This window comes from Myxocyprinus asiaticus, chromosome 18, assembly GCF_019703515.2.
Source record: "Myxocyprinus asiaticus isolate MX2 ecotype Aquarium Trade chromosome 18, UBuf_Myxa_2, whole genome shotgun sequence".
Taxonomy (NCBI): domain Eukaryota; kingdom Metazoa; phylum Chordata; class Actinopteri; order Cypriniformes; family Catostomidae; genus Myxocyprinus; species Myxocyprinus asiaticus.
In genome coordinates this window covers 19,820,001-19,932,411 of record NC_059361.1, presented here as the reverse complement: position 1 = coordinate 19,932,411, position 112,411 = coordinate 19,820,001, and the positions used below count along the sequence as shown (strand labels likewise).

General features: G+C 38.9%; 2 protein-coding genes across 3 annotated transcripts in view; both read left to right on the top strand.

Moving 5' to 3' along the window:
- Positions 1–6,648: 6,648 nt before the first annotated feature.
- Positions 6,649–81,713, top strand: LOC127456528 (tumor protein p53-inducible protein 11-like). 2 transcript variants are annotated; one of them, XM_051725074.1, is made up of 8 exons: positions 6,649–6,804; positions 62,476–62,611; positions 63,153–63,290; positions 73,214–73,272; positions 75,490–75,538; positions 75,667–75,763; positions 77,790–77,891; positions 78,630–81,713. In XM_051725074.1, the coding sequence occupies exons 3-8, from the start codon at positions 63,162–63,164 to the stop codon at positions 78,761–78,763; spliced, it is 570 nt and encodes a 189-aa protein (XP_051581034.1). In that variant the 5' UTR covers positions 6,649–6,804; positions 62,476–62,611; positions 63,153–63,161; the 3' UTR covers positions 78,764–81,713. The 2 variants fall into 2 exon arrangements, with proteins under 2 accessions (XP_051581034.1, XP_051581035.1); XM_051725075.1 differs by lacking the exon at positions 6,649–6,804 and adding an exon at positions 55,824–56,050.
- A 5,342-nt stretch (positions 81,714–87,055) lies between these two features.
- LOC127456108 (CD82 antigen-like) overlaps positions 87,056–112,411 on the top strand; it is a 40,864-nt gene continuing 15,508 nt past the window's right edge. The window contains exons 1-3 of the mRNA XM_051724441.1: positions 87,056–87,279; positions 102,910–102,982; positions 104,152–104,224. Of these exons, the coding sequence (XP_051580401.1) occupies positions 102,920–102,982; positions 104,152–104,224 (136 nt within the window). The 5' untranslated portion in view covers positions 87,056–87,279; positions 102,910–102,919. The remainder of the gene's footprint in view (positions 87,280–102,909; positions 102,983–104,151; positions 104,225–112,411) is intronic.

Genomic DNA, 112,411 nt, shown 5'->3' with positions numbered 1-112,411 from the left:
ATGAGTGGAGAACTGAGAAGGGGATCAGAGGGAGGTCAACATGGTGCATAAAAATAGCCAAAGTCAAAGGTCTGATTCTTTACAGGAAGGTTGTATTTAAGGCTCAGCAGTGTAGAAGGCCAATTTTGGAAAGGGTGGGCTAATTTTGTGAGTCATAGGGTTTTAAAGGGAACTCTTTGTGGTTTAGTCAATGTGAAGGAACACCCACACCACTAACCATGGCTCTCAAATCAATGCTATCCTTAAGAACAGAGCAGCAAAGTAAACAGAACAGTGTCTCGTCATGTTCTCATAGATCTAACTGGCATCTCTGAGCTCTGATCTATGAGTAATCCATACAGATGTGAGTAGGAGGTAGAATTAAAAATTACATGCTAAAGGAAGATTGGAGTCCTTGCTTTTGCTTTCTTGAGCCTTGTTAGAACAATTGAATCATTGTGTTTTCTTTTTAAGTACATCTCAAAAGCAAATGCTTTACTTATCAAAGGTTGGATTACCTTTGAATCCAGCTTCCTTTTCCACAACGCACTATTGGTTGCACCACAGGAGAAGGAAGACACATTTGAACTGATGTAAAATGTCTGATGGGAGATGCCGCTTGTCAGTAAATCTGCAAAATGAAGTCGATGTCAGGGTACTGGAACATTAAATGGCAACGTGTCGACTTCCCGTTTGATCATGTTAGCCATTTATAGGTAGATTCCCCCCCAAATTTTAATAATGTGACTCTGTTTGAGAATTCCAACAAGCCTGATATAGTTGGGGTGGGGCTACCTGATTGTCCAACCAATGGTGGACAGGAAGAGTGTTTGAAAACAGTCAATTTTTGCAATTCCATTTGGTGTTTCCAGTGGCACAGACGTTCCACACTTGACCTTTATTAAAAACCACACATAGTCACTGGTCACTACATGTAAACCATTTCATTTCCACATGGAGCATTTGTAGCTACATCTAATAAAACACTGTGTATGAACGTTTCAGTGACACCATGGCAGTGCATGCTGGAATAGACAGCATTCTCATACAAAAGGGTTTAGATTTCATCAGTGCAAGGCAGTGCTCTCTTGAAAAAAATAAAAAAATAAAAATCCAAGCAGCTACACAGCAGATCAGATGTGATGAAGGGCTTTGAGAATGCATTCATATTCATATCCTCTTATTCTCAAAAGCCTGCGTCTGGCATTTACTGTATAAAGGCCTCTATGTTAAGAGGGAGAGTGTTGTTTATATCACCCAGTGTTGTATTTGTTATGTGCCTTTGTAAAAACTGCAGTATCAACATCATTATCAGTTAATTTAGCAGTATGTTCTTTTATATCTGAGTAGTTTTCTTTCAACCTCCTGAGACCCGAGCATGACTGCTGTGTGCTTTTTCCGTTCTCCTTTTTGATTTGTAATTAGTAGCCTCTAAGAAACATGAAAAAAAAAAAGTTTTTTTCTAGAGCAAATAGTTTTCCTAAAAATGGAAAAGTCTGATTTTTTAAAATCAAATTGTTTATTATGTTTCCAGGAGTGTTGGTTATTCATGTTTTTGAGACATTACAGACATGACATCAGAATTATTCTGATTCAAAGTAATGGCCAGCATCATCCAATCACTGCCAACCATGTTAAAATGAAAATTTGCATGAAAAAATCTGAATCTATGTACTGATTTCCATTGTCCCATGTCTCCCAAGCATGTTGAGTGGTCTGAACATCATCTGATGTTTATTAATGCACTTAGCAGTATAGGAAAGCTATATGATGCTCCCTTGATCCTTTGTTCCCTTATTAGGGAATGATTTAACCTCTAATGTGCTGTCTGTCTGCACTGGTCTCAAAACAGTATGAGATGCACCTTAATTTCATCCTAACTCCATTTACAGCCTCTGAAACCAACATTTTCCAGCTGTTGGATGCATCCATTGATTCTCAATGTGATAATGCATAGTGAATATAGAATATGTTATTTTAAAAATAAAATCTCCCCAATTTAGAATGCACAATTCCCAATGTGCTCTAAGTCCTCGTGGTGGCGTAGTGACTCGCCTCAATCTGGGTGGTGGAGGACATGGGGTCTCAGGAGGTTAAAGGAAATAATTGATTACATTTCTTACAAAGGCTTCATTTTATTGCATAGACTATTTATTTGATGTCTGTAAAATTAATGATACTTTTCCAACTGTATGCCATTGACAGCCATCTTGACAATCTGATTAAGTACTGACATGTTTCAGCGATGTCACTTTTTCCGCAGAGCCACCATATTTGTGACCATCAGTGGGAGGAAACAATGATGGTGAATGGAGAAACACCCATAAAAACTATATCAAGCACTTGATTCATGCCAAGTCCCAGGAAAGGTGTATTCAGGTCTGAGGTCTGCACAAATATTGCCAAATTTGACTTTCACGGACATTTAAATATATATTATCAATGATTCATCTCTGTATGGCAGCGAGTCTGATGCGTGATACCTCTACCGGTACATCACCGTAAACATCTCAGAAGTTACAAATGTTTGTGTTGTTTTCTGCTCTGATTTGGTCAAAATATTACAAAACGTCTGAGATGATCCCATCTGTATGAATGTAAGAGCTGTTTTTAACTCATGAGAAATACACAGAAAGCAACCAAGGCATATTAGTGAATATGACAATTATGTTTACATTGTGGTGTGAATAAAGTCTGAGCTTCATAATCTTATGATGTGTATTTATTAACTAACATTAGTATATACACATTAAATATATAAAATATATACTATATTACTATATTATATTAATACTATATTTTAAATATATACTATATATTCACATTATAGTGCTTTTTCATTCATTACAATGTGTTACAATTATCACATACCTTTACACAGTCTGGGTGTTATGAATAACATCATCCTATGTGCATTTCCAGTTTAATTGTATCCGAATCGATGATGTTATAAATATAACTGACATGTGTACAGATAACTGACATGTCTGAATAAATGAGCAAAGACCCACAAGTGTTTTTTTTATCCATGCTCTCCCCCTTCATTGCTGCATGACTTTGGTGAAATGAAGTAGTTTCACTTAAAATATAAAACTTTATTGAAACAAAAATACATTGTGGCTCTGGTAGTTAAACAGCATTGTCACCTTTTTAAGATTTATAAATAGAAACAAAACTTTCGCCGACTTTTGTCGCATCCCACAGCGCAGCACGCTGAAGAAATATGGAATTTTGGTCACAAACATGGCAGCGCGGTCATACGGTGACGTTACATTAAACAGGTCATCCCGACTCTAATGCCGTGAAGCGAATAGCCTTGAAATTGCTGTAAGGTGTTTGGATGAATCATTTTTAATTAATATATGAAAGACCTTATCCATTCACATACCTTTGGTTGGTATACTTGGAACTTTGTTCTACTTCATGATAATAAGCTATTGTTTCCAGTAGCAGAATTAAAACTGAATGATTACGCTCAAGGAAATCTGAACAACCTACGTTCAGTACAGATGATTATGTGTTATTCCTCTAGGTGTATATTAAATTACTTCATATTTGTCTCAGGAACTTTTTAAACAATATAAAACAAAAGGCATTTAAATATAATGGCCCTCTACACTGCACTGGATTTAGTAATTCAGCTTTTGTGGAAAGTATACTGCACTCAGGCCCAGTTTTACAGACATTAAAGCACCCTCAATTAAATAACATTGGTGCATTATTGCATCTTCACTTTAACTACTAGGGCACCCCCCAAAATATTCAGAAGCTCCCTCAGATATTTTGATCTGGAACCAGGCCTGACTGCACTCAATGTGAACATAACTGTTCTCATTAAAGTCTTAGGATCTTTATAATTGTTTAATTGCTCTGAGTAATGAGTGAACATAGCCTGGAAACCATATTTCCCATAGTTCTGATATGTGTATGGATTAGACCCAAAAAAAGTAATTTTTCAGTACTGAGCTGAAACCCTTCATTCCTTTCCTTAAATAGATTCAAAGAGCTAAACACAGGAGGTCAGATGGTTTTTAAGAATGTGTGAGCAGAGGAAAATATGTCTTACCGCTAAATAAACTGTATCTTACTTCGTAATACCATGCTCTCTTTCAATCTATTTCCATCAAACAATATTAAAACAATATATTGGGTAAAATATAAAATGTTTGTCTGCATTAGTCAAATTCCATGTTGGTTTATCCTTTGTGGATTTATTACATTAACGACAAACTGTTATCAAGAGAGCTTACAAAGATAGAGACATGCTTATTTAATATATTCTGAGGTCAAGTTCATAACTCATTGGGAAAATTAGGACTTAAAGGACTGAGTGTTTCCTTTCACTACTGTATACTGACATTGAAATATTACACATCGTGTTGGCAAGACATTTCTCTTTAAAAAGAGTGTGTGGGTTGGCGTCTCTGGAGATTACTTCAGAATTCTATGTGGGTTTATGTCCAGACTATCCATCCAATTATGAACATGCTTTTACTCAACTGTTGAAGAATTTCTTACTACACTGAACAGCTGTACTGATTCCCAAGTGTATATTTGTTTGATCACAACTAGCATGCAGGCCATCTACAAATGACAGAGTGTGAGGTATTTTAAGTAATTCATGCATTCATCAGATGAATTACCAGATGAATTACTGGTTTGGTGTTTTCATTGCTGGTAGAATCCACATGTATTGAGTACCATTAAAATCTCCTATTCTAGATTAGTTTGAAAGAAACTGGTTGTTTAAATTAACTGTGTGTGCACTGAAAAAAATAAAAATAATTGTGGTGAAGTAAGTACAGCAGAAAATATCAAGTACTTTATACACTGAATATGTTTAAGCATGAACTTAAAAATATTAAGTAAATTCTAAATTTGTACATAATTAAAACATGTAAAAATGTATGCTCTAGCTTATATGTAAATATTATTTATGATTGTTTGTTACAATGCATCATCTTGAATCAATCCTAAAGTAGAAAACCTTGTCATATGTATTCGCTAATTTAAGTACATTTCACAGGTGAATAAAAAAAGTACATTTTACTTAACTTTTCAAAGTTGGTGTTCCCAGAATACAATGAGTTTGAATGATTAATGAGCTTGCATGGTTTCACTGTTTGCAAGTTTATTTACACCGTTTTTATTGTTGATTTTTTTTTAATTTTGGTAACTTTTTTAAGTGTGAAGTTCATTTTCTACTCAAAATGACCCATTCATGTAAGCGCCATTGTGTTTTGTGCACCAAGTGTTGAGGACTGCATGCATCATACATCATATTTCTATTGCCATTAATGCAAATTTATGTTGTCTAATAGACTACATATCATGCATTAAGTTTATCTGTGGAAGGCATTCGTATGTCATGTGGTACATGATTAAACGTGTTTATAAAGTGTGAAGTGTTCTAATATAATGCTCATTTTAATTTTACTAAGTTTATTTAAAGCTGCAGTCAGTAACTTCTGTCTTTGTGTCATCTTGGACTTACACTGACACCTAGTGCAGCATCATTTGAAATCAATAGTTTTCAGTTTCAGATGCCATTGTAGAAATATAGTATTCACAGTCAGCCATGATTACTTTAATCAATGAGTGAAAGTGTCAAATAACAGGACGTTACTGAGAATGAGCGAGTAGTATTCGGCTGGTCATGTGATTCTAACATGGCAGCCCCCATGTGCGGACCCTCTCCATGTAGAATAAAACAGCTATTATAAGGTTACTGATATAACTGGAGACTTCATTTTAATATTGCAATTCATGTCTTTAAAAGTTAAACTTTTTTATTGGGGAAAAAATTACTGAGTGCACCTTTAAGGACCTTGTACATCAGATTTATAAGTAAAAGTTACTGTTTTAACTGAAATGTTAATGTTAAATTTACTCACTTTAATCAATATTATGTCATGAGGTTAAGTAGATTTTACTTAATTTTATACTATTAACATTTACTTAGAAAAACTGTGTGCAATAACTTGCAAAATAAAAATTAAGTAAATCTTATTAGTCATTTTTTTTCAGTGTGGGTGATGATAATTTATGTCACCCACCCCCTCTCCCTTGTGAATGTAATAAGACGCTCGTATTACATTACCGTGTTATCTTACGTGTACCTTAATATTACGTGTTGTCTAAATATATTACCCGTACAAGTTGATGATCATTATGCTGCCATCTACAGACCAGTGAGGCCAATTTACAATATAATGTTTGCTGATTCATAATACAATTTAATGACAGCAAATTAAATAACTTAATATGACCAATTCACTATTTACTCAAGGTTTACTAAAAAAAAAAGAAAGAAAAAATTAAAAATTATTATCCATTGAAAAGGCTTTTGTTATCTGTCCTGATTTATATATCACTATCACTAATTTACGGAGGTATCTTGAAAAGTTTTTGGAAGTCAGCACTGCTTGCACATATACAAATGGATCTTTATAGCTTTATTCCCTCAGTAAATCTAATTATTCACAACTCCAAAGATTTTACAAGCGTCTCTCAGCTAACTGTATGTTGACGAAATCAGTCCTCAGGCAATTTTTTAGCAACAGAGCCTTGTATATTCGTTGTGTTTCAGTGAACAATCTGCCTATTACGTGTATGCGACCTCTCTGTGTATTACGGTATAGTGAAGTGCGCAGATATTGTGTATGTCGCACATTACGGTAAATTGATAGATCCGTCGAAGTCTTGCTTGTTCGCAAACCCAAAGAGCACTGCAATGTAAATTAATCAGAAGAATAATCGGACGACATACCGAAAATACCACAGCAGAGACGGAAAAAAGAACAGAGGCTTCTTTCATCTATTCTGGTGAGAAAGATATATCTATTTTTCGTTTTCTTGTTACAAATTAAATTTATTTTGTGCAGTCGAAATACCTAACAATCTCACATAGTTATACACAGGGACATTTATAACCGAGTTCAGAAACTGAGGTGGTTTTGCAGGAAAGCTTAAACTGCGTTTCCCGCCGCATGAAGTTAATGTGAATGAATTGCCGAATCGGTGACTGTCAATACTACTCAACATGTGTTATATAAAGTATATGAAGAATACAAACTAACAGCCCAGACACTGAAGGTATGCGCGCTCGAGCACGCAGCAACTTACTAGTTCACAAAACGCACGCTGGTTTGATAGTTAATTACGTTTGTTTTGAAGAGAGAGCGAGAGAGAGAGAGAGAGAGAGAGAAACTATTTTAAAATGTAAGATTGACAAAACGTGTGTTATGTAACATTCAGAGTTCAAGCAATATAGAGTTCATTGCTTGAGTCATACTTGTGCCGTTAATGATTGTCATCCAACCGGTGCGCTTCGCGCGGCTTTTGTTAATCGGTGAGGAGAAAATAGAGATTCTCTCACATTAGTTTGTTGTTGTTACGTCTACAGAGTCAAGTATCTATTATCTGCAACTGTGTTATGCTGAAGTGTTTGAATTTAGAGCCCCACCCCATGTCAAATTCATAACTAGATATACAAAAGTTTTTATGACCATATATCTGCTGGTTGGTAGGATTTAGCTGAGCGCAGCCTGGTTAGGTTGGTTGGTTTTAGAGGGATTTGGGGCACTTTTTAGCTGGTCAGGCTGGAAGAACAGCTGGCTTACCAGCTGATCACCATCTTAAACCTTATAAGACCAGCGAACCAGTTAAAGGACTATTCCGGGTTCAATACAAGTTATGCTCAATCCACAACATTTGTGGAATAATGTTGAATACCACAAAATTTTTTTTTTCGATTTGTCCCTCCTTTTCATAAAAAAAAAAAAATAAATAAATAATAAAAAAATAAAAAACAGTGAGGCACTTACAATGGAAGTAAACGGGGCCAAATTTTGGAGGGTTAAAGGCAGAAATGTGAAGCTTATAATTTTATTAAAGCTCTTACATTAATTCTTCTGTGAAAACTCATGTATTATTTGAGTTGTAAAGTTATTTAAATCGAAATTTATACAGTAATTTTAGGATTTGTTGACATTACATCATCATGGCAATGAAGTTGTAATATTGGCTATAATGTTACACAGAAATGTTAGTAAATGATTTTATCACACTAAAATCATGTTAACACACATATTGTTTAGGTCTTGTGGCTATACTTTTGAAATATTGAGTATTTTAATGTTTACTTATTGGCCCCATTCACTTCCATTGTAAGTGCCTCACTGGAACCTAGATGTTATTTTTTTTATTTTTTATTTCTTTTAATTTTTTTTAAAGGAGGGGCAGGGTGGCCTGGGTAGCTCAGTGAGTATTGACGCTGACTACCACCCCTGGAGTCACGAGTTCAAATCCAGGGTGTGCTGAGTGACTCAAGCCAGGTCTCCTAAGCAACCAAATTGGCCCGGTTGCTAGGGAGGGTAGAGTCACATGGGGTAACCTCCTCGTGGTCGCAATTAGTGGTTCTCGCTCACATTGGGGCATGTGGGAAGTTGTGCGTGGATCGCGGGGAGTAGCATGAGCCTCCACATGCGGCGTCTCCGCGGTGTCATGCACAACGAGCCACGTGATAAGCTGCGTGGACTGACGTTCTCAGAAGCGGAGGCAACCGCGCCACCACGAGGACCTACTTAGTAGTGGGAATTGGGCATTCCAAAATTGGGGGAAAAAAAGGAGGGACAAGTCAAAATATTTTTTTGTTGTAATCGATATTATGCCACAAATGCTGTCGATTGATTTTAACTTGTATTGAACCCCGAATATTCCTTTAAGACTTTAAGATTTTGGTTTTAGCTGTTTCTCATTTATATTTATATGCGTTGGGTGATCTGTTAATAAATACGGGGCAATATTACAAAGACTAATGCTGGAATAATATTACATGAAAATGTTTCTGTAGCTTAGACATGTTTGTAATATGTTAAAGCAATAAGGCATTTGAAAGTCTGCGACTCGACAATGTTTTTCCATCTGAAATTCCTCTGGAGATATTTTTAAACTGCTGTCTTTTGCTGGGTTATAATATGAAAGAAAACCTTTGTACCTTTTGTTGCCTTTGGCAAAAACCAACTTGGTTATTTGATAACGTAGTCGTAGACAGTAAATGAACATTTCTTCCTCTCAAACTACCATAATTTGAGGCTTTGTTTATCATTTTGTGGTTTTGGGTAGTTACTATGAGTGGTCGTGCTGTAATAGTCTGTTAAATGTGCTCTTGGCTGTCTCACTGCTCCTGGTCTGATGTATTTCATGCTCTGCTGCTTAGTGTCAGAGAGTAATTGTTGCTTACAGTTTGCAGGAAAAACATGAGGACAGGTGCAGGGAATTGTTTATCTAATGTCTGACCGTTTTATGTCTTCATTTCCTGTCGCATCCACACATTTGTGCTCACACGTTCGAATTGATGCTCACAGTGCTTTTCTTCTCCATTTGTTTCTGTGTGGTTTGTGGTATCCCAGGCTGAGGTGATCCTCAAACTTGTTTCACCTGTTTTACAAGAAAAACCATGTCACGGTGATTATCCAAAGTCCACATCACTTTTTGCACTGCTGGTGTTTTTGCTAATAAAAGCATAAAGCAGTAGTTGCAGTAATGTGCTTTTACATTGCTGCCATTATTCTGGAGACAGGTGTGGGTGGTGAATGTGTGGGAATTTATTACTCGAAGAAGAAAAGGAAGATGAAAGAAATGGTATCCCGTCTTTTCTGATTAAGTTACCATGGTAACATAAGAAAGCAGGGGTTATGCATCTCATATAAGTGCAGAAGTTTGATTAAGGGGGTTTGAAAAGGCATTGTGACCAGAACCAGAACAGAGATGAGTGCGTAGTTAAGTCTGTATGTGTGGTGAAAATATGGCAGAAAACACACTTTCCTGCCCTGCTGACCCCCCCCCCCCAGCTAGTGCTCAGTTGGATAATCTTACCTGATTAGCTGAAAAGTGCCCATTAAAACCAGCCAATAGACCAGCATGACCAGGCTGGGAGACCAGCTAAGACCAGCAAACCAGATTAGGGTTGTTTAAGTTTTTTTATTCAGCAGGGTTGGGTTTACCTGCTAAGCTCAGTCTGACATTATTAGCTTGATGAAATTCCTCTAGCACTTTTGGTGCAAATGTTGTCAAAGTTCGGTTAGTTTGGATGAGTTTTCTGAACCGCACCCTAGTCTGCTTGAAAAGGTGGTCTATGGGCAAGGTTTCTCAAACTTTTGCCCACTGCGACCCACTTTGGGACGAACTCTGGTTCGGTCCATGCAATCGAACTGAGTGTGAAAGCATCCTTAATGAAAATAACATTTGACTATCCATTACTTTTTACCTGCTCTTATTTATTTAGGTTGGGAAGTTGTTCTCCATACAATCATTTTCTTGTTTCTGATAATGATGTTGATGATTATGAATAAACATGCACAGCAAAGAGGCACACATCTCCAGCGCTAGTCCCAGAGAGTGCAGCACTATGCGTAAGACAAGCAGATGGTGATCTGTTTTCTGTCTGTCTTATTTTATCTCTGGGTTGATTTATCAAGCCCTGTTGTGTGAAACTGTGATGCCACCGTATTTTCAAATTCTCAGTCCAGGCAGTTGAGAAACTTCAGTTGCTTGCTTTATTCCATAACAATGATGGCTATGTCTGCAGACTTTGGCAAAAAAAAAAAAAAAAAAAATTATTTTTTTTTTTTTTGGCAGTGTCAATAGAGCACAACAGTGTGGTTACAGAAGTTAAAGTCCTATTAATTTTTTTCCATAGAGAAATTGATTTTTAACAATAATGTATACACCTTTCAAGACAGATCTGCTATGAGCTTCAGTGTTGTTAAGCGATGATAAATGCTTCTGTAGAAGTCAGTGTGACTTCAGCTTCATTTAAAATTTTTAAGTATCTATGGAGACAATACCTCTGGAACTAAGGCCTCTGAAAAAGTGGGCAGTCATTGTTACTATATACTACCATTAGTTGAAGTACTAGTAGGCTATTTTATACCTTTTTTATTGTTCTTTAAGTCAAATATTGTTTTCTCCTTTCCAGTGATTTTACTTTTTATCTCCGTGCTTTTCCCAGGACTCTGGTTTTCTAAGAAGAGCAAATACTTGAGTTAAGCTCGGAGGTCAATATTGGATTGGAAAATCACCCAGGATACATATTTATGAGTTTAGTCTCAAATACAGTATGTTCCTTTCAACCATAGATTGTGTTTGCAAGATATCTGTTTGCACAGCAGTGTTTAGAATATGATATGATCCATTGTTGTCGACACAGTATGTGTCCCTCCTGCCCTCCAGGAATCAATTCAGAATTTCTGTTATTAATGCTTTCTGGTGTCAGCATTTACATTTTTCATCTTCTATCTTTGTAGATAATTTCTCATATATGCACATATAAGAAAGGCCGTATTGGGTTTCACAATATGCAATTCAGATCCCCCACTGTTAGTATAGTACGGTAAATTCATGTTTTTGTTTGCAACAATGCACTGTGCTGAATTGGAATGGCAAATATCACTCATGTTTTGGACCTTTTCAACATAAGATGTGTGAAGGAAAGCTGTCATAAATTCTATAAGATGTTGACTCATGCAACTTCCTTTCCACTGTTTTCCATATACCATAATAAAAATCATCACTTAATTCATCATGATCGCCATATTTAAAATAATGCTTTAGACACATTGACCTACATTGGGTTTGTCATGATGGACATGAACAAGAAAGCTTCTGAGCTTGATATATTTTACATTTTTACACGACTTGTTGAAGCAGTTGTGTTTAGGGTTGGACGAAATGTAAAAAATATTTTAGCGATAATTGCCTTAAAAAATATCGCGATATCCGATTACATCGTCAACCTCCCTGCGGAGGGTCGGTGAATTTGTTTTTTGCTTTATTGATTTTGCTTTAAAAATGTAATTCATTTATTGAAACACGAAAAACTTAAGCAAAAGACATTTCTAAATTCAAATTGCACTTTAAACTAAATGAAAAAAGCAATAAAATAACAAAGTGATCAAAAAATCGTATTTAACCACCTCTCAAAATCCAAACAATTACCGTCTCCAACGGCACCATTTGCCATCAGTATCAGTCAATGACAAATTACTAATAGCCTACAGATTAAGAACTAAAGACAATTATAAATGTAATGACAATAATAATCAAAATAAATCAGCCTAATAAATTTCCTTGTGTTCCCAAAATAATGCTGCCAAATGTGTGTTCTTATCAAATTTGTGTTTGTATTGCGTTTTGGTAATACAGTTAATGTTGCCTAAAGAAAATAAAATAAAACTCAAGGTGTAGATTCAAGGTGAACATGCCTTGTATTACTTTATGATTTAATATTTTTCATCTTTGTCACTTTCATCTTTTTAATACAAAGATATATATTACTGAACCTGCAGAGTTGCGTTCACAATGCATGGCAATTGCATGTAAATAAAGCGAACTAAACTCACAGCACCTCCCGAGATGATCGGAGAAAATTTGCTGCATTCTCACTGATGACATTATTCTTGCAAACAGTTTTCAGATGAATAAAACACAGACAAAAGAGTGAAAACTCTTTCCATGCATGTGTTCTACATGACATTCTCATGCTGCATGCCTTTGAACAAACAGTGAATCTGACACAAGCATTAAAGGCTTTTCTTTTGTCTATTCTTAGAAATATAATAAAGTGTGTTTCTTCAAGCATGTGTCTTTGTGACTAACAGCATTTCTTGTCATGTGTCACTCCAAGACATCTTACAGGTCTCCCGCCTGTTGCGGGCAGATAAGCAAAATTACCCGCACATGAAATACATTTGGACGAGGAGCTTGCGAACTGGATTCAGCCTTGTTGCATCTTGTGGGTTAGGGTGCTAATTTCACACCCTGGCCACTGTTTAATATATTTGGTGACTTCTCAGATCCATGGTTTTGCCATTTCCCGATATTGTCGATCATCATCTGTTCGGGATCGGGATCTTTGTAAGACATTGTCGATCGTCGATATCCGATTACATCATCATATCTCCCAGCACTAGTTGTGTTACCAAAACCACTTTTTTTATCTGTTAGAAAAGAATATTATTTGCTGACATACATATCATGCATGTATACTTTAGAGGTAGGCTGTATGACCAAAATCTTACATTATGGTATCAGTAATTGTAAATTATGATAACATTATGTATTAAGAGATAGTCCTGGAATTTCAATGGAAAATGTATTAACAAAGTAAATAACCATGTACTAAATCCTTTTTGTTATTTGACAACCCATTGAATCAAATATTTTACAAATGAAAGGTACTTCATCGCATTTGATTACATTTTCTTTTTTAGAGCTTCATAGAAACAAATTAAAAGAATAGAAATCTGAACATTTTGTAACACTTGAATTTAAACTAAAAGACTTAAAACTTATATTATAAAATGTATAGTATAGACTCAAACCACACATCAGTTGAATGTTTTATAGTTATATTGATGTGGCAAGTTGCTGCATAAAATATTGATTCCTCTTCACGTTCAGACTGATCCTGCTGTGAATACGGCAACAGTAAGTCGAAAGTTCTTAAGCTGAAATCAGTCTGTGCTCTACTGAAATTCGAACAGCTGTCCCTAGTGGCCAAAGCTAGAAGTGTTTTTGATGTGTGTGAGCTTCTGTTTCCAGGTGAAATGTTCACAGAGTGGTGCCAAAAGCAAGTTGTTTTTGGTTGTAAATAATGTAATACAGTCAACAGGAATACATATTTTATTAACACTATCCCCTAACCCAACCCCCAACCATCAGTGGATAAAAAATATAATCTTAGAGTGAAAATGTAACCTCAATTGCATCATCATTGATTTTGTGAATATGATTATTTCCTTGTTTCCATGGGAACAGAACCCGTGTCTCTGAGGTTGCTCATGCAGAGCGCTATCAGTAGCACCACAGGAAATTGTAAACACATTTGAATTGATGCCAAGATGTCTGATGGGAGATGGCGCTTGGCAGTAAATTGGCAGAATGGGTTCAATGTCAGGGTACCAGAACATTTGGCAGCAACATGTCGAGTTCCTGCGTGATCATGTTGTCATGTTTTACCTAACAACACCCCTTAATAACAAGTTCTTCCTCGTTTTGACTTGTTTGGGACATGTCCTGCTAGGGCTGCATGATATGGAGTAAAAATACGATATGCGATAAATTGTTGGATAATTCAATATGCGATGTGATTATCCTATGATGATGTCACTGGAGCGCTCATAACATCGGAACCTCCACCTCCCAAATATACTGCACTTTATAGGAAAAAAAAAAATGACTGTCTATCCAAGAAATCACAAACATAGTTGTCTTTTGTTCAAAATTGCATATACAATGCATATGCCAGGGGTCAGCAACCTTTTTGACAAGTTAAATTTTTTTTTCTTTTCTCCCCAATTTGGAATGCCCAATTCCCAATGTGCTCTAAGTCCTCGTGCTGGCGTAGTGACTCGCCTCAATCCGAGTGGCAGAGGACAAATCTCAGTGCCTCCACGTCTGAGACCATCAATCATCCTACCACGTGGCTTGTTGAGCGCATTACCGTGGAGACCTAGCGCGTGTGGAGGCTTCACGCTATTCTCTGCGGCATCCAAGCACAACTTACCATGTGCCCCACTGAGAGCGAGAACCACATTATAGCGACCACGAGGAGGTTAACCCAACGTGACTCTACCCACCCTAGCAACCTAGTTGCTAAGGAAGCCTGACTGGAGTCACTCAGCATGCCCTGGATTCAAACTTGTGACTCGTGAAGTGCCATTTTTTTATTTTCCTGGTCAATGGCTGTGCTGAATGTATGCGATTTTCCGAAGTACAAGTCCACTTGTGAAAATGTTCCTATTTTGAATTTTTCTAATTGAATCGTTTATTTTTCATTACATATGAATGAACAACAGTTTGAGTGAAAATTTTGTGCAAAATTTCATGATCCTGCATGTGCATTTTCACAGAGCATCTTAAGTGCTTTAATGAAAGAAAACCTGTCATTTTGTACAAAATGAGTTGACTGTTAATGTGACAGATTTGCTTATTTGATTACTGGTCACGAAATTGTGTGGAATCTTAATGATTTCTTATGTTATGCCATTGTAATCATGTAATCACGAGTATGCAAGCAGCAACAAGAGAGGAGCAGGTTATTTTATTTATAAGAAGTTTTTCGCACCTGCATTCCAATCTACATCTTAAATTGTAAAGGATCTTAGTTCGTGGGCAATGGAGGAGTCAGGAGACAACGAAGCAGGCTCAAGGTCAGTCCTTTTAATAGCTTTCTTTAAACACACACAATCGATGGTAACCGTCGATAACAAAGGAATAGTTTTTAAAATAAACGAAAGCACTCTAAATCATAAACACACTCTCTCTTTGTTCGGGGCTGTTGTGCTTTCTGGTCACTCTCTCCTCTCTGATGCTTTGGTGTGCCTTTTAAGTCTCCCTCCGCCATCATAATGAGAGACAGGTGTTAGAGATAATTATGAGCCAGGTGACGAGCCTTACCGCTCTCCGTCTCCCACAGACTGACACATGACCACGTCCCCCCCCATGCCACATGCCCCCACCGATGACTCAGGCCGGGGCAACATCTGGCACTCCTACTCCCCCCCTCCATTTCTGGAGAGAAAGTCAGCCACAACATCTGTGCCCCCGGTCTGTGGATCACCTTGACCTTAAAGGGCTGAAGAGCCAGATACCAACGGGTGATCCACGCGTTAATATCCTTCATGTGGTGGAGCTACTGCAGAGGAGTGTGATTAGCACAGAAGGTGAAGGCCCACCCCAGCAGGTAGTAGCGGAGGGTCAGAAGAGCCCAGTTAATCGCAAGACACTCCTTCTCAATGGTATTATATTTTGTCTCCCTGAAGGAGAGCTTGCGACTAATAAGTAGCACTGGCCGTTCCTCCCCCCCACCTCCTGTGAGAGCACCGTGCCCAGCCCCCTGTCAGATGCATCAGTCTGCAAAATAAAGGGGAGAGAGAAATCAGGTGCATGTAAAAGCGCCCCCCCCAAACAGTGCGGACTTTACATTAAGGAAGGCCTGTTGGCACGACTCTGTCCACTGGACCGGATCGGGAGCCCCCTTTTTAGTAAGATCAGTCAGCGGGCTGGTGACATCAGAATAACTAGGCACAAACCTTCGGTAGTAGCCAGCCAGCCCCAAAAACTGCCTTACCCCCTTTTTGGTCTTGGGCGCTGGGCAGGCTGCGATCGCTGCGGTTTTGTCAAGCTGTGGACGCACCTGCATGTGAAGTGCAACTTCAGATACCTAACTTCCACCTGCCCAATTGCACACTTCCCGCCTGTCTCAGTGTTCTCAGGACAGCCCTCAGATGTTGCATATGCCACTGCCAATCATTACTGTAAATGATAATGTCGTCTAGATATGTGGCGGCATATGCCGTGTGCAGCCTAAGGACCTTGTCCATAAGAAGCTGAAATGTGGCTAGGGCTCCGAACAAACTAGTCACAAATTGGTGTAATCTGAACGGTGTGGAAAAAGCCGTCTTTTCTCAGGACATTGGAGTTAAAGGGATCTGCCAATAATCCTTCGTTAAGTCCAGCGTTGAGCTGCGCCCAACCAATCGAGTAACTCATCAATTTGCGGCATTGGATAAGCATCAAATTTGGACACCGCGTTCACTTTCCAGTAGTTAACACAGAAGCGGCACTACCGGGCTGGCCCAATCTTCAGTACCAGCACTACCGGGCTGGCCCAATCTCTGTGCGACTCTTCTATTATGCCCATTTCAAGCATTGCCTCTAATTCTTCCTGAACAATCTTTTTCTTGTGTTCAGGAAGATTATAGGGGTGACTACGAACCACCACCCCCGGAGTGGTCTCGATATGGTGCTCAATGAGGTTTGTGCGACCGGGTAGGGGTGAAAACACGTCCGCAAATTCTGCTTGCAACCTGGCAATATCTGTAAGCTGCGACAGTGAGAGGTGGTCTTCGCTAGGGACCAGGGTGAATGAACTTGATTTGGGAGATACCTCCGGCCCGAGCGCCGCCCTCTCCGGAACTACTGTTGCCAAGGCTACAGGTACTGCCTCCCTCCATGGTTTGAGGAGGTTGAGGTGATAGGTTTGACGTGCCCCTCCCCTGTCTGTTCGCCTAACCTCATAATCGAGATCTCCGACTCGTCGTGTGACCTCAAAGGGTCCTTGCCACTTGGCGAGTAATTTGGAGCTCGAGGTGGGCAGCAATACAAGCACTTTATCTCCCTGTGCCGCCACCCATACAGTTGCTCAAATGGGGAAAACCCGGTGGAGGCTTGCGGGACCTCTCGTACTGCAAACAGCAGGGGTTCGTGCCACTTATCCCAGTTTTTAGCATCTTCGTGTACGAACTTACGAATCATGTTTTTTAAGGTCTTATTAAATAGTTTGACCAACCCGTCGGTTTGTGGGTGATAAACGCTGGTGCGAATCGACTTAATGTCTAATAATTCATATAGTTGGCGACGTGTACATGACATGAACGTTGTGCCTTGATCAGTGAGGATCTCCTTTGGGATCCCTACTCGGGAGATAATTTCGAAGAGTGCCTCCGCAACACTACGTGATGAGATGTTGGTTTGATCGTGGTTTGAGAACAACCTGTATCCACCAAAGCTTGATGTGTATCCCCTTTTACTCTTACTGGTATCCGATACACCCCTGCCCGATCGGGGGCAGCCTGTGGAGTGTAGGGGATCTGGACCAGTGTACCCACCTCCATCACTGGACACCGCTCCTGGCTGTGTCTGGTTTCCCCACAGCTCCAGCAGACTGGCCCAGGTCTTCCTTCCGCACTCCTGGGGGCGGTCTTGCCAACCTGGAGGGGATAGCGGAGGGAGATGGGGGGGGGGTAGGAGAGACAAACAAGGGGAAGGGTCCTCTGGGGCAGGGTTTGGGTGGGGCTCCCCCCACCTCCGAGGAGCCGGAACTGGGTGGGAGTGAGGGGAACGTGGGGAAGGGAGGGAACATGAGGCACAGGTGGTGGAGAGAGAGAAGAGAGAGAAGAGACTGCATCGTTGCCTCCTAGGAACGCCGCCATGTAGTCCTCTGCCAGCTGGACGGCTTCCTCCAACGACGCCGGGTGGTGGCACTGGACCCACTTGGACATGCCTCGGGGGAGTTGGGAGATGAACTGCTCCAGTACCACCAGATCGATGACTTCCACGACTCCGCGGGTTCCCCCACCAGCAACCATTTCCAGCAGGCATCATGGAGCTGCTGCGCAAAAGCAAACGGGCGGCCCTCCATTCCGAAGCTCAAAGAGTGGAAGAGCTGCCGACTCTGCTCCGGGGTACGACCGACCCATTGTTGGATGGCCTTCCTCAGGTGATTGTAATCCAGGAGGCTGGCAGCGGGAAGTTGTTGTGCCGCCAGCTGTGCCTCTCCGGAGAGCAGGGGCAACAGGCGGGCCACCCACTCATCGGGAGGCCATCTCCAAACCTCTGCGGTGTTCTCAAACAGGTCGAGGAAGGCCTCTGGATCGTCGTTTGGCCCCATTTTTGTGAGGGCCACCGGTGGGACAGGCTCCGAGGAGTTTGCAGCACCAGCCCCCTCCCTGGCGATCAGGCTCCGGAGCACCTGCCGGTCCTCCGCTTGTGGCTGGAGCAGGACATGAAAGCGTTGTTCCTGCTCCCGCTGTACCTCCATGAGGGCTTGGTGTTGGGACTGCTGAATACTGGTGAGGGTCTTGAAGACTCCATAATGGCGTTCTTCTCCAAAGTGGGGTTTTGGCACCACCGTAAAGGATCTTAGTCTGTGGGCAATTGAGGAGTCAGGAAACAACGAAGCAGGCTCAAGGTCAGTCCTTTTATTAGCTTTCTTTAAACACACAATCTATGGTAACCGTCGATAACAAAGGAATAGTTTTTAAAATAAAGGAAAGCACTCTAAATCATAAACACACTCTCTTGGTTCGGGGCTGTCAAGCTTTCTGGTCACTCTCTTCTCTCTGATGCTTTGGTGTGCCTTTTAAGTCTCCCTCCGCCATCACTATAGTGAGAGACAGGTGTTAGAGATAATTATGAGCCAGGTGACGAGCCTTACCGCTCTCCCTCTCCCGCAGACTGACAAAGGACCACGCCCCCCCCCCATGCCACAGAAATCCTTCCTCGTGATCACGCAGTGTGTTTTCATCAGCTGAATGGGAGGCTAAACACTTTTAAAGTATGACAAAACTCATGCTGCGCGTGCAAGACATTCACGCATCACAAGCCGATCAACTATTTATCCCTTTTCGGAGCATCGCACCTGCAGAATCCTAAAACTTTATTTCCAGGTTTAATTAATATTTTGAATAGACTTATGAACCCCACGATGTGGGTTTGTTTTCTCATTTAATCATTTATCGTAATTTTGAGTGTGAACATGGTTTAAGGAGTGTGCACCTGTATGCTGGGTTGGAAATTTCAAGGATTAATAGTGGTGTTTTCCTTATTACATCACGTGTTGTTTTGAAAGCAAAAAGAAACAAATTAAACACGGAATGTAGGCTGTCATCCACGCAGCCTGACCGTAGCAAAGCGGGCGCGTTTACTCGCATGATTAACCGAAAGTGAAGTGCTGCCGGCTTGTGATGCGTGAATGGATTGCATGCACTGCACAAGTCTGTTGGGTATACTGCAGTCTCGACATATTTAAACGTTTTGTTTGCCTCCCATTCATCTCATGTGAACACGCTGCGTGATCATGAGGAAGGATTACATCAAGATGTAGACTGGAATGCAGGTGCGGAATTTAAATAAATAAAATAATCTACTCCTCTCTCGTCGTTGCTGGCGTGCCAGTGATTACCCTTCCGTGTGCCAATGCTGGCACTCATGCCATAAGTTGCCGACACCTGGCATGGACCATGGTTTCCCAAACGGGTGTTCATGAATCCCTAGGGGTTCTTGAGAGTGTGAAGAGGTTGCATATTGACATTTTTCCATCATTTAGGCCTGTAGAATTTTAAAAACACTGATGGATAATTCAAAATGTTGTCTGTCATTTGACAAATAAAAACAAGAAAGAACACAACTTAAATAAGTGTGTCAATTTTCCTTTTAACCATTGTCTATGCGGCTTTACTAACGCACTGCATATGTGTGTGTGAGAAAGAGAGCACGAGAAAGTGCATGCTTTCATGCAACTGAGGGTTTGAAAATTGAACTGTTCAATATAAAAGAAAATTTCACGGTACTTTCCATACCAAGATATGATTTAACATAATTATCAGTAACGTAATCATATTTTAAAGTAACCTTAGAGTCATTAACCTGACATTGTTTGCCCTGTAGGTATTGGAAATTAAAACAGAAATTAGAGTGGTGGTGGTGTAGTGGACTAAAGCACTGACCTGATAAGCGGAAGGTTGTTGGTTAAATCCCCACAGCCACCACCGTTGTGTCCTTGAGCAAGGCACTTAACTCCAGGTTGCTCCAGGGGGATTGTCCCTGTAATCAGGGCACTGTAAGTCGCTTTGGATAAAAGCGTCTGCCAAATGCATAAATGTAAATGTAAATGAAATTACTTATCAAAATAGACAATTTTACAAGTTTTTTGTTGTAATTTGGGGGGCATGGTGAATCAGTGCCTCACAGCAAGAAGGTCCCGGGTTTGAGTCAGTTGGGCCTTTCTGTGTGGAGTTTGCATGTTCTCGTGGGTTTCCTCCGGGTGCTCTAAAATAAATTACAGTATATTTCAAAAGGTTTACATTACTAAAATATCAGGGGGTACTTCAAGAAAATCCAACATATTTCAATAAATGCAGTATATTGTGCAGCCCTACGTCCTGCTCCATATTTTTGTATCACACCATATTTCTTGGTTGCTCTCACATAACGTAAAGTAGTCCTGCCCACTATAGTCACACAAATATATCTACCAGGGTATAGCAAAATCTAAACTGGTTTGTGCATTTCTACTGTTGCATGATATACCGTCATACCACCCAGCCATTCTGACATGTACAGCCCTAAAGGTGGTGTTTATTTATACATAAAGGCATACATTTTTACATCAGTTTTTAGACAGTATCTATCATCTAAATAGGGCATTCTGAGTGAAGGATGTGTTCTAACTGATTAAACACTCAGAGCAAGAATCTAGTTTAGTTTCTAGTTTAATTTCCTCCAGCACAGTTATGTCAGCAGGGCACCGCTCTGCCACAAAATGAACAGATGTCCTCCCTGGATTTCTCACAGATTGGATTACTACGCCCAGGCAGACCAGGCTCTTTAGAGATTGCGTTGTTGTAAGGCTTATAGAAAAAAATCCCTTTGATATTTGCCAAGGTGCTAACATGGTTAAATCAAGAAGAAAATAATGTCACATAGTTTGGGCTAAACATTTCGAAATGGACAAAGAAATGTCTTCCAAAAGCATCTAAACCACAGAGGCTCGTGGTTGCACTTATCAGGTTACAAAGGGTGCTGTTTGAGAGTTAATTCATCAGTGCATGGTTAAGTTTGAGTTGTTTTGACTTCAACTTTCTCTATAAACCTGCTTTTGTTTGTCATGATGTAGGGAACATGACATCAGTTTACAAGGAATATTCATGGTTAAATGCAACTTTAGCTCTATCAGCAGCATCTGTGGCATGCTGTCAATTATTAAAGAAAATGTTGAAGACTTGTTGAAAAGACCTGGAGTGGACAACATGATCACATGGGATGTCAAGTAATTTTTATTTGTATAGTGCCTTGCACAACACATCATTTCAAAGCAGCTTTACAGAAAATCATGCATTAACAGAAAATGAAACCGTAATATCTATAAGTCTTAGAGTCATCATTGTGTAGTTTTAAATCCGATTATATACGAGTATAAAAATAAGTAATTAATTAATAATTGTATTTAGAAACCCAGTGAGCAAGCCGAAGGCAACTGTGGCATGGAACACAAAACTCCATAAGATGTTGGTTAATGGAGAAAAATAACCTAGGGAGAAACCAGGCTCACTGTGGGGGCCAGTTCCCTTCTGGATAACAGCATGAATATAATGCCAGTATTACTTATTTATGTGCAGTGCAAGTCATGGTTTAAAATTATTAAACTACTGTAAGTAAGTTTTAAGGGCCAGTGTTTAAACAAAGTTTTTGTGTGAACTGTAAGATTAATGACTAATGTCTTTGAAGTTCATCATGGATTAACTGCAGAAGTTCATAGAGATGCATTGTCCTTTGTTAGTTGGCTGATGTAGGCTTTTGTTGGCAATTTATTGATAGTCTTTGTATTTCATTTTAAGAGTGTAGTCCATCAGGTGATGCAGGCCGAGATTAGTGAGGTGCTTTGCAGTTCAACCGGCCTGTAATTTCGGTGAGGTCTATCCTAAGTCCAAGGTTCAGGCAATGGAGTATTAAGTATCCCATGTCTTATGGTTGGAGTTGGCATCAGTTCATCATCTGAGGTCCATCGTAATAGACTGAAGTGATGTCTGGCTGGCACTGGCTGCATTTAGTAGTCATCACTCAGATACACGTAGCAGTGGAGTCCGATACCAAGCAGGAATGGAGCTGGATCCGGCTGGTTCTAGTGATCTCAGGATAGGAGTCCCGGGGTTGAGACATAGAAAAAATAGAATAATATTAGCGTAGATGCCATTAAATTTTTTGCAGAGTTATAGATCATGATCAATGTTTCAGGTTCCGGCAGACCTTACTAAAGCAGCCTAATTGTGCGGTGAAGAATAAATTAGGTGTATGCCTGGCTAAATAGATGAGTCTTTAGTCTAGACTTAAACTCGGTGAGTGTGTCTGCATCCCGAACAGTATTAAGGAGACTTCCATAGTTTAGGAGCCAAATAGTTTTTTATTTTGATATTCTAGGAACTATTAACAGGCCATAATTTTGTGATCTTAATGAACGTGATGGAATATAGCATGTCAGAAGGTCACTTAAGTACTGTGGAGCTAGAACATTCAAAGCTTTGTATGTGGTTAACAGAACTTTTATATTAATACGAAATTTAACAGGTAGCCAATGTGACGACGATAAAATGGGGCTAATATGATCATATTTCTTGATTCTAGTCAGCACTCTGGCTGCTGCATTTTGAACCAGTTGAAGTTTATTTATTGAACTTGCTGGACATCCTCCCAGTAATGCATTACAATAATCTAGTCTTGAGGTCATGAAGGCATGAATTAGTTTTCAGCATCAGCACAGAGAGCATGTGTCGTAACTTGGCAGTATTTCTGAGGTGGATGAATGCTGTTCTACAAACATTTGTAAATTTGATTTTCAAATGAGATAATGGTATCAAATCTAAGTTCTTCACTATTGAAGACGATGTAACTGTACATTCATCGAGAGTCAAATTATATTTTAGCGGCTTAATTTTAGAGGTTTTTGTTCCAATAAGTAGTACCTCTGTTTTGTCGGAATTGAGTAGAAAGAAATTTCTGGCCATCCAATCTTTGATTTCATTGATACACTCTGCTAATTTGGAGAATTGTGAAATTTCGTCGGGTTTCGAAGAAATATAAAGTTGGGTATCGTCGGCATAACAGTGGAAACTTATTCCATGATTCCTGATAATATCTCCCAGGGGAAGCATATATAAGGAGAAAAGCAGAGCCCCTAAAACTGATCCCTGTGGCACTCCATACTTTTGTTTGATTTGACAATTCCTCGTTTACACAGACAAAGTGGTAGCGGTCTGCTAAATAGGACCTAAACCATGCTAATGCAAGTCCACAAATGCCAACATAATTCTCTAGCCTATTCAAGAGAATATTGTGATCTATCGTGTCGAAGGCGGCACTAACATCTAAAAGCACTAGAAGAGAAATACAGCTGTGAGCAGATGACAAGAGCAAGTCATTAGTCATTCTTATAAGTGAAGTCTCTGTACTGTGGTGTGGCCTAAATCCTGACTGAAACTGTTCATATATACTATTTCTCTGTAGAAATGAACATAGTTGGGAGGACACAAACCTTTTTTTTTCTCCTATTTTCCCCTCTTTTCTTCCCAAGTTGGAATGCCCAATTCCCAATGCACTCTGTCCTCGTGGTGGCATAGTGACATAGTCAATCTGCGCATCTTATGTGGCTTGTTGAGTGTGTTACCGTGGAGACGTAGTGCGTGTGGAGGTTTTTATTTTATTTATAACTGATGGTGTTAGCATTATTAGTTCAAAAGACTTAAACTTACATCCTGTCCTCTGAGTAACACCAAAAACATCACTGTAAATTGTAGCAACACCTCCTGCTGGACCCTTCAGACGAGGCTCATTTTTATAACAATAGCCTGGAGGATTAGATTCATTTAAATTAATATAATCATCTGGTTTAAGCCAGGTTTCAGTCAAACAGAGCACATCCAAACTATGATCTGCAATAATTTCATTTCCAATTAGTGCTTTGGTTGAAAGAGATCTAATGTTTAGTAGCCCTAGCTTTATATGATGTTTATCTTAATTATTATTTATTTATTTATGTATTTTTTGCAAGTTTGACCTTACTCAAGTCTTTTCTAAATGATTTAGTGAGGGGTTTGTGTTTGGTAGTTCGGGAAACAGACACAGTCTCTATATATGATAACTACAGGTGATTCAGTTTCTGTGTGTTGTAGTTTATATGAACTGTGTGACGTCTCAAGGCAGCTAGCAGATGTTCGGATTAGACAGTTTGCCTGTTTCCTGACCTGGGCCCCAGTTAGTCAAAAACTATCACTATTAAGACTATGAGCCAAATTACTAGAGTGGAGAGCAGCACCTTCCCTGGAGGGATGGAGTCTGTCTCTCTTTTGCAGGTTAGGTCTACCTCAAAAACTCTTCCAATTGTCTATAAATCCTATGCTATTCTCCGGACACCACTCAGACATCCAGCCATTCAGTGACACAAATCTACTATAAACCTCATCACCATGATGAGCAGGGAGGTGGCCAGAGCATATTACAGTGTCTGACATAGTTTTTGCAAGTTCACACACCTCTTTAAAATTATCTCTTGTGATCTTAGACTGGCGAAGCCGGACATTGTTAGTGCCGACATGAATAACAATTTTAGAAAATATACGCTTAGCATTAACCAGCACTTGTAAATTTGATCTGATGTCAGACGCTCTGGCACCCGAAATGCATTTAACGATGGTGGCTGGAGTCTCTATTTCCACGTTCCTTACAATAGAATCACCTATGACCAAGGCTTTTTCAACATGATTCTCAGTGGGTGCATCACTGAGTGGAGAGAATCGATTGGAAACCCTAAAAGGAACAGGAGAGTGGTGTTGCTTTGCTGAGCGAGACGTCTCCCAAATGCCCTGCTGCGGTGGCTCTTCAGCCGGAACCAAAGTGTTTGTGTTGCTCGCTCTACTACCCGCATGCGAAACGGTATCTACCAGCTTCTCTTTCTCACTGACCTCCACTAGCATTCGAATACGAGTCTCTAACTCATTAACCTTCTCTGTCAGCCTGACTAATTCCTTACATTTACCACATGCGAATCCCTCACTGCTGACGGAAGAAGCTAAAGTAAACATGTGGCATGTAATGCAGGAAGCAGTAATACGAGTGGATGCCATGACTTACCGCAATTGTTGGTTGTTGTTGATTGTTCCTGAGCAGCGAGGGTTTGAGATCGATGTAAATCCCTCACGCAATTGTTTGTTGTTATGGTTGTTCTTGATAAGCGGTGCTTTGAGATTGATGCAGTAATCTCTGTAACACAGTGGAGAAACGGGTGCATGCTGTAAAATGCTCACAGTTTAATCACGATAAAAATAGAAAGCAGATGCATGTGGAAAAATGCATGCAGTTGAATGGTGATAAGAGAATAATGCGGGCGAAAACCTGATGCACGCTGAAAAATGGCATATTAAAGAATAAAAGCTGAAAACAGATAGATAAGTGACTCGAGCTAGGCACCAGCAGCAACAGGAAGCGACGTCAATCTACCAAAGTCAGCATGTTGCTTCTGAATGTTCCAGTACCCTGACATCAGACCCATTATGCCGAGTTACTGACAAGCAGCATCTCCCATCAGACATTTTTGCATCGGTTCAAGAGCGTTTACCTTCTCCATCGTCTTGACTGATAGTTTGTTGCGTCAGCACTATGGGAGACCCGGGTTCTCATCCCGTGTCGAAGCCAGGAAGTAATTGCTTTCACATAATCAGTGACGTGCGTGATTTGGAGGTTCCATTTTTCCTCTGAGATTACATTTTGATTCCACTGGCATTTCGTTTTAGGGTTGGGGTATGGTTTTACTCTGTTAGGCCCATATCACTTACAGAAAAAAACAACTCTCTTTGCAGCTTTTTTTTTTGGCACCCCGCTGTGGGCATTGCACCCAGAAACTGGAGCTTGTACGTGTTTTTACCTTCAAAAACATTTCCTGCTTCAGACACTAGTGGCGGTGTTTCAAATATCTGTAAGCACAAACTGAGTTTGGCTCAAGAAAAGTCAACCTACTGTTCATGAATTCACTGTGAGATCAGTCTGGAGTAGAAGCCTTTGTGGTCAGTGTAACAACAAATAAAAATTACAGAGCTTAAGTTGTATTTAATCTTAAGTATTCCTTTAAAAACAAAAGTTTTCATGTATGAGAAATCGTTTGTATTATAGATTTCTGAGTTGTATTTACCAATGATTTTTTTTTAGGTTTACTGAATCCATCCATCCATCCATTCATCCAGTATATAAACAAAAACCTTGATTTGTTACTTATTAACTGCATTTTCATTTCCAATTTAATCTGTTTGTTCCCCTTAAGGCCTCTATTATCCTTCTGACATCAAACAATAACAATAGGTAATGTTACTGAGCTTGTTTATGCAATATATTGAAACACATGACTCTCTGAAATTGTACGAAGCAAACATGGTCAATAAGCAGGGCTCAGCAGGGACATGCTGATATCGTTTGGAGAAGGAATGATTTTCATGTGAAATGTTCTTTTGTCGGGCTTGTACTAATAAAATACTGTATTTCCACATCAAGGAGTATCCAAAGAGCTGTACCTTTTTAGAAGGTTTGTATCTGCCTGTGATACAGTAGGCCTATGTTTCCCTTAGATGTTCCTGCAGATTAGAAAAATGTATTTTATAGTGAAATATAAAATACATCCATGGACATCAAGTCTTTCGTTTTAACTTCAGATTGAGAAGTACATGCTGCCTCCATATTTTTGCTTGACATTCAGATGTTCTTAAGTAATGTTTTCTATTCTTTCCTCAGTGGAATGTACTTTCTGTAAATTAATTGAAATGGCTTTTAATCCATGCTTGGAGCGGAAACATACAGTAGCTAAGTAGACAGAGCAACAGTCTGATAATAGTGTTCTATTGCTTGACAGAATTCTTACAGCATGTTCTTCTGGATCATTGAAAGGTCTGGCCTAGCTTGCTACTGTTATTGTTTTATTCTAAATACAACCTGTACTGCGTTTCAAATCTCACAGAGACTTTTTGTTTTTGGCAGCTTGGTTTTAATACCAATCAAATGTTCCTTTATTTAATATTTTATGTCATTTCTCATATGTGTTGCATATTTTGTCACAGCCATGGGAACAAATAAATATCTGAAAGAGCCCTAAGTTTTTCTACAACTAAAGTAATGATGAATAATGCTTTTAAGAAATATGTTAATATGATGTGCACTTATATGAGATGAAGACTCCAGTTATATCAGTGGCCTAGAAAAAGCTGTTTTATTCTACATAAGGTGGGTAGTCCCTTCTTGGATTGGATTATTTATTTACCCTAATGTCATTCTTTTATACATGGATCATAAAAGATGTTTCAGTCACTATTCACTTTCATGGCATCTTTTTCCCATACAATGAAAGTGAATGTTGATTGAAGCTGTCATTCTGCCTAACATCTCCTTTTGTGTTCCAAAGTGGAAAGAAATTCATATGGGTTTGGAACAACATGAGGGTGAGTAAATGATCCCTTCAAGAAGAAGAGACAGTCTGAAAGCCCACATCTGCACTGAATGTGGCGGAAAATTCTGTGGAATGGATTCAAATGTGGTGAAAATGTTAAGGAGAGCTGAGAGTTCTACGTTTACCATGTTTACTGTCTTGGAAAATACAATTAGAAATGTTAATGCAAGGGGTAGAGTATGCATAGTTTAGTCAATTTTGTTGGAAGTCTGCAGAGCTTCTGTACTCTGTTGGCACTGATTACATGCGGGCCGACCAATCAGACATCTTGTGTTTAGAGCGGGCAATAGTGGCTGTGCTTGGGAACTTCTTAGATGGTCTTTTGGGCATGATGGAAGAATATTCAGCAAAATTCAAGGTTGGTATATGCCTTACTCATGAATTCTGGTTCTGTTTATAGTCAAAACCTTATAAAAGAGCCCTTAATGGTGGCTTGCAAGCCCTAGGCAAAACCGACAGTGTTTTCAAATGGAATCGCTCTTTTGACGCAAAAAAGGCCTTGAAGTGGCAATGAATGCGTGTTGACAGTAGAACATTGTATGGCATGTACGTATGACTTGCTAATGTCATGTTGCATTGGCAGTTTGAACACAGACCTCTTTCACTTGTGTTGTATGGTGCTCTGTGCATGTGTCACTGGTGGTCTGTGGTTGTGTGGCAGTGTTTGAGGATGTGGTGATGGAAGAGAGACAGAGAAGTTACAGTAAAATCCCCAAAATTCACTGTTCTGGCCCATGTTGCATCTTTCTTCATCTCCTCCTTTTCTGTTTACTCCAATGCTCTCAGCTCATACCTCTATTCATAGGCTTCTTTATTGTGCTTAAAGAAAGATTTGACAAATAGTATTTGTTGCAAACCTATTATTATAAACATCAAGATTTTAGGTCAATATTGATATGCATGTATAAAAGGGAAAGTATATATCTTTCTTCACTAGTTTATTTTAGATGCTCCAGTGGTGTGTCAAATGAACATCTAAAAGTACAAAGATTCTATGTAGTCCATGTAGATTCCATGTAATTAATGTGAGGTCATAAAAAATACGCATAATATTAATTTAACAATGCATAATTAGCAAAACGCTGTGTAGAACAGTTTTAGATGGAGTATGTCACACTGCTACACTTTTCAAAAGTAATGTCAGTAACTCACTGCCAAGACATTTCACACTAATTTTCCATTAGCCTGTTTTAAAAATTGTCCAGCTTGTTTTAAAACGGAAATAAAACACATTTCTTTAAGCATTTTTCATGGCGCTCAAACTAGTCAACATTCAACAATCTTTATTGGATTTTTGTATGGGGTACAGAAGCAACACATTCATAATTTTCTCTGAAATTACACTGTACATACAGGTAGTTAGTTAGAGGGGATGTTGTGTACACCACAGTTTCCTGTTTCTTCTCCCATATTCAGTGAGGAATGCAGGCCTTCTCTGTTTGTTTCCTGCATGACACAATACAGTGACCTTAATTCACTTTGTTTGTAGCTTGTTATTTTGAGTTTGGTTGCAAAGTGGCCCTGGAATGGGTAGAGGGAGTTTCCTGTCTTTTATTTTTTTGTCATTTTATTATTTTAATTTAAGGCCAAACATAATCTGTTGACTCAAAACTAATCAAGTTTTCTCAGTGGTTGAACATAACAAATATTTACCCAAAATGCAATTATCTTCTAGTCATTGACATTCCTGTACATGCAGTTTTGCAGAGTGTGACTAAGGCTTTGTTCACACTGCAGGAAAAATGAATGTTTTCCTCAAATCCGAATATAATTTTAATTTTTTTTAATTTATTTATTTATTTTTTTTAGTGACTGTTCAAACTGCAAGTTATATGTGACCAGATAAGATTTTTTTCTGATCAGACTACAGTCGCTTTTGCCATCATGTCCACATTAGTTGTCATGGTAATGCAGAAAACTTGCGTATATTCACCATGCATGAAATTTTAGCGGTGGATGTTTTACCATTGATTATGCATTTCATGAGGGCGGTATCCAAATATGGACATTCTTCACAGACAATGGCTTTAAAATGGGAGAGGTGGCATATGCAATGTTTGTTGCTGCTAGTGTTGTTGCTGCCCGTTTTAGCGGGGACGTCCTGTATTTTGGCCAAAATTATGACATCTCATATGGGACGCCTTTTATCTTTAGCAGAGAGCGAAACATCCTGTATTGAAGGCTTTGTGTCCCGTATTAAATCATAAAACGTCAGACAGTAAGACAAGGACCCGCGTCTTATATATATATAATATAAATATATATTAATATAGCTGGACCTTTATTGAGGAAAACACAAACTCTCGTGTGAGTGAAGAGATAAAAGAGCAGAGGAAGTGCATGTTTGTCAACTCAACAGGTGCTACTGTTAATGCAGTTTGCTCAGGAGTATTTAATAAAGATGTTTGAATTATGCCTCGTCTTGTAACCCAGTATATTATTATGGTATAGATTCCTGGCGATGACTTGAGAGGCCACCGCCGTGGACAAAAATAAAGACCGTTTTAGACTTTATCATATTGCGTGTAAACAAGCTTTTTATATGCACCATACCTCTCACACTGCATCGTTCTTAACTGCTGAATCAAGTTTACAACATTTGACCAGTGTTCTCCACACACCTGTGAATACATGAGTGATCGGTTTATGTGATTGGCCAAACTCTAAGACCACCGATCGAGCCATAGGAAGTGAATATCGGAGCCTTCCTAACTAAAACAAGTCCATGGAAACAGGTTTGGTATTAAAATATGTATACATTTTTATCATTTTTATCGGAGAATCTTATGTAAATGCCCCTAAAAACATGTCCAGTCAGGGTCAGGTGAACCAAAATCCAGCCTAATTATACAGGACTTCCGTAAGACCAATTGTCTAGGTGACTAGTTGTTCGGCAACCCACCGACTAGGTAATTTGAAAATATGTAGTTTTGCACATTCGTAATGACTGACCTTTTTGACATATTTTTTGTATTTCGGGTCTTATTGCGCAGTGTAACATATTCAAATAACGTTGAGAGAAATTAAACAAAATGTATGTAAATGAATGCAAATGTATGTCAATCTGGCCACCTGCTGACTTGAGTGTTTGAAATCCATGATGTGGTTACATAATACAGATTTAAATCTAGCTGGATAACCCTTAAAGCTAGACCTATTATTAATGGTGAAGATGTACTCTGTCAAAAAATCGACGGGTATCGAGCGAGAAAGTCCGAATGAGAAGGAATGCAGAAGACAACAGTTATGCGCTGACTGGAGCTGTCACTGAGAATCCCATTTTTTTTATTTTTTTATTTTATTCTCCCAATTTGGATTGCCCAATTCCCAATGTGCTTTTTAAGTTCTCTTGGTCGCGTAGTGATTCGCCTCAGTCCGGATGGTGGAGGACGAATCCCAGTTGCCCCCACGTCTGAGACCATCAACCTACGCATCTTATCACGTGGCTTGTTGAGCGTGTTGCCATGGAGACGTGTGGCGGCTTCACGCCATCCACAGCGGCAACCACGCTCAACTCGCCACGCGCCCCACCGAGAACGAACCACATTATAGCAACCACGAGGAGGTTACCCCATGTGACTCTACCCTCCCTTGCAACTGGGCCAATTTGGTTGCTTAGGAGACCTGGCTGGAGTCACTCAGCACACCCTGGGATTCGAACTAGCGAACTCTTGGGGTGGTAGCCAGCGTATTTTACCACTGAGCTACCCAGGCCCGGAAAATCCCATTTCTAATCTCTTATAAAGCTCGGAAGGGAGAAGTGTTTCATTCCCAGATGTTATTCTTTTCTGCTTAACCCCTTGTAGCATGTCTTTTATGGCTGCATGTGCATAAAAAGCCCTTTTTGTTGTGGATTTATGGGTATTAGAAAGCACTAGAGCATCAGCTTGTATGGTACTGATGTTCACCATCCCCTCAGGAAAATGGCATGAATTTTTTATTGAAGAAATTGAATGTATGTAAATACCCTTAGACAAGTATACTTCAGTCAATATCATTTCATATGAAAGGAGAATATGTGTGGCAAGAGGCAGTGATGTAATCATTCTCAAGAGAAATTCTCATTCATGAATCCAGTTTTAAATAAAGCCATTCTCCTTAATGGTCTTTTTATTGCTTTTTCTAAACTAAAAAGTTTCACACAGAAACACTCACCGACTGATTAACATAATCAGCAATGGGAAATGCTCCAAAATTAGATTATCTGGAAATGTACTGAATACATTTGCCCTGTGTTACCCTTAAAATGATGGAAGGAACATGAATTGGAAAATATTGACCATAACAAAGAACAAAATTAAACTTTTGAGAGGTAATTCCACTAGTGGTGCGATTTAATAATATTTGATTTTCAGAGTTATTGGCCAATAATTTATCGGCCGTCACTGGCATGTACACACACAACTACTCAGTTGAGTTCAGGTCAGTTCAGGTAAAGGGGATATTGATAGATAATCTGGAAGATCGGCTTCTTTGTTGAAAAAATGACAGGATGATGAGGAACTATGCAAGGCTTCTGTAATATAAAGCCTTGTGGTTTTTCTATGTTGTCTTGTTGAACTCACAAGAGACTACATGCACAAAGCTCTGGAATAGTAAGCATTTTGACACACACGTTTTCTTTCTCCTTACCTTCTTTCATTGTATTAATACACCAAACAACTCCTTGGTGGTGAACTGTGAAAAACACTTCTTTGCACCTTCTTGCAAAACGGCATTGTGAGAGTGTGTGTGGAAAGAAAGGGAAAGTGAGAAAAATAGAGATTGAAGTGTTTTTCTGTTGTTGTTGTTTGTGTTAAACAACAAGAGAACCTATAGATGTAAGGCTTGGCACAAGGCTGAAACAACAATGTTGTTGAGGGAAAATGTTTTCAAACTCTGGAACTGGTTCAGTATACTTCACTTCCAGGATGACAGATGCTGTGTTCCAGTTCACAGATTTTTCTTCCTAAATGGTATATGCGAGATTTGAATTATACATTCCAAATCATTGAAAATTGAACTGGTGACCTGATGGTATACTATATTTGAGTTATTAAAAATAGCAAGAAATGAGAGTACAAAGCTGCTACATCAGTTTTGAAACGTATCAGCCAAAACAAGTAACAAGTAATTAATCTGGCTAGTTGCCAAATACCAATATTTGCGTACTAATGCAAATACTGTAGTATGCAGTAAGACAATTCAGTTTTATTACCTGGTAGTCTGTCCCAGTGCTAGCACACAGTCTTTTTACAAACATACCCTCACCAGCGAAGTGCTTACTTTTAGTGCGTAGTGAAAGTATGTGAACTGGGACACAGCTAGACACTTTTTGAAGTAGAATATTTTCATGATACTTAACCAAAATGTATTCATGAATTCTTCATACTTTTGTTTTAGCTTTTAAAAATCCAGGGATGTGGCAGATTACATGATGACAGACATATTACCATTTTAATAATTTATATTTGTATAAATAATTGTACTGTATAATATTCAAAAAAATACCATGCTGTTTACAGTATCCTTATGTAGTAGGCTGTATTCAGAATTTATAATGTCAAACTATGCTGTTTAAATTTTTTATGCAGTGCATGTTCAGCTTTATGATGTAATAAGCTTGGGAGTGTCTTCAAGAACATGGGTTAAGAATTTGTTTAGAAATGAAGTTTCTGTTTTCCCTAGGTAACACTTGCCTTACCAAACTCTAACTTAGTAATAAATCTCTTTTTATCTTAAAATTACACTGACTTCACTGCCCTTTGGTGACAGCAAACAGTGTTGGCAGAAGACGGAGAGATTTTTTTTGCTGACTTTGGCCATCAAGCTTCTCTAAGCTTCTGTGTGGAACCCCACCCACCTCACAAATTCAAAGACATGACTCATAAATCTTGAGGGGCATGATATCACTGCTAAAAAGTTTCTTCTCTTTAAAAAAAATAAAAAGAATAAAAAAATAATAGCAAGCTGGATTTAGCAGGGGTTGCACAGACTAGTCGACAACAACTAACACAGTCGGCACCGTCAGCCTATAGTTGACTAGTCACTCCCCACGTGATTTATAATATGCGTCTGTAGGAACTACAGGGTGTGTGGAGCCCGGTGGCTTTGCAGTGAAAAAGAGCAGTGGCTCAAATATAGGCTGTGATGTTCTATCAGACTCACAAAAGACGCACAGAATGCACTTCAGAACTGGTGTTTATTTACTGTGTCACTCTGCTCAACAACTCAACACATCAACGTATCAACAACAACCTTACGCATTCTCCGTATCTGTATTGCCCATGAGCATAGCATTGTATCAGCACTGATGTTCAGAACATTCCATTCCATTTTCAAAACCTGTGATTAATCACAATTAAGTATGAAAAATGTAGGGCTGCCCCCGATAGTCGACCAAACGTTAGTCGATTGGAAGAGTCTTGGTGGATCAAGTTTTGATTGCAGAAAAAATAAACACAGGAAACCGACGAACACCACTATTACTACTTGTTGGATGCTAGGTGGTACTATGGGGTAATTGTCATTAAGCAGGGTTAGGGTTAAGCTTACACAATAAAGCAAGACACCTTGATTTCAAACATGAACTTTATTTTTTATTTTAACTAAAAATTCAAATGAAACTGGAAAAATTAATTGCAGTTAAAATGTGTGTTGTTCAACTTTTTGAAAGATGGCTTTACAACAGTTGTGAAGGGCAACATCTCTTTGGAAACTAACCTACTTTATCCATGCATTCTCTACCGGTTGGGTATTTCTTTGTCTGGGAAAATATATTGTGTGTTTTGTTCCCTCCTTCATGATAGATATATATATATATATATATACAGCTGTCCTCAAAAGTTTGCATACCCTGGCAGAAATTGTGAAATTTTGGCAATGATTTTGAAAATATGACTGATCATGCAAAAAAATTTATTTTATTTAAGGATAGTGATCATATGAAGCTATTTATCACATAGTTGTTTGGCTCCTTTTTAAATCATAATGGTAACAGAAATCACCCAAATGGCCCTGATCAAAAGTTTACATACCCTTGAATGTTTGGCCTTGTTACAGACACACAAGGTGACACACACAGGTTTAAATGGCAATTAAAGGTTAATTTCCCACAGTTGCGATTAGTGTCTGTGTATAAATAGTCAATGAGTTTGTTAGCTCTCACGTGGATGCACTGAGCAGGTTAGATACTGAGCCATGGGGAGCAGAAAAGAACTGTCAAAAGACCTGCGTAACAAGGTAATGGAACTTTATAAAAATGGAAAAGGATATAAAAAGATATCCAAAGCCTTGAAAATGCCAGTCAGTACTGTTCAATCACTTATTAAGAAGTGGAAAATTCGGGGATCTCTTGATACCAAGCCAAGGTCAGGTAGACCAAGAAAGATTTCAGCCACAACTGCCAGAAGAACTGTTCAGGATACAAAGAAAAACCCACAGGTAACCTCAGGAGAAATACAGGCTGCTCTGGAAAAAGACGGTGTGGTTGTTTCAAGGAGCACAATACGATACTTGAACAAAAATGAGCTGCATGGTCGAGTTGCCAGAAAGAAGCCAATGCCACAAAAAAGCCCGGTAACAACATGCCCGACAACACCTTGACAGGCCTCACAGCTTCTGGCACACTGTAATTTGGAGTGACGAGACCAAAATAGAGCTTTATGGTCACAACAAAGGTAGAATCTATTAGACCTCATTTTATATCAACAGTGGCAGTTGTAGTTACAGTTTCAAGATGTGTTTCAGCTAGTATTTATTTTTTCATAAATACTATAATTTGTTATTATTATTATTATTATTATTATTTAAGATTAGCTACACTGACCATGGTAATGAGGAGCCATTCCTCCTGTGTAAAATGTATGTTCTGTTTGAATTATGTTTGAAATTAGGAAACAAACAAGATAATAATGGGCTCATATAAGTAAATATGCTCTTCAATTTTTAAAAGGGGGGAGAGAAAACTTCCTGTCGCTTTTGTTATTGATGTCAACAACAAAAAATAATGTCACTTGATGCATGTCCTTGTACTTGAAAACCATGAACAAAACTATGCAACATAAAAGGAAATGCGACCCAGGATACATTAAATACTAGGGGTGGGGGAAAAAAATCGATTCAGCGGTGCATCGTGATTCATACTCGAAAGATTCTGAATCGATTCTTAAAAGAATCAGAAACTATTCTGAGTTCAGTTTAAATCATGGCAGAGCAGTGGCGCGAGTCAAAGACAGATGTAGAAACAAAGTCACGAGTTAAATGCATACACTAAAGTCAAGTGCACAAGCACGACTGTTTGCAGACCAGCTGTATCAAACACATGCCCATTTGTGCCTGAATGAAACTACAATCCTGAAATTCTTTCACAAACCAACGCACATAGCAATGGGAGAGTTTATACATGATAAGAAGCCAACAAACAACATGAAAGAGGAGCTCGCACCCATTATTGCACTGATTTGCACACAACGGGGGAAACACAGAAGACAATAATGATGAGGCAGTGGTTCGGGAGATGTTGATGTTTTCATTTAATTCTTTTAATTCTTTCATTAAATTTTTTTTGTTTTGTTTTTTTGATGACTTTCTCTACTCTTGCGCTTTTGCTATATTACCGATCATTGCCAGTCACTCGCTTGTCAGGACAGTGCGCACACCTGATGATAAAAGTTTGAAATACATCGCAGCTTTTGCAACAAGGTCGTGCGATCTTCTACTCGCAGAGCAAACAGATGGAACAGCGCATATGAGATGATTGATACATTTCTGAAGCAACAACTTCGCTTTTTAAACCGCTTTACTATCACCTGTGCAGATGAGGACAGGAGAAGCTGACAGGTGCTCTCTCATAGAAGCAGATATACGTATCTCTCATCCTGGACCAGCAACTTCCAGTTGTGGTTAAAAATTAAAATGAATAGCATGGCATAGATTAATTTTAAATAATAATTAAATACTATTAAATGATTTACAATGCTTAAAAAAATAAAAAGAATAATAATATAATCAATTGAAGTAATAGTATTCAGTGTGTTCTGATGGAGAACTAATATTCTTTTTCTTGTGCTTTTAAGAGATTTTTTTTGAAGGTTCTAAAGAAAGAAACTGAAAAACTGAGATACTCTTAAACTATAGAACCATTTATTTAATCTTGTGGATGTTCCATGTTTTGTTCACAGCTCATACTGAATGTAAAAGGCCAGTTTATGTAATGTGACTTGTTCTGATTTTCTAAAACAGCTGTTAAATAAAAAGCTGAAAGGGAAAAAATAGAGAGTAAAAAATTAATTTTGAAGAAACTGAAAAAAGAAAGAAATTGAAGGACAAGATGCATCGTGATGCATCGAGAATCGTTTTATAATTGAATCGTTACCCTTTGAATCGTAATCGAATCGTGAGGCCAGTGAAGATTCCCACCTCTATTAAATACAGGTTACGTTTTTACAATGGTGGGTCGCCACTTGATTTCCAATGTAAAATCTGGGTCCTTAAGCAAAACCAGTTTAGAACCACTGGCTTAAACTACTAGTCGACTAGGAAAATCTTTGGTCGGGGGCAGCCCTAGAAAAATTATGCGATTTAATTGCGATTTAAAAATTTTAATCGACTGACAGGGAAATCTAACTTGGATGCTGTTTGCTCCTTCAAGAACGCGATATGGCGATAGTTTAGAAAAGTTGGAATCCACTAATATGTTAAATAAGCTAAATAATGTTCAAACAATGCTCAGACTTTCATTATGACACTCAGGTGTGATACTACTATGCGCATTTTCATGGCAACCTACACTGATGAGCCAAAACAATATGACCACTCACAGGTGAACTGAATAATGTTGATCATCTCCTAACAAGGCCACATGTCACGGTCTAGGTAGATTAGATGGTAAGCGAAGAATCAGTTCTCGTAGACAATGGGCAGGAGTAAAGACCTGAGCGACTTTGACAAGGGCCAAATTTTTATGACCAGAAGATTGGATCAGAGCAGTCTGAGATGGCAAGGCTTGTGGGGGTGCTCCGGGTCAGCTGTGGTGAGTACCTACCGACAGTGGTCTGAGGACAAACCACAAGCCGGCGACAGGGTGCCCAAAGCTCATCAATGCGTGAGTGCAATGAAGGCTATCCTGTCTGGTCTGAACCGACAGAGTACTGTGGCACAAGTCACAGAAAATGTTAATGATGGTTACGGGAGGAATGTGTCACAACACACAGTGCATCGCACCCTGCTGCGTATGGGGCTGCGTAGCCGCAGACCAGTCAGAGTGCCCATGATGACCCCTGTCTACTGTCAGAAGCACCTACAATGGGCACGCGAGCTTCGGAATTGGACCTTGGAGCAGTGGAAGGTCACCTGCTCCGATGAGTCCCGTTTTCTTTTACATCACGACGGCCGTGTGTGTGTGTGTGTGTGTGTGTGTGTGTGTGTGTGTGTGTGTGTGTGTGTGCTGTTTACCTGAGGAAGTGATGGCACCAGGATGCACTGTGGGATGACGACAAGCTGGGGGAGGGAGTGTGATGCTCTGGGAAATGTTCTTCTGGGAAACCCTGGGTGCAGCCATTCATGTGGACATCAATTTGACATGTGCCACCTACCTAAATATCATTGCAGACCAGGTACATCCCGTCATGGCAATGGTATACCCTGATGGCAGTGGCCTCTTTCAGTAGGATAATGCGCCCTGACACACCGTACTCATTGTTCGGGAATAGTTTTAGGAACATGATTAAGAGTTCAAGGTGTTTCCCTGGCCTCCAAATTCCCCAGATCTCAGTCCGATTGAGCACCTGTGGGATGTGTTGGACCAGCAAGTCCGATCCATGGCGGCTCCACCTTGCAACTTACAGGAAGGATCTTCTGCTAATGTCTTGGTGCCAGATACCACAGGACACCTTCAGAGGTCTTGTAGAGTTTATGCCTCGGTGGATCGGCGCTGTTTTGGTGGCACGCAGAGGACCAACAGCATATTAGGCAGGTGGTCATAATGTTTTGGCTCATCAGTGTATAGGACCCTAGGCACAGTCTAGCTGGCTATCTAATGCCTGACAACATATAGCTATGTTGATATTTTTGTAAATTGGGGGTCGGGTGTGCAGTGATTTGGAGGTGGAATGATGTCACGACTAGTCAAATTTGACTCGACTAATAGGCTCGACAATCGACTATTAAAAATCAGTAGTCATGCAACCTAAAAACATTAAATACATTTACGCATTTAGCAGATGCTTTTATCCAAAGCAACTTACAGTGCACTTATTACAGGGACAATCCCCCCCCCAGAGCAACCTGAAGTTAAGTGCCTTGCTGAAGGACACAATGGTGGTGGCTATTGGGGTTGAACCGGCAACCTTCTGCTTACATTCGCCACCACCACTCCAACCTCTAGGATTTAGTAGTGTGGACGGGTTAAAATACTGTATATGAAGATGGTGGTTGATATTATCCCTGCAGTCTGCAAGGGGTTGTGAGAGAAGCTTTCACATGATAGGATATAATGCAATGTCAAAGGTCAAGAATGCTTTCCAGTGTTGCAGTTTGATTGCAACTGTTAAGCCTTGACTATATGTGGCTTTCTCATGAAAACTGGAGATTTAGGCTTTTTCCACTCTGAATGCAGTGTTAGATGAGGTTGCACGATCTAAGTCTTGAGTTGTTTTTAAAGACTGTAACTCAAAAATGAAACCTTTCACTCTTTTCCCGTTTTGTAACAGTGATGGGAAGATAATTTAATACCTGCAACTTAATGTGAATGTATTAATATGGCCAGGGTGAGAACACCAGTCAAATGCTGAATTTGTTTAAAGTAGCTGGTAATTTTGCCTTAAATACCAGCCACCGTGTTGGGTGACCTGTCTTGGATTGGCCTTTGACAAGACATGCTATTGTTTAGAAGCAGCAACAAACTCGTGTTGTAAGTGAACAAATGTGTTACTTTTGTATTTTTTTAATTTTTTTTCCCCTTTTTCACCGAATTTGGAATGCCCAATTCCCAGTGCGCTTTTTAAGTCCTCGTGGTAGCGTAGTGATTTGCCTCAATCCGGGTTGCCCTCCGCATCTGAGACCATCAACCTGCACATCTTATCACGTGGCTTGTTGAGCGAGTTGCCACGGAGACATAGTGCGTGTGGAGGCTTCACGCCATCCACCGCGGCATCCGCGCTCAACTCACCACACGCCCCACCGAGAACGAACCACATTATAGCAACCACGAGGAGGTTACCCTATGTGACTCTACCCACCCTAGCAACCGGGCCAATTTGGTTGCTTAGGAGACCTGGCTGAAGTCACTCAGCACACCCTGAGATTCGAACTAGCGAACTAGTGAAATCCAGGGGTGGTAGCCGGCGTCTTTTACCACTGAGCTACCCAGGCCCCCTAACAAATATGTTACTTAAACAAAAGTCCACTGACAAGACCAAGGACAAAACTTTATCTTTTAGCTCACCTTTTGGAAAAATAAACCATTATTGAGATAACAGCTGTCTGGATTTACATGTAATACTGTATTATAATTTAATGGAATTTAATACTGGTTGGCAAAAAAAGTTAATTTCCTACCCTGTTTGTTGCACACTGTGGGTGCTATAAAGGATAAATGGTATCCATGTGTGTTACTCTGAGATTACAGGTCAGTCAATGTGCCAGACTTAGAACCTGCGTCCAAGTAGCCCGAAACTGTTCACAGCTGCTACAGGAGACCAAATGCCATTGGTGGAAAATCCTGCTGAAAGAAATAACATTAGTGATGGTTGATAAAAACCTGCCCAGTAAAGTGTAACATTTTATGCCATGTTTCTCAACAACATCTGCCAACCATTTGCACACAATCTGTGTAGAATTATTATTTTTTAAACACCTGAGGAAGATTCTGCTCTACTTAATTGGCTAAGACATACTCATTTGCAAAATCAAAGGTTTCAGAAACGTAACAGCTTTACTTTGTCAGTCTGATGCTATTTTAGGCATTCTTGTGTTCTTGGTCCATTAATTTCACAAGCTGTAAAAGATATTAGACTTAAACAGAGAGGTGCACTTGTGCTCTCCTTGTTCCTACAGGGTCATTTAAAATGCCCGTGTTCACTTTGTTCACACAGAATGTCAGAAAGGGCACTTGATTGGCACCTATATCAAGTGCCCTTGATATAGGCCCCCAACAAAGCCTGCTTCTCAGCTTTTATAAAGAATGATTTGAAAATGCCGCATTCGCTCTGCACCAGTGGACACATATGGCAAGGCATGAGATGAGATGCTGGTAAAAAACTGGAGAGTTACAAAGACCTGCTTTGTCTCTGTTTTGCCCTTGAGCAAGGCATTTGACCCAAGATTGCTCCATTGGTCAGTCTGCTGGAAGTCACTTTGGATGAAAGTGTGATCTGCTCAATGGCAAGGAACAAGTAAACTGCTCTGAGGTACTTTAATGGCTCAAGGGCCATGTTGGCGATGTCAGCGGGATATACAGCCAATGGTCTTTACTCTTAGTGTAGTGGAAATGTCTGTTTTTGTGCTGTGAGGTAGGGCTGCTCAATTAATCTTATAAATAATCGAGATTACAATTACAGCTGCCACAATGAACTAATTGCAAAAGTATTGCATTCTATCTATTGCAAGTCTACCCTTTATTTATGTTTTTATGCTGTATTTGTAAAAATGTTTAAGTAATGTATTTTTGTTGTTTTATATTTTTTAATTTTAGGTGTGTGCCTTATTTGTATTCAGTTTTATTCTGTTTACTAGGCTTGCCCCTTGCTATATTCACAGTTATACCCACTGAATGGTTTCTAAATTCAAAATAAAAGCATTCATAAAAAACAAATTAGGCATGTTGCTTAAAATATTTATATTTACAACATGTCAAATCAAATCAAATCAAATCACTTTATTGTCACACAGCCATATACACAAGTGCAATGGTGTGTGAGATTCTTGGGTGCAGTTCCGATCAACATAGCAGTCGTGACAGTGATGAGACATATACCAATTTACAATAACATCAAATTAACAACAACACAATTTAAACATCTGTTATACACATAATTACACTCAACAGTACACAAATAATAACATACACTGTACAGTATACAATACGCACTATATAGATACACATTATTCAATAAAAATAAAAAATAAAAATATATAAAAAAGTATATATATATATAGAATGTACAGTATTGTACTGTATTGACATTCAGGCTGTCGGTTGATAGTCAGTTGTTAAGAGAGAACATAATATAATAATAATATAATTTATGACAGTCCGGTGTGAGATATAAGAGTAAGGGTAATAAAGTGCAGTGCTGATGTATTTTGATCGTGGGAGATCAAGAGTTCAAAAGTCTGATTGCTTGGGGGAAGAAGCTATCATGGAGTCGGCTGGTGCGGGTCCTGATGCTGCGATACCGCCTACCTGATGGTAGCAGTGAGAACAGCCCATGGCTCGGGTGGCTGGAGTCTCTGATGATCCTCCGAGCTTTTTTCACACACCGCCTTGTATATATTTCCTGGAGGGAGGGAAGCTCACCTCCGATGATGTGTCTGGCAGTTCGCACCACCCTTTGCAGTGCTTTGCGGTTGTGGGCGGTGCTATTGCCGTACCAGGCGGAGATACAGCCAGTCAGGATGCTCTCCATAGTGCAGGTGTAGAACCGTGTGAGGATGTGGCGGTTCATTCCAAACTTCCTCAGCCGTCTCAGGAAGAAGAGGCGCTGATGAGCCTTCTTCACAACGACTTCAGTGTGGATGGACCATGTGAGTTCCTCAGTGATGTGGACACCCAGGAACTTGAAGCTGCTGACTCTCTCCACTGGTGCTCCATTGATGGTGATGGGACTGTGTTCTCTGTCTTTTCTTCTGAAGTCCACCACAAGCTCCTTTGTCTTACTGACGTTGAGGGAGAGGTTGTGCTCCTGACACCAGTGTGTCAGAGTGTGTACCTCCTCTCTGTAGGCTGTTTCATCATTGTCAGTGATCAGACCTACCACCGTCGTGTCATCAGCAAACTTAATGATGGCATTGCAGCTATGTGTTGCCACACAGTCGTGTGTACAGGGAATACAGTAGTGGGCTGAGAACACAGCCCTGCGGGGCTCCAGTGTTGAGGGTCAGTGATAAGGAGATGTTGCTGCCTATTCTAACCACCTGGCGTCTGCTTGACAGGAAGTCCAGGATCCAGCTGCACAGCGAGCTGTTTAAGCCCAGAGCCCGGAGTTTCTCATCAAGCTTGGAGGGCACTATGGTGTTGAATGCTGAGCTGTAGTCTACAAACAGCATTCTCACATAAGTGTTCCTTTTTTCCAGGTGGGAGAGAGCAGTGTGTATTGTAGATGCAATGGCATCATCAGTGGAGCGGTTGTTGCGGTAAGCAAACTGCAGCGGGTCAAGTGAGAGTGGCAATACAGAGCAGATGTAATCTCTGATTAGTCTCTCAAAACATTTGCTGATGATGGAGGTCAGAGCAACAGGACGCCAGTCATTTAAACAAGTTATTTTTGATTGTTTTGGAACAGGCACAATGGTGGATGTTTTAAAGCATGTGGGCACTACAGACAAAGAGAGGGAAAGGTTGAAAATGTCCGTAAAAACACCAGCCAGCTGGTTCGCGCACGCTCTGATGACGCGGCCTGGAATGCCGTCTGGACCCGCGGCTTTGCGGATATTCACCCGTCGGAAGGATCGGGTTACATCCGCTACAGAGACGGAGAGTGAACTAACCTCTATAGCTTCGGCCGCGAGAGCTCTCTCCGCAAGGGCGATGTTATTTCCCTCGAAACGAGCATAAAAAGTATTAAGCTCATCCGGTAGAGAGGCAGCGGTGTTCATGGCAGAGTTTTTATTCCCTTTAAAGTCCGTGATGATGTTAATTCCCTGCCACATGCTTCTAGAGTTGATGGTGTTAAACTGTCCTTCAATCTTACTCCTGTACTGGCGTTTTGCTGTTCTGATAGCTTTTCAGAGGGCATAACTGGCTTGTTTATGCTCCTCCACGTTCCCGGAATTAAAAGCGGAGGTCCGCACATTAAGTGCCGCGCGAACATCGCTATTTATCCATGGCTTCTGATTTGGATAGATTCGTACAGTTCTGGTCGGAACGACGTCCTCTACGCACGTTCTGATGAAACACATTACGCTATCAGCGTAAAGCTCGATGTCGCCATCAGAGGCGGACCAGAACATCTCCCAGTCCGTGTGATCAAAACAGTCTTGTAGCGTAGAATCTGATTGGTCCGACCAGCACTGGATCGTTCTGAGGGTGGGTGCTTCCTGTTTCAATTTCTGCCTGTAAGCGGGCAGAAGCAGAATGGAAGAGTGGTCCGATTTGCCAAATGGTGGGCGGGGGAGGGATTTGTAGCCATCCCGGAACGGAGAGTAGCAATGGTCCAAAAACCGGTCCCCTCGTGTGTTGAAACTAATGTGCTGGTGATATTTTGGTGTGACTGATTTTAAACTGGCTTTATTAAAGTCCCCGGTCACAATGAACGCGGCCTCAGGGTGCGCGGTTTCCTGCTCAGTTATAATCCCATACAGTTCCTTGAGTGCCCGGTCTGTGTCGGCTTGTGGGGGAATGTACACAGCTGTGATAATGACCGCTGTGAATTCCCTCGGTAGCCAGAATGATCGACACAGAAGCATAAGAAATTCCAGATCAGGAGAGCAGAAAGACTTGATAGAATGTACGTTCCTCTGATCACACCAGGATTTGTTGATCATAAAACATACACCACCACCTCTGCTTTTACCTGAGAGGTCTTTCGCTCTGTCCGCTCGGTGCACGGAGAACCCCGCGGGTTCAATGGTTGAGTCTGGAATCTCTGCAGACATCCAAGTTTCTGTTAGGCAGATAATGCAGCAGTCCCTTGTATCTCGTTGGAAAGAGATCCGCGCTTTCAGCTCGCAGAGCTTGTTATCCAGAGACTGAACATTTGCCAGTAGAATAGTGGGTAGCGGGGGTCGATTTGCACGGCGTCTTACTCTGAGAACGCCGGCTCTGTTTCCCCTTTTCCTCCTGCGTTTCCGCAGCCGTGCTGCCCAGTCAAAGGGCTCCGCTTGCGTGTTTGTAAACAGCGGGTCGGCATTGAGGAATGTGAAGTCCAGTTTACGGTGTGAGATTGCTGAACCAATGTCCAAAAGTGTTTGTCTGTCATAGACAATAAGGCAGACAACACCCGAGACAAAAAACATAAGAATTGTGAACAAAACAAACAAAACATTACTATGTTGTGTCGGAGCTCGTAACGCAGCAGCCATACTCGGCGCCATCTTGAGTCCGTTGTATGCAACGGTTTAGCGCTGTAACCATTCGCAGACATATGTGCTACTCGCTTCGTGTATAATGTTGTTGGTAACACTTTACAATAAGGTTGCATTTGGTAACATTAGTTAACTACTGTACATTATTTTACAAAACAATACTTAACATGACGCTGAACAATACTTTTTCAGTATTTAAATGGTAAATGTTCATTTCAACATACCAATAATTATTTTATTTTTTTTATTAAAAGTTGTATGTGTTGGGTATTGATACAGATTTCCCAATTCGATTAGATTCTGATTCACAAGCTCTCGATTAGATTTTGATCTCTATTAGATTTGATATTGATATCAATTCATATGGGTACATTTCTGTCCATTTTACTTGCTTATAAAAGAAATTCTCTCTCAGCTAATTATCTTAATTATAAAGGAACCTTCTAGGCAACTCTTCTAGGTAATTTTACAAATTATATTTTATTATTAGTGTTTCATCATATTGGTCACATTTTAGCTTTTGAAAATATTTCAAATTCAGTATATTCCATCAGTTGATGTCTTGAATTTGCATTTTTTATGTTTCATGTATATACATTACCGGTCAAAAGTTTTGAAACACTTGACTGAAATGTTTCTCATGATCTTAAAAATCTTTTGATCTGAAGGCATATGCTTAAATATTTGAAATTAGTTTTGTAGACAAAAATATAATTGTGCCACCATATTAATTTATTTCATTATAAAACTAAACTTTTTTTTAAATTGATGACTTGGACCAAATAATAAAGAAAAGCAGCCAATAAGTGCCCAGCATATAGATGGGAACTCCTTCAAAACTGTTTAAAAAGCATCCCAGGGTGATATCTCAAGAAGTTGGTTGAGAAAATGTCAAAAGTACATTTCTGCAAATTCTATGCAAAGGGTGACTACTTTGAAGATGCTAAAATATAACACAGTTTTGATTTTTTTTGGATTTTGTTTAGTCACAACATAATTCCCATAGTTCCATTTATGTTATTCCATAGTTTTAATGACTTTACTATTATTCTAAAATGTGAAGAAAAAAAAATTATAATAAAGAATGGGTGTGTTTCTTTTGACCGTTAGTATATATTTTCTTTCATTTTTATTGTTTACTTGTATAATTTGTACTATTTACAAGTATTTACTTTGATATGTAGAACACGTGCTTAATTGGTACTATCTCTTTTAAGACTAGCGGCATCAACCAGTAAGTGCATATAATGAGAGAGACGTGTGTAATTTATTTAGCCTATCCAAGTTTGATCAAAATTAAGTGTGTGTTTTTCTGTTTTTTTTAATGAACAACTGACTGTAAAAAACAGAAAAGGTATTAAAGGAGACATTATTCAATGACAAATGGATCCATGGATCTCATATTTGGACACACAGAATGAGTTAAACCACAATTTTACTCTCAACACACATTGAAAGGACCTCTGTGCTAATAACTTCTCTATTATACTACTCAGTCACTGTTGAGTGAAATCTGAACATTTACTAGCCAGTGGCTAATCATAGATGTTTTTAGTTGCATAGCGTGAGATTTGGTTGCACATGCGAGTGATTTAGTTGCATTATAGAGGGTTGCCACATAGAGTGAAAGATCGATCTTGGGATTTAAGAATCGATACTGAGATCATTCAAACGAAGATCACAATGCTATGGAAAATCAATATTTTTAAGCAGTCCTAATATTGACATTTGTTTATGAACAGTTAAGTCTGTATAAATTAACATTAACAAAGAATAATAAATGCTGTAAAATATATTGTTCTGATACCTAATGCTTTTACCAATGTTAATTAATAGATTCTTATTGTAGTGTTACAGAGTTTATACAAGTTTATACTAAATTTTAATATCTGTTTTGTTTTCATGTTTCCAACTTTGCTCCTGAATGACTTTACAAAGCCTAAAGGTTGAACGGACCATTCAACCTTTAGGCTTTGTAAAGTCATTCAGGAGCAAAGTTCTCCGCTTGTATGGATTGTGTAGCCTACATAAAGAATATGGCATGCATATGGCCCACACGACACAAGTATTTTAATGTAGATTATTTTTTTTTTTCATCGAAATAAATTGCAATTACAATACCAAGGAAATTAATTGCCTATTAGGATTTTGGCCATAATCGTGCAGCTCTACTGTGAGAAGATCTGGTGTCAGTTTTTGTTTACTTCAGCAGAAGAGTTACATTGGTTGGAAGATCAGGCAAATGTTGGGATGGACAAGATGTTTGAGTGGCTTTTTCTTCACACTTTTTATCACATTCGTATGAACAGAGGTTTAATGAGCTGTCAGCAAGCTGCTGCCACTCAGGGGGCCAACCTTCTCTAAAGGGAAGATTTCTCTGCGTGTATGTGTGTGTTCTAATGAGCTTGCCATCCTCTGCTTGGTGAAGGGTGAAATGGCTTAAGCTAGAACATTTCTTATTATGCCACTGTATCCATTTCCAAACAAAACAGAATCATCTCCTCTGCAAATGTTTTGATTTTAAGGCCATCTGTCTCTGCATGCTTGGAGCCCAAAAGACATGAGCTCTACTGGCTGTAGGGCTGCAACTAATGATTATTTTGATAATCGATTAATCTAATGATTATTAGACTGATTATTCAACTATTCGGCGATTATTGCAACGATGAATCATTAGCTCTTAACCGATTATTCAGCTTGTGCCCCAATTTAAAAGGTTGTATTAAACGTGCTTGTTAACAATAAAGAGGACAAAATCATCTTTTAAAAATACCTCTAAATTACACACACTGAATTAAAGGGAAAAAATACTTTTTGTTAAGTTTAATTCAGTAAAATAATTAACTGCAAATCGTTTTTATCAAGTGTTTTTGTCTTGTTTTCCATTTAAAATGGTCTAAAAATTCTTAAAACAAGACACATTTACTTGAGAAGCAACATATACGATATTTAGACTTGCTTTAAGAGAATATATCTTAAATATAAGTGTATTTTGTATATAAGTGTATTTTGTTCACTTGGTTATACTTCTGTGAGTGCAGTAAAGACAAAATACACTTATATTCAAGATCTATTCTCTAAAAGCAAGTCTTAATATCTAATATGCTGCCTCTGATGCATGCATCTTTATTAAAGGATTTTTAGATATTTTAAAATATTTGTATTTTTAATATTATATTCAACATTCTCAGATAAAATAGTTTTCTTCTGCAGTACATCTGCTAAAGAAAGTATACGTTGTTTTAAAGGAGTTTTAGACATTTATATTGGAAAACAATCCAGGACAAAAAAGTATTTTGTTACAGTGTATAATAAGGCGAAAACTACCCTCTCTCACCTTTCTGTTCTCTTCAATCCATCTTTAACTCACAAAAAAACAAACTCTCTCTTATTAATAAAGCTGCGTATTGCCAATTTTCTTCATGATAAGAAATACACAGTGACATATATTATGATTATTATAGCTGCAGCAAGCACGCGCGCCCGAGGGACAAGTGTCCCCGTGACAGTGTGCATCAGCCGGATGCAGTTTCAGTCTCTCCTCCATTCGCGCAACTTATAGAAGTGGCGCTGACCGCACAGAGAAATGCCAGTTTTGGAGTTTGTAGTTATTTGCATGATCTGCTTCCTTAATATTTGAACTTTAATAAAGCTATAACGTGTTAAATATAACTGCATTAAAGACGTAACGCAGATGTAAAGTGTTTCCTTTAAAGAGCTCCGGCTCCGCTTATTCCACAATGAGAGTGCTTTTGTATTTACTTATTTTGTATTTTTGCATTATAATTTCCTCATACTTTGCGATCTACACCACCTGAAGCTGTTTGGAAAGCTTAGAGTGCATCTGGACTGTGAGCTGGTTAATTCTTCCTGTCCTCAGTCAGTTGCTGCTCTCGCACGTCATCATTAGAGTTTAATGTGATCTCATGTTACGTTAAATGAGATCAAATGACTATTTGACAATGGACATTTTTGTCGACAATTTTTTATTATCGCCGTTGTCTAACTAATCATTTCAGCCCTAACTGGCTGCTGTAGAATTCGCCTCTTTACTGTACTTGAAGAACAGGACCTCGAGCTAGTCTCATATAACGTCAATAAGTGCAATCCTTTAATATCTGAATGCTTATTTGTGTAAACTGCAACTCATTGCGTGGGAGTCCATTGGTCAAAGTAAGAGATGCCTTTATGTCTTTCTTGAGTAAACATAAGAGTCTTGTTTTGTGCCTGTAGTGGTACGAGTCACAGTGATGTCTCTGTTTATTATGTAAAGGTCAATTAAGCGTTTTTGCTTTTTTTCCGCTTGCAATGTACTGTGGCCCCAAAATGTATTTGGACACTTGAGTCATTCACACTAATGCATTAGATACAAAATATCAAAACAAGTGGCATCTGTATTATGCTAGACCTTTTCTCAGAACTATCTTCACTCTTCATGTTTTGAAACCTAACAAACCTCTTTTGGTAAAATAATTTCTTTGAAATAAATGACACTTGGTTTGATATTTTGTTTCATAATGCTAAAAAAATGTGATGTATACTTGTCCAAATATTTTTCTGGGCCACTGTACCTCCTGTTCCAATGTTGATTGTCTGTGTTGCAGCAGGCATGCGATTGGTTTCATGTCTTTAATTGAATACTCTATTGTTTGGTCGAAATGCGATCCATCGATTATGTGATATTTCAAATGCCACAGAGATATTCTGGCACTTTCCTGACTGATGACCGATTTAGAGAGCCTTTTTTCCCCCCTGGGAAACGCAATTTTCTTAAGCAAAACCTGACAGGTTGTCTCTATTGTCACACCTTAATGAAGATTGTGGAAGGATGTACCACTTTCTGGCTGCACTGGGCCTAATGTCACCATGTCCCTAGGGATTTACTGCTGGTCTGTCGATTAAACCACAGCTTCTCTATTATTTATCAGCCAATGGGAAGATATTGAATGTCGGTGGATGATCTTATAAGACTTGTTGACTGCAAGGGATTCTGCTGAGTTATTGTAAACAGGTGGGACAAAATTAATTATATAGGTGTCAAAATATTGTATTTGTGCATTAGACTTTGCTGTGTAAATGCAGCCTATAGACCTCATGCTGTCAGTTATGTCATTAATCAAACAACAATATTGACAAGGAAAAGGGAAAACTCACTTGTTTTGGGTGGATGACTTTAGCAGTATTAATAAAGCCCTCTGTAATTGAACATACTGTCAACACAAAGTAAAGAGAAAAAAAAAAGAAACTGTACAGCTAATTTTAATCACAGGGGTGAATTTTCATTCAAATTCTGATAGTATTGAATCAGTAATGTGTTGTACTGTATCTAATAGTTATCCAGTGCAGACTATACCAATAATTTAAATAGTTTTATGTTACATTTGATTATAATTGTTCTCTGTTTCTAAATGGTTACTTGAACACTCGATACTGCTATTAGATGAAAAACTTCAAAGCACTGTTTACTGCATTTGCATTGTTTCATCTATTACTTGTTATACTTGTTCTGTTGCTTGGAATTTTTTCTTTGTTTATTTTTATTACTGAGTGTTTACTTAATTAATTGAAAGGCTACACTGTAAAACATTTTCATAATTTTAACGGAAAAAGAATGAAAAAATTCTACAGTTAAAAATTGTAATTGGTTATGGAACCTTACCATGTTCAATGAAAAAATTATATTTATTTAACAAGACCGTACATGTAATGGTACATTACATTTAAAAGTGCAAACCAGATTTTATAATTCCAAAAGGTAGGTGGTATATTAATATTCTATGGTTTAATTATATATATTAGAGGTCGACTGATAGTGGATTTTGTCGATACTGATAACTAAGGTTTTGGAAAAGGGCAATAACAGATTCATCGGCCGATAGTTTTTAAATTTGGTTTAAAGAATGTTAAAAAAAAAAAATTCCTTACTGTAACATGCACAGACATAGAGGCTACAAGAGTCCAAAATGTATAAAATTTCACTAGGTGAGGTTTAATTAGGATTAAGGTTTATTATTATTCACAATATATGCAGCTGGAGAGGCAATGTACAGTGCATTCAGAAAGTATTCAGACCCCTTCATTTTTTTCACGTTTTGTTATGTTGCAACCTTATGCTAAAATGCATTAAATCATAATTATTTTTCACATCATTCTACACTCCATAATGGCAAAGCAAAAACCAGATTTTTTTATAACTGCAAATTTATTAAAAAGAAAAAACTGAAATATCACATTGACATAAGTATTCAGACCCTTAGCTCAGAACTTTGTTGAAGCACCTTTGGCAGCGATTACAGCCTCAAGTCTATTTGGGTGTTATGTGACAAGCTTTTCACACATGGATTTCGGGATTTTGAGCCATTCTTCTCTGCAGATCCTCTCAAGCGCTGTCAGGTTGGATGGGGACCTTCGGTGGACAGCCGTTTTCAGGTTTCTCCAGAGATGTTCGATTGGGTTCAAGTCTGGGCTCTGGCTGGGCCACACAAGGACATTCACAGAGTTGTCCCAAGCTACTTTTGCATTGTCTTGGCTGTGTACTTAGGGTAATTGTCCTGTTGGAAGGTGAACCTTCAGGTTTTTATTAATGATATCTCTGTTTTTGCTGCGTTCAGCTTTCCTTCAACTCTGACCAGTCCCCCAGTCCCTGCTGCTGAAAAACACCCCACAGCATGATGCTGCCACCACCATGCTTCACTGTTGGTATGGTATTGCGCAGGTGATGAGCGGTGCCTGGTTTTCTCCAGACCTGATACTTGGAATCGAGGCCAAGCAGTTCAATCTTCGTTTCATAAGACCAGAGAATCTTGTTTCTCAATGTCTGAGAGTCCTTCCAAGCAGGCTTTCATGTGACTTGCACTGAGGAGAGGCTTCCATCTGGCCACACTGCCATAAATCCCAGATCGGTGGAGTGTTGCAGTGATGGTTGTCCTACTTCAAGTTTCTCCCATCTCCACACATGATATCTGGAGCTCAACCAGAGTGACCATCGGGTTCTTGGTCACCTCTCTTACCAAGGCCCTTCTCCCCTGATTGCTCAGTTTGGCCAGGCAGCCAGTTCTAGGAAGAGTCCTGGTTGTTCCAAACTTCTTCCATTTAAGAATTATGGAGGCCACTGTGCTCTTGGGAACCTTCAATACAGCTGAAATGTTTTTTTAGCCTTCCCCAGACCTGTGCCTCAACACAATCCTGTCTCAGAGCTCTGAAGGCAGTTCTTTAGACCTCATGGCATGGTTTTTGCTCTGATATGCATTTTCAGCTGTGAGACCTTATATAGACAGGTGTGTGCCTTTCCAAATCATGTCCAATCAATTGAATGTGAAGAAACATCTCAAAGATGATCCAGAGAAATAAGATGCACCTGAGCTAAATTTCAAGTGTCATGGCAAAGGGTTGTTTTGTGATATTTCAGTGTTTTGCTTTTTAATACATTTGCAAAGTTATCAAAAACCTGGTTTTTGCTTTGTCATTATGGGGTATGGAGTGTTAGATTGGTGTGAAAAAAAGAATTTTAAAGAATTTTAGCATAAGGGTCTGAATAATTTCAGCACTGTATGTGCCGATAGGGCATGTTTCCATAGTCGCATTTTCCTTTGCATGCTCTTGCTTCAATTTAGATTTACTTGATTATCTAATCAAAATTGCGCTGGCCATAGAGGAACACGAGGAATAATAAAAAAAACTATTGGCAACTATCATCATAGATTTTTGCTGATAACCGATATTTCCAAATAAGCAACTATTAATCGGTAAAACCGATATATCGGTCTACCTCTAATATATATGGTAGTGTACAGTAAAATATACAGGCAACAAAATGATATTTAGTTAGGGCTAGGCGATATGGTGATACATATCTTTGCGATGACAAAGTGTCAGTTGAAAATTTGCTATATCGTGTATATCACGATATATAAATATCCATGTGCGCAGCGTAGGCTTATCTATCAGTGGGCAGGGGTTCACGTGAGACTGAGAGAATTTAAGAAACATGGACCAGGTTTAAAACAATTTCAGCAGCCGCCCAAGCAAATTCAGTGGCATTCATCTCACTTTCGACATTTCATTCTCATCTGATTCGCACATCTCTGGAGCACAAGTGTGCACGAGTCCAGCAGGATTCCTGATATTTACAGTAGAGTGCAGAGTGGGATCACTTGTGCTACTCAATAATTTTTGACCCAGAAAAATCCCTGAGAAAAACAGTGTGAAATCTGTGGTGTGGGATTACAAAAGCCAAAACAGAGCAGAAACGTTTTATTTGCAAACTGTGTCGCATTACAATAATCACTCGGAATGCAAGCAATCTGTTTTAACTCCTTAAATGAAGCCTGCAAAAGAATATTATGAAAGGTGCATTAATTCGTCTTTTTTTTTTTTTGCAAAAAGTGTTTATTTATTTGATATTTGTTTTCTGTAATAAGTGTTTATTTTCATTGCATTATTTTGTTCTTTTTTTTAACTCATGTATTTTTCTCTGTTGCATTGCTTTGAGAAGATCTTGAATTTCTTGAGGAAATGTTATAATAATATTGGTCAACAACATAGACTGAAATGTGGCTTAATGTGAAATTTTGTATTAAGAATTAAGAATAATTTAAAACCAAGTTTTTTTTTTTTCTTTGACTATTGTCAAGCTCCAGACAAAGAGAAAATTATATAAGAGGAATTATTTGGAAGTATTTAATTCACTGACTGAATTACGCAAAAATAGGCAGTACAATATGGTTTATGATTTTCTAGATATATTGTGATATATATCTTTATCGTTATATAAAATTACTCATATCATGATATAAGCTTTTGGTCATATCGCCCACCTCTACATCTCGTAATGCCTGAAACATTTTTTATTTATTTATTTTTTTTTGTGTGGTAACCATTTTTTAACCCCTTTTCCACTATCGGGCCAGTGCGAGCCAGTGCTACCAACTGGCCAGCCAGGGCCAATTGCCTTGGACCTCGAGCCACATGGCTCCCTCTCCCCTTCCCCTCTCGTCCATCCGGTCGCCCCCTTTGTGACTTTGGACGTGTGGGTCTCCCCGGCTACATCCCCCGGGGTGCGCACGGTGGTCTTCCCGGCGCGGCGCCTCGGCCGGTGCCTAGCAGCTGGCTTAGAACTGGTGCGGACCAGGGGAATCTGACTGTTTAAAACAAAGCATCACGAAGGCCCGCGGCGGGTGTTGACATGATGTAATTTCTGCCCAGTGCTCTGAATGTCAAAGTGAACCGGATAGTACATCGCCCGGGTCAAAAAAGTACTATAGCATGCGCTTCTGGGTCGGGCGCATCTATTAGGGCAAGGACCCCCTCTGGCCCTGTGGCAAAGGGTCAGAGGGCTGATGGATGTAAAACCGACAAGGCCGTGAGTGATACATATAGACTACGAGAATGTTCGGTGGTCCTTACTCGCCTCAGTGAAGGCACGGTGGGAGGTGTGAGGCCACCCATGACTAATGTCAAACATGATAGCCTCGGCGCGAGGTGTTGTGCCACTGAATCCCTGAGTGCAGGTCAACCTGCTGCTTCCCTTATAGTTGGTCCCACCATGACTGACACTCCCACCAGGGCTGAAATGGACTTGGCCAGCCAGGTAATTATCCAGCTTCCACTTGGTGGTGGGAGATGCAAACTTTGTGGCGTATCCATGGGCTTCTTGATGTGTGTGGCGAAACACTTTGCTACTCACCATGGCCAGGTGCCTTTGAGGTATAGTTGCTCCTCATGTGGAAAAATCTTGGGAAACAGTAGATCCATAACATGCCATGTTCCCAAGTGTGGTGGGATGGCTCATCTAGTTTGAGCATGATGGTCCGACCTACTGCTCTAAGTTCTATTATGTGACTCTATGGAGCTTAATTATACAAAAAGTTGGAACGTGAATAAATACAGAAGCTTGGATCAAGGGCTTTCCTTCAAGTTTAGAGTGCTCTCAGGCTGTGGGGCTAATGGCCGGTACATGAAGACTGGGTGTTGACAACTCTTAACCTCGTTGAGGGGGGGTGGAAGGCACTTACGGCGGAGGGTGCTGGCCTGGTTCCGTAGCCTGAGAGTTAATGATCAGACATTTAAAGTGCGGACAAGGTAATGAACCTGCCTCTTGGGCGGATGCACTGGTGGAGAGGGCGTGAAGATTCTGGTTGTGTTCGGGTCCTGTAGATGGTGGTTGACTTGATTGGTCCCTGGGGTTGTATGGCTTGGCCTAGGTCTGAGACTGATTGTCATGTGACCATGTGGGTATAGTTGGGAGGCCCCTTGTGGTTGCCCGGCTGTGCTCGCTCAGAAGCATAACCTTCTGCTATCATTTGCCACAAAACCTTGGGGAGGGGTGGCGTGGGAAGCAAAGGCGACCCACGCATGGTCCCCCACAGCCTCTTGATAGGATGCGCTGTACAACATCATCTGCAAACTACAGAGGGCATTGGGTACCTCCATGATTAGTAGGGTTGGATACCTTTGGGGCCCTATTCCAATCCCACATCTTGTCATACCAAGCCCTGGATGGATTCCGTCCCAGAAGGGGCGAGGAGGCTCGATTAACTCTGCTTTCTGTTTCTCCTAGGTGAGATGGTGATGCTTGTGGTGATGGGAATGGCAGGGCCTCATGTTGGCACCAAGGATGCCCAAGGGCGCCGCCAGTGAAATACCACTACTCTTACCGTTTCCTCACTTACCCGGTGAGGCAGGGAGGCGAGCTTGTAGTGTCAAGCGCCGAGCGCCACGGATGCGACCTGCCCCGGGGACAGTGGCAGGTGGGGAGTTTGACTGGGGCAGTACACCTGTCAAATGGTAATGCAGGTGTCCTAAGGTGAGCTCAGGGAGGACAGAAACCTCCCGTGGAGCAGAAGGGCAAAAGCTCGCTTGATCTTGATTTTGAGTATGAATACGGACCGTGAAAGCGGGGTCTCACGATCCTTCACGAGCCGATGTCGGCTCTTCCTATCATTGTGAAGCAAAATTCACTAGGCGTTGGATTGTTCAACCATAATAAGGAACGTGAGCTGGGATTAGACCGTCGTGAGACAGGTTAGTTTTACCCTACTAATGTTGTGTTGTTGCAATAATAATCCTACTCAGTACGAGAGGAACCGCAGGTTCAGACATTTGGTGTGTGTGTTTGGCTGAGGAGCCACTGGTGAGAAGCTACCATCTGAGGGATTATGACTGAACACCTCTAAGTCAGAATCCCCCCCTAAACGTAACGATTCTGCAGTGCCGCGGAACTCCGATTGGCCCGGGATAGCTGGCCAGTGAGGGCCTGGCAAGGAGAGCCATTCCAGATGGGGCTGGGGCGGCCAGATGAATGCCGACACTCTCCCATCACGCACCGCACATTTGTGGAGAACCTGGTGCTAAATGACTCGTAGATGACCAAATTTGATCTGCATTCCCACCATCGGGCCAATAGCCCCACAGCGTTGCCCTAAAACCCCCTCATAACATGCCGCACTGGTGCAATGTCACACACCCTGGCCATTTTACAAACAAGAGGGAAACTCAAGCTGAGGTATCATGTTATCTAGTTATCTAGAATATCAAGTTTATTTCATTTGTAAACATTAGCTAGCTAGCCAGATAAGTTAGTGTTAACAACTCACAAACAGTAACTGCCATGGTTTCCCTAGTGGTCTCTCCACTAACTAAGCTAGTTTGCTGGTCTTGGCTGTTTTAATCTGGTTACCCAACCTGGCCAAGCTGGTCTTCCTGCCCGACTAGATAAAAAGTGCCCAAAACCCCTCTGAAACCAGCCAACTGACCAGCCTGACCAAGCTGGGAGACCAGCTAAGACCAAGATGGTATGACCAGCTCGGTAGCTGGTTTGCTGCTGGTCCAAGGTGGTCTACCAGGCTATATTCCAAAACACAGCTACACAACCAGCTTAAGCTGGATTTTCCAGCAGGGCTGACTTTAGCATCCAGTAACAGTCTATAACTTAGTAAGTGATATGCAATTTATCAGGGAGTCGGCCAATTCTGTGCTGTCCCAATCGCAAAATCATACCAGTGCACTGAAAAGTTTGCTATCTAAAAATAGTGAGCATCGTTGCTCACTATGTTTGCTTACCGGATTCTTCGTCATGTCTTCTGAAGTCCTTCAGGTTGTTAGAAGATGAGCACAAGTGTAAAATTATAAAAGTCCAAGCCTTATTCTCTTTTTAAGAGATTTTGTTTGTAATGTCTTTCATCCATAATGACTAGGGATGCACCGATACCGATACCAGTATCGGGCCCAATACTGAGCTCATGTACTTGTACTCGTACTTGTAAAAATACTCTGATACCAAAGACCGATACTTCTCGTGACGTAATTGACAACTTTCAGTGCACAGAAACACTGGCGGCAGCAGTAGACAAAATGTCAGTCTCAGCAGTGTGGAAATATTTCAAAATTAATGATGACAACCCACACATGGCAGACTGCCAACTTTGTTCTTCAAAAGTATCAAGAGGAGATACAAAAACAAGCTCGTATAATACGAGTAATTTGATAAAACATCTGAAATTGAAACACAAAAATGAGCACGGAGATGCCAACTAATCTGGTAAGAAACCTAATTAAGTTTTTACATTGAAACATGTTTGAATCAAAAGATTAGATTCTCTATGCCATTTTTAAATTTGAGCGATTTATCACGAAACGCCACGCTGCTTAACACAGTGTACACTACTGTGTACAATAGGGCTGCCCCCTGTTAGTCGACCAAAAGGTTAATGCATGAGAAGAGTCTTGCAGAAAAAAAAAAATCTCCACAGGAAACCCATGAACACCGTATTACCGCTGGTTGGACGCTAGGTGGTACTATGGGGTAATTGTTGTTAAGCAGGGTGAGGGTTAAGCCTACACAATAAAGCAAGACACCTTGATTTCAAGCTTTGAACTTTATTTTTTATTTATTTTAACTAAAAATTCAAATGAAACTGGGAAAAAAACTAAGTGCAGTTAAAATGTGTGTTGTTCAACTTTTTGAAAGATGGCTTTACAACATTTGTCAACATCTCTCTGGCAAAGAACCTACTTCATCTCTTTCGCAATATCCAATTACATCGGCAACCCCCGGGCTGAGGGATCGGTGAATATTCTTGCTTTAGTGACATGGGACAATGCTTATCAGTACTTAGATTCAGAATTTATAATGTATTATTTTATTTTAACATGGTTGGCAGTGATTGGATGATGCTGGACATTACTTCATCAGAAACAATTATGCTAATTTCTGATTGGTAAAATTCTTCAGCACTGGCTATCATTTGTTTGACAGTTCAAAGAGAGAACATTGAGATTTTGTTGCCAAAGTAGAAAAAACATTGTAACATAAATCAAATCAAGTAAAAAAACAAACAATTATATAGTTTATTTATTTATACTTTTCCCAATACACATTGTTCCAAAGCAGCTTTACAGAAAAGCAGCTGTAATGTCTGTAAAGTCTCAAAAACATGAATAACCAACACTCCTGGAAACATAATAAACAATTTGATTTAAAACAAAAATTTGACATTCTATAGCTTGGTATTATTTAACATTTCACAACTTAGTCCCACTGTCCACATGTGTGGAAATACATTTTTAGGAAAACTATTTGCTCCAGAATTTTTCATGTTTATTAGGTGCTGCTATTTACAAATCAAAAATGGAAATGGAAAATGCACACAGCAGTCATGCTCAGGTCTCAGGAGGTTAAAATAAATAATACATTGTATTGTATAATTCCAAGTTCAGTGTGAATAAATGACTAAAAGTGTATGTGTTACACTGTAAATGACATACAGACAATAAACAATTAGAACGTTATTCACAATTACATGTAAGTTAATGTAAGAGTTAATCACCAGCCAGAATTTCATGATCGTGACAGCTCTATTTGTGAGTGATATTTTCCCCTTCTGAGGCGTTTGTGTATGACTATCAATGGGAAATGACACACTTTTACTTTATTAGACTCAGACTTGGCTAAGCTATATATTTAACAACAGTGGGCTAATCATTGCTAATGATGATCGCTTACTTATTTGTTCATTTGACTTGACTGACAGTTCCAGTAAAATTTGTGCCATTATTTGTAATGAGAGTTCTCAAAGGTTATTGATGAAGTCCACATCGTGTTTCTAATGTGTACACAGTTAAAATTCCTCTCGTATGTCCTATTTCAGTACCTGTTTTTTTTCTTTGTTCATTTAAGGTGATGTAACTTTTTTAATTTCAAAATAATGTACATTCTACTATCCCAGTTTATTGTTCATTGACAAGTAAGCCATTCGTAGGTTTTTCCTCCCCCAGAAGTATAAACACTGAGTCTCCCAGGCACTATCAAAACATTGGTGTTTATATTTTGAGTGGCCTGCTCAGCCCCACCCATCCCTTTCTAGCCCAACCTATAGCGTGAGTTTGGTGCGTGGCTAATTGTAGTAAGCTGTTCAGACGAGAGAATATGAACATCTATATTCTCGTGTACAGAGGAAAATAAATGTAGCTTCGCCTACAGATGTTAAAGCCAAAATTCAAAGACTTGCTAAAAGACAGAGACATAACGGAATAAAACCAGAGTGAACAATGGCATAGAATTTACAAGCTGGAGGACTTTGTGGGAATTTATGGGGTTCGATGGAGACATCAAACTTGCTGAGTTGCTCCTCAACAGGTAAGCTACACTCAAGGTACTGACACACAAATTATCTCATTACTGTTGAGCTCCAGATAAATTCGTAAAATACTCAGAATATGTATCGTTACGCTTACTAGTTACCAGAAGAACCATCCTACCTCATGTGCCGCTCAATCCAGCGATGTTATCGGATGACCCAATTCCTCTGCCACGCTTTCTGTCCGGTGCGTATATGTTATAGTGGTCTTGTTTATTATGAAGTTAAAACATTTATAACCTTTTATTTAGTATGGCTTATTTGTTCATAGGGAGTGCGAAAGGGCGTGATGAGTCTAAAGATTTTTGGAAAAGGTTGTTTGAAAACATACTTTATTTTTTCCCAAACGCGTTCCAAATCTACTTTGGTCACAAGCGGATTAGCAACTAATTCCCTCTCCGATGACTCCAGATAATTGATCCATTTCTCGACGTCCCCGATTCTTGTAACCAACTCAGAGAATTTTGCCTCCATCGCCGTAATCGATCGACGTATTACAGCAAGATCCTCCAGGTCCGCTATGACCTTTGCCAGCATTACAGACATGCTGGACAGTTGCCGTTGAATCCAAACTGAGTCCTGGTCTGCGGCCCTGTCTTAGGTATCAGCTTGAGCACGTAAGTGTCTTTTAATATCTCCAGAGTCTGAGGATTTTGAATTCTTTGACATGTTGACTTCATAGAACAGTTATGTAGCAGGGTGTATCGAATTTAAAAATAATTAAAAACTAGCAAAGTGCGCAGTGCTCGTCGTTTACACGTCCGATCCCCGCATGGCGCCACGCGACTTGTCTCAGCTGCAGTTTTTAACATCTCCTTGACTCATTATTTGATCGGACTGCCAAATTTAAGATTTTGTATAACAATATAAACTAAAACAGTGTATACTGTGCAGTATTTTGAATGTAATAAGCTAGAATTCTATTCTGAACATTGCCATAGGCTTGTGCTGCTGTGATGTGTTGGGATTTTAGCAATAAAAAAATTATGTTTACAGATCTTATCCTGGCTTTGCTTCTTTATATCATCTGCCATTAGCAGATGACATACATGAAGAGGAGCTTTTAAAAAAGCCAAGCACTAAACTCACATGACCATGAGATCTTTAACTTGTCAAAGGTGTGATTTGACTGCCAAAAGGGTAGCAATGGAGTGAGTCATCAGGAGGAACAGAGCCTCATCACAGAATATATACTTTCAGTAATGAGGAAGGGTGCTAAATGCGCAATCTGTGGTGTTGCTAGGCAACTGCAACTGCATCAGCATCACTCCAGTAGCCTCATGTCAAGAAACCACACTATTGAATGGCATTGCCGGGCTGGTGTATGTGATTTGTTGCACATTGATTGCCCCAATGCCTGGCTCTTATCGATGATGGTAAAGTCACACACACACTGTGGACAAGCGCTTATGAGCCAATATCATTCGGTAAAGGTAATGATTTGGGGGTGTCACCAGTTTAGCACAGCTACTTTCAAGACATTTAGTGTGACTATTTTTGTGGATTTTTGTTGTCGCAGTCTTTCCAATCTAGTTTTCAGTCACAGTCATGAACATGTTTCTCTTTGCCCCATTGTCTGCCATATGTAATGCTGTGCATCAGTTATGAAGCAGGTGTTGTTTTGCCATCATTAGTGCACAAAACATTAATTAGGAATCAGTACTGAACGTTTAAACTGTGAGCTGTTCGCTAACGTCGCCGTGTACTGATGGTTGCAGAAGCACACTGATAAAAGATAATCTGTGCTCATTAATTCAGATTCCCAGCCATTGCAGTTTATACATTTATATATTTATAAATAGACGAGACAAAGCTACCACTATTCCCAACAGGATTTAGCACAAACCTTGTCATCTTTTCTGGTCTAAAGTTTTCTGTCCGATTCTCCTGTTTCTCTCATTACTTTGAATGAAAGAGTCAGATTTCCTGGCTGTAGCAAGTGGTCGACTGATATGGGTTTATAAATGGCCAATGCTCCATCCATCCATTCATCCATCCTTTTTATGCTGAACATAAAAAGGAATGTTTTAATGAATATCTTGTGTTATCTTTTGAGAGTGGTGTGGCGTAGTGGGCTAAAGCACATAACTGGTAAACTGGCACATAAAAGGTTGCTGGTTCAATCCCCACAGCCATCACCATTGTGTCCTTGAGCAAGGCACTTAACTCCAAGTTGCTCCAGGGGGAATTGTCCCTGTAATAAGTGCACTGTAAGTTGCTTTGGATAAAAGCGTCTGTCAAATGCATAAATGCAAATGTAAATGTCTTTTGAATGCAGTGGCCAAATATCGGCCGATTAATCCGCTTGGTCATTCTATCATTCTATCACCAACTTTGTATGTTCTGTTTAGAGTGAAATGTTTGGTCTGTTTGATACAATTTTAAACAGTCAAGTATAAATGGTTCATATGCAGACAGCTTTCAAGCAATATCTCTTATTCATTGCATTATTATTCACAGCATTTGAAACGTCCCTTTTTTATGTTTAAATTACTAGTTTTTTTACTGATGAATGGCTAAATTTTATTAAAAAAAATTTTTTGCCAGGTTACTTTTGCCAGTCTTTGTCGAGTGAAAATATGCTGACACAAAAATTATTGGAATCAGAAGGGGTTGCAGTGGTTGATTTATTCATTAATTTATGCATTTATCCATAATTGAATTCCAAAATTTAAAAATTTAAAAATGTGGTAGTACTTTAATTTTTAATGTAATTTTGCATCTTTTTTGTTTTTATGCTTTGCTTTTGAGTAGAACAGTGTTGATGACTGTACTCACTTTAAAATCTACCCCTCTCTTTCTCTCTTGCAGCTGCCTGAACTCCTCCAGACTCAGGCGTGCACACATTTCATCTTCTTCCTCATCGATTGTGACGCTGAACTTCTGTCTCCCTCTGCTGAGGGAGCTCTTGCTGTTTTAACTTCTGCTGTCCAGCACACGAAAGCAGGTGACTTCAGTACATGCAATGAAAGACAATCACTATGTCCTTTTACACTCCAGGCAACCTGGGACTTCTCAGTAGACTGAGATATCATATTCCTGCAGGCCAAGCAGTACATGGCAGGGGATATGCTATGGCCCTGTCTGCATCTGACATTAAAATGTCCTCATTCCAGTAACACAGTGTCTAACACAGATTGAGGTTCTCCCATAGAAGAGCTGTCCCCAGTTTGGATGCAAACATTCAGCACAGGCACTACGTAGCCTGTGAAGACTGATTTTTTTTTCCTATGTGATTTTTATTACTACATTGTTGAGAACAAAATATAATTGCATCCCATGAGTAATCATTTGCCTCATATAGGGGGTTGACTGGTTTGCCAGGCCAGCCTTGTGCCCTTGAGGATTCTGCATAGGAAAGATCTTATCTCAGAAGAAGAACTCCATTCCCAGTGCACAAAAGTGTGTGTGTGTGGGCACTGTGGCCTCTCGTAGTACATGCAGGAATTTGTTGTGACGAATCTAATATGATCTTTCTTTTTCTGAAGACTGTTGGAATGTCTTCTAAATCTCATCCTCCTCTGATGAAGAAACACAGTCAGACTGATCTGGTGAGCCGGCTCAAGACGCGCAAGATCCTGGGTGTCGGTGGGGAGGATGATGAGGGAGAGGTGCATAGGTCAAAGGTCAGTTTTCAAACCTTGCATTTTTGTTTCCTTAAATTTCTGTTCGTGACTTGCATACCAACTAAAACTAATCTGTATGTTTATGTTTTGCATTCAGTTCATGTTTCATTGTGTAATTACAAAAAACTGATGTTTTAAATATTAATCATGTAAGAGGTAAAGTCAGTTCAACTCCCAGGTTGTTGCACGGCAGCTGTTTAATTCAAGCACATTACGCCTCAATGAGACACTCGATGCCAATTTAAGATTGTATTATATTTTTAATGTGGTTTGATTTTATTATACTTGGTTCACTCTACCAGTTTGTGCATAGTATGTTGGAATTATTAGATACAAAATCATCTTTAGTAACTCTTAAGTTTTTTTTTTTAACAATCACTTGCTCTAAAAAAAACATGAAAAAATATTTTAATTAATCTTGTGTCATACCATTTATCAGATAGGGTAAATACAGGTAAACTGGGACACCTTTGCCATTCATCTCAATGACAAAACTGTCTCAATTTACCTGTAATGACCCTACACAACATACAAATCTATGTGCCTTTTACTGATTGAGGCAATTAATGTATCTTTCTTTCATTGATAATCTGTTACTGTTAATCTTTCACTGCTATTACTATAAAATAAATGAAGTTGATGTCGCTGATGATACTCTGTGATACTGATGATATTCTGTGGTCTATATCTGTTTTCCTTGGTACCTGTACACGCATGCATGGACATAATCAAGCTCTTTTTCCATTGAGATCATATCTACACTCAGGTATATCAGTGGAAAAGCCAACATCTCTATGATATAAATAATGTAAAAAATCTACTTGCTTTCCTGCTATATATATTTAAACTGCATTGAATCATGTTTGCAAATACACTCTGAGATGCTTGTACCCCTACAGTATCTGAGGATGTTTATACTTGCCATGAGTTCACAAGTAAAGTAGAACATTGTTGATCTGGTATGTGAGAGAGAAAGACAGACACTTTCGAAAGCAGAAATAAATGAGGGAAGCACTCCATTCCACTTTTCACTCTTTTTTCAGCTGCATGCGCACAGGAAAGCAAGTGTGGCTTGGTAAAACGGCTGTTGTTGTCTGCTTGAGGAGGGTGGTTGAGCTTTATGTATATAGACTTAAGGGGCATGGTTTGGTGGATTCGTTAGGGTTACACAGAGCTTTGGTACGGGCCTTGTTTTGTACTTCCCATTTCAACACAAATACAGCTTAGGGTTATTGAACTCATATAGAGTCTTTTTGTAGGATTTGCCAAAGCTATTCCGCCATTTATTCGCCAGCCTTTCTGGTAGCTCACTGTGGCTATTCAGTATAATTTGAAAAGAGTGATGGAATTGTGTGATTTAAAGCAATAGTACAACTAAATATTTACTCACCCTCGTGTTGTTCCAAACCCCTATGTTGTTGTTTTTTAAGGGGAAAACTCCCCTTAAAATGCTAGAAATGCTGCGCAGCTCTTGCAATATGACGAAAGATCATAGTGTCAAGCTCCAAAAATGACTACGCAATAGCTTTATGTGAGGAACAGACCGAAATGGGTCCAGTTGTCAACGTATTTGATACCAAAATGGCAACGGTTCTAATGTGTGTAGTATCTGAATGCCGTGTGCTATATTTAAATTTTTGACGCAAGCTTCGGGAAGGGCAAGATTATTTGTAAAAAGGTTATTGCTCACAAAAATCTCTCAAATGACTTAAGTTTTTTGCACTACCTTTTATAATGCTTGATTGGTGCTTTTTTTTTTTTTTTCCATGTTTGGAACAGACATAGTCACTATAAACTGGCAAGAGCTGCATACATTTTCTTTAAAAGAAAAATACTCTCATTGTGTTCCACAGAAAAATAACCGCTTATGGATTTAGAATGACATGAGGATGAGTAAATAATGACAGACATTTACTGAGATTGCAATGAAATATCTTCTCACAGTACACAGCTGTAAATGGGTTGCAACCTCACAATGACAGATTTAGACTTTCACTGTTACTTTTCCTTCCTTGCTTTGCAAACTTTTTTCCGCCACACATGTGCCAGTGCTTGATGAATGAGGGAGCGTGCGGTCACACAGGCTTGATTATTCTCTCTACAACAGCATTGTTTATTTCTTCCTCTTCCTGCCTTCCCTCTGCCTCTGCTTACTTGCTTGTGCCACACTATTCTGAATTATGATTCCTGCTAAATGTGTCTGACGCTGATGATTCAGGTCTGCTTCCTGGAGAAGGGTCTGTTCCTGTGAATAACACTTATTCCAGAATGACTGCACAGATGCATGATTCAGTAATGTCACAGCAGCCACAGGCTGAACTTGGGAACATGTTCACAATGATGTCAGAAATACATGATCGGCACCTAGTGAAGCATTGTTATTTGTGCATAATTGTGCTTTTTGGTGTAATCATGGACATTGGGGAGGAGACGAACTACTCGAAGGAAAATAGAAATGGAAGTCCCGCATTTCCGTTAAAAGAGACGATCGCCTTTTTAATAGTTTATTTACTTTAAAATGTGCATGCGCATTAGCTGGTCCGGCCTGAAGAATAGTGTTATTTAGCATGATTTGAACTAAAGAAGTACAATTTTTGATACCATTGTTGTCAGATTGTACTGCTGAGTGAAAAATTTTATTGGAATGACATTTTGACAGATTTTTGATGATTAAAGCTTTTCCCTGTTCAAGTAGACAGAGCTGTACTTGTATGCCTATTTCCAGGGACGTAGCAAGTGGATCCTGACCAATATGGGATTTTTGAGACCGATACCAGTTTTAGAGGGGGAAAATTCACCGATTACCGATATGGTGGCCGATATAGTTCATTTTTGAGATGGAATGAAAACAGACCTTTTCTATGTGGATTGTGCACCGATTTTGCACCGATATGACTATGCAAAGGTACTCAGAAGGCTAATTTCTTAAACAAATATTTTTATCAAAGAATATTTGACATTATTATTATTATTATACATTGTCAACAAATTCTAGAAATGAACACTAAGAAAATAAAGAGTAAATATACAATAATAGCTAAATGAACATCAGTACTGTATGTTTAGTATAAGTCAACTGCTGACCATTTAAATAAAGAATAAATAAAAATACAATAAATAGCTAAATAAACATCAGTACTGTTTAGTATCAGTCAAATGCTGACCAATTAAATACAGAATAAATTAAAATTATAGCTAAATAAAAATCAGTACTGTATGTTTAGTATCAGTCAGTGGCTGACCATTTAAATAAAGAGTCAATTCAAATAAAATAAATAGCTAAATAAACATCAGTACTGTTTAGTATCAGTCAAATGCTAACTATTTTAATACTGCCAGTCAATCAGGGGCAGGTTGTAAAACAAGAAGCATTTACACCTGCCGAGTCAAGAGATAGACCGCGGCAGCGGTGTTACACTGTATTCTGCTATACAAGTTCAGGGGAAAATTTCAACAGTGGGAAACAAGACTTTTAAATATTATGTTTTATAAATGCAACGACTGGAATTGTTCGGTTGAAGGGGGTACCAAACTGCGAATCCTGAACTAAACCGTTTGGTGAATACATGTTTACATATTAGCTTCCACTCAGCTGACAAGCGATGAAAGTAGCTAGGTGGTTAGCTAGTTAGCTGTAAGCTCGTTGTCACGGAGAGTAAAAGATGGACCAGCATTGCGTCTCACCAACTAGGTAACAACGTAGCGTGAAATCAAGTCCTCGTGGTGGCGTAGTGACTCGCCTCAATCCGGGTGGTGGAGGACGAATCTCATTTGCCTCCGCGTCTGAGACCATCAATCTGCGCCTCTTATCACGTGGCTTGTTGAGCGCTTTACCGCGGAGACATAGCGCGTATGGAGGCTTCACGCTATTCTATTAAAAAATACAGTTTAGAATTTGTTGTGGGGTCCCCTTGACCTTTGGGCCCCTAGGATTATTACCACCTTTCACCCCACTAGCTACGGCCCTGCCTACTACCAACATAGAAAATATTTGCCTGAGGGTGTTATCAAGGATTATCAACATGCATGTTGAAAGGTTATCAACATGCATGTTGAAAAGTTTGAAAAATAAGCTGACCCTTTCTCCTAAATATATTTTAATTTAAATCGAAGCACACGTGATGTTGCGAGCAGAATTATCAGTTATTTGATGGAGCACCTGTATTATGCATTTTATGTGTTTATAACAGTAAGATTTCAGTCAGACTAAAGCATTTACTTGACATTTTAAAAATACGAACTGTTGTTCTAGTCCGACTGAAATCGAAACTTTTAAGTCCATGTAAATGTACTGACAGTTGTCTGGGAAGCATCTGTATACACTACAAACATGCATTTTCGATTACCTTCTAATGTGTGATTTGATCACTAAATGTTTTGCACTTGGTTTATTTAGCGTTATTCACTTGTGATCGGATCACCTGAAATGCATCTTAATACCATGTGTAAATGGGGCCCAAGATGTGCACAGAGTGAACTGTATTGCTGTAAAGGGACTTTGTTGTAATTGCCTGCAAATCATTAAAATTACATTTGCATCAGCCAATTGTTTTGGCAGTGGTTGAAAGACTTTGAGAAAGATGAAAAGATGGCAATGACTCCCTTGATCTCTCCATTTCCTTTTGCAATGTATATATCGTCAAAAGCATGTCTGTATTTACATATCTTCTCCAACACAACAAATAATTGAGCTGGGCTTTGGTAATAGCTCCCATAAGATTACACTCACCGCTCTGCTTGGCTTTCATCAGTTGCGTTCAGACTTTGACCTGGAGTAGCCTCTGATCGAGATGTCGGCACTCGCTGAGAAATTCTCTCAGAGGCAAAAGAAGCCAGCAACATTTCTGAAACATTTATGCTGTTTTAGAGCTCAGAAAGGTTTTTGCTGCTTAAATAAAATGACTAACCTTCTAAGGTCCTTCCAACACACCACAAGATAAACTGCAATTTGCAGTTGGTAAAACACTCTTTAAACTATAGTTTAAAGTGTTTTGCTTCTGTGAATCCTGATGGGAAATGTTCAAACTAGAAAGTTTAAAAAAGAAAGTTGAATGTTTCTAGTTAAAAATATAGTCTAATTATATAATTAGTCTGGAATTGTGAAAATAAACATTGTTTTCAAACAGATTTCTTAATAAATTAAAGAGTTTTATCACTCGCTTCATATTTGGAACTCCTGAAAGGTCCTTTTTAAGAGTTCTATCAAAAGAACCATAAAGGGTTCTTTGAGCCGGGTGGAAAGGTTTTACATAGAACATTTTAGGGGTTCCCATCATACATTTGGTTTTTGTTTAGTTTAAAAAAAAAAAAACATTTTTTTTATTTGTTTTATTACCAGGAGAATGTTTAATGGATGTGCAATTTGAATAGTTCATATGCTTTATCAATAAGAAAGTGAAATAACCATACAAAAGACATTTAAGTATTATTAAGTAAAGTATTTTTAATAGTTTGTATTTACAACAACACAAGCAATAATTAGCACAATTCATAATGCAATAGTTATGAGAATAGACTTAATAAATCCACAGGTTTGTAATAATGAGCTAAAGGTTAATTAGTAGTAATATTATTCATATAAAAATCATAAACATTAAATCATTTAATATTAACTATATGTTAACATTATAACCATAAGTAAGATTAATAAACAATTAAAAAACTAAGTAAAAACAAATAAAAATGACCAATGAAAAGCTGTTAAACAATTTTAGCACTGGGGCAGATACAGAATCATTTTGTTGCCACTGGCCTGACAAACTGAGTGAGGTCTTTTGGATACAACAAATTAAACTTCACTTCACTTTAGCCATCTCCATGCCAGTTTGATGCCCACTCTCTTCACTCTCTGAGGGGTCTTGACACCATATGAAAGATCAAGTTGAGGATGGATGTGCTGATCCCTGTAAGTAAGAGAAACATGAAATAGATGTGGTGTCAGTATGCAGAATAATTAAAAACAAAGAAACTGTTTTCTCTCTAAATTAAATTTATATTAAAACTTACATGAATAGGAGTGTTGTGTTTTATGAAGATGGTCAAACTAGTAATGCTACACTCCAGAGCCACTGCAAACAGACATTAACCATTATTATCATCACAATGCTAAAAACCTTGATGCAATTCAAAATAATGAGAAATTATAGAAAAATATGTACCTTTTATGACATATGCAATTGTTTTGAAGTCAAATGTCCCCTTTGACTTTCACTTGTCAAGTCTCTGATGATGTTGATGGCCAGAACTTCAGAAGTGCTCTGAGTTAGGTGAAGGTCTTTGCTAAAACCCATGTTCAATTAATATGGCATCTTCAATAAAAAAAAAAATACATAATTATCATATTTTTGTACATGACAATAAAACTACAAACAACAAATACTCACAAGTTGAGAAATTGAAACATTTTTATCATTCTTCGCTTTGACTTTGGACATTTGACATTCACACTCTTGAATAGAGCTTGATTAATCTCTTTATATCAGTGCAGTTGGCTCTGATGTGCTCATAGGTACTTGTTCCGTATTTCCCATGTTTTCTAGATGCAAAGAAAATTAAATTATAACATAACCTGGTATCAGGATTACTAGTCAATCCACATCAGAGATTTTAATGATTTAAGTTTAAAATTATTTACCTCCTGGTGGAGAATATCGCAGGCCTGGACAAAACAGATTTGTCGACATTCATTCTTTATGCTTGCTAATAAACATGTAAGTCATAAATGACAAGGAGTTAGGTCAAAATAATTAAAAATAACATAAAATTAATCAACAAATGTATTTCAGTTTCTTACCTACCAGGGTAATGTCACCCTCAAGCTTTCAGCTCAACCGACGTTCCGTGACATTAAAATTTGAAATAGGATGCTCGCTTGTTTTGATCAATCGCTTTAGATGCGCCTTTGCACTATGTAGAAAGGAGAAATACTGCGCTACATGCTCAAGTTGTTTGCTGTTAATGAAAAACACATTTTTTTTGCATAATTTGTTGAATTTTGAGTCAAGAGTAGACTATACCATAGACTATATATTAATACCAAGATAATTCTGTCATCTTAAAGAGAGAGGACATTGGATCTGATCATCTGTCATTTATCCTTTTTTAATAAAACCCAAAGCTATAGAAGTACATTGTAAAAGTGTATTATTTCTGCAGTATGAAATGCAAATGCAAAACTAACTATTTATAAACAAAACTTTCAATAATGTACAGTAATTTATGCTTAAACATACAGACATTCATACATACATTAAGCTATTGTCAACCCAGAGATCCTTTTTTGTTTCCAGAGAATCTTTTTAAATAGAACCTTTTTGGCATAAAGTGTTATTTGGAACTGAGTAAAGAACCCTAGTGTTCTATATAGAACCCCAAAGAACCTTTTTTTTTCTAAGAGTTGTCAGAATATATATATGTATGTGCATGTGTTATTTACAGGTATTAATTTTATTATTTGTTTTGCTGATAATTCATTGAGTTCATTTCTTCCCAACATTGGATTAGTCTTCTTCAACTCTTCTGAAATACCAGACGTTTTATTAAAATCTTAATTTTGAATTCAAGCTCAAACCAATTTGATTTTGAGGAAACAAGGAAATTTGACCTTTTGTACAAAGGAGTTAACATGATTAATGTCACAAATTTGATTAGTGACCTAGAAATAGTGCAGCTTTTTCATTTTACGTCAGCTCTTTTTTTCTTTTCTTTTATCCTAAAACTTTGTCAATTTCCAAGCTTTCACGTGTAATTCACAGATTTTCAGTGTGTATTGACAATGTGTATTTGAAGTTGTTATATTGTATTTTGTTGAGTAGCTGTCTCACTGTCTCATTTTTTTGACTCCTCATGCAGAAATCTGATTTTAATCTCTGCTCTTTTCACACTCGCAATCGTGAAATGATTTTGTGTCCGTCTACTTTTTGATACCTTTGTATTGTGTTGTCATTTCATTAACTTGAACAATCCATCAGTGGATGACGGGTTAAAATTAATATTTTGTTTGTGTGTGGCTTTGTGCTTGGGTTACAACATAACCCAGCTCTATTGGATATGTTCCGAAAGATTTCTCTGTTTATTTTGGATCCTACCCAGAATGTTTTATGTGGGGGTTTGGTTTAGGGGATAGAAAATCCCTGCTGAAAACAACAGATTGGTTTACAGGTCTTGGCTGGTCTTCCATGGTCCCAAGCTCAGTCATGCTGAGAGACAAGCTAGACCAGATAAGACCACCTGGTTTTAGATGTTTTTTCAGCAGGGATATCATTAGCTCAGTATAACAACAATAGACATCAATGGAAAGTCCCCACTATGATAGGAAAGCAAATGTGTTTGTGCAGTCTGATTGTATGGTTTCAGCTAGGTTTGGTCTACATTCTGGCAGTAATTAGCACATCCCAGTATAAAAGGCAACAGCCGTGCCTGCTGTATCACTGTAGCTGGATTCACAAGGACCAGCACAATCCTGGCCCTCATAATTTGCCTTCTGTCTTCATCTCTTCATGCTTATTTCCCACCTCTTTGCTTCCATTCTGTCTCTCCCTCACCTTTTTTTTTTAATCTCTCTATTGCGCTCTCATCCTGTTTTTATTTTTTTCACACTCCCTTTGAAGGAGGCCACACAGATGTACTCACACCTGCTCACAGTACTCTCCTAGCTTTTAAGCATGGTACCAGTCTGTCGCAATGAATAGGATTTTGAAGCGGTGGCTTTTTATTGGCTTTTCACTGAGAAGGAATGAAACATCATAACTGCTAATCCGTCACAGCTTGATGGGGGTTCATAATGTCATCAATTATTGCAGTTCAGCAAACCTGAAGGTGTGACTCAGATAACAGGATTCTTCCTCACACAGATTTATAGGAGAGTAATCTAGCATGTGATTAATTCCATTCTCTTTCTGAGCCTAACTTCAATGTCAGCATACCTGGGGACATTCAGGACACAGGGAAAGATAAACGCACTTACATGCTGGAGTGATTCTGCTAAATTATCATTCCATGTGTGAATGTAATACAGGAGTCACTCCCACCATTAAAAGTAATGCAGTGTCTTGTCATCGACTGCATTTGTGACATTAAAATGTAAATGTCATGTTTGTAAATCAAATCTGTGGTGAATTTTTTGCAGGCTTGGTTGTGGTCAGTGTCCATATCCATTTTTCGTTGTTATGTACATTCTGATACATATTCTCTCATAGTAATTTTCAGCAGCTTTTTTTTCCATCTCATTTTTCTTACACAGAAAAGCTTTCTCTGGAAAGCAAAATGCTCCTTTAGGAGAAATGCATGCTCTTCTTATTTATTAAATTGGTTTAAGCAGCCATATGGGAATCCATGGTTACACTGCTTATCATAGAACATTCTCACCTCCCCAAAAAGATGATTAAACAATAAAGTATATTGCCAACACTTTCCCTTGTAGTGCAGCCGCTTTTGTTTTTTACAGCTATGAAAATGGAGTAGGTGGGTATGTTGAAAGACAGCCATAAACTTGGATATGTGTGAATCTGTGGAAATCATCAGAGACTTAATGCGGGAGGCTGCATTGGCTAATTTATCAAATTGGATTTCATCATAAATATAGTGTGATATTAATCCACCTATCCACCTGTGGCCCCCAGACATCAGTGTTGACAGAAGGTTTCTTCACTTATATTAAAGATGTCTTTGTGATTTGCACTATACGACTGCAGCTAACAAACCATGTACTATTAATTCATCATGCTTCAAACTGATAGGGTCGTTATTATTCATCTGAAAGCAATGCAGAATGATAAATCCATGTCTTTCATGTTTAATTTTGAATTCTTTTGGAAATGACACTTCTTGAAATGACAATTTGTATTATTCTGAGTGTAGCGTTTTTCTCTCTTGTCCCCTCTCTCTCTCTCTCTCTCTCTGCCTCACTTCACTTCCTCTCTCAGATCAGTCAGATGCTGGGGAATGAGATTAAGTTTGCCGTTCGGGAGCCTGTGGGACTGAGGTAAAACAACATCCCTCTGCTGTTCCATTTCTCTCTCTGTACTACAGTGCTTAGGGGACTTTTCCCTAGAACACCTCATTAATTACATTTTGCCTTGGGTCACCAATACAGAAAAAAGCAGGCCTTTAAGCGAAGTTATTTTGACTGGCCACAGCTGAACTAGCTGAACCGTGAACTCTTTAAGTGTACATGTTCAGCCTGTATTTAAGCAATGAGTACTGTTTTATCAGAACAGCTAAACCTCTGTCTGTCGCTGTACACCTGATGAACACTAAATCAATGCAAAGCATTTATGTCAAAAAAAATTTTTTTTAAATCCCTGCAATAGAGGTCTGATAATTTATGTGCATTCTTAATGTAATTCTCTCCAAATATCTCCAAACATCACTTTGAATTTTGCACCATTCAAGGCCATACCACATCTTTAGAATATTAACAGTATAGTCAGGTCTAAAAGTCTGAGCCCACTAGTGAAAATACTTTTATTTCACATTTTTCTAATTCAATGTGATTTTTCTCATTTAAACTTGCACTCAATGAGCACTTTATTAGGAACACTATATTAATACTGGGAAGGGCCTCCCATTGCTCTCAAAACAGCCTCAATTCTTCATAACATGGATTCCACAAGATGTTGGAAACATTCATTTGAGATTCTGGTCCATGTTGACATGAATGCATCATGCAATTTCTGCAGAATTGTCAGCTGCACATTCATGCTCTACCACATCCCAAAGGTGATCTACTGGATCCGGTGACTTGGAAGGCCACTGAAGAACAGTGAACTCATTATGTTCATGAAACAAGTTTGAGATGACTTCTGCTTTGTGACATAGTGCATTATCATCTTTTAAGTAGCCATTAAAAGATGGGTAAATGTGGCCATCAATAATAGTCGAATAGGCTGTGGCATTCAAGCGATGATTGATTGGTATTAACAGGCCCAAAGTGTGCCAAGAAAACATTCCCAACACCATTACACCACCGCCACCAACCTGGACTGTTGACACAAGCAAATTGGTTCTATGGACTCATGCTGTTGGCGCCAAATTCTGACCCTACCATCTGTGTGTCTCAGAAGAAATCGAGATTCATCAGACCAGGCTACATTTCTCCAGTCTTCAACTGTCCAGTTTTGGTGAGCCTGTGCCCACTGCAGCCTCAGCTTTCTGTTCTTGGCTGACAGAAGTGGAACCTGATGTGGTCTTCTGCTGTTGTAGCCGATCTGCCTTAAGGTTTGACGTGTTGTGCATTCTGAGATGCTATTCTGCTCACAATTGTACAGAGTGGTTATCTGAGTTACTGTAGCCTTTCTGTCAGCTCCAACCAGTCTGGCCATTCTCCGTTGACCTCTCTCATCAACAAGGCTTTTACGTCTGCAAAACTGCCGTTCACTGGATATTTTTTATTTTTGGCACCATTCTGAGTAAACTCTAGAAACTCTTGTATGTGAAAATCCCAGGAGATTAGCAGTTACAGAAATACTCAAACCCAAGCCCATCTGGCACCAATAATCATGCCACGGTCAAAATCACTGAGATCACATTTTTTCCCCATTCTGATGGTTGATGTGAACATTAACTGAAGTTCCTGACCTGAATCTGCATGATTTTAGGCATTGCACTGCTGCCACATGACTGGCTGATTAGATAATCGGATGAAAAAGTTGGTGTACATGTGTTCCTAATTAAGTGCCCAGTGAGTGTATTTTATCAGAATAAAATTTTTAGTGAAAAGTTTGATTGAAAAATGAACCTGATTTTCTTATTATTATTTACTGTAGTATATTCCCCTTTTGCTTTAATGACAAAATGCACCCAAGCTGGCATGGACTCAAGTTTGTGCAAAACATGATGATCCATTTTATCCCAGCATGACTTGAGAATGTTCCAAAGAGAAATCTGACCTTTGGTTTAAATGAGTTAACATGGTCAGTGTCACAAATTTTGATTATATGATTAGTGACCTAGAAATAGTGTAGAATCCTAAATGTCTTTACAACAAAACGTTTCTGTTTAAAAAAAAATTAAATCCTAAATCTTTCTTTTTCTTTAAAATTAAATAACATTTTGAATCGCATGTTTCAAATAAGGTCTCAGAGACTTTTAAACCCCACTGTATATCATTGCTGAACTGCCCTCGGCATTTTAGAATGGACAATGCACAGTCAAAGTTAGCTGTCTTCTTCATTGACTCTGATGTCTTTCCTTTGTCAAGGTTATGGATTCTCTTCTCTGCTGTGATTTTCACTGTCATGGCCCTTTTGGTAAGTTCAGTATCTCAACACTTCTAGTAACTATTGCATTGGAGTTGCACCATCACATTTGTTATGCTTCCTTACTATCTTTAGCCTTATATAATAATAACCCTCGTGATGTTGTATGTTTTTTAAAGGCCCTAGCCTTCCCTAACCAGCTATATGAGGTTGTATTTGATCAAGAGCAAACAGCCACCAGTGTTTCTATACGTCTCTATGGAGGGGCCATTCTGAGTAAGTCATGTTCTCTATTATCATATTAAGAATAATGGAGCTCTGTCTCATTCCAGAATGCTTCTAACAGTCCTGCATAACCTAATGATCTTTCACAGCCTTAGTTAGAGGTTGCAATGTGGTCAGCAAATCTATTGATGGGCCTTAAACAGACTGCCCTATGTGTCTTTATACCCTTCCACACAAGTGACTTTTATTAGGGTTTGTGTTTTTGTTTAAGTGACTAAATGGCCAGTCAGCCTGTGGATTGTGAAAAACGAGGAGGAAATATTTCCACTAGGACTGCATGCTTTCTGCCGCTCATTCATTTACGTTCGTACTTCCGTTTTGAAATAAAGCAGCTCACTAGTTTCTGGTTATATGTGTTTACAATGTACCGTAGTTGTGTAGTTCCCGAAACTCCACTTAGATGAGTGTTTGGAAGAAGATTTTAATGTCCGGACATTTTCAAAGACGGGAGAAGAAAAATTCTGAATATTACTGTGTGCGTCTTCAAAATTCAGTGGAAGAACAGTTTTCAGAGCATTAATTCAGCCTAAGCTAATCTGAGAAAGCAATGGTGTGTATACACACCAAGCACATTTCACCATTTCTTTTCACACAGAGGTCTGTGGAAGACATTTAACCACAAATTAGCTTGTGACAAATGACAGAAGGTTGAAGGAGACTAGTAAAGGTACCAGCACTCTTTGAATAAAACAACTACACGCTTCAAACACTGCAATGCTCCATGTGTGAGGGAGGACAGAGACCTGATGAAAGCATGCATCAACTTGTTTTTATTAAATGTGTGTTTTAATCCCTTTTTAGTGTCATCGTTGCATTAATGTTGAAATGTAAATGGAAAAGTAGAAGAGCTGGCAAACATAATGAGTTATAACATTTGAAATTGATTACAAATGTGGTGTTTGCACAAATTAGTAGTACAATTATTCAGCTTGCCCTCAAAAATGTATGAACTATATGAGACATCATTTTAATATTGCTCCTTTAATCCTCCTTGTAATTCTTAAGTCTGTCAGTGTGTATGTGTCTGCTGTTGTTCTTTAGTGACTATCAGGGTGACATGAACAAGAAGCCCCCGGTGAAAATTTCCACTGAAGTTCAACTCACTGGAACAGCTATCATTTTCTGTCATCTTAGTTATTTCAGTTTCTCTTTTATGCCCTTTTGTTCTCTTTTTTCCTCTTTTTATTTATCTTTCATTTCTGAATGTCTCTTTCCTCCTTTATTTATAAAGTGTCTCATTTACACTTACACTACACTTACCTACACTAACTTATAAACCTGAATAATTAGAATGTGTTTGTTCTCACTACTATCATGGCAACAACACCTCATTGTTTGGAAAATTGCAAACCTCATCTTTCTTTTATAGGGTCTGTTCAAAATCATTGCAAAGTTAAGTGTATATACTGTATATATCACATTGAAAATCTTGGATGCAAAATCCAGTTGAAGCCTGGAAATTAAGTTGAAGGATTTTTAAACATTTACAACAAAGAAATATTATGATATAAAATGAAAATAAATATTTAAGATTCTGCACTATTTCAAGGTCGCTAATCAAATAAGCACATTTGTGACATTGACCATGTTAACAAGTTAACACTTGTACAAAAGGTCAGATTTCCTTGTTTCCATTGAAGCACACAAAATGCTCTTTAAAACTTTCTCAAATCATGTTGGATTATAATTCATTAGGTTTTGCACAAACTTGTAGAGTCCATACCAGCTCAAGTTCATGCTTTCAATAAAGCAAAACATAAGAAATTCTGAAATTCATGTTTGTTTTCAATTCAAATTGTTATGCTAATAACATTTAATTTATTAAATAAAAAAAAAATGCAAAATAGAAACATTTTTACTATGGTCTCATACATTTGCACCCCACTTTATGAATTTAGAATTGTGGAGAGAATATTGATATTTACATCACATAAATCCTTATCATCTACATGTTGTCCTGCAATATCCTGCAGAATGTTTGCTCATTCTGTTTCCTATTTGTGCCCTATTTTGTCAGGTCTCTCTCTGATCATGTGGAATGGCTTGTACACTGCGGAGAAGGTCATCATCCAGTGGACATTACTCAGCGAGGCCTGCTACTTTGCCATTCAGTTTTTAGGTTTGTATTGAGATGTAAATCTGTATGTGTTTTGTGCATGCTGGATTCCACAGCTGTGGATGGACAGTGTAATGTCTTGATGACACTGCCCTCTAGTGGTTGTGGTCCTTCAGTGGATTCAAGATTCAAGTGTTTACACACATAGTGTACTTTATACATTCCCTGTGCTTTATACTGCATAAATACAGCTGGTTAAAATGTTTCAAGTAATAAGTCTCCTACAGAATGCTGTTTTTCCTCAATACTATTCAAACTCCCTATAATATACCCTAACTACATTTTTAAAAAAAAATTGATAAAATTTTTATGTTATAAATATTTAATACAAAAAATAAATATTTTTAATGTTATTTTTATTTTTTTTATCAATTTACAAATTACATTTAATTTAATACATTTTTTATTAAAATTACAATTAAATTTTAATTTATTACATATGAACAATCACACATCATGTTCATTTCAGACTGCAAGCTCACAACAAAAATAACGGGTAAAGTAACCTTTATTTTTATTTTATTTTTAGCTGTGATGTAGTTTCAGATTCGAAGCACCACCACTGAATAACGAGTAATGATATTAACCCCATAAACTACACACCAATGTGCTGTATCAGTAGGCCTAAAAACAACAACGTCTAATTAGTCTTTTTGATATTTATCAAAAATGTACCATATTTTCGTCAAAAATGTCTATGTTCAGATCATTTATGCATTTGTACACTTTTTTGTGTTACAGTCACTTCCGTCACTCTGGTGGAACTGGGTTCCCTTCCAAATAATGCCATCCTCCTCCTCCTCAGTCGCATCTTCTTCCTCATTGTCACGCTGTCCTACTACTACCAACTGGGACGTCGGCCAAAGAAAATCTGAGAGCCCCACACACACCAGCCCAACACACCTGGGGCTCGGGGAGTTAAGAGATGGGCCGCTGGGCTGGAGATTTCATCATAAGCTTTGAACAGTGATACACTCAAACATCACCAATCTGTCCACCTGGCGTTGAGCCTTACTGCAAGGACAGCGCCAAACCCCAGGCCTTTATTTTAATTTCCAGCTTAAACACAACACTGGAGTATGCCTTTACAAGCATCTCTTTTTGTTTTTTTGTTTTTTGTGGGAAATGCTCACAATGTTGTAAAGTGAATTCTGTTTGTCTTTTGGTTAGTGCGGTGACAGTGTAGCACTCCTCATTCAGCGTTTCTTGTGTAAGGTATTGCACACTGTAGCCGAGCTTGGAATGCTGGTGTAACTGTCTGTAGCTACTGTATGGTTTCAGTAAAACTGTAAACATTTTTATGTAGAAATGCCAATGACTACTAGATCCTAGTCATGTGACGTGTGTAAGGGTGGCTATTAAACAATAGAATGTGTTTTTTACGTGTGGGTTTTTCATAAACAATATAACTATTATTATTAATGCTGTAAATGGAGTTAAAAACATAGCCACCCAGCTCTTGTACTTGAGGATCATGACTGCCTGGCGTGTGTATCTGTATTCATGTAGATGGCTTTATCACTGTACCAGAAACATCCTGATTTACATGGCTACAGACACTCGCCGTTCTCATATGGAAATGGTTATGAAAAGTTATCTATGCTTTATTCGACAGACACAACAGATCAACTGAAATTGTCCAGTTATGTAGTCGGTGCATGGAACTCGTGAGATTATGTTAGAACAAAGCCTCTTCAGTTTTATCGTTTCAGGAACTTCATCGTTAAAGTGTTTTTTAATGTGAACTAATTGTCCATATTTCAGATAACAGATTTAGTTTTTGTTTGTGTCAATGTGCACTGCTAAAACAACTTTTTCTTTCGGTAATGCCACAGAACATGGTTGTGTAGCACGATGGCATGTCGCATTCATTTTAACAACCAGTGTAGCAGTATTTTCCTAATATTGCCTTAACATTCTAAACTGCACAAGTGTTCCACATGTCGGCACACTGCCAGTTGTTTGTATTGTTATCTGGATAAAGCAATATATATATATTATATATATAATTTTGTTTTTTTATTATTTTATTTTTTTTCTGTTGATTGAAAATGTTTCAGTTGCTTATTTATTGGCCTGCCCCAAAGTTTTTGCTGAAATTAGTTTAGATTTGTATTATTATTTTGGTTAGTGGTATCACTAGCAAGTTTATTGTCTGAGAAATTCTGAAATGATCTTGTATATCCATGATGACAGTTGTTCTTATGTGAGGTCTGCTGAGATAAACAGTGTAAAAAGTGTGTGTGTGTTTGTGTGTGTGTGGACACCTGCTGCCCTCTGTGTATTTGATAGCTTATGGTGTACAACCCCCCATAAACATAATGGATTTCAGAGCCTTTTGAAATAACTTTTCATCTCTAACTTTGTATTCTCTTGAGGCTGCTGATCATGATTGGGTATATGGAAGGAAACAATACATTTAGCAAGCAACTATATAGCAGATAACTGTTTTTAAGTGTACCATGCCACTTGTAGGTTTTCATACACAGTTGATAGAGCTTATGTGGAGGCTAAACAGTGTGTAATATTGTGTATGTGCACAAAAGTAGCAGTTACTCTTTGTGAGGTCTAATTAGGTGTTCACATTTGGCTCGGCCATGCTTAAACCTCTGCTCTACATAGCTTAAAGGTATAGTTCAACCAAAAATGAATATTCTCTCATCATTTATTCACCCTCATACCTTCCCAGATGTGTATGACTTTGTTTCTTCTGCTGAACTCAAACAGATATTTCTAGAAGAATATTTCAGCTCTGTAGGTCCATACAATGCAAGTGAATGGTAATCAGGTCTTTGAAGCTCCAAAAAGCAGATAAGGTCAGCATAAAAGTAATCTATATGACTCCAGAGTTTTAATCCATGTCTTCTGAAGTTATCCAGTTGGTTTTGGGTGAGAACAGACCAAAATGTAACTCCTTTTTCACGGTACGTCTAGCTGCATGCGCAGAGCACTAGTTGGTGCTATTGGAAGTATAATCGAGCTTTAAATCATGATTGCCAAGGAGACTGCTGTCAAGATGTACAGTGATAAAGGAGTTTTCACTTCAGAAGACATTGATTAAACCACTGGAGTCTGATGGATAATGTTTATGCTGCCTTTGTGTTTTTGGAGTTATGAACCTACAGAGCTGAGATATTCTTCTAAAAATCTACATTTGTGTTCTGCAGAAGAAAGAAAGCCATACACATCTGGGATGGCATAAGGGTGAGTAAATGAGAGAATTTAAATTTTTGGGTGAACTAACTCTTTACAATGGGTAATAAGTTGAAAGGAACAACCTTGTAGAGGCTCATGATACAGTTTCTTTCACAAGATTTAGTCTCCTTTACATGTAAACAGGTTCACAATTTAGCAGTAGCCTACTAATCTCAGATATAGATTCCAAACATTTGTTCTGTGGCGCTCCTCTCACTGTTCTGCATATATTTGCAAATATTTTCATCTATAAATTGAAATGTTAGTTTCTTTGGTGCGGAACCATCCTAACCAGTAATTCAGAATAAGTACGGTTTTTACGGAGTGTTCTGTTCCTTTCATTTACCTCTCATTAAAAAGAACAATTTTTCCTTTTAACACTTGCCCAACTTATGACAATGATGGCAAATGCCAAACATAAACCATTTGCTATTCATGACTCCTGAGAATTATGTTGCCATGGAATTAGAAATAAATATCCAGTTATCTAATAATGGTATGGCTTCAGTTGTTTGCAGATGGTATACTTATAAGGCACTGAAGGAATGTTGATGTACTTTTTAAATGTGTGTGTAAATATTTTATTGAGAGATGTTATGACCTGCATTATCTTTTTGAATAAAGAAAATGTACAACATATTATATCATATCAGTTATTCAAGGTATTTTATTGTTATTATAAATGCTTAAGCTGCCATCCTCTCCCATGAGGTGCAGGACCAGTTGTTTTTAATGATGATTTAAGCTTTTAGTCAGCATATTGTTTGATTTAAACTAAAACTTAAAGATAATCTGTAAATCTATTAATAGCTAAATAGTTCTAATTTTTAGCCAAGAAGAGGTCTACCTTGGTCTCAATTAGGTCCTTGTTTAATGTAAAGGGTTATTTTTAAGAACCTAAAGCAATGGTATACACATTTGAACAGTATTTAAGTAGATATTCCTAGAATTTAAAATATTAAATATTCTTTCTTAACGACTCTTCATCTATGGCTACAGATTTGCCCTTTAAAGCGGCTTCACACAACCGTCACGCGATCTCGTGCAGGATCGGTCTGGCAGACTTCCTGGAATTTAAACACATTTATTACTAAATATAGTACATTTTGATTTGTGCTTTAACTGTCATTTTGCATTTACAAAAATGGAGCTCCTACAACCCCAATTCTGAAAAAGTTGGGACAGTATGAAAAATGCTAATAAAAACAAAAAGGAGTGATTTGTAAATTATATTCACCATTTGCTATATTGAAAGCACTACAACTACACATTTGATGATGTTTTACCTTGTGAATCTCATTGTTTGTTTTTTTCTTTTTTCTTTTTTAATGTACAATAATTTCAAATCAGATGATTGCAACATGCTCCAAAAAAGTTGTGTCAGTCGAGTGTTTTCCACTGTGAAACATCAACATTTATTCTAAAAACACTTATTAAGCATTTGGGCACTGAAGACACGTGTTTAAGTTTAGAAATTGAATTTTCCCCCATTCACAATTGTATGGGGTCTTCGTTGTCGTATGGTGAGCTTCATAATGTGCCACACATTCTCAATTGGAGACAGGTCAGGACTGCAGGCAGGCCAATCTAGCACCTGCACCTCTGCTTATTCGGCCAGTAAGTGGTTTGAAGTTGACCTGCTGAAAAATGCAAGGACGTCCCTGGAAAAGACGGTGCTGGATGGCAGTACAGGTGCATCTCAATAAATTAGAATGTCGTGGAAAAGTTCATTTATTTCAGTAATTCAACTCAAATTGTGAAACTCGTGTATTAAATAAATTCAATGCACACAGACTGAAGTAGTTTAAGTCTTTGGTTCTTTTAATTATGATGATTTTGGCTCACATTTAACAAAAACCCACCAATTCAATCTCAAAAAATTAGAATATGGTGACATGCCAATCAGCTAATCAACTCAAAACACCTGCAAAGGTTTCCTGAGCCTTCAAAATGGTCTCTCAGTTTGGTTCACTAGGCTACACAATCATGGGGAAGGCTGCTGATCTGACAGTTGTCCAGAAGACAATCATTGACACCCTTCACAAGGAGGGTAAGCCACAAACATTCATTGCCAAAGAAGCTGGCTGTTCACAGAGTGCTGTATCCAAGCATGTTAACAGAAAGTTGAGTGGAAGGAAAAAGTGTGGAAGAAAAAGATGCACAACCAACAAGAGAACCGCAGCCTTATGAGGATTGTCAAGCAAAATCGATTCAAGAATTTGGGTGAACTTCACAAGGAATGGACTGAGGCTGGGGTCAAGGCATCAAGAGCCACCACACACAGACGTGTCAAGGAATTTGGCTACAGTTGTCGTATTCCTCTTGTTAAGCCACTCCTGAACCACAGACAACATCAGAGGCGTCTTACCTGGGCTAAGGAGAAGAAGAACTGGACTGTTGCCCAGTGGTCCAAAGTCCTCTTTTCAGATGAGAGCAAGTTTTGTATTTCATTTGGAAACCAAGGTCCTAGAGTCTGGAGGAAGGGTGGAGAAGCTCATAGCCCAAGTTGCTTGAAGTCCAGTGTTAAGTTTCCACAGTCTGTGATGATTTGGGGTGCAATGTCATCTGCTGGTGTTGGTCCATTGTGTTTTTTGAAAACCAAAGTCACTGCACCCGTTTACCAAGAAATTTTGGAGCACTTCATGCTTCCTTCTGCTGACCAGCTTTTTAAAGATGCTGATTTCATTTTCCAGCAGGATTTGGCACCTGCCCACACTGCCAAAAGCACCAAAAGTTGGTTAAATGACCATGGTGTTGGTGTGCTTGACTGGCCAGCAAACTCACCAGACCTGAACCCCATAGAGAATCTATGGGGTATTGTCAAGAGGAAAATGAGAAACAAGAGACCAAAAAATGCAGATGAGCTGAAGGCCACTGTCAAGGAAACCTGGGCTTCCATACCACCTCAGCAGTGCCACAAACTGATCACCTCCATGCCACGCCGAATTGAGGCAGTAATTAAAGCAAAAAGGAGCCCCTACCAAGTATTGAGTACATATACAGTAAATGAACATACTTTCCAGAAGGCCAACAATTCACTAAAAATGTTTTTTTTATTGGTCTTATGATGTATTCTAATTTTTTGAGATAGTGAATTGGTGGGTTTTTGTTAAATGTGAGCCAAAATCATCACAATTAAAAGAACCAAAGACTTAAACTACTTCAGTCTGTGTGCACTGAATTTATTTAATACACGAGTTTCACAATTTGAGTTGAATTACTGAAATAAATGAACTTTTCCACGACATTCTAATTTATTGAGATGCACCTGTATATGTTGCTCCAAAATTGTACATATGTGTCTGCATTAAAGGTGCTCTCACAGAATTACCCATACCATGGGCACTGACACACCCCTGGCCCATACAGACACTGGCTTTTGGACCTGATGCTGATAACAGCTTGGATTGTCCTTTTCCTCTTTGGCCTGGAGAACACGACAGCTGTGTTTTTCAAAAACTATTTGAAATGCGGACTCGTCGGAACAAAAAACATGGTTCCACTTTTCTACTTTCCATCCAAGATGAGACCGATCCAGAAGTCGGCAGCGCCTCTGGACAGTGTTGATGTAGGGCTTCTGCTTTGCATAGTAAAGTATTAACTTGCATCTGTGGATGCAACGGCGAATGGTGTTGATTAATGTAACCTGTCCTGCAAGACCCGCTCCAAATGGGACTCGGTGTCTTCGGAATGGGAAATGGGAGCGCTAATGAGGAGGCTAAAGGCTACAGCCTTTAACGTCAGTCGCTAGTGTGCCTCTTGAGGCCAGGGGAGTGAGGTTTACATACTGCACAGCTACCTACCAGCTGGCTTCCATTACACTCGCTCCCTAAACCTCACTCCCATCCGGCTACGGCACCACTATAACCAGTCCTGCTCGACTCGCTCCAAACGAGACTCGGACTGGCATCTCCGGCATGGGAAGCGGGCGCGCTAACGAGGAGGCTAAAAGCTACAGCCTCTAGCGTCAGTCGCTAGTGCGCCTCTTGAGGCTAGGGGAGTGAGGTTTACACACTGCACTGCTACCTACGAGCTGGCTCCCTTTACACTTACAAAGGTTTACTAAAGTAACCCCAAACCTGTGTTCATGATATCCATTACAGATTAATGACAGTGATGTCTGAGGGATCACACACAATCAGAAGTGGTTTTTGATTAACCATCGAATCTACCCCCTTTGAATCTATGCCCCTGCTCCTACTCAAATACTGTAGATTATTTCTAAAATGAAAGAACACAACAGTTGTTTTTACACTTTTGACCTGAAGAGGGCAGCATTGTCAACAAATGAGCTCAGAGATGTTTAATTGCAAAAACTTTATTTGCATTGGAACAGTAATGGGATATTAATACTTCAGCTGTGGGTGGTTAAAGAATCCTTTCAACCTGTGGCAACAAACTGACGTATAAAATAAATATTGTACTAAAAATGTTACTAAATTTATGCTGAATGTGAAATAAAATTTCAGGGGTGACTCTGATTGAATAAACATGTATTTGGAGTAACTATTCAGGTGTTAACCATTTATTTATTAGATTCACATGACCTGTTTAGTTTAATTTACTGTAAAAAAATAAAAATAAAGAAATAAAATTAAAAAAAAGGGTGGAAAAGCCATCTGTTTCAGCACACAGCGAGAGTAGGGGATTAAGAAGGAACTTCATATGCAAGTTGTAAAAAAAAAAATTTAATCTTTTCACATTTTATGTGTAGCCCATCTTTAATCTAAATCCTGCCATCAGTGTGACAATATAACATAATGAACAAAATACACTTACCATAACACTAAATCGACTGCTTAAATAAAAAAGTTCACCTAAAAATGAAAACTGTACTGTTGTTCCAAACATGACTTGGAACACAAAAGGAGATGTTAGAATTAAACCTTTCGCTGAGTGGAAAGAAATACAATGAGAGTGAATGGCGACTGAGGCTGTTAGTCCCTCTTAACGGCCTAACATCTCCTTTTGTGTTCCATGGAAGAGAGAAAGAGATATGGGTTTGGAACGACTTGAGGGTGAGTAAATAATGATGACTGAATTTTCATTTTTGAGCAAATCTCTTTAAAATCTCTTTAACAAACATATATAACCAGTCTTCATTTCTTAGACACAGTAGGATGAACTGCTGTAACACTATCCTGTTTTTGTTGTGGGTGTTTAAAGTTCTTGTCAACATGCTCAGACAGGTTGCTATCACACATGACAACGACTCAACCACAGTTGGCTTCTTTATAGGTGTATGTGTGTAAACGTGTGCTGTTATATAACTGAGTAATTACCCAGTGCCTCTAACAAATTTCAACTAGGTCTATATTCCAAATATCCTAAATATATCCTATTTCCATTTAAATTTCATTCCCAGGAAACTTACACTCTTCATTAGCTACACAGTTCTTCTTTTAATTAATTTGTAAACACTGTTTATTCTGCTAATCTGTATTACTTTTTGTGTATATTTTGTTGTCCTGTTGTATTTTGTTTTATTGCAATACTCTCTCTCTCTCTCTCTCTCTCTCTCTCTCTCTCTCTCTCTCTCTCTCTCTCTCTCTCTCTCTCTCATATATATATATATATATATACACACATTGTTAAAGATAACAACCTCCGCGGCTCTATCATAGGAGAAACTGTAACGGTCAAATAGCGTGTTACGACAATAATTCACCGTTTGCGTATACCGTCCAAATGAATGGGAAGAGCCGTAAACTGACACCTACCTGTCGCAAACTTGTCAGTGTCTTCTCTTATAAAATATAATTTTTATCGTAGTAAACTCCACACATAGTTCACTCCAAAAGGATAGTTTAGTTTAAAACATGTTCAAGATTAGCGGACGTGCGGCAAAATGATTAAGTGATGAGCTGTTTCCTCACAAAAGCAGTTTATTCAGCACACTGCAGCATCTCCTCCATAGACATGCATTTAAAAATAACGGCCTCTTGTCTCCTCGCCGGTGTAACGCCCATAGAATGTCTGAGGGACCGCCGCGTTATGTAACTTATGCTAAACTTGTAGGTACTCTTGTAGAAGGGCTCTGACCATGGTAACCTGTTGCACAGTCTGTTGAGGTGGTGAAGGGGTTAATCTCATTTTGGGGTTTCCCATGCTGTTGCTCGTGTGTGTCTCACAACTTTTGGTTCAGACTCTAGGACGGTCGACTCCGAACTTTACACTGCGACTGTACACAAAAGAGGTAAATTATTTTCTGTACTACTTTAACATTTTGGAGACTGTTGTGTTTATTTTTATTTACTCTTAAAAGTTCGCTGTTGTGGCACTGGATGCTTGCATCATTTTTACTGGGTTCTCGTTAACAGCCACGTTATTTTCGCAAACAGCTGAATTTTACGCGACTCAGTGCGTACATTAACTTTATTCACACGCACTTCAATGTGTTGGATGAGACTTTAGCTGTTTTTTAAGTTACGACTCGCTTGGGACTGACCAAAAGAACTTGGATAGTGTGTAATGCAAGCACAAACACTGATAAGCCACAACATTAAAACCACTGACAGGTGAAGTGAATAATATTTATTATCTTGGCACATGTCAAGGGGTAGGATATATTAGGCAACAAGTGAACAGTCAGTTCTTGAATTTCATGTGTTGGAAGCAGGAAAAATGGGCAATCGTAAGGATCTGAGCGACTTTGACAAGGGCCAAATTATGATGGCTAGACGACTGGGTCAGAGCATTTCCAAAACGGCAGGTCTTGTGGGGTGTTCCCAGTATGCAGTGGTTAGTATCTACCAAAAGTGGTCCAAGGAAGGACAACCGGTGAACCGGCGACAGGGTCATGGGCGCCCAAGGCTCATTGATGCGCGTGGTCAGATCCCACAGAAGAGCTACTGTAGCACGAATTGCTTAAAAACTTAATGCTGGCCATGACAGAAAGGTGTCAAAACACACAGTGCATCGCAGATTGCTGCTTATGGGGCTGCGTAGCGGCAGACCAGTCAGTGTGCCCATGCTGACCTGACCCCTGTCCACTGCCAAAAGCGCCAACAATGGGCAAGTGAGCGTTAGAACTGGACCATGGAGCAATGGAAGAAGGTGGCCTTGTCTGATGAATCACGTGTTCTTATAGATCATGTGGATGTCCGGGTACGTGTGTGTCGTTTAACTGGGGAAGAGATGGCAGCAGGATGCACTATGAGAGGAAGACAGGCCGGTGGAGGCAGTGTGATGCTCTGGGCAATTTTCTGCTGGGAAACCTTGTGGATGTTACTTTGACACGTACCACCTACCTAAAGATTGTTGCAGACCACATACACCCCCTTCATGGCAACGGTATTCCCTGATGGCAGTGGCCTCTTTCAGCAGGATAATGCGCCCTGCCACACTGCAGAAATTGTTCAGGAATGGTTTGAGGCACATGACAGAATTCAATGTGTTGACTTGGCCTCCAAATTCCCCAGATCTCAAACCGACTGAGCATCTATGGGATGTGCTGGACCAACAAGTCTGATCCATGGAGGCCCCACCTCGCAACTTACAGGATTTAAAGGAACTGCTGCAAACGTCTTGGTGCCAGATACCACAGAACACCTTCAGAGGTCTTCTGGAGTCCGTGCCTCGATGGGTCAGAGCTGCTTTGGCAGCATGAGGGGGACCTACAAGATATTAGGCATGTGGTTTTAATGTTGTGGCTGATCGTGTATGTGGAATAGGTCAGAATTTAGTAGAGCCCGACCGATATGGGATTTTTGAGACCGATACTGTTTTTAGAGGGGGTAAATTCACTGATTACCGATATGGTGGCCGATATAGTTAATTTTTGAGCTGGAATGAAAACAGACCTTTTCTATGTGGATTGTTCACAGATTTTGCACCGATATGACTATGCAAAGGTACTCAGAAGGCTGTTTTCTTAAATATTTTTATCAAAGAATATTTGACATTATTATTATACATTGTCAACAAATTCTAGAAATGAACACTGAGAAAATAAAGAATAAATAAAAATACAATAAATAGCTCAATAAACATCAGTACTGTATGTTTATTATCAGTCAAATGCTGACCATTAAAATAAAGAATAATAAAAAAATACAATAAATAGCTAAATAAACATCAGTACTGTTTAGTATTAGTCAGTTGTTGACCATTTAAATAAAGAATAAATAAAATAAATAGCTAAATAAACATCAGTACTGTTTAGTGTCAGTCAAATGCTAACTATTTTAATATTGCCAGTCAATTATTGGCAGGTTGTAAAACAAGAAGCATTTACACCTGCTGAGATGAGATAAATAGCGGCAGCGGTGTTACACCATATTCTGCTATACAAGTTCAGGGGAAACTTTCAACGGTGGAAAACCAGACTTTTAAATATTACATTTTATAAATGCAACGACTGGAATTGTTCGGTTGAAGGGGGTACCAAACTGCGAATCCTGAACAAAACAGATTGGTGAATACATATTTACACATTAGCTTCCACTTAGCTGACATGCAATGAAAGTAGCTATGTGGTTAGCTAGTTAGTTATAAGCTCGTTGTCATGGAGAGTAAAAGATGGACCAGCATTGCGTCTCACCAACTAGGTAACAACGTAGCGTGAAATCAACACTCAACAGACACAATCCACCACTGCACCGTTGTCTGCTGAGCTGCAAAAAGATGCTCTGATGTTTAGCTTTCAATCTGCTACATTACTGACTGCACTGACGAACTATAGCTGGCTAACATAGCAAACAGATGTGATAAACATGAGTGACATGGTTGTCAGGGACAGGGTTAACGTTATATTAGTTATATTGAAAAGGGAAAATGATGGGGTCATTGTTTATTAACTTTCCAATATGTATTTCATAAACTAGTTAGCAACTTACTGAGAAGACTCTAGGGGTGGGTATTAGCAAGGACTTCACGATACGATACGCATCACGATACGATTACATCACGATACATATTGCGATATATTGCGATATTGTACAGTTCGCTGAAATACAAGTTACTGTGTACGATCTGGGTAGTCTTAATACATCACGATAAATCAGCGGACAAAGTGAGTCAAAATGATATAATTCAAAATTTCCTTTCCGATTAATTTTTTAGCTGCCATAACAAAATGAACCTGCACTTTAACAGTGCACACACTGATAATGAAAATATGAAAATAAAGTGCATAAGATATTGAAAAAAATAAAATAAAGTACACCGTGAACTTACTGAGGATTGTGTGGGGCTAGTAGAGGACTGAGCTTAAATGTAGACATGAAAATAAAGTGCATATGCTTAGGTACACTTTATTGTCACTGAACACAATGAACTGAAATGTATGAGTAAAACATAGTGCATTAAGTATTATTATAAACAAAATTAATAAAACTAAAATAGTCAATATGATATAAATAAACTGTAAACATAATGTAGTCCAACTCAAATGTTATTGGCATGTGTCCATTATACTTTGATATATGAACACTTAGAAAAAACATGGTTACAATGGCAGGCCTACTTTGACTTCAGATTTTTGTTCAGGAACAGAATTTGATCAAGATGGTCTGGGGAAAGTGCTGTAATAAAATCACCCGCGGTAGAGAAAACTCTCTCCGAGGAGATGCTAGTCCCCGGGATACACAGGTATCCCTTTGCAATGTGTGATGAGAGGATACTCGTTCTAATGCCCTTTCCACCAGTCCAGTGGATTGGCACCAAGTGGCAGGGGAGCTTCCTCCTTGTATCTTGCCATCTCCTCCTCTGCCTGGTCCTCTGCGGTTTTCAATTTCTTTGCAGCACCTGCAGTAGGGGTGGACAACATAATAAATCAATAACAATATTATCACAATAAAGTATCATTCATCATTTTTATACATCTTCAATATTTCAAAATACATTATTTATTAATAGCATCAGTGACTTAATGACTTGGTGCAGCACCCTTTCATTACAGGGTGCTAGGGAAGTGCAATTCATTCAAGCAGAACACAATACACTTAGCACATTTGTTTTTCAGACATGTTTATATGATGAGACAATGGGCATTCTTTGTAGTTTTCCCAGTGGCCTTCAAAGTATTATCACACTAACCTGCAGCACATGTTTGACCAAGTAGGTCAGCTAGAAAATGCCTTGATCTCTTGGATGGTACTGCAGAGATGTCTTTTTGCACAGGGCATTGATTGCTGTCATCATCTTCTTCTGGCACCACATTCACATCACTCTCTGTCTCCCGTCTCCACTCCAGTCTCATTTTGCTGAAAAACAGCAAAGTAATCAACATTAGCTTTAGAGAATAGGTAAATATTAAGTCCAATACAATAACAGACAATTGAATTCAATTTATTAAAATTGTACTATAAATGTTTGACTATCTTTCACTGGTATTTGTGCTTTAAATACTGAAAATGTGAATGGATATTTTTAAATGTTGTATTGATAAATATTGACAGCAATATAATATTTTAGTATATGGCATTGTTTATGTTACCTGTAATGCCCCTTTGCTCCTTGTAGCTTCTGCAGTGATTCTAGCATAGATGTCCTGGTGTTGATCTTCTGAAAGGAAGGGCGGGGCCTTAAACCTCGGATCCATAGCTGAGGCCACATAATGAGTCTCCATGTTCAAGTACCTCTTGTTAAGATCCTGGCATATGGCAGATTTGATTTCCTTTGTCAAGTTAGAATCAGCTGGGCTGTCTGTAGATCATGGATCAGCTGGGCAAGGAGTGGTGCTACAACTGATAGTGTTGGAGTGGTCTCCTCTGACATGACAAGTGTAGCTACCTTCATGGGCTTCATAGCAGTGACAACTTCTTCAGCAGCTGTTATGTCTGACTCACTGAGGGTACAGATCTCCTTCTCTGTCTTCCTCACCTCAGCTGAGAGGAGGGCAGCATGGATGGCTGGCTGCTGTTCTAAGAAGCGGTGCGGCATGTCATGAGCTCTATTCCATCTGGTAACGATGTCAGTGAGCAATTTGTGTTGAGGCAGATTTAGCAGCTTTTGTTTTTCACGCAGTACACAGCTGGCTGTGGAGCTGCATCTGAAAAAGCTGGTTATTCTTCTCACTCTTCCCAGCAATCAGACGACTGGTTTTAGCTGCAGTGTGTGCTGTGAAGCCAAATTCAAGGTATGCGCGAAACATTTAAAATGTAGCAAACCAGCTAGCTGCGCTGCGATGGTCATGTTTGATGGGTCCTTGCTTTTTATGTCCCATTCCTCTAATGCACCTTTCAACAGCTGGGCGATGTTACTGCCCGTATGGCCCTCATGCATTGCCCTTGTCTGCAAAACATGAGAAATCAGTTCCCAGTCCTCATTGATGTGGTGCGCCGTGATCGTAACATAAGATTCAGTGGCTCTCGATGTCCAGCCATCGCACGTAAGGGCCACTCTTTCTGCTGAGCCAAGAGATGTTTTTACTACTTGCTTCACCTCTTCATACATCCTGGGCACAGCTACCTCAGTAATGTGTTTGCGAGTCGGGATCACATAGCGCGGCTCCATGATGTTAACCATATACCTGAAGCCGGTGTTTTCAACGACACTATAGGGGCGCAAATCATGACAAATGAAATGCACCAACGACTCTTTTTAAGAGCTCGAGCTGCGGTAGATGGAAGTTTGTTAGTTGTATTATCCAGTGTAGTCTACCTGTGGTCGACAGGTTTTGGTTGCTGCTGGAACGTTATATCTGCATGGGGTCTGACAAGGTGCGCTTGCAAGTTGGTTGTGTTACCTGAATATTTTACAGCAGCGTGACAAAGATTGCATATTGCATTGGTTTTATCCAAGTCCATGCTCCCAGGTTTGTTTTTAAAATCGAAGTGCACCCACACATCGGCTTTATATTTTGAAGTGGCCGCTGTAATTTTGTCAGCTGCATCTGCCATGCTGCTTCCAGCTTTTCACTCTACTGAAAATGTCACCCGGCAATTCTGGGCAGCTAGCCGTACTGCGACATCTACAATTCACTGTAATTCACACCGTGTTTTTTCAAAAAATAGATTTTTTTGAGCTGGAAATCGATGTAGTATATTGCGAAAATAAATATCGCAATATATTGCCATATCGATTTTTTTTTAGCACAGCCCTTGAAGACACCGCTTAACTCAGCACCACTTAACTCCGCCCTGTCTGCAGAGCCACCATCAGTTCAGAGTCAGCTCTGTAAACAATGGAGTCGGAGCGCACTCTGCTGGACAAACTACGTTATGACACCAATCCTAAAGCATTATTTTCTGCATGATAGGTTCTGAAAAAAGTTTTCATATCTGCGCATATCGGTAAACATATACGCCGATACCGATATATTGGTCGGGCACTAGAATTTTGTTTGGTCTAAGCGGTGGGTGTTTCTTCAGGTTCATAAAAGGTTCAGGGCTGGCCAGGATGTGTCTCTGGATTCAGCCCAAAGAGACAGCCAAGATACAGATGTTTCTGCTTTCACTTTGACTTTTCCTTGCTGTTCTCAAGCCAGCTAAAAATGGGATGCCACTGGGTTTGAAAGCTGCCCTGCCAGGCCCACAGCAGAAACTCTAAATGAAATTAATAGGCAGCTCTTTTTTATGAGGTTTGGAGGGTTTCTAAAAAAGATTAAAAGATCATGTACATGCTTAATTTTCCATGCAAGAACAACATTCCTTGTTGAAAACTAGTAAACTTTGTTGTACATCCAGTACGTCAGGTTGCAGAAGAGTACATCTGAAGATGTGGCACTTGCATGTTTTGCAAGTGTCTTTATAGAAAGCTGGTTTCCTGTATTGTTTATTACCTCATATTTAGTCCCTTCCAAAACAGTTTGTTTCACTTTTTGAATTTGAAGACATTTTTGGTTATGTAAGGTAATGTTAAAGGAAAATCCCGTTCTCTACCGAGGGTTTTTCACCCTTTCTGTATCCTGCTACCTTTACTCTTTGATCTGTAGCCTAGCTACCAATAACAGCCTGATCAAATGGCATAGTCTTTTTCTTGAAACAAAGAGAGGATCATTTACATTTAAATTTGTTCATTTAGCAGACACTTTTATCCAAAGCGACTTAAAAAATGAGGAATACAGCAAAAGTGATTCATCATAAGGCGGCAATAACATGAGAAGTGCTGCAATGTTAAGTTTCAGATCGCTCAGAGAAGTACAAGTAAGGAAGGTGAGAGACCGTGTTGAAAGAATAGTTATTTTTCTGAAGAAAGAAGACCATGCATTAATAGGATTGGGTAAAGTGCTTGCAAAAGAGATGCGTCTTTAGACGTTTCTTGAAAATAGAGAATCAGCTGCTCTGGTGGAATTCGGAAGGTCGTTCCACCAGCAAGGAACGGTGGAAGTGAAAGTCAGAGAAATGAATATATAACTTAAAATTGCAACAAAACAAAAAAATGAATAAACTCTTAATTAGCACTATATTTACTCAATTTCACTCAAACCTTTAAAGTTGCACTATGTAAGATTTTTTTGGTTACAATTAACAAAAATTAATTACTGATTGAGTAAAAAATAAAATCCATATTCAAAAACCTTGTTCTTGTCTTACTCCGATTCACTACAGTAAGCCTACAATAATAATTTTTGTTTTGAGGGAATTTGAGCTGTTGTGTCGGATTTGGCATGAAATAGCAGACATATGTCATTCGTTAAACGTAGCATGAAAAAAGAGTACAGTACAACTTACTCTGTGTCATCTCTTGTAATCGGCAATCTTTTAATGTTGAAAAGATATGGATAATATCTTGTGCTTTTCCGTTAGCGCTCAACCCATGGAGTGCTCAATTGCGTGCCCATTCTATTCATTCATGTTTAATTTGCAAGTCTTTCACCACAAAACAAACACTCAGTATGCACTTTGTCCATTGCCTCAATGTAACCAAATAAATAATAATAAATAAATGAAACAAAACACTCGTTTTCTTTTTACCACTTATGTTTTCCTCTTCTCCCTGACGCTTTGCCATAGTCATTGCTTTCATGGCCCTATTTGATTGTGCTTTATTACAGAAATAATTGTAACTTTTTCACACATTCAGTTATTTTCTTCTCGTAACCCTTCAAATGGAGAGAGATTGGCGACTCTACTTGACGGAGAGGTGAGAGGGGAGACTCATGGGGAACTGGGGCGTGAGACCGTTTCCCCCTTTAAAGGTGCAATATGTAAAAATGTTCATGTAATATTTGCTTTTTTTTGCTAATGTGTGAACGGCTTGTAACGCAACTTAAAAAATGAGCCCTTCCCGGACTTCCTAGGTTGCCTATTAAAGCCTGTAGACTGATTTTCATGCGAAGGGAGCGGGTCGCTTTTGCCGGGAAAATCCAAAGGATGTGACGTTTATGAACGCTACCGAGAGCCTTGCCTCAGACAGTAGCTTCTCTTCCGCTATTCATCAGCGTCAACAACCTGCAACACTAGGTAACGTTATCTTAGAGATAAAATCCAGCAAACGTCCGGCTCCCAGCACGACACCGACTCCTACACAAACTCTGAGTAAGCAAAAAAAAAAACATTTACTGATTCCCGTCTGGCTAAGCGGGAACGCGATCGTGGTCGAGCGAAAACTAGAGTGAACATTGGCAGGGTATTTGATTCCTGGAGGGAACTTCGTTTGGTTTTGGGGATCAAAACTGACCCTGAATTGGCATTCTTCTTATTGGACGAGTAAGCTTACATAACTGCAAATCATGTGAAATATAGTGCCATAAGGATTGATCTGTGTAATTTTAGCTAACTTGATCTTGCCTGCTAATGCTGACGAATTGCAGGCTACCTTGCTTCGGAACTGTCAAATAATTTCAACGATCTTCTCTTTATGCTAAAAGTCAGGTATGCTGATTCACAGTAACTGACATAATCTTAATCTGTAATTATTCAGCAAGGTAAACTACGATAACACATTAAATGAATGCTAGACAATGTTCAAGATCATGCAAAAAGCTCCATTCATTAGTGTAACGTAACTTGGTTATACAGAAAATATATACAATCTACTATTATAAAACAATAGCACATCGATATATCAAAATGACAGTTGTGATGGAATCACATCAATACTGAATTGTGTCAACATATTTATAATGTACAGTCTATTTTATAAACAGCTTCTGTCATCATCCACCAAATTTAGCTAACAGCTATTGATAAAGCTGGCTAGCTAGCTAATGCCGACATAGGATATTGTATAAATGTAGTCAATGTATCATGCAAAGAAAAGTGATTATCTACATTCTCGCATAGTCAGACCTATATCCACACTTTGTGTTAGCCCTGTTCCAGCACTGGAGAGTCAAATATAATATACAGTCTCAAAGTTTGTAGTAAAACAATCATAACTGTGTAATTTTAATTATGCTACCTCATCTGTGATCATGATGCCGGTGAATCACGGTCAGTTTCGCTTCCCTATGGAGTCATGCTCGCTCGCGTCCCTATACAGTGTGTGCGTGATCACGGGCAACAGGCTGCAGTTCACTTAACGGCCACAGGTGTCATTAATAACAAGGGTTTCTGAATCTTACATACTGCACCTTTAAGTGAAGCATTCATGCTGCCTCAATTATGGTTGCCATAGGAATGCCCTTAACTCCTTTAGAGTATGAAAGATGTTGGCTGGGGGGAAATCATAGGGTTATGCAAAAATAGTGTCTTCTGTGACCCAGATTGGGGAGTAATTGCATGAGTAGTAGTCGGCTAATTTAGGACCTTAGGATCAGCCTAAAGGGTTTGGTTATGTTTGAACTTTCTTTGGTGTTTGATATTTAAACATGAAAAATGAGCAGGTGAAAACAAGTTTAACAATACATGAATGTCCTATGGTTGTGTTAGGTATACTCTTGTCATTCAAGCTGATAAAAGATAATACCATTTATGTTTTTACCTAATGGTTATTTAATAAAGGGTTCTGGCCTATTTACTGCTAGCTCCTTTCCCTGAGGACATCATTAATAATTTCCCTGCACTTCCCTTTCTCTGGAGCACGTGCTTTAGATATGTTGTGCGATGGTTTTCATATGGAAGACACAAGTTCAGTTCAATCCTGCTACATTGTCTCAGTAATTCAAAAGTGCCAAAACAAAACAGAAGTAATAACTGTGTGGATCATTTATTGAATAAACAACTATTGTGTCCTGTGCAGTTATTTATCTTTACTGGTCAAGAGTTCAAATAAATTTGCTGTTTCGAACTATACAAATAATATATTGGCCCTTTGTCTTAATTTTGAAAAGTTTAGCTTAGGGCTGTTTAAAATTAATCACGATCTTGATTTGAACAATCCCGATATCGATTCTTAAAATTGAGAGCTCGTTTTTGGTTGTGTTGATTATTATATCTGTTAAATATAAAGCAATTGAACTGCATAGTTTGGGCCCTGTTGTTAATTTTTAAAGTAATTATTTCAGTAAGTATCAAGTTAGACTGTTCCCTGTATAATTTAGAGCATTAGCTCAGAGAGAATTTATTTTTGTAAGCAAACTGGACATTATAACTTAAATATACCCAAATGAATCAGAATCAAATCAAAATAGATTAAAAGATTAATAGATTAATACATCAAAAGATTGTGATTTGGAATTTAATCAAATCAGTAAATCTGAATTGATACCCAGCGCTAATATAGTTATTGTTTTATCTTTAAAACCTAACAAACTTAATTTTGTGACATATTTTGCTTGATTATTTTTAAGTATTGTGTAAATGTCCAAATACTTTTCGGTAAACCTATGGATCAGCACTGATTGAAATTCCATATTAACTATACTAATGCACTATTTTGTCAATATAAACAGATTTAAAACAATTTACTATGTTTTAACTATAAGTTACTCTATATCCTATTTAAAAAAGCATGTCATGTCAGCCACCTATTTACTGATTTGTAGCTGTTGCATCAAATCAATAACAGTCAATAGCACTTTTCAAGGGATCTTTTCTCCTGAATACAGAACATTAGCTTAAGGAACTTATTTGTTTATATAGCGATTATCCTGGATTAAATTTCTGGTCATGCGATCTATAGTACGGATCTGACATCAGCAGTGTAAAGCTTGTTTGGGCGTTTTTAGATTCCCCTTTGTGTTGTGCTAATAGGCCTAGGATAGTATAAGACAGCTTTTGTCTATTGTATGTAATGGGGCATCATGCCATCATTGTATAATTGGGGATTTCAGGGAGGACGGGGTTTTTTGCAAAGGGGATGTTGTGATTTACTAGAGAAAGGGAGACATCTGCACAACTGAGTAACAGAACAGTCACTGTGGAGATTATGAAAGGGCTGTTGAGAGGGTAGCCCGGCTTTTAGATTTCAAAATTGCTGCCTGCAACCCATACTACACCATAAACACCTGTCATAAACTGTACACACACAAGCTGAAGTGCGTTCACTCACTTTGATGGTGGTGACAGAGAAAATTGTAAAGGAAAAATATATAACTGTACACTCTCTTCAAGGTGATAAAGGTTTGTTGCTGAAATATTGGTAATAAAATAAACTTGTAAGAGAGTGTGCAGTTTAGGGTTGTAGCGGTATACCGGTTACATGGTATACCATGGTATGAAAATAGACAGTTATCATACCATGTACATTTGCTTATCTACGGTATTGAGGAAAAAATGCAGCCGGATGGAAAATCTCACCTGCGCGTGCGCATCTCCTTTCCTCCTCGACTGTCTGTCAGACTCGTCAGCTTGCCCCACACACACACACACACACACACACACACACACACACACACACACACACACACACACACACACACACACACACACACACAAACACACACGCAGCGGAGAAAATGTCAGAGAGAAGTGAGGCGAGGGGGTCTGACATAAGTGAGTGTGTGAGCAGTAGTGGTTTTAACCACCATGCAAACCACGCAATTGCGTGGGGCCCCGGACGTCGGTGGGGCCCCTGCCCCGGAAGGAAAGCTCTGCAAAAAATGCTTGAGGGGTGACATGTTGTTCTGGTACACACGCGAATACACGCTGTTGTCAGTGCTCTTAGAGTGGTGCACGTTAGAAGCCGCTGGGGTCGGGACAGCTGAGTTTTTTTCAAGTAGGGTTCTGGTTTGTAATTTATGAAAAAATATATAGGCTGTCTGAACTTGTTTCGCACACGCGCTCTCACTCACAGATACGCGATATGCGCGAACGGATGAGTTAGGGGCTGTTCACACAGAATGTGTTTTGCCTGCATCTGCTTTGTTTTGCTATTGTTTTCCTGTGTAAACACGCACTGGACAAAAGTCCATACCTGCTGCACTGCGTCTCGCTGTTTCTTCAGTGTCTCACGGAGGACTGGCACATTTTTAGACACTGTGTCAAGTTAATAAGAGCTTCAGGTTTCAGAAATGCATGCCGAGACACCTGCGTTCTGTATCAGTCGTTGCATTGTGTCTAGATTGTTTTTTTTAGCGCAGGTGTCACAAAGATTTAACGTTCTGAGCAAGTTCATGTTGCAAAGAGGGGACTGTTACAATGTTTAACATTATTCCAGATTGTTCTGTAACAAGCAAAGTTTCAGCACTTTTTTTTACATATACTTCAGTTAAAAAAAAATGGTTTCAAGTTTCAATTATAATAAAGTGTTTGTTCAACCAAAAAAAAAAAAAAAAACCTTCTATTTTCACTCCTTTAAGGGTCATTGTAACTGATAATAGTAATTGTGTAATACCATATACCGTGATACCATGATATTTTCTGAGACGTTTATCACACCATGTAAATCTCATACCGTTGCAACCCTAGTACAGTTATATATTTTTATTTGGAAAAGTTTTTGTCCTAACTTGCACCTCCAAACTTAAGGTGTGCGTTTGCTCCAGTGTCTCTCTAAAAGATAGAGAGAATTGCGTCATTATTTACTCACCCTCATGCTGTTTTAAACGTATATGACTTTCTTCCATGCAGCACAAAAGGAGATTGGCAGAATGTTAGGGACTGACAGACTTCGTCACCATGCAAAAAATATGCAATGAAAGTGAAGGTGACTATTAGTCCTTAACATTCTGCTTTTAGTGTTCTACAAAAGAAAGAACGTCATATGGGTTTAGAACAACATGAGTGAGTCAGTGATGAAATATTTTTTATTCTTGGGTAAACTAAACCTTTAAACTGTATGGCAGAGATTAGATTTTTTTTATTTTTTTATTTTTTTTTGGCTGAGGGTTTGTAGTTAAGGAATGTTTTATGGATATTAATGATCTTTTGTGCTATAAACCCTTGTTATGTTTATTCCTGACTCCAGAGTTTTTAAATACTGTAAACTGCTGAATAGAAAGCCAAACTTGATGAAACTTGTTGCCGTTTGTACTTTTTTTCCCCTCAAGGCAAATTGCTGAATGTTGATGTATAAGAGAAAAAGTAAAATCTGTGTGGTTAAATATTTCTATCACTACTTTGAACATGCTTACCAGTGGAAAAAGGGGAAAATACATTGGCTGCATTATTATTTTTCTGAACTCCCCTTTTAAAAATGAATAAAATAGAGAAAAAGATGGCATTCAATGCTGAAAGAGATGCTGGTTTGTAGGTCCCTGTAGTACTTTCAAGAGATGAAGCCAATAAACTTGGCTCTCTGACTCTTTGGCTTCATATCCTGAAATACGGCTTATTACTCCAGATTGAATTGGGAAACTTTGTTTGTATGTGTGTGTGTAGGGAAACTGTTGCTTCCCAAACTACAGGCTACTCATAATTTAAAGTAATTAAACTACAGTCAGGGGGCCTGGGTAGCTCAGCGAGTAAAGACGCTGACTACCATCCTTGGAGTCATGAGTTTGAATCCAGGGCGTGTTGAGTGACTCCTGCCAGGTCTCCTAAGCAACCAAATTGGCCCGGTTGCTAGGGAGGGTAGAGTCACGTTGGGTTAACCTCCTCATGGTCGCTATAATGTGGTTCGCTCTCGGTGGGGCGCATGGTGAGTTGTGCGTGGATGCCGTAGAGAATAGCGTGAAGCCTTCACACGCGCTATGTCCCTGTGGTAATACGCTTAACAAGCCACGTGATAAGATGCGCGGATTGACGGTCTCAGACGCGGAGGCAACTGAGATTCGTCCTCCACCACCCGGATTGAGGCGAGTCACTACGCCACCACGAGGACTTAGAGCGCATTGGGAATTGGGCATTCCAAATTGGGGAGAAAAGGGGAGGAAAAAAAAAATACAGTCAAGCTAACCTTTTAAAAAGTAGTCAGCTACACTACAAGCTTTTAACAAAAAGTTGCTTACTACAAGCTGGCAATATCTGTCTCTGCTCTTTTTCCATTCTTTTCTAAGTTCCGTTCTTGTCCTTCTGTTTTTTCAGTGTTTTGCACGGGAGCCCAGCGTTTTTTAAATGCCGTGTCAAGTTAAGTAGAATAAAAGCACGTCTCCAGACACCTGCGTTCTGTTATGTGTGTCATGCTGCATCTAGCATCTTTATTGCAAGAACACGTTTGATCTGAACGGCCCCTAACACTTTATTTCTTATCTTGATGTTGTTTATTAAAAAAAGTGCATAAACATTTTGAGAACAGTTTAAAGGAATATTCTAGGTTTAATACAAGTTAAGCTCAATTAACAACATTTGTGGCATAATGTTGATTACCTAAAAATTATTTCGACTCATCTGTCCTTTTCTTCAAAAAAGGTAAACAGTAAACATAAGGTTTAATGATATAAATGAACTTAAACATAAACAAACACAGACACACATGCAATGCGGCCGCGTGCGTCTCTCTCTCTCTTTTGAACCAGCGTCTCCGGCTGCCCCTTTTCTCGCTCTCCCGCTGATCTGCTGATTCAGCGCCGGCCGTGCTCCATCATGTCCCTACTACTTTTTTAAAGCGGCTTCCCATTCAGACATCATAACACATTTTCACAAAGTTTGGGGTAATTCTGCTGAACAGATTTAAACACAGTAAAATGTGGTAAATGAAGCTGATAGTATTAAACTCTTGCTGATAGCTTAAAGCATTATCAGATGAGCCAGAACATTTAATAAACACTCAAGGGGTGGAGGATCTATAGAATTTTTGCCATTGAGTGGTTGCCATTCAAATTGTGCAGAATTTTGTGGCCACAGATTCTGTGTGGGCCTAGTCACATGTTACTTAATGCTTCAGACAGCCTCTTGAATGACTACCACAAATAAGTTGAGAGTCATATAGAACATATTGTTGCTTTCTGTTGGCACACCATTGCTAATATCGAGTTTGCACGATCCCCTGTTAAAAGAAGTAAACACTCCAAAACCTGTTATAACCTAAAATATTATGGCTGTAATTGTGGTCAAATTGTTCACAAGCATTATTAAAGTGTTTGTCGTTTGTATTGCTCTGATCCAGGATATAAGTATGTCTGGCAAACTAATTGGTTTTGCATTAAAAATGTTTTCCTTCACTTGTTCTTCAGAGATGCCCTCTCCCAAATTTGTCTGATATTGTGTGATGGGGTACTGTAAGATAATTTATTTTATTATTTTACCATTAGAAACACAATTATATGGGCCTAATATTTGTGGTGAAGCCTTGTTCATTACTTTATTGGAACTGCATTGGAAACATTCAAATAATTTTTTTTTACAATAATATATTTTTTTATATTATTCAGAAAAGGAACTGAAACTAATTAGCCAGCCAAGAATACTTGCAACATGAACACTACACCACAGTGGTGTAAAAAATAGTTTTATGTTTTCCACATTACATCAGTACAAAATTAGGCATTGCCACCTGCAAACTACTTTTGGAGTAGTTTATCTGCAGAGAGTTTTTGAATAATTATCAAAAACTCACTGATTGTCTTAAGTCCAAAACTTGAGTTACCCAGTGTCATTTCTGAGTTATCTCCTTCAGAACTGGTTTTTCAACCATCATTTTTCCCAGAGTTTGGATTTTTTTTCTTCTCTTATTGCAGATCAGCAGCCATGGGGAAAGGATGCATTTCAGTTGCCAAGTACTTCCTGTTCCTGTTCAATCTCTTTATCTTTGTAAGTTTGCACACTCCTACACTTTCATTCTGTGTCTCAGCGGGCACAATGCCAATGCGCTCAGCTCATTAGCTCTGTGGCTCTTTGTCGTCACCTTTGGTCTTGAGGTCCACTATGAGCTAATGTAGTCTGAAAGGGAAACTACCATAGAGAACTGAAATGTAAATGGAACATTTGGGAAATCTGGAATAAATAAAAAAAAATCACATTAAAATCCCCACTGAGATTTGTAACATTTTCTGTTTTAGTTTTTTAGACCACTGTACCTGTTAAAAAAAAAAAAAAAAAAAAAAAAAAAAAAATTTCAATATTCAATTATTTTGAATATTTTTCTTATGGTTTCAAAATAATCTGTTAACATTAGGTAAAAATACTCATTGAAAGTCACCATTTTTAGCTTGGCTGAGAGAACACATATGTGATAGCCATCTTGTACATGACCTTTGTGACTATGTACTTTCTACGCAGCATTAACCAAAAAAAACCTTTATACCTTAAATATATTAAAAGGAATAGATTTAAGGATATTTAGTTTGAACAATTTTCACCTGTTGAATTATTATTTCTGTTGCAACACTTTGGCAAACTTTGGGTTGCCATGTTGTGACTCTTTTGTAAAGGGATAAAGGTTAATGTAAGACCGAAGTGTGTGTGTGTGTGTCTCCCTCTCTCTCTCTCTGATCCCCATATTCTCTCTTCTGAAGGCTTGGCCCTTTAATTGCACAGTAGCCTGGTGTTTTACTGCCTCTCCACAGTGGCAGAAGGGACAACCCTCAGTTGTGCAAGCCACAGATGCCAGACTGATACTGGGGAACTGCCCCCTGACAAGAGGAAATTACCTCTCTCATCCAGTTCATTAGAGGCATGCAGAACCCTGGACACATTGGACCCATTAGTTTTGAACTTTGGGGCAGGAGGGGCATGAGAACGTGTGAAGTTCAATGGAGAGTTGCACTTTCTCTGTCTTTCTCTCTCTTTGTCTCTTTATCTTTCTCTTTAGCAGTCATCTAGGGTATGATATTTCCACTGTTTTCTCATTCTCAATCCAGGCACAGTTCAAACCAGATCAGCTGTGTAGAACCATAAGGGTGAATGAGGGAAAGGAGAAGATACTAACACACATCTAAATGTTGCCATTTTTATTGACATTTCTTTCTTATCCCCTGTAGATTTTTGGAGCTTTAATCATGGGTTTTGGATTATGGGTCATGTTGGATAGCCAGAGTTTCATTGCAGTTTTGCGTAAGTACTAAAGCTGTAACATAATTTCCTGTTCTGATGCATATAATGGTGTTCCTGAGGCCTTGTCTCTGGACTGCTATTGGTCAGACATTGAGAGATCAGGGTTTGTGATGGTAGCACAGATGTTTTCTCTTGCACTGCAGGCTGTATTAAAAGTGCTGTAAGTTATTTAAAAAAAAAAAAAAAAAAAATGACATGCAGAAAATGCCCCTTTTAACTGTCAGACATCACTGAAATAGGTGGCATGAAATATCACACCTGTCTCTAACAGCCCTTGCCTGGGTATACAGAGGGGGGATTATGTCTGCGTTCACAGGCCAGCCCATATGTGCTCGAATAAATGCTGTTACGGTATCCTGCTCCCGTGAAACGCTCCGGGTCGGATGCCGAAATGCTCAGGGGGACCCCCGCCCTCCATCTGCTCCAACACAACAGTCTCTATAGAGTGCTTGTGTGTGTGCACGTGTCCTGCAGGATTTTGGAAAAGGGGGCGTGGCTAATTTAACAGCTAGTCTGGTGGAAGTTCCAGAACGGCTAAAATAGCTTACAGCACCGTTAAAACATTCTTAGGCCCCGTTTCCACCTGATATTAAGATGCGTTTTGGGTGATCACATGTGGTCAGCCCTAAATACAGGTCTAAACAGGGTCTAAGACGTTTTCCAAATACAAACAAAATACGAATGTGGTCAAAAACGCATGTGTCCACATCACATTTGAGGTGTAAACAGTAATCCGTCCTGTATGTGCCCCGGCCACAGCGAAGCTCCATCCCTAATGTGTCAATCAACCGCTGCGCTAAAACAAGTGTTTAAACTTTGCCGCTTACGAGCAGCTTTAAAAGGAAATAACTGTTTTAAAAAGCGGATACATACACAATAGGGGTGGGCATTTTGGTCATTGAGGAGCAATAACATGTACATAATTGTGTATATAATAATATGTCTGACAAACTTCTTTGGCTGCTGCATTGCATCTTGTTGTTCCAGTGTATCGTCTATTCATTATTATAGGCTGTTATAAAATAATCTGTTACAAAGTGTACAAAAGATTGCATAATCAAAATATAATGCATCATATTTTGTCATTATGTGAAGATTCGTTACCCAACTCAATGAAAATGTGCACAACGCACGTCTGTCTGTTCTTCCTTCAGGTTACCGTAGTAATCTTAGTAAGTGCGCACCAGTTTTTTTAGTGACTGTCTGAACCGTCTATTTTCAAATCGCGATTGGCTTAATAGGTGACACCATAACCATCGCATTTTTAATATGCGTGTTAAGTTGAAGTTCAGTTTTGAAGACACTGCATTCCGTTCCATTTAGCTGCGCTCTGTCTAGCTGTTTGAGACACTCGCCTGCTGTATATGCGCTAATTCAGCATGGTGTGTCCACTGCCACACGCCTGGTGTGTGTGTGTGTGTCTCCCCAAGTGTTCGCTCCTGTGGGGAAAGTTGTGATGCTCCATATTGTTGTTGCTGTGATGATTCATGAAGTGTTCCATTCAACTCAGAGTCGGAATTTCCACCTTTCAACTGGGGAAAGTGCAATGGAATGACACTTTATGTCAGACTTCTAACTTGGAAACTCGTGTGGAAATCTTCAACTCCCATTTTTTCGAGTGCAGGTGTGTTACATCACGCAAACATTTCAGCCCCCAAGGCAGGGAGGTTTACAGTCAGTGACAAACATTCACTTTAATTAAATAAAATCAATTAATGAGTCAAAGATCTTACATTAAATGATAATAAAACATGTTTAGCAAACATTTTGCTGAGACAGGTGTTCAAAACACAGTTAATTACACTCTCTTTTGATGATCGTAACGATATCATTGCAGCGTCGTATTTCAGTTTGGTTGCTATGAGATGTCTCTGACAATCAGTGTACCCCTCAAAACCACAAAGTAATCAATCTCAAATTAAAAATAAGCTACCTCTTTGATACGTTTGTATTTAGTTGTCAGGTAATTGTCACTGAATTTTGAATTAAGTGAAAAGTCACAAGCTTGATCACCATCGATCTTTGTTTTCATGATTAATCATTGTTGCCACGTCGAGTACTCGTGCCCATCCCTAATACACAATCACAAGAGCTTCATGGATCTTCTTTAGTGTGTCTGATATCAACACAAATGACAAGCATGAACACCTGAAGCTCCTTCAGTACAGGTAATCCACTAAAATAACAGTTAATTATGCTTGACATGTTTGTGCTTATTAAATTTCAACCACATCTGGGAGAAAAAGCGCATAGTTTTTTTTTTTTTTTCATGCTTTCTTTGTCTTTTCTGACTTTGTTGTGCTTTAATATCATGCAGTAATACAGTGACATAGTGATTGATGTATGTCATCGTGAAAAAGAGACCCTCCCCTCCAAATCCAAACACAGGTGGTCACAGGAGACTCATTAAAACGACCAGGTATAAACAGTGATGTGTCCACATGTGATCGGATCACCCGAGACACATTGTAATACCAGGTGGAAACAAGGCCTTAGTCATCTATCTTGGTGTGATTTACCACCTAATGCTTTGATTTCCTTAAAGGAATAGTTCACCCAAAAATGAAAATTCTCTCATCATTTACTCACCCTCATGCCATCCCAGATGTGTATGACTTTCTTACTTTTGCTGAACACAAACAAAGATTTTTAGAAGAATAAATCAGCTCTGTAGGTCCATAAAATGCAAGTGGATTGTGATCAGCACTTTAAAGCTCCAAAATGCACAGGCAGTCGTAATCCTCTAAAGTGATACAATAATTTTGGGTGAGAAATGCTTTCTTGCATGTGTACTATGCCAGTAACTTGAGTAGTTATAATTTGCATTCAATTACTTTATGAATTATTTTTGAGAAGAACTTGTAGGCGACATTTAATTTAATTTTATATTTACATTAATGATTGACTTTAAATAAAGGAAGAGTTTTTAATATCATATTAGTTTTTATTTAATCTAATTTTAGTGAAATATTGACTAATTAAATTTTGGTATCGAGAATACACGCTAGAATTGCTAGTACAGCTTTCTGAAAGAGAGTTGACCGATTGTTGAGGAGTTGCTGGTTGTGAAGAACACATTTTTCTGTTTTTACTCTTGTGTTCACTTTAGTGTCTGTTTATTTGGTATACATGGGAATGCACAGTAAAAGAGCTGCTGTTCATGCCTTTGTGGCTGGGAAATTTCTTTTTTTGCCATTAACAGAGTTTTCCACAAACAAGCCTCTTTTTGTTTATATGCAGACATATGCACCTGCACACGGCAAGTAAATCATCTGACACTTAACGTAGATGACTTGTCTAAATCAAGAGAGTAAAAGTTTGCAAAATAAGGGAAGAGAGAAATGAAAAACTAAATTAAAGATTTACTGTACATGACATGAAAGACATGGTTTCAGGAGCTGATCACACTCTGAGCAAAGACTTAAACATGCTCATACTAACTGTCTGGACAGCCAAAACCACGAAGGTTTTGAACACTTCCAAGAAGCTCTGCACAGATTTAGCATTGAATAAATTGTTATTTTTTCAAAGGTGCTGCATCCATTTAAGTGCTCCAGGTCTTTTCCACACCATTGCTTAAGAAAACATAACTTCAGAATTTATTGAAATCCAGTGTTTGAAAAGATTTTATACCTTTAAGGTTAAGGTTTCAATGTTAAATTACTTCCTCCTATATATTAGTGGCGCAGGAATTACACATCCCACCGTTAAGCTTAAATTAAATATTTTTATAAAACCAAGCCAGTTCCCTCGGTCAAGATCATGGAGGTTTAGGAAAGTCTATAAATAGCACAAGCTTGGTTAAACAATTTGCTGCAGGGAGATAAATTTGCGAAGCTGACCAGCTCTAAAATTGTTTGCCTAGTCATACCACCATTTTCACTTTTGATTTCTCATATTTTGTGTGTCTGTCCCATTTTGGTCTCGCTTCAGTGTGTATTATTAAGCACTGGAGTCTCTGTTATCTTGACCATTATGGAAACATATTGTTTTCTTGATCTGTTTTGTGTTTTTCCCCCATTCTCCTTGAAGTTTTTATAGAGTTCCATTGAATTGCATAGCTATAGAAGAGAGTGTTGGAAATTTTGGCATTTTGCAGCTTGTTGTGACCTCATCCCTATTCTTCAAGTAAAGGTTCTACTTCCCCTTTAAATGGCACAGTCATTTGTGTTATGGAGTCAATGGTATTGCCGAATACCTGAAATAGGTTACAGCATGAGTGAATGTTGGGTTATATAAAAGGAACTTTGACTGTGTACATATTTAAAATGGTATGCAGGATCTCAAAGTTTTACATTGTTAAACACAAGAATAAATCTTTCCTCTTTACTGTTAAAGGAATAGTTCACTCAAAATGAAAATTCTGTCATTGACCACATTTACATGCACTTTTTTTGCAGAAAGTGGCATTCTGAAACGCCATGTAAACAAGAACTACAGATTTCCTTATGCCGTTTAAGGGATTAAGAAAAAGCAGTTGAACACATTCAGGTTTCTGAACGCGACTTAATGTGCACATGTAAAAACCGGTTTTTGATGAGTACGCATGTGCGTGAAGAGACCGGATAACCAATGTCTTAGGATGGAGCCCAGCAAGTCAACACAGTGGAAAGAATTCAACATTTCTAGGAGTAAAGTGGGAAAAGCACATACATTATAAACTATACCCATTTATATGTACACAGCAATGTAAAATATCAACTGTCCCACACATTCACTTATATGCACTCGTACATTGGGGGAATCCCAGAGTTTTACGTAAGAGGAAAAACCCCACTATTGCAGCGCAATTCTGCTGCGGGTCACGATAGAAAGGTAATGGTACAAACACAGCAACGACTCTGAAATATCAGGAAATAAAGTGAAGCAACCAAGGGTAAAACAGCTAAGTCTTCCTCTGATACCATGTTTGTTATTTATACAAGTGTCGTGGGGAAATTACTTTGCTGTGAAGAAAGCTGCTTACTGACAGAGCTACATGTATACAGGAGTAAAGAGTACGCCGCTTATTCAGTGCATGTAATCCGGAATGCTGCTTTTTTGCAATAACATGCTTTCTGGATTCCATGTAAACGTAGTCATTTAATCACCCATGCCATTCCAAACCTGATTTAAATTCTTCAAGAGAAAGACCATCGAAAAACAACTTTAATTTCAGTATTTTTCTCACCTAAAGCTATTATATGGCTGCAGAAGACTTGGAATATTGTGTACAGGTTGTATTGACCACTTTTATGATTTTATGGTGCTTTAAGCTTTGATGCTCTGGTACCCATTCATTGTAAATGCATGGAAAAAAGTGACCGGTATTCAAAGTTATTTCTCCTTTTGTGTTCCATAAAAGGAAGAAAGGCATATGGGTTTGGAACAGCATGAGGGTGAGTAAATAATGACAACATTTTCATTTATTTATTTTTTTTGGTAAATTTAAATTTTTCAATGACATAAGTTCACAACGTTTTACATACTCTGTTTGCTTTTCATAGCAAAGAAATAGTGCTTGAAAGGTTGCAAGCTATTTAAATGGTTTCAGCTGATAATTTTTCCAGTTGAAAATGCTGTTGGGACTGTATTTTTGCAGATGTACAAGAATTGTTTGCCATTTTATGTCGAGAACATCACAGCAACTATGAACAAGCACATGCTGAGGCAGTGGAAACAGCAGATTTACCCTCAAGCAGATGTTATTCGCAAGGCAGGAAGCGTATGTTTAGAAAAGTGAATGGAATTTTCCTTGGGGAAAAAGAGTTATTACAGAACAATCCTACTGACCATTTTATTATTCTTTATTTATAAAACAAAGTAGTTATCTGTCACAAATGTCACGGTTTTGCTTTTAGGGCTATATAAGGCCAACACAACCTCATAGCTTAGGTGCTAACTGATGGAAGTTTTAGATTAATTTATATTTCCTTATAAGAAGCCAGTGATAAATTCATAAGGGCTTAAGATTAACAAAAGAGATGGCTTGGTTATAGACTGTCAATATCTTTCTAAGCATATGGTAGAGAAACATACAATATGTGTTTGTGGTAAAAGCCAAGCAAGACCACGTGGTTATAGAGGGTTTGTGGTTCTGACAAACTCAGTCATCTGTTTGCTCTGATTTTCTTTGTAAGGAATCTACAGAAAAGTACACTAACTTGGCCTAAGTCCAGCTAAACTTGTTTGTTCTTTGAATTGCAGGAAGGATGTATACTATAAAAAAACAAAAACATTTTTATCCACTTTTCTCCCAATTTGGAATGCCCAATTCCCACTACTTAGTAGGTCCTCGTGGTGGCACGGATACTCACCTCAATCCGGGTGGCGGAGGACAAGTCTCGGTTGCCTCCACTTCTGAGACTGTCAGTCCGCGCATCTTATCACGTGGCTTGCTGTACTTGACACCGTGGAGACTCATAGCATGGGAGGGTCATGCTACTCTCTGCGATCCACGCACAGCTTCCCACATGCCCCATTGAGAGCGAGAACTCCTATTCGCGACCACGGGGAGGTTACCTCAAGTGACTCTACCCTCCCTAGCAACCAGGCCAATTTGGTTACTTAGGAGACCTGGCTGGAGTCACTCAGCACACCCTGGATTCAAACTCACGACTCCAGGGGTGGTAGTCAGTGTCAGTGCTCGCTGAGCTACCCAGGCCCCCTATACTATAATTTTTAATCTGAGTGCTAGTGTTTCATGTCTTTGATAACTCAAAGCATTGATTTAATAGTAGCTAAAGATACTTCACAGAACACATGGACTTGAACACCACTGTTCAGCGTGTCTGGAGTATGTGCTCAAAACACGGTGCCACCTTAATTAGAGATAGAATTGATTACCATGGTCATGTATTATTAAATGTGTCACCTTTTTACACCTTTATGCCATTTTGTAGCCATAGAAAAATTGTAATTTTCTAGAGAGACTGTGTATAATCATACAGAGAATGAATGATGACAAAATATTTCTATGCAATTATGACTAATTGCCACGTTTATTGTTGTCAAACAAGCATCGTAGGGCGAGCCACTATAAAGGTATTAAGGAGGCGTGTTGTGTTTTGAGGGTGTTGAGCCATACCAGTAGCAGTGAAAATAGTTGGTTCATCCTTCAAATTGCTGTTCCATTATTAAGATACCTGAATTGAAATGAATTTTGGTGAGCCTCTGAATTGCCATGTGTACAAGTCTCTGAATGCTTTGGAAACACCCTTATAAGTGGAAGAAGATTCAGTTTTCACACTTTTAGGTCACAGTTGCTTTGATCACACTACACATATTTAATTTGTTTTCTAATCTGATCTTTTGTGCTGACTGTTCACACTGTCATTTAGTAAGTGATTAAATCTAATCCATTATGATATACAGTATATTTGTATTGTCACAGTAATGCACGACACCATTCACACTTCAGAGTAGCTTTTTTTTTTGTGGAAAGAGAGTATGGAAAACTCTGCTAATGGTGCTGAACATTTGAGACTGTATATGCCTGAAAACCACTCACTCATTCAATAATTCACCATTCAGTACATGGTAAATGCCACAAGTAAGCATAAATGAGGAATTCAGACCCAGCTGTTGACACTACTGCACGTTGTGTGTGATATGACAATGTGTCTTCCTGAATGTCGAAAACAACTTGAAATACAGTTTTAATCAGATTTTGAACCACATAACGAAGTGGTTTGGATGGGGTTTGTAAAAAATCAGATTTCATGTTTTTCTTTCTGTTTAGGCTACAAACATTGAAAGCCAAGCGCACACTACACGACTTGCAGTCATCACCCTGTGCACACTTAACGACACCTAGACTTTTGTTTTTGGTCATGATGGTGTGTACACTACACGACTGGGTGTATCAACTACATGTATATTCGTCCTGGCTGAAGCCCTGCTTTTACATCCGGAATTGAAGATGCATTTTGGGTGATCCGATCACAAGACGACCTCGTCTCTTTTGACCACTTGTGTTTGTATTTCGAGGGGAAAGTCTCTGATTTCATTATGGCATACATCATCAGTGTATCACTGCATGATAATAAAGGGCAAAAAGTAGTTGAAAAAGTGCTATAAACTAGGGATGGGCACGAGTACTCGGACGTGGCAGCAATGATCGATCATGAAAATGATGATCGATGGTGATCATGCATGATGTGACTTCTCACTTAATTCATTGACACATACCTGACAACTAAACACAAA

Bases quoted from the DNA above. Each gene is read 5' to 3' on its own strand.
- LOC127456528 (XM_051725074.1), top strand. From the start codon at position 63,162: ATGTCTTCTAAATCTCATCCTCCTCTGATGAAGAAACACAGTCAGACT. The intron at 75,539-75,666 runs GTAAGTTCAGTA...TGTTTTTTAAAG, and splicing joins TCACTGTCATGGCCCTTTTG to GCCCTAGCCTTCCCTAACCA. The intron at 75,764-77,789 runs GTAAGTCATGTT...CTATTTTGTCAG, and splicing joins CTATGGAGGGGCCATTCTGA to GTCTCTCTCTGATCATGTGG.